A 101,279-nucleotide genomic window follows, 5' to 3' on the forward strand; every position below is an offset into this window, starting at 1 on the left:
GGTGATAGAGCGGCTCCAGAAATGGACAAGACTACTCCGGTGCCTCTCCCTTCGAGGGAGAGCGCTAGTGCTTAATCAACTAGTCCTGTCCATGCTCTGGTACTGGCTCAACACCCTGGTCCCGGCCCCGGCTTTCCTGACCAACCTCCGGACATCAATTCTGGAGTTCTTTTGGTCAGGACTGCACTGGGTCCCTGCAGGGGTTCTCCATCTACCTCTGGAGAAGGGAAGGCAGGGCCTAAAATGTCTGCTTATTCAGGTCCATGTCTTCCGCCTCCAGACCCTGCAGAGGCTCCTTTATGGTGCAGGTAGTCCGGCGTGGAGCATACTGGCGCACGCCTTCCTGCACCGCTTCCGAGGGCTCCGATACGACCGGCAGCTCCTTTATCTCCATCCGAGAGGTCTTCCGCGAGACCTCTCCGGGCTGCCGGTCTTCTACCAGGACCTCCTCCGGACCTGGAAACTCTTTACAATGACCAGGTCCGTGGCGGCCACCGAGGGGGCAGATCTCCTCGCAGAGCCCCTGCTACACAACCCCCAGCTCTGTTTGCAGGTGGCGGAGTCCCGCTCGGTGTGCCAGAGTTTGGTCCTGGCAGAGGTCACAAGAGTCGGAGACCTCCTGGACTATGACCGGGGAGACTGGCTGGATCCCCTAACCTTCGCTCAGCGCATGGGGCTTTCCAGACCTTGTACTCCCCGGCGCATACTTCAGGAGGTGAAGGCCACTTTGCCGCCCGCTGCTCAGGTTCATCTCTACCGGGTCCTGCACGAGGGCACGCCCCGCCCACCCACTACCCCACGCCCGCCAGACCTTTTAATTGGACCCCTGCTTCGTGGACCCAACAGATCCCTTCACTAGAAGCTGGCTGCACGAGATGTAGCCGGTCTGCTTTCAAACCGCGCCAAGAAAACATCTCTACACGCTCGTGCTCCACACCCTTGTGTCCCGCCCCGATACAAAATGGCGGGACCTCCTGCCACCTTCGGAGGGTGAGGAGCCCCGGTGGGCCAGCCTATATTCCACCTTAGTCCCAAGGCCCGCCGGGGATGTCAGTTGGCGGCTCCTTCACGGAGCCGTGAGCACGGGCGTGTACTTGGCGCGGTTCACCACAATCCCAGCCACCTGCCCCTTTTTGCAGCGTGAGGGATACCCTGGCACATGTCTACCTGGAGTGTGCCAGGCTGCAGCCCCTATTCCGGCTCCTCACCAATATCTTATTACGTTTTTGGTTGCACTTCTCCCCTCACCTTCTTATTTATGCACTCCCTCTCCGTGGCCCCACAAAGTCACGGGATCTATTGAACCTTTCCACAAGGCCATCTGTTTGCGGGTGGTATACAGAGGTCCGTAGGGCTTGTGCATGGAGCAATGAACGGAGATCTTTCATCAACTTGGACGCAAAAGGTGTCACTTGATCAGTCAATATCTCCTTGGGAAGCCCAACCCAGGTAAAGATCTGTACTAGCTCCTTATCTATTGTCTTGGAAGCTGTGTTGCATAGGGGAACAGCTTCCAGGTACCGGGTTCCATAGTCCAGTACAACAAGCACATGTTGGTGGCCCCGAGTGGTCTTCTCTAGGGGCCCTACCAGATCCATGGCTATCCATTCAAAAGGAACCTCTATTATTGAAAGAGGTATCAAAGGAGCCCGCAAGTGCGGGCGAGGGCTATGTAACTGACACTCTGGACAAGAGGTGCAGTATCGCCGGACATTTTCATGTACTCCTGGCCAGAAGAACCCCCACAGGATCCGTGCCTGGGTTTTCTCTACCCCGAGATGTCCTCCAAACAGGTGACTGTGGGCGAGACTCAATATGACGTTTTGATGTTTTCGTGGCACCAGAAGTTGTATCTCTTGCTCCTGCATTTGCACCACACGGTACAGGAGATCTTTCTTCGCTCTAAAGTAAGGTCCAGGACCCCGGACCTTCCCATCCACGGGTATCCCATCCATCTCTGCCACCTCTTTCCTGGCGTTATCATATCTGGAGTCCTCCGCCTGGTCCCGCCCAAAAGTCTCTCTCCCGGGACTAACCTGCCCAAGCTCCCAGGGGCCGGCTTCTGCTTCTTCCAATGGCTCACCGCTGTCATGGCTGGGGGCAGCTTCTGGCTCACCTTCTGTAGTGGAAGTTTTCTGTTGGCTGCTCGTGTCCATCTGCCTGCTAGGGAGATCTTCTGGCCCTGGGTCAGGATCCGGGTTCCCAAGGCCTTCGTGGCCTTCCTCTCTTTTTGTCTTCTGGGTCTTTCGGGTGGCTGAGAACAGATCTTGAGAAATCTCAGCAAATGTTAGGGGTTGACACTCCCCCGGAGGCAAGTCGCTGTCCTCAGGGTCCCCACCTCCCTCCAGCCTCTCCGGGGAGAGTAAATTATCAAACCCTGGATAGTCCCTCCCAATGACTACAGGATATGGGAGTTTAGGAACTACGCCTATGGTCATCTCAATGGAGTTCCCCATAGCCTCTATCTCCGCTGGGATAGTGGGGTAATGGCTCACGGCCCCATGCACACACGTCACTGCTACGTGTTTGGCTTGTAGCAGATGACTACTTTTTACCACCTTACCCAATATAGCATGATAGCACTCCCAGAGTCCACAAGCGCAGTAGTCTGCTCCATTTATCCTCACTGGCCTGTTGTAATTATGGGGGGCTAATGCGACCCCCGCAAGGTGGTTAGGGGATTGGGAGGTCCCATGCTCCCTTAAGTCACATTGCATAAACTCCTTGGTGCTGGGACAGTGCTGCTATGTGTCCCCACTCTCCACATGCATAACATCTATAATTGCTTTTAATCACTCCCCTATCCTAGGGGCTAGAGGGTTTAGTCCTGAGGTTCCCCCTACTCAGGCCAATCCCTTCCTTCTGGGGTTGCCGCTGGTTTTTGGCCCCCACTTCTTCCACCTAGAACTCCCCGGGGCTTTGGCTGCCCAACCTCCCAGGGTTGGGGTCGGATGACTGCTTCGAAAGGGGCTTTCCTTGGGTAGTCAGGTCAGTTCCATGGCTGTCATCCATCTTTCTACCAGTGTGATCATCTCATCGTACATGGGCGGATCATTCTGGCCTACCCATTTGTGGAGATCTGGCAGCAGTCCCCGTATGTAATGGTTCATGACCAGGGTCTGCAAAATCTCTTCAGGGCTGTACACCTCAGGCTGTAACCACTTCTACGTGAGGTGTATGAGGTCTGTCATAAATATAAAGGGAAGGGTAAACACCTTTAAAATCCCTCCTGACCAGAGGAAAAATCCTTTCACCTGTAAAGGGTTAAGAAGCTAGGATAACCTCCCTGGCACCTGACCAAAATGACCAATGAGGAGACAAGATACTTTCAAAAGCTGCGGGGAGAGAGAAACAAAGCCTCTCTCTCTGTCTGTGTGATGCTTTTGCCAGAGACAGAACAAGAATGGAGTCTTGGAACTTAGTAAGTAATCTAGCTAGATTCTGATTCCTTTAAATGGCTGAGAAAATAAGCTGTGCTGAATGGAATGTATATTCCTGTTTTTGATTCTTTTTGTAACTTAAGGTTTTGCCAAGAGGGATTCTCTATGTTTTGAATCTGATTACCCTGTAAGGTATTTATCATCCTGATTTTACAGAGGTGATTCTTTTAATTCTATTAAAATTCTTCTTTTAAGAACCTGATTGCTTTTTTCATTGTTCTTAAGATCTAAGAGTTTGGGTCTGTGTTCACCTATGCAAATTGGTGGGGATTTTTATCAAGCCTTCCCCAGGAAAGAGGGTGTAGGGTTTGGGGAGAATTTTCAGGGGGAAAGACATTTCCAAGGGGGCTCTTTCCCGGTTATATATCTATTAGACGCTTGGTGGTGGCAGCAATAAAGTACAAGGGCAAAAGGTAAAATAGTTTGTATCTTGGGGAAGTTTTAACCTAAGCTGGTAAAAATAATCTTAGGGGGTTTTTCATGCAGGTCCCCACATCTGTACCCTAGAGTTCAGAGTGGGGAAGGAACCTTGACAAGGTCAAATAGCTGGGACCTCAGAGGTTTGTTCTCCTGGTATTTCCACTCAGGGAACCTCTGGGCCCTTACCACTGCTGTCACCCCGATCATGCTAGGACCTCTGCCTTCAGATGGGTATAGTCAGTGGCAGGCAAGTCAAAGTAGGCCTTCTGGGCCTCTCCACACAAAAAAGGGGCAAGAATGCTGGCCCACTGCTCCTGGGGCCATGTCTCACTCCGAGCAGTCCTTTTGAATGAGCGGAGATATGCCTCTACGTTATCTCCTGACATCATCTTTGGCAGACAGCCAGTGGCAGTCAGGGTTCATGTCCCGTCAGACCCCCGGGCCTGGGTGGTGAGGATCTTCAGCTAGTCCACCACCTCTCTCTCAAGAAGGCACAATCTTGGGTCGCCTGGCTCAACAATAATTGATTGGTTTCCTGCTGTAGCCACATAGATTCCTGTTGCACCATTACCTGAACCTGGGGCCTCCTGCTGGGCTGCCATGGCTTGTACCAGAGCTCTTCCCACCTCCTCCACTGTGGTACAAAGCAAACAAAGAAACCAAAACAAAAAAAAAATCCAAAACCCCAGTGCACTTTTTTTAAACCTCTTTCTTCCACCACGCTGTGAACAAAATCCCCCTCCTAACACCGGTTGTGACAAAGCTCTGTCCTTTGTCTCCATGGGTCCCACATTTCCTGGCAGATTTCGCTAGCCTCAGAGGCTCACTGTGACCCTCCACATAACCCTTCTCTCTCTAGGGACAAGGGTTACAGTCTACTGAGCCATTTTCATCATAAGCCAGCAAGGGAGGTGAGGAGAAGTTATCCTCCCTTGCACAGTCTCTGTTGTCTCCCAGTCTCAGTGAATAATTGGGGAGGAGGGGCAAAGGGGGAGCCCAGGCCCACCCTCTATGCCAGGCTCCAGCCCAAGGACCTAAATAATATCAACTATTGTAGCTGACCTTTTAGAAACATGACACATACAATTCCCTGTGCTACTTCCCCACAGCAACCCCCACTTCCTCAAGCTCCACTTTACCCTTACCTCAGGACCTCCTTCCTTGTGCCTGATATGATGTGTACTACTCTGTCTCTCCATCAGCACAGCTCCTGACATCCACATCCACCTGACTAACTGGGAGGCTTTTAACTAGTTTCAGCCAGCCCCTGATTGGCTTCAGGTGTCCCAATCAACCTAGCCTTCTCCCTGCCTTCTAGAAAGCTCTTAATTGGCCCCAGGTGTCTTAATTGCCCTAGAGCAGCTTCCATTTCACTGATCCTGGTATAAGGGATTTGTTTCGCCTGGAGCGAATCTCTCTCTCTCTCCCCACTGCTCTCCCATAGCTTTCTAGCTTGGAGGGAGGTGGGAAGCTGCTATTCCTGCTGCTGCTAGGCCCTAAGCTCTCCCTGCTGCTCCCCTGGCTGGACCAGACACCCCCCGTTCTCTGCTACCTGGTTGCTGGACCCCCCACTCTTGGGTGCTGCTACTGCTCCAACAGCAGCCCCGGGGGAAGGGGGGGCCTGCTAGCCCACTCTCCAGAGAGGAGGAGTGAAGGACCCCAGCCACTGTTGTTGTGGACACCACCACCATCACCACCACCTGAGACAGGGCCTTTCTGCCTGCCTGGACGACCACCTGGAGTTCCTGGAGCTGCTGCTGCTGTGGAGTCTGTTGCCTGGAGCTGCTGAAGCCCTGAGGAGGAGAATCTGCCAGTAGGGCAGCACCTAGAGACTTTGCAGACCACCGTGGAGGGGGCCGTAAGACTGAGTAATTTTCAAACTGTGCTCTTGTGGTGGGGGTTTTGACTGTGTTTGTAGGGACACGGGGTGTGGCGTGGAGCTGCCCCCCGATCCATCTGTGTGTCCCCCCCAACCGCCACCACTACTACCACCACCGCTTTCCCCTCCACCACCCCCACTGGCTGTATACCATCTGCCTCAGCTCCTGCCTCTGGACTCGGCTGCTTGCTTGGCTTACCACGCCCTATTTCCACCCTTTGGGCCAGAAGTAGCAGCCAGCTTAAAAAAGACTTGTGCAAGTGCACGTGGGTACATGTGCCCTCCCCGGACTGCCTAACCCCCAGCTTTGCCCTTTACTACCTGTCCCATTTGCCACTTGTAGCTTTGCCCCCTCTTTTGCCCCAGCCCCCCTTACTAGCTTCAGTTTGTTTGCCTGCCCCACCCATTTCCTTCTGCAGCCTTTGTTTGTTTGCCCCGCCCCAGCCTCTGAAGCTAGCCCCTTGGTTTCCCTGTTCTACCCCCAGACCGCTTAGCCCCTTGCTCCGTGTGCCCATGCCCCCTCTCATGCGCTTGTGCAACTCCCCATTTTAGTTTCAACCCCTTTCACTGCACCCCGAATGTTGTTGTATCCCCCCCTCCCCTAGTGCACCAAGAGGAGCCGGAATTCCACCTTGTGTCGGTGACTGATCCCTAACCCCTGATTGCCCCCCGTCCAGCCCACCCCTTTTGGCGCCCTCCTCCCCTGCCTGCAGCCTAGCGGGGAGGAGTGGTCGACCTGCTTCCCCTCTCCCCTCCTCCTTCTGGTGTCTCTCCTTCCCTCCCTGCTCATGATGGAGGGGGATGAGACGGGTGGGGCTCCTCCAGCAGCCCCAGCTACCTCTCCCCAACCTGCCCCTCTGTCACCCCCCCAAGCCTCTACCTCCGCCGCCAAACCATCTGCCATCGCCCCCGCTGGGGCACCAGCAGCGACGGACACCAGGGTGACCTCCACTCTCCCCCAAGGCCCCCGAGGCTCCATCTGAAACCTCAGTGTGCCCCGAGGCAACAGTCGCGTCAGGTGGCAGCGGGGAGAATCCCGGGGTGGCGGAAACTGATCTCCCATCAATATACGAGGAGATCGAGGTCCTGGGTCTGACCCCAGTCACCCAGGGGGAGGACGACCTTATGCCAGCTGGCCTCGATATAGGCGACTTCACTCCAGCCCCCCTTTCCCCATGCTCCCTCCCCTTAACCGTTGCTTCCGCTCCCACCTCCGAGGGGCCCATGGACTCCTCCATCAACCCGGCTGTAGATGGCACCCCACTGAGGGCCGCCGAACCTGTTGAGGCGACGGCCAGTGCCACGGACCTGAGCCACCAGGGGCACCCGTCGTTGGTGAGGAGCATTCGACCTCCTTCCCTGGAGAGGGTTCTACAGGAGAGAGTCCACCTCCTGATGCCGTGGCTGCCAAATCCACCATAGAGCCTGCGCCCGGCATCACTGAGAGCTCTCTCCCCGCCCAGACTCTCACCTCTCACCCTGCCCCGCCCCTATCCCGTCCACCTCCCAAGATGTTATTGCCGCCCCTGGGGCTGTCTCCTTCCCTGTTCCAGCAGATGACTCCCAGGGAGCGGCCTTTGTGTTTACCCGTCCCGACCCACCAGGGGCTGCTATCCTTCCTCCGCCGCCCCACTTCCTGGATCCCAATAAGACTACTTTTCTATAGACATCTGGCCTTGCCCCGTCACACTACACACTGATGAAACGTTGAAAGGACTGTCAATAATTATTGGAATCAAAGGGTTAATTTTTTATCACAGAGTTTAAAATCAATTAGCATTCAATTTTGTGCTCATCACTGCAATTTCATTCTCATGAGGTATTGGCAATCCAAAGCAATAGAAGCCAATATGGCTCCTATTTGAAATGCTGTCATACCCTGAATTACGTCAGGTTTGACAAGAAGTGTTATGCTTTGTTTTTCAACAAGTTGACCACGTTGCAAAAGTGAGCATTTATAAAAGCCAGTAATCTTATTCATCAACAAAATGCTCATAAGTGCAACTAGTCAAAGAGTATATGAGATAAAATAGCACACAGTAATGTAATACATAACATAAAAAGTAAACAAGTTTTTCCCCTGATGCAAATATACAAGCTTATTAAATGCCGCCAAAATTGCTCATCATGATATAGATGCATACACAACAACAAACAGATCCGTAACTGACAGTATCTATTAAGCATAGTATAAAACATGCCACTTTCAATTCAATCAGGTACAAGTATTTGGGAGCAATCTGCAATAGTACTGTGAGACTATGGAGATGAAAAGGTAAAAATAGAAATATTCTCCAGGATGCCAATAAAAAGAAAAGTACTTTTCTTTTTAATCTGTCAAATGGGTTTCTGTGAGAGTAATGGATTCTGCTCTCTCCACAGGGCATCACACACAAGAGAGTCACTTCTCTACAACTAACACTTACAAAATGAGTTGACATCAAACGTCACCTGTTCAGAATAACAACTGGGCAGGCATAAGGATAACTTGAACTAATCTCACAGTGAAGTGATATAACAGGTAAAGGGAAAATACCCTTTTCAGCTGGGGATAGCTCCAAATCCATATTCATAGGCTTTAAACAGCATTGCCAAGGAGCTGAATTAAGGAGGGGAACATATACCTTTTGACTCTTGAAAGAGAAAAAGAAAAGACTACTGAATTTCAGCCCTTCGGCCATGTGAGACAAGATACTAACATATATCCTCTAATGTTTAATATATGAGTAGGTGGAATGCCAAGAGACCACTTTGCAAATCTCTTTTACAGAGGCAGGCCCCTTTGGATCAAGATCCCTGGTCTGATGGGCTTTGACTAATAGGAAACAAAGGACCCTTTCAATAAAGTGTGCTTGAAGAAGAGCTCAGTAAATCCATTGGGAAATCAAGGTTTGGAAGCTGCTTTCCAATTTTGTGCTGCTCCAAAACACACTAAATGCCAATCAGTAAGTCTAAATATTCCTGTTCTTTCCAGTTAAAATTTAAGGCTCACCATACTGAGTGCACGCAGGATTGCTTTCTTGTCACATTTTAGGTTAGGGATGAAGGGAGGGATGCCTCTTGATCAATGTAAAAGGTGCATTTCTCAGCAGGCCCAGAATAAGGCATAGATAATATAGGCCTGTGCCTATGGCCCCAGTTTCTGGAGTCATGTGATTATGTCAAGAATCTTAGCTTTCATTTTTTAAAAAACCAGGTAAGTTCTCTAGCCCTTGTGGTTGTGAAGAAATGCTTGAAAACATGAGTGTAGCCAGCCTGAAACAATCACTCTGGGAAATGTGAACTGCCCTGGGCATCCTAATAGAACATTAACCACACCAAAAGTGGTTGGAGGTTGGGGGCAGATGCCAATGCCATCCCAACAGAGCACTGTGTGGCAGGAGGAGAAGAATGCAATGTGCCTGACCCACCTACCCCAGCAGAAATACCTTGGCTGTTGGGTAAGTTCTAGCACGGGGCTCTCTTGTTGCTGCTCTTCAGTCTCCAAAGTAGGGAAGAAAAGACCAATATTTCTTCCTCAGCTACTCAAGTGTGTGTGTGTGTGGGGGGGGGAGGCTTCTGCCATTCCCAGAGGAAGTAGGGGCCTGCACCTCTCCCGCTGCTTCTCTAGGAGGGGATCCCACTGCCACTCTAAGAGGGAGGATAGGATCACAGGGACAGAACCATGGGAAGAGGGGGCACAGGGATGGCTCCAGGCACCAGTGTTCCAAGCAGGTACTTGGGGCGGCAGTTAGAAAGGGGTGGCAGTTCCTGTGGCCGCGGCAGCAATTCGGCGGCAGCTTCTTCCTTTTGCCATCCGCGGCAGCAGTTTTTTTCACTGCTTGGGGCGGCAAAAACTGTAAAGCCGGCCCTGAGGGGGCATGTCATTGTGTGCTAAGGCACCAGAGTACCTTAATGCTGCCCTAATTGTTAGAACCCTGTTGTCAGTGTGAAACGTAAATGAGTGGAAATTTGCAAGACAAAGCTGTGATGTCTTTTATCTTGCTGATCAGTATGAATATGCCACCTTGAATTAAAGAAAGTCTCTGGGAATAGTGAACATAGGTGAAAAGAGAGGAGTGGCACAACGTTTTGGATACCAAAATGAGAGTGTCACTTAGCTACTTATAAAATACAAGACCGTACCAAGTTCCGACATGGGAGACCATCAATAGATACTGTAATATCCCTAAATGCAGAAGCTTTACCCTTTAGGCATCAAAATTCCTCTTAGCTACACCAGAGAAAATTAAGAAAATCCAGTATTTGATAAGCAAAGGGAAATTCAGGAAGGTCTCTCCTTATGTGGCATTCATCCTATACAGTCCATTTGGTGCAACATCAGTGTATCAGAGTTATTTTCTAATTTACTTTCTAGCATTCATAATTCCAGCACATCCTAGTCAGCCATACGGAAGGCTATTTCTTCCCCACACCCCAAATTAAGTTCTTAGAATGTAAAGTATAATTAGTGTGTGATAAATGAAGGAGGGTGGGGGATAGCTCCCTTTTATGGACACCCAGCCAGTTAGCTATAAAATCCCTGTTAGTAGCTGTTCTCTACTTGTTTTACCTGTAAAGGGCTAACAAACCCACAGGTAAAAGGAAAGGAGTGGGCACCTGACCAAAAGAGCCAATGGGAGGGCTAGAACTTTTTAAAATTGGGAAAAAGTTCCCTTTGTCTGTGTGTTGTGGTTCTCCAGGAAAGAGGGGAACAGGGAGCAGTTATGCTTTGAGAAGCTGAAAGCCAGCTATGAGAAATCATCAGATCATACCTAAAGATTGCTTATCTGAAACCCCAAATATGTAAGTAATCAGGGAATGTCTAAGAAGATGCAATTAGGATTATTTCTTATTGGCTAGTGAACTCCTCTGTGCTAACCCCAGATGCTTATGTTTGCTTGTAACCTTTAAGATGAACCTCAAGAGAGCTATTTGGGGAATTGCTCTTTTTAAAAGCCTAAGTTCCAGATGTATTTTCTTTTTCTGTTTTTAATAAAATTTACCTTTTTTAAGAACAGGATTGGATTTTTTGGTATCCGAAGAGGTTTGTGCATATGTTTAATTAGCTGTGGGCAACAGCTAATTTCCTTTGTTTTCTTTCTCAGCTCTTCCCTGGAGGGGGCTGGTGGTGAAAGGGCTTGAGGGTACCCCACAGGAGGGAATTCCCAAGTGCACCTTCCTGGGTTCCAAAAAGGGGGGTGGGTTGCATTTGGGTGGTGGCAGTGTTTACCAAGCCAAGGTCAGAGAAAAGCTGTAACCTTGGGAGTTTTTAATACAAGCCTGAAGTGGCAAGTATTAATTTTTAAAATCCTTGCGGGCCCCCACCTTCTGCACTCGAAGTGCCAGAGTGAGGAATCAACCTTGCCATAGTGGCTTTACATGAGCTAACCAGTTTGCTTTAGAATTGGTTAGAATTCCTTGGGTGTGCCTAATGAGCATTGTCATATTCTTCTGGATTTGTGATTTCAAAATAGTTCAAACATATTTATAGGCTGCATCATTTTAACAAACTGCATATTGAAGAGAATATTTGCCCTGTAAACATTATTGATTAGAAGAGTTTTATTGCTAATGAATCCTCTTTTGCATAGTAATGTGACATTTTAAAGTGTGTTTTCATCCTTATGTTATTGGATTCATCTTTCAAGAAAGTTCTAAATTTTACAGATATTTTGCAACTGATGTATTATGGTGTGGTACATAGATAAATCAGAAGTTTAACAAAGTAAATTTTCTTATATTAGACATGGCAGTGAACCAAAATCCAGGATCTGAACACTCCCAATATTTGAAAAAACTTGAATCAGAACTTTGGGGATTAGGTCTATATGAGTTATACTCTTGTTTATAACTATTATTTAAAAAAAAACAATTAGTGATTAAGTGTAAAATATTTTCAGTTCTTTATTAATTATTATTTTATTTTGATTTAATGGCTATCCTTGCCACTGCCTCCACCCCCCAGAAAAAAAATCAAACCTCTAAAACTAATTTATAGTAGGTTCAGTCTGAATAGCTTGTGTAGATCTGTTTACTGTTACAAATAGAGATGGGGGAGACAAAAGAATGCAGTCTCTTCCATGGGCCTGTTAAAAATAATAAACTACAAAAACAATTTATTGCCTATACTCTACTTCTGAATTTTAGAGTCATTGATATAAGTAATATATAGGGCAGTCCTGAGACTCTATTACTGCTAGAGAATGATGAAAGGAAAACAAATAAAAAAGCCTAGCAGGATTATGAATAATCCTAGGGATAGGGAAGATATAGAATTACAGGTTTTTTGGAACTCCTTAAACAGACATTTGAGCATTTAAGGAGTTGAATGCTACTTGCTAACATTTTACTTCCATTTCAGTATGAACTTGGATACCCAAAACTATACTGCAATTTAATTAAAATAGAAATAATTTTTGCTTTTCCTTATCCTTTCCTTTGTTAAAACTTGTCTGCTTTAAATGAGGTGCAGCTCTCATAATAGTTTGGTGATTACCAACTATGTGTTAGCATTACAGTATGAAGGCTGTGGGAAAGAGTACTGTTATTACGTATGGGGAAACTGAGGTAGACAAATCAATTTATTTGCTCAGCACTGTAGGAAATTCATTTTCAGAGCCTGAATTAGAATGCTAGTGTTCCTGGCTTCTAAACCACAAAACCATCTCTGTCTATCACATCCCAATTCACTTAGCCACTTAATAAATATGTGTCAAACTTTTAAAAACTATTTGGGGACTTATTACACAAAGCCTTGACATTGCACTTACCTTTCCTTATCCTCTCAAGCAGTAGGATAAGAAAAAGATATACAACAGTGTTGATGATGATATCTGTAAACTGGCTAGCATTAATGTAAGCTATAGAACCAAATTCTACCTTTACATACAGGTATCCAATCTCCAGTGATGTCAATGGGAATTATGTCTCTGAAGAAAAAATTGTCTCTTTGATTTTTAAAAGCATCTTTTCCAGATCAGATGTAACTAATGTTATTGCACGCCAATGTCATCACAGTTACTGACTGTACAACTGGAAAGCAGATGTTCCAGAAGTTAATAGGAAGAGGAAAAGTAGGAATGGAATAGGAGATCAGTCCTACAAGTGTGGATAGATGGAATCTCAATAAATATTTTTTTAAAAGTTAATAATTCTACCCCATTCAGCTGCAGAGTGCATTAATTAATGAAGTGGCAGCACTATAGACTGCCCAGAAGCTGAAGAGATTGAGGGTCAACCAGTTAAAGTATTTTGGTAAGGAGATCTCTGTTTTGCTGCACAGAATCTGCACCAACAAAATGAAAACATCTTCTACATTCTGAGTCTCATTTTACTGTGCAATATGGATGTTGCTATTTTAAATTTCCATTTAGAAGGGATGCCTCTGTCAGTGTACCTACTGATAGTTGTAATTACCTGTCCTTCAGCGACAGCAAATATTTCTGATGGGTTATTGTTCTTTTGAGCATCATTGCTATCACCAGTGAGCAAGGCCCGGAGCTGTATCATGAAGATACCAGAGGTCTGCTCAGTGATGCATCCTGTTTTAATTTAATTTACAGATCTATCTACTTTAGGTATTTCTAAAATGCCTGTCACTATGGTTCCCAATATCCAAGATTAAGAAGTGTCAGAGTCGATAGAGAAAATGATGTTCTTTCCCTCTTTCCAATGAACAGGAGTGTGTGATTTTTAAATGGTAAGGTTTTATATTATTTTGGTGGTAGTGGGGTTTTTTTTGGTAACATCATGTATAGACACTATTATTTGGGCCCTATTACAGGTGCTATTCTTTCTTTAAAAGGAGTAGACATAAACACAGTCAGACTTGAGATCAATTTGACATCTACTGGCAAGAAGTTCCATAGCCATTGTCCTGCCACATAGGGCTTGTCTACATGGAGTAATGAACTTTACAGATGTGATCTCTAAAGTGCACAAACATGTTGTGTGTTAATTGGTCCACCTTGCTGGTGTTCTTTAACATAGCGCTATTTGAAGTAGTATTATATTAAAGTAAGGTAGGGAGCCTTTAATACACACCAGCAGGTTCTACACAGACCAATTAATGCACGTCAGTGTGCTTTAGAAATCACACCCCATAAAGTGGATTATCTGACCATGCCCACAGACCCCGATAGTCTAAGTTTGAACTTTCAATCTGAATTGTCCTGTGAACTGTATTTGTCTTGCAGGATGAGACAGGCCCACAGGTAGTCAATCATAATCCATCTAAGATCTTTATTAATTAAGGCCAGGACTTTGAAATCTGCTCTGAAGAGAAAGGGGAAGCAGCAGAGTTTGTGAAGCACAAGTGTAATGTGCTGGCACCTGCCTTTGTTTCATATGAAGTATGCTACTACACCTCTACCCCGATGTAACGTGACCCAATATAACACAAATTCAGATATAATGCGGTAAAGCAGAGCTCCAGGGGGGAGGGGAGTGGGGCTGCACACTCCAGTGCATCAAAGCAAGTTCAATATAACATGGTTTCACCTACAATGCGGTAGGATTTTTTGGCTCCCGAGGACAGCGTTATATCGGGGTAGAGGTGTATATGCAATTCCAACTTCAACTTTTTTGTGGGGGGTTGTTCAACATCAGGTAGAGAGGATTGCAGTAGTCTAAGCCAGTGGTTCTCAACCAGGGTACATGTCCATAGGGGTACTCAGAGGTCTTCCAAGGGATACTCATCTAGATATTTGCCTAGTTTTACAACAGGCTACATAAAAAGCACTACAGAAGTAAGTACAAACTAAAGTATCATACGGACAATGACTTGTTTGTGCTGCTCTATATACTATACACTGAAATGTAAATGCAATATTTATATTCCAATTGATTTATTTTATAATTATATGATAAAAATGAGAAAGTAAGCAATTTTTCAGTAATAGTGACCTGTGACACTTTTGTATTTTTATGTCAGATTTTGTAAGCAAGTAGTTTTTAAGTGAGGTGAAACTTGGGGTATGCAAGACAAACCAGATTCCCAAAAGGGATACAGTAGTCTGGAAAGGTTGAGAGCCACTGGTCTAAGATGTATATGACTATGTCTAGGTCCTTATCTGAGAAAAAGTGATGCTATTTCCTCGTGAAAAATGTAAAAACATTACTTGCTGCTCTTGCAAACTCTATGTTTAGATCCCACAGTTTTGCCTCACCTAGTTGTGTCAGGTTATAGTAAGTGGAAGAGCCTATGGAACAGACATCCATGGCTCCACAGGCACTTGGCTTCTCAAAGAATCCATTGCTGGGAGTGTACAATACTCTCCCCACAGAAATTCCAAGCACAATCCAGAATGGTTCTATACCAGTTGTGTTTGGCCAAACTGGGGAGGATGCAGAGAAGGAGAAGTGTAGAAACCTCAATTTTAGTCATGAGTGTAACATCTTCATAGGGAAGGTGATAAACAAAATGAGTACTCTGTTCTGTGCAGGTTTGAGCAGTGTCTCACAATATGTGAAGAGAGCCGTTTGGAGAGCTCGCTCGCTATGAATGCTACAGGAAGGACTTCTATCAGTCAATGAGATACAACATAAATGATGCCATAAAGAAGTGGACTGGGAACCATTACAAAGCCATACATGCCACAGGTGGTGGCCCATGGCAGCACCTGATCCACTGGGAACAGCTACCTTCATTTAGTTGGTAGCAGTGAAGGGAAAGGACAAAGGAACTGAGACACGTTCATATGGAGTAGCCAATGGCAAGAGGCCAGTCATTTTTGACATGGAAGTCTATAATTGTTGGGTTGGTTGATGGTAGTTAGTTCAGAGAGAGCCATCCTTGGTGACTACATACTAATACAATTATTAGCACCCTACCTACTCTACATCCGTGGTGCAGAAAATTAACAGCATTTTTGCTTGTTGGTCCCAGGAGCATTTCTCCCCAAACTATATTGTGCCTCTCTCTCTCTGTGACCTTCCTATGTCTGTATTGGAAAAACAACATAAACTAACTAATCAGTGTCTGACTATCATGACAATTGAAGGCTTGTGTAATGTAAGGTATGAATAAAGGCACACAGTCCCTGTCATAAATATAAAGGGAAGGGTAACCACCTTTCTGTGTACAGTGCTATAAAATCCCTCCTAGCCAGAGGCAAAACCCTTTCACTTGTAAAAAGTTAAAAATCTAAGATAACCTCGCTGGCACCTGACCAAAATGACCAATGAGGAGACAAAATACTTTCAAAGCTGGAGGTGGGAGATGGGGGGGTAACAAAGGGTCTGTCTGTCTGTGTGATGCTTTTCCTGGGAACAGAACATGAACGGAGTATTAGAACTTGTTAGTAAATAATCTAGCTAGAAATGTGTTAGATTTGCTTTTGTTTAAATGGCTGGTAAATAAGCTGTGCTGAATGGAATGTATATTCCTGGTTTTGTGTCTTTTTGTAATTTAAGGTTTTGCCTAGAGGGATTCTCTATGTTTTGAATCTGATTACCCTGTAAGGTATTTACCATCCTTTCTTTACAGAGGTGATTCTTTTACTTTTTCTTTAATTAAAATTCTTCTTTTAAGATCCTGATTGCTTTTTCATTGTTCTTAAGGTCCAAGGGTTTGGGTCTGTGTTCACCATGCAAATTGATGAGGATTTTTATCAAGCCTTCCTCAGGAAAGGGGGTGTAGGGTTTGGGGGGATATTTTGGGGGGGAGACATTTCCAAGTGGGCTCTTTCCCTGTTCTTTGTTTAACACACTTGATCGTGGCAGCATAGGGTTCAAGGACAAGGCAAAGTTTGTACCTCGAGGAAGTTTTTAACCTAAGCTGGTAAGAATAAGCTTAGGGGGTCTTTCATGCAGGTCCCCACATCTGTACCCTAGAGTTCAGAGTGGGGAAGGAACCTTGACAGTCCCACAGCAGTGACATAGCGCACATACCTGTCATTCTGCAAAGCTTCTGGGCATGGTAATGTCCTGATTTTCTGTCACTTTGCACAGAATATTTTGGTGGCTTTAAAGGGTGGTCCTTTGATCACTGTTCCTGATGTGGTACATTGACCCTTTCGCACATACACAGCAAGCATGCCATGTTTTATGACACCACTGAGACTCAAGGGCTTTGAATCTTTTACGGACGTTGTGTCCCAGTTTACAGCCCAAGAGATACCACCATCTGAGACAGAGACATAGAAAAAAATGCACTGAATGGCCACAAGAAGGTTTCATATAATCCTTATATTTATTTTTTTAAATATGTGGGCCTCACAGAGGAAGTGGGTCTATGAGAAGCATTTGAATGAGGAGAGTGCGGAAGTCAACCACAATCCCAGGCCTGTGCATGACACTTGGCATTGTGGTGGCCTATGCAGAATATAGGTGTTTATTTTGTGCAGTACAGATGCAAGTTTCAAGCCCACAAAGGAATCCAGCTTTCTCATCTACTCTCTTGCAAATATATCATTTCAACAGGCTTGTATGCTGAACCATTTTTTAAACCAGGGGTGGTTGATTTTGAGGAGGGCTTGTCAAGAGACAGCAAAATAAATGTTACAACCATGAACACAACATGCATTGGTGTCAGGACATACTGAAATCAGTGGGAGCTCCAGTGTCTCTGAAAAATCAGGCTAATTATTTGGGTACCTAAATATGGATTTAGGCACTTAAATTTAAATATTCAAGTTTGAAAAACCATGGCCTTGGGATTTCATTACCCAAGGGCCCATCCACATAGGAAAGTTTCCCATACTGGGAGAATGTCCTTTAGTGCAATAGTCCCATGGTATAACATGGTATAACACAGTTTGGTTCCTGTAGTACAGTCACTATGCTTCTATTAATTAAATAATCTTTAAAGTAATTCACCAGCCAATGTTACTGAAGATGAAAGTATTGTCACACCTTCTTTTCTTTAGGTCTGCTGTGCCTGAAATGGAAACATAAATGACAAATTATGACATGATCAGAGATTTTCATTTTGTTGCTTGTACATGAGGTCACATTATATGGGACATTTGGGAGGATCAAATCAGTAATCTATGAGTGCATATGATCCATGTCTGAAGGAATAAAATCCATGTTCTCTGCTATTTCGATTTAATTCCCTCCAGACACAGATCAGGTCAAGGAAATTAATCCCTATTTTAATTGCTTTTCTCTCAGAGTAAATTGTCTCTGTTACACAGCTAGATTTATCCAATGGAGGAGAGGCGGTCAATTATAATCTTGTACTGCTGGTAATCCCAGATATGAGTTGCAAGTAAACCAAATGCTTTTGAGCATTCTGAAGAAGGAGGATTGTTTCTAAGAGATATAAATATTAAAGATATCCCAAAGGAATGGTTTGAAGGATCCTTCTGTCCGGAGTGGTTAGATTCTAAAAATCCTACCATCTGTGGATGATTATTGCAACACACTGGGTTTTTTTTTTCCAGAGAAAATTTAAGCAAAGATTTCTCTCACTCAATCTCTCTTAAATTTATGATGGTTGGCCTATGATTGGTGACTTTCCTACAAGAAGGCAATATCTCTTTTGGTTAGATTGCATGATCTTCAGGGCAGGTACTCTGTCTGCCACAGTTTTGGGAAACAGCACATTTTTGGGGCATTGCTGCAGCCCTAAATGATAATAATCAAGAACTGTTTAACATAATAGATTATGACATGTTTTCTTAAAATAACTATGTTTTAGCAGATATATATCTGTTTTGAAAGTGGTAAATTGATACAAACTGGATCATAAATTGAGCTTTCTTACCTCTTCCTCTTCTTTTAATTGCCAGGCAAAGTTTAAACTCAGACTGATTTCTCTCTCATTTGGAACCAACTCTAGCAAAGTTTACATTGAACAATGATCATTTTAATAAACACTCCTAAGTGCATTTTTCCCACTGCCAGTTTTGCCTCTGGATATTCATGCAACCAGCATGGTGTTTGTCCTTTGCTGCAGATAAATTCGTCTCTGCTCTGTGGATGCTCTGGGTGCTCTGACATAATTGTCTGTCAAACTTTTGCTATTGACTTTTGGCCAGTCAGTGTGATCCTAACAGTATAGATATCATCTAACAAATTACGTGTGCTACTGTAATATAAATGATAAATACACACAAGAAACTACATTAAAATGTTAAGATTGCATGTTAAGCATTTAAAAGTTAGGAAATGTCAGAATTTAAGTTTCTCCATGCAACCTTAATTTGAACAAATAATGAAAACAAATCCAAATAATAACAATAATTGTGAGTAATTGAATAATTGTAATATAGCCTGTATTGCAAGATCACATACCGTTTTTTCCACAACATATTTTTCCCTAAACCCATTCTCAGTAATGGGTGAACTATTCTTGCTGAAGCTTAAAAAAAAAACCATTCACCTTGAGGCAGACTCCTGGTATGGAAAGCTTCAGCCTGAGCAGTTAAGATTTGGCAAAGTTAAAAGTAACAGAAAACCAGCTTTTATAATGGAGAGTGTTGATCAACCTTTACTTTAGATGGTACTACCAACTATGCCTTTACTGACAGTGTGTTCTGCTTCAATGCCAATCTGTTATTTGGAATATGATTGATGAGTATACGCTCTGTGACCTATGTTACTTCTGATAAGGCCGTGCCCTTTCCATCACCATCCTGGAGGGTCAGATTCCTGCATTCATTGCTCTCTGCTCTCCCTGATGTCTGTTTTGGTACCCTACTGTGCAATAATGGTTAAAGACTTGGTTCTTGATTGGTATGTGATTCCATTTCTTTTCATGTCCATAGTGCTTGTCCATGTAACTCCTTACACAGTCCTATGAACCCTCTCTTACTCCTTTGGTTGGAAGGGAGGAACACAGCATACGTCTTTGTTTGCTTGAAGCCTTCACCCCAGCTGACATATTCTTTCTAGTAACTAGCTGACAAAGTAGCCATGAACTACATATGTGCAGCTCATGGGCCATCCCTGGTTCATATTTCTCCTACCAGTGATTCAGTTTTGGCTGACTGTTTTCCTTCCACAGTAACCTGCATTGTATCTGTGTGTTCCAATTTTTGACAAGGTCAGGATCCACTCAGCTAAACAGAAATTCACCAAGAGTCCCAGATTGATCAGTGAAAACTGTCTCTGATGTTTTAGGTTTATTCACAAGGTTTGGGTTCCTCATTTCCCCCACCAGGTGGAACCAAAACAACACCAACCAACAGTCTCTAGCCATATTTGATTCACAAAGTGTAACATTGTTTAAATTCTAAGCAAGCAATATAAACACAAAGCAATACAGTATATACAAAGCAGCTTATGTCTCTAGAGTTCCCTGTCCTCATTTACAAGCAACCAATTTGTCTTTTTCCCTTGAAAGCAGTCCACCTCCTTTATGAGGCTCTGAGCCCAACTATGCTCATCTGCCCTTACTTAAGTTCAGGTAGGAAGCTGAGATTTTATTCCAAAATTGCCATGCTGCTGTGCCTCTCCTTAGGGGTATAAGGCCTGGTATGTGTTTTTTTTTTCCAAAAATTAGAACAACCCTTCTGTAGTTTATCCTCCCTTTAGGTAACTCTTAATCCACTGATTATTAACATAGAACCCTGTAGCTGCTCTTTTCTAGCTAATGTAGTATACAGTGTTTGTGCATGCTATTGTAAAGAAATCATTACAGTGCTACCTTAGAAGTCTTAACCTCAGTGGAAGAGTATAAGAAACTTTCATTAAAATGCCGCCAAGTCTCTTGATCCCAATACAATTTCAATGGGATCATGATGATGATATTCGAGCAGTTGTGAATCCACTAAGAATGTTGTGAAAAGCAAAAATACTATGCAGCCTATTTTTCAAACATTAACTTGAGTCTCTTAATAGTGTTTTTCAAAATAATGACAGGTTTCAGAGTAGCAGCCGTGTTAGTCTGTATTCGCAAAAAGAAAAGGAGTACTTGTGGCACCTTAGAGACTAACAAATTTATTAGAGCATAAGCTTTCGTGAGCTACAGCTCACTTCATCGGATGCATTTGGTGGAAAAAACAGAGGAGAGATTTATATACACACACACAGAGGACATGAAACAATGGGTTTATCATACACACTGTAAGGAGAGTGATCACTTAAGATAAGTCATCACCAACAGCAGGGGGGGAAGGAGGAAAACCTTTCATGGTGACAAGCAGGTAGGCTAATTCCAGCAGTTAACAAGAATATCAGAGGAACAGTGGGGGGTGGGGTGGGAGGGAGAAATACCATGGGGAAATAGTTTTACTTTGTGTAATGACTCATCCATTCCCAGTCTCTATTCAAGCCTAAGTTAATTGTATCCAGTTTGCAAATTAATTCCAATTCAGCAGTCTCTCGTTGGAGTCTGTTTTTGAAGCTTTTTTGTTGAAGTATAGCCACTCTTAGGTCTGTGATCGAGTGACCAGAGAGATTGAAGTGTTCTCCAACTGGTTTTTGAATGTTATAATTCTTGACGTCTGATTTGTGTCCATTCATTCTTTTACGTAGAGACTGTCCAGTTTGGCCAATGTACATGGCAGAGGGGCATTGCTGGCACATGATGGCATATATCACATTGGTAGATGCGCAGGTGAACGAGACTCTGATAGTGTGGCTGATGTGATGAGTCATTACACAAAGTAAAACTATTTCCCCATGAAGAAAAGGAGTACTTGTGGCACCTTAGAGACTAACAAATTTATTAGAGCATAAGCTTTCGTGAGCTACAGCTCACTTCATCGGATGCATTTCCCCATGGTATTTCTCCCTCCCACCCCACCCCCCACTGTTCCTCTGATATTCTTGTTAACTGCTGGAATTAGCCTACCTGCTTGTCACCATGAAAGGTTTTCCTCCTTCCCCCCCCTGCTGTTGGTGATGACTTATCTTAAGTGATCACTCTCCTTACAGTGTGTATGATAAACCCATTGTTTCATGTTCTCTGTGTGTGTGTATATAAATCTCTCCTCTGTTTTTTCCACCAAATGCATCCGATGAAGTGAGCTGTAGCTCACGAAAGCTTATGCTCTAATAAATTTGTTAGTCTCTAAGGTGCCACAAGTACTCCTTTTCTTTTTTCAAAATAATGTCACAGCTTTGCCTGCAAACAGTCCCAGGAGTTTGTTCAAGGTTTCTTCTAGAAACAGTCACAGATTATTTGGTAAAACACTGTACCCCTATTAATAGTGGAGAGAGCACTGCACTGGGACTCAAAAGACCTGGGTTCTGTTCCCACTCTGCCACTAGTTTGCTGAGTGACCTTGGGTAATTCACTTCACCTTTCTGTGCCTCAGTTCCCCCATCTGTAAAACAGAGAGGATACTTACTTCATTTGTAAAGCACTTTGAGATCTATGGATGAAAAGCCCTTATTACTTTTATTATGAATCTATTTGAAATATTACTTTTACTACTGATTATTTTTATATATATCTATATACAACATAAAGAGAAAACAATTACAGTGGAAACAAATACACTTCAAATATTAACCATGCTGTTCTTTTCTTCCCTAGATATAAATCTCTGTTTTACATTCATAGAGTGTCAGAGGGCCAGAAGGATCATCTACTCTGACCTCCTGTATATTAAAGGCCACCAACAGAACCCAGCACCTGCACACTAAACCCAACAACTAAAAGTAGACCAAAGAATTACAAGCACCTAGGAGATGATACTATTATGTGCCACAGGCAAAGAATAGGAGGGACTGAGGCGCACCAATGCCTGAGGCCTCTGCAATGGCAGGGAAATGTTTAAGTGAGATATAGCCAAATAATATGGGCCAGCAACCCATGCCCATACATTAGAGAGCAAGGGGAAACCACCCTGCAAGGTCTCTGTCAATTTGACCTGGGGGAAAATTCCTTCCCAACCCCTCATAAGGTAATCAATTAGACCCTGAGCATGTGGGCAAGAACCAGCCAGGTAAGCAGCTGAGATAGAGAATGCTCAGTGCCGCCTCAGAGCCCAGTCCTCACCACCCAGTGTCCCATCTCTAGCCGTGGCCATTGCTGGTGCTTCATAGGAAAGAAACCAAGCTCCCTGCCCCCCCCCCCACCAAAAAAACTCAAAACAGACTAAATTTTTATAGGGAGGGAAATCTCCTCCCAACTCTTGCAGGTGGCTGGCTGAAGCCTTGAATCATTCAAGTTCTTCTGGGGTTTATATTCACTTTCTCCTTTATATGCTTATAAACTGATTTATGTGATCATTTTGTCATTTAATTTCCTCAAAGGTAGAGGCTGGTATGGATCACACATCTACAAAACACAGAAAGAAATACATTCTCAGGTAGCCAAAAGGGGTAGACATTAAGGGGGTAGCACAAGGGAAAGGATCCTGCAGAAAAGTCTTCATCACCAATTTAATTGAAGTTGTTAATGGTTGTATTAGGCCTTGCTGGAGCCCTAGGCATGGTTAACACTGTGAACCAAAGGCAATGAACCAGAGGTATGCACAAGGGGGGGGCAAGCAGGGGCACTGGCATCCCAATCAGAAAGGGCACAGAACTCCTCTGGGACCATGGTGGGAAGAGCAAACTCCTCTGGCCCCAGACCAAGACAGGAGATGACAGCTCCTCCAACCATGGGGCTGTGGGGTGAGATCCATCTCCTGTGACTGCCGGGGAAGGGATGGGGGGAAAGCCAGCTTCTCCACTTCAGGGGAACAGAAAGTGCTCCTCCAAAAGTGGCCAAATTTTTATTCCTCTGCATGTCCTGAGTGAACCAAAATAGGCCTTGTCAGAATAGTAACATCCAGATATCAGCTAACCAAGTAAGCACATTCCTGATAGGAGAGGATGGTACAAGAACACACAACCCCTCGCAAAGATAATGATGGGATGACAGGATAAGGGATGAGGCTATTTTTTGAGAATTATGAGGTACAAGATGGTAACAACATCTGGAGTGTAATATGTAACTTGTTTGTAGCAGTGTATAAAAGAAGTAATTTTTGTATTGGCCTAGGGGACAACATCATGTTATATTGATTGAGTTGGTATCTTGTCACAGGCATATATGCGTTAGTGTAGCTTCTATGGAGCGCTAGGACCATGTTTTGATGACAATAAACCTGGTCGAGCACCTTTGCCACTGAACTGAGCCTGAGGTCTTTCTCTAGGAGTAACATCAAGGTCTGCTGAATCAACAAGCTGCAAGCTACGCTGGTGCAGCTAACACAGGAGTGCCATGAACAGCAGAGGAGCAACACACAGACACATAGCAGCATTAAAAACACGTGGTTCCTCTGCAATTTTTAGCCCCACAGCCCAAGCCCTGCCAGCCTGAGACAGCTGACCAGGCTAACCACAGCCATGCCACGGGTCTTTTATCACAGTGTAGATGTACATTAAGAGGCTTGCTAAGCATCGCTAGTCAATCATCTAATTTTTGTTCCGTAACTTCCCCTATCCTTTGTGTATACAATGTCTGCCTTGCTTTATAATATCTTTGGGGCAGGAACACATATCTTCTACTTGTGTGTTCAAAGTCTATCAAACTGTGCTCTGTAGATATCCATAAGTGTGAAGTTATTAGTTTGGGTATTTCTGCAATAATTTTTGACCCTTAGCATATATCCAGTTAGCCGGCATATCCTGGGAATAAGTAATAATAATTTAGTATGCACTTTATATGGTAAATACATAATTCAGTAAATAATTATTTAATAGCAATATTAAACTATAAAATAATTAAATTACCCTATTTTCTATGGTGACATATTTTCATAATGCTCCATTTATAAAATTATCAATATTGCCTGTAGATGTAAGTAATTAAGCTTACTTTTCACTATTGAATTATTCCTTAATGCGATTAATTGAATCATTTGAAAAACCTATAGAATAACTGATTGATTCTCCGTGCTAACAAAGAAAAATAAAAGCAGCTTTATAACCCAAACAATACATTTCTGTCATCACTCTCTCTTGCTCTCACTAGAGCGAATAGAAATGTTTTTAATTAAAAATTTTCAAAAACAGATATTTTTACCAAACATTTTCATTTTGAAAATTTCCCTGTTTTGCCCTTTGCCCCCACAAAAAAATGAAAATTGAAAATGTCTGTTTTGAAAACTAAAAATACTTTGTTTTTTCCCCTTTCTCTTTTTAATTTTGTCACTTAAGAAAGGGTTGTGGGAAGAGAGAAGGTAGAAAACACAAACAAATTTTGATTTTGAAAACCAGTACCATTTTGATTTTCCCTTAGAAAAAAATCTTTTCTTTTTTTTCACAAAACATGCTTATCATTTTCTAGCGGTTCCAATTGTCATCTTCCTTTGGAACAGACAATAAAATTTTCATCTTTATATATGACAGTCTGTTCCCAAGTTATTAACATTTTTCATACTTGTGAATAGAAATCTCTAGATTAGATAGGTATTATGTTATGAGGCCTACATAGATCATTACTTCTGTTTGCAAATACATCCAGTTGTATCATGGCCTCCCTTGTTGTGGCAAGTCAGCTAGTGATTCAGCTAATATTTGTATAACTGCTGGGTACAGTCGGCCCATCATTCAGACTCATTGCTTTGGAGCCATTTGTAACAAGATAACATGTTGTGTTCATTTTACCTCAGACTGCCGTCTTCTGATTAATACTTCTCTCTGATCCCTTTCTTAGTCTAAGATTATTCTTTCAAGAATGGTTCTTCATGTCTTCTAACCTCTCTTTGAGTATTCTAATTTCTTTTTCTTAGATTTTAAAGTCAGAAGGGACTATTGTGATCATCTAATCTGACCTCCCGCATAACACAGGCCATAGAATTTCCCGATTTAATTTCTGCTTCATATCCAGTAGCTGTGGTTGTAGAACATATCTTGATTTATAATGTCCAGTGATGGAGAATCCACCATAACTCTTGGTAAATTGTTCCCATGATTAATTGCCTTCACTGTTAAAAATTTGCTCTTTATTTCTAGTCAGGATCTTGTCATATGTTTCTCTGCTAGACTGAAGAGCCCTCTATTACCAAACTGCTGTTGCCCATTTACATATGTATAGACTGTGACCAAGGCACCCCTTAACCTTCTCTTTGATAGGCGCAAGGAGTTCAATCTATTTAGTTTATCACTGTAAGGCATGTTTTTAATCCTTTAATCTTCCTCATTGCTCTACGCTGAACCCTCTCCAATTTTTCAACATCCTTCTTGAAGAGCGGGCACCAGAATTGGATATGGTATTCTGTTGGTGAGCACACTGGTGTCAAATACCAAGTATAACCTCCCTATTCCTACTTGATATTGTTTATATATCCAAGGATTGCTTTAGCCTTTTTACCTGCAGTGTCTCACTAGGAGCTCATGTTCAGCATCCAGCATGACCCCTATTTTTTTTTTCAGTCACTGTTTCCTATGACAGTATTTCTCTTCCTGTAAGTATGACCTGCATTGTTTGTTCCTAGAGCTTTTATTTCAGAGGTGAGTGCATTCAAATACATATTGTTTGATTGTATTCTGTCCCCTTCATTATTTACCACTCCCCTTAATCCTTCATAGCTGAGGCCCAGTTCTCACAGTTACAAGTCCTGAGTGGTGCTGAGCACCTGCCTCTCCAGTGGATTTTAATGGGATTATGGGTGCTCAGCACTTCTCAGCAGGTCATAAATTACTCCTCAATGTGGCAAAGTCTCTCAGCACTACATCAAGGTCAGTCCTTATTCCTAGCTTGAGGGTTGGTTGGTGGTTTTTGGGTATTTTTTGGGGGGGGAGGGAATGTCCCATTTTGATTGACACAAATTATTTTTTTAACTTTTCAGCATAAACTGACTTCTAGAGTTTCAACATCAGGCGATTTGGTATAAGTGCATAAGAGCCCTGCTCTAATCTGCTGATACCATTCTGGAATTTGACAGATTTCAGAGTAGCAGCCGTGTTAGTCTGTATTTGCAAAAAGAAAAGGAGTACTTGTGGCACCTTCAGACTAACAAATTTATACAAGCTGTCAGCATTCGTTAGTCTCTAAGGTGCCACAAGTATTCCTTTTCTATTCTGGAATTTGTCATCTTTTTCAACCTCAAACTGACAATGTTAACCAAGCAGTGTCTTGGTGTGTGCCTATTTAGTCATGTAATAATGAAGTTTCTATTGATGATATCCAACGTGAAATTCCACTTGGCTTCCCAGAACTTGGAAGATATCCTCATACTAGTTTGATAAAAATACTGTCATTGTGAGATTAATTTTAACCACATAATTGTAGAGCTTTGGCAAGCTCTAGTTATGGTGGGATTCAATAAGATAAGGTAAAATTTGGGATTTCTCTAATACAAGTCTCAACATTGTTTTAAGGTACGCAGGTAAAAAAGTTTGGGCACACCAATAAGAAAAGGAGGAAAGAAATAGTTCGAAAACACAAACTCTTATTTAAACAAAGATTTGGAGGTGGGACCATGGCTTTCAATATCATCCCATAATAGGACCATGTCTATTTTTCAAACTTTCACCATCTTAAAAATATAGGACTCCTTTCTGCCCCATTCATGTAAATTGGAGCTTTTTATTGACTTGAACAGGAACAGGATCAAGTCCATGTTACCAAAGCTGGGAGTATTCCAATTAGATTTTTTACTTCTTTACTCCGTATTGAAACTGAAAAGACACTTAGCTGACAGATGAAGCAGTAGTGAATGCTACCAATGGCAGAAAAGGAGCTTAGCATCACAAGAGGAAGTCTAAGAAGACTATGTCTACCATATGTCTAACTATGTCTAACTGCCCCACAGTTCAGACTATGGGAGTGTGAATAGCAGTGTTCTGTAACTCCCCACAAGGATTCATAGATTCATAGATACTAAGGTCAGAAGGGACCATTCTGATCATCTAGTCCGACCTCCTGCACAGCGCAGAATCTCACCCACCCACTCCTGTGAAAAACCTCACCTATGTCTGAGCTATTGAAGTCCTTAAATCATGGTTTAAAGACTTCAAGGAGCAGAGAAGCCTCCCTCAAGTCAACCATGCCCCATGCTATAGAGGAAGGCGAAAAACCTCCAGGGCCTCTCCAATCTGCCCTGGAGGAAAATTCCTTCCCGACCCCAAATATGGCAATCAGCTAAACCCTGAGCATATGGGCAAGATTCACCAGCCAGATACTACAGAAAATTCTTTCTTGGGTAACTCAGATCCCATCCATCTAATATCCCATCTCAGGGGATTAGTCCTATTTACCCTGAATATTTAAAGATCAATTACTTACCAAAATCCCATTATCCCATCATACCATCTCCTCCATAAACTTATCAAGTAGAATCTTAAAACCAGATAGATCTTTTGCCCCCACTGCTTCCCTTGGAAGGCTATTCCAAAACTTCACTTCTCTGATGGTTAAAAACCTTCGTCTGATTTCAAGTCTAAACTTCCTGGTGGCCAGTTTATACCCATTTGTTCTTGTGTCCACATTGGACGCAAGGATGGTGGAGGCACAAAATAAAAGATTCCTAGTTCACCCACAATAATCCTGTTTGAAGAGGATTACATAAATGCAAACTAGGAACCACACCTGCAGGATCCACACAATGGAGTTACAGCACTGTACTTTGGTGCACACTGCTGTTCACACTCCCATGATCAGAACTGTGGGGTAATGTAGACAAGCCCTGAATATCAGCCCTAATAAATATTACAGTTTAAATTACTTTTGAAAACCCTTTTAATTAGTTGAAACTGACATTATATTTTTCTCCTACTTTCTCCTATCCTTCACTTCTCAACTATTTTTTTAGAGGCGTATATGTAGCGAAAGTGTAATATGTCAGTATTTTCCTTTCTTTTTTAAATGAAATGGAACCTATATTATGCTAGTTTTAAAGCACTGTAGGGCATGTATTAATGGACCATTAATACACCTCGTGTGAAATTGAAGTAATCTGGCCTTTAACCTTGAATAGTTTAAAATGCACCTGAGGCATAGATTAATGACCCAATAATGCATCCAATTTAATGTCCTGTTCCTTAATCAGCCCGAGTGCTTATCAAGACACAATCAGGTAAATGGTTCAAGAAAGGCAGAGATTGTTATGATTGGCTAAATATCTGGTGCTAAAATGCATGCCAATCGAGAGTTATCTTTGGGGATTGCTAAAGTACCCTATTTGTACTAGACATTTTGTAGCAACCCAGATTATAGAACCCGCATCCATATATATATTCATTTATGCAGCATTTATGAATGTTATATGCTATATATTATTACTATTACAGTAGTGCCTAGAGGCTTAGTTGAGGACTTTATTTTTCTGCGTTTTATATAATCATGTAGTAAAAAAACAGAGACTTTACCCCTGAAGGTTTTACAATCTAAGTTAAAATTGGGTTTTAAAATCCTAGAACTTTTTTTTTTCCCAGTGATTGCTTAGTATTGTTGTTAGTGAACTCTTGCATGCAGTATTAAATGTTGTCCATGATACTGACAGATTCTTTTCAGTCATTTGTATCTGTTCAAAGGACAAATTTAGAACATTATAAATAGCACAAGATCATCTCTGTTAATGCAACAGGATATCGTAGTTGTTTTTCCAACAGGTAAGTTCAATGTACAGAGGATTTTTTACTTAATATAATGAGAGGTATGTTACCTACATTTAGTTCCTAACCATTTAAGAAATTGAGTTTACATCTTCTATAATACATGAATTTTAGTATACTTTGAAAAATAATGGCTTGTGATGTTATTTTGTACTTTAGACAATGTGAAAAGCATCTCAGTGCATAAGATGTGCTAAAAATTAAATTTAAAAAGATTTCGATTGTGTTCTAAGATTTATTACACTTGAGCTCCTAATTTTTTGTTGTGCATAACTCAAAACTAGTGTCAGATTTCTAATAAAAAATCATGCGTTACTCAATTTAGCAAACATAAATCAGTTTTTCCTAAATTAGGGAAACCTATATGATTTGTTTAAGTTAAGTGTTAAGAAAACACTGGTATATGATGTGACTGTTACTTTAAACGTTTCTGATAAATGAAGGGATCAGGTTCTAGCAGATTAGTCTGATTATGGGATGTAATATGAAACTTTTAAATATACAGTTCATATGCACCCCAAGGAATTACTGATATTTTTAACTTTAATCAGTTGTTTAGGCAAAGAGTTTTTCTGTGAGCAGGATGTGCTTGAGACATGTAAAGGCTAGGCAGCAATTGTACAGTAGTCTAGGTGAAAAGCATATTTTGAATCAGGAATGTGGGATGACAGCAGAAAGCAGGGCAAGGTGAGGAATGCAGAAATAATACAGAATCCTAAGTCAAATATTAAAATCCATCAAGAAGTCAAATTGGACATAGTCATGGTTATAAGTCAACCTGCTTAACTTCTATAAATATTTTAAAGAGTTTAACCTTTTAAATGCTGGCATTTTCTAGACTGCTTGCCAAATGAATACATTCATTTACACATCTGGGGCAAATTCTGTTCACCCACTGGCTCTGCATTGCTTAAGTCCCTGGATGCAGATGAACTAATGCAGTTCTGAGCAGGAACTGCAAGATTTTGGGAGGCTGAACAAAGGTCAACATTTTTGCCAGTCGTGCGGTATCAGCATATTTGTACTAACTGTACATAAGAGACTCAGTCTTTAATCTTGTGGTGGCCCCATTAAAGAAAAAGGGATTCCATATGTGAGTAAGAGTGGCAGGTTTGAAACCAGTATATTGGACCATAGTTACTTGTAATTAGAATGAGAGAGGCACCTCAGTCAAATTTGGGAGTGCTACTGACTTACTAATGCACGATGTATACAGTGTGTAGAATACTTTATTAATTTCTATAATGCCATAAACATGCATGACACTTTACAGAACAAATAAGATATGGCTGGCTCCTGTCTTGGGGTCAACTCACTGCTAGTTGTGCCTCCTCCTGGCGATCCTTGGGATTAGCTCTTCCAGCTGCTGCATCCTCCTCTGGCGGTATCTCTCTCATTGTCCTTTCGTCCTGCTGCCCCCTCACTCCAGGAACTTCAGCCTTCTCCATGACTCAGCCCTCCGAGTGGGTCACCATATGTATTCCCCTTCCTGGGGAGATGTAACAAAATCTTTCTCCGACAAACTGTCCCAGGCAATCTGCTGTCCTCTGCTTGGCCTGTGTCACATCTGCAGTGGCTGGTAGGAAAACTAGTGTAAAGCCAGTGTAAATGGTTATGTATATCTAGTTTATTACCCAAATTATACAATATTTCATCCCTTTTTAGATCACCAATTAAAATAAATACATCTTCTGCAACTTCAATACTCCAACTGGAGTGCTGATATATAGAAATCCTATAACCAAGTTCTGTAAAATTTCCATTTCTCAATTTTAAGCAGCCCATTATTTTATGATACTCATGCAGTATATTAAAACAAGCAATACTTAGAAAATAGTTATATATACAAACTGGACATCAATAAGTTAAAGCTAGAAATTAGATGAAGGCCTTCCAAAGGGAGCAGTGGGGTTAAAATCCTAATTTGTTTTAAGACTGAGCTTGATAAATTTATGGAAGGGATAGTATAATGAGATTGCCTATAATGGCATATGGCCCATCCATGAACTATTAGCAAATATCTCCAACGGTTGGAGATGGGACAGGAGATAGGGAGAGCTCTGAGTTATTACAGAGAATTCCTTCCCAGCTGTCTTGCCCATATGCTCAGGGTATAAATGATCATCATATTTGGGATCAGGAAGGAATTCTATCCCAGATCAGATTGTAAGAGACGCTGGGAGGGTTCACCCCCCTCAGCAGCAAGTAGTGTGAGTTACTTGCTGGTTTGAACTGGAGCATTGGTTCTCAACTGTGGTCCACTGCTTGTTCAGGGAAAGCCGCTGGCGTGCCGGCCGGTTTGTTTACCTGCCACGTCTGCAGGTTCAGCCAATCGCGGCTCCCACTGGCCGTGGTTCGCCGCTCCAGGCCAATGGGGGCTGCAGGAAGGGCGGCCAGCACATCCCTCAGCCTGCGCCGCTTCCCACAGCCCCCATTGGCTTGGAGCTGCGAACCGCAGCCAGTGGGAGCCGCGATCGGCTGAATCTGCAGACGCAACAGGTAAATAAACAGGCCCGGCGTGCCGGGGCTTTCCCTGAACAAGCTGTGGACCACAGTTGAGAACCACTGAACTAGAGTAAATGATGCATTCTCTGTAACTTGAAGTCTTTAAATCAAGATTTGAAGACTTCACTAACTCAGCCACAGGTTCTGGACCTACTACAGGAGTGTGTATGGGCGTCAGGTTCTATGGCCTGAGATATACAGGAGGTCAGACTAAATTATCATGATGATCCCTTCTGGCCTGAAAGTCAATGAGTTATTGTCTTCAATTCCCAAGCCACTCATTTTAAAAAAGTAATAGCTCATCTCACTAAGTCTCAGACATGGCCATCATTTTGTTTTAAATAGGAAAATGAATCCTTCTAAACCACTGTTGACTGAGACGTTCCTATGAAGTTACTTTTGATAATACTGCCAGGCAGGCAGTCATGTGAGATTTCTTCATAGTTAGTAATTTTTTAAATCTCCTTAAGTTTTTAAAGTAATACACACTAGCACACATGAAAGCTGGCAGGTAAGAAATTATTTCTATGGTGATACCAAAAGTGAGCTCAAATTGTATTTATTTCTGTCACTTCAAATTAATGTTAGTTCACCCAGAGAAACTATGCATCTAAGTTTGAGGCTTTAGAGTTTACCATTCGTTATTTCAATTTAGTACTTCTAACAAAAACAAATTAGAGATTTACTTTAATCAATATTATAAATCTTTTTTTCCCCAGAATGTCAAACTTTGAGCAAGCTGAATCAGACTTTTACCAGTCTAACTATGCCACTGATATTCAAGATCAAGGTTATAGCAATTCAGGGGCCCATGAAAATCTTTATGGAAGCCAAAAGTAAGGACTCCATGTAAGAAGAAAATATTGATTTATTTTAAAAAAAGGGGGGTTTCATTTAGCAACAAAGTACAATGTCTAATTGCAAGAAATGATGTCAAAATGTTCAATGACATTTAAGGTCTCATGTGACTAGCCAAATGGATGCAGTTGCAATAGAAAGACAGAGAACATTTCCTTCCTCCTCCCTCCCCCCCACTCCTCCCCACAGGTGGGACTATTTACTCTTTCCTAGAGAGAGAGGCTCTGATAAAAGAAAAACTCTGGGAGGTTCCCATCATCAAGTTTTCCAAAAATGATGCTGTCATAGCAAATGGGATTTTGCCCATGTCCCTCCTTAATCAGAGAGTTTGTAGAGGCAAGGTGATCCACTAAAAGCCAGGTTAATCACTCTTCCCCATTCCCTTTGGGCTCCCTTACAGCACAACTCCTTTGGATTCCCCTAGCCACCACTGTCTATGGGACACACCCACAAGCCCTTTCCCTGCTGCCTTCAGCTAATCATTTTCCTAGCTCCATATCCCCAACACTATTGCAGCTAAATGGAATGATTCCGGGGAAACAATTAAGTCTCCCAATCTGCACAAGGGATCCAAGGATCAGGCCCCCTCCACCATGATTTGAGGACTTCAATAGCTCAGACATAGGTGAGAGGTTTATTACAGGAGTGGGTGAGATTCTGTGGCCTGCATTGTGCAGGAGGTCAGACTAGATGATCATAATGGTCCCTTCTGACCTTAATATCTATGAATCTATGTTGAAATTCACAGGGAATAAGAATGGTTTGTGGGTTAAGACTGGGATCAGGGGATCTGTGATCAACTCCCAACTCTGCCACTTACCTCCTGGGTGACCTTGAGGTAATCACTTTATTTTCTCTGTACCTCATGCCACGTCAGCAACATGGCTTTTCCCCACCTTTTGTCTGTCTTCACTATCTAGAGTGTAAGATCTCTGGGGATGTTTTACTATATATATGTGCAGTGCTATATATAAGCCCAATGAGGGTTTAGTTTTAGCAGGGGCCTCTAGGCATTACAGGAATACAAATACACTACATAATAATAATTAGGAAATAATTGGGCCTCATGTTATTAATACTGATTTTTTAATCACACATTGCTAGAACTTTTTACAAGTGTTTAAGAAAAACATACATTCAGATATAATTATATATATTCCATTAAAATAGATAAATAAATTGAAGGTGTCGTTGAGGCAGCAAAGTTTAAAAAGACCCTCAGATTGACCTTGCAACCTTAAATGCCCTAGTGTGTGCCTGTATTATGATCATTTGTAATCATGAAATTAAAGATAATTTTATCCTGGGGACCTTATTCAGTGTGCCGGGTACAGTGAAAGAGGAAGGAGTGCAGGGTATTTAGGTAGGGAGGGAGCTGGTAGTCTGATCACAGAAAAAATACACCAGTGGACAGCTTTGGATTATTGTGAGGTTGATTGTCACAAGTTGCCTGTTTGACTGACTAGTACTTACCCAGATGTCTAACTGTACTTATTGTTGTAGGTGTCAGGCACAGGATTCACCTCAACCTGGTGCTTTTGTCCCTCTAGAAATGCTTTCGTCTTCTCAAAGTTAGATAGGCCAGATTTTACACCCAACATACAATCGAGAGTTTTTATCTCACTCTAGTTATGCTGACAGTTTTGATGAAGAACCTCCTTTGCTAGAAGGTAAAGAATTAAAATATTAACTTTGTGTGGTTACCAGCGGTATATATGGTTCTCTTTGCTAACTCATGAAAGTCACTAGAGAAACATTAATATCCAGCAGAGCCACTGTCCCCAATAGTTTGACTTGATATTAACCTGTACCTCTCCATCACTTCAACCAAGATCACTGAATCCTGCAGGATGGACATCTGCCAGGAGCTGGATCCTGCAGTTCTTGCACACTCCAAATACCCACTAGTGGGGATTTTAGGATCAGGTATAGAGAAGAAAAAAGGGAGAGTGTGTCCAAGGTCCTGCATTGCATCCATGCAGGCAGATCTTTGTACCAGGGCACAGACCTGAGTCGCATATTAAAAGGTATTAGGTATTGTCCTAAACTGGAAGTAATATTAAATCCCCTAGCCTCTTCAAAATAAATACAAACAACCAAACCTCACCTCATTTACATTTGCTTTAACATACCTTGTCTCAAAACCAGACTTTTTAAAAATTCACTTGGTAAGCTTTTGTATAAGAACTGTAACTTTTGGCTAGTTGACAACACACAATCAAAATCCTTACTTGTGTATTTTAAGGAATAATAATCAATCCTAGACTGTCAAATCAGAAAAATTTACTGTTGATTTGTTATCTTTTATTTCTAACATAGACACATGTTTACGATTGGAAGGGCAGTGCCACAATTTGCATAGAAAACAAAAGTATTAATTCATTTTTATGGCACATAGATCATATACTTTACTACCATTAGGTGACAGCATAACAATAAATTTTGTATTCAGGCTTCATAACAATTTTTCCCCTCTGTATTTATATCGCACAATAAGACATCATGCACCTATAATTAATTAACATGTATTATAATATAGTTTGCATACCTAGTAATAAATTTACTAGTTAAAAAGACTTAAGGCAGCTTATTTCAGTGGAAAACTGGAGAAAGTTTGTGCACCCTGCATACCTTCAGCTAGTTGACCATTAGACTGTAAAAACGGTGCTGTTTATTATAAACAAGGTATGTTCAAGTCTTAATACTTGTAGCTAATAAACAGGTGAAGAGTTCTTTCTATTTACAGAAATATTGCTTCTTTATAAGTAACAAATAGATAAGGGTAAAATTGGACTTGTTTGTCACTGATTCAACATAATGAAGCAAAGTAAATTCTAGGCACGTTCAGCTTGATCTTGCACCATTGAGGTTAATGGGATTTTTACCACTGACTTCCATAAGAGCCAGATTATTGTGCCTATTGTAAATAGAATGTAGAAGTCCCAAACCTGCAAGCAGCAAGCACCACACCCAGTTAACAAGGCTATTTTGATCCACAAAGTTCCAGAGGTGTTCAGATCTGGGGTGTGGGTCAGGCCCATTTCCAGTTAAAATTTATATTTACGGTAGCATAATTAGAAAGAGTATAGACAGTATATCTGGCCTCAATGTTCTCTCTCAATAAAATGGGCTGGGAGAGTGCAAGATTTGGACATCTGCTTTTTGAATTGGGTGTTGGTCCCACAAATGCTGGCTATCCAATTCCAATATTGTCCTAACCCACACTGGAGCATAGATTCATAGATACTAAGGTCAGAAGGGACTATTCTGATCATCTAGTCCGACCTCCTGCACAACACAGGCCACAGAATCTCACCCACCCACGCCTACGAAAAACCTCACCTATGTCTGAGCAGCATCACAGGAAAAAAGTTATTCCTGAGAGTTTGAATATTTCTGCAGAGATTAAGGATGAAATCCTGGCCCCACTGAAGTCAATGAGAAAACTCCCATTGACTTCAATGGGGAAGGATTTCATCCAATATTGTGTGATCCACAGGAATAATTGTGCAAGTGCAAAAAGCCCATAAAACCCTACATAAGTTATTTTTGCTTTTCCTCCAAGGGAAGTATGTCATGTTTTTAAATGCCTCTAGCAATACAGCATTAAGACACTTCTCTTGTCAGATTTCCACAATTAAAGCATCTATCTCTGATGTCCTTGATGTTCTAAAAAAACCTTGAATTCTGCAGTTACTGCTGATCAGCATATTATTTGAGGTCTCAACTAATAAGATTTTAGAAACATATATATTGTAAAAATAGGAAAACCAAACATTATGTGGACAGTGTTGTCAGTATTTTTGGTCCATCACATAAGATTCAATTTAATAAATTAATTATCCCAGCTTGAAGTCAGAATTCAGTCCTAAAGACACTGTATGAGCAACTGGAATCAGAATACATTCTACTGCACTCTTATTCCCTTGTGGGGAAAAAAAAAGCAGCTCATTTTGTTACTTTGGACTTGTGGTATCTAGTGGATTTGTATATAAAGGCTTCTAAAAATCATGGATAATTATGGAACTTTTCTTTTGCAGAATTTGGGATTAATTTTGATCACATATGGCAGAAAACATTAACAGTTCTAAACCCAATAAAACCAGTGGATGGCAGCATTATGAATTAGACAGACCTGACTGGGACCATGGTTTTCTGTTTGGCCCTTGGAGCTACACTGCTACTGGTACAGTAAGGCAGAAGTCATGAGATTGTAAAGTTCATAACTGTAAAATAACAATTATGTGCAGTTTTGGAAGATGCTGAGCAGGTACAAAATGAAATGTTTCTTCAGCATCTATTGAGAGTGGATATAAGAACATCTCTGCTGTACAGCTTGTATATACAGTATTTAAATATAAAATTACACTTTGATGTAACACAGGTAAAATGCTTTCAATAAAAATATAAGAGCAGGGAACATTTTCTGGAGACTTGATATGTGCCTATATATATAAAGAGAGAGATTTTATAAAATGTATGTGTCAAGGAGATTCCACTCACTCACAAGAAATCCACAACATGGAACAGTTTGCAGGGTCAAGACCTAAGTTGCAATACTGCCAACTCTAGCAATTTTAATGTGACTCTAGCGATATTGGGGTTTTTTTACCTGTCTCATGAAAACATGATGAAAGGTGCCCAGTCACAAATTCCCCCTTATTCAAAATGGCACCATCTCCTATTGTTGTCAAAGGGGCTGAAAAAAGCAAGATGGCCACTATTTCCCTACAGTCTGTCTGCATGTGGAAGTGAGACTTCTCTCAACAAGGTTGGCTGCCACCTCCCCCTGTTTCCAGTGAGACTGAAGCCATCCCCACAGGCAAAATAGCTGCCACTTTGTGGTTCAAGAGGCTAAACAAGACACAGGGACTGTGAGGAGCAGCAGAGACACTGTGAAAGTTGGATGGGGAGAGTGAGGAGGGGCAGAGCACTGTGGAAAACAAGAAGAAGGTTTAGGAGTTGCAAGGGAATAGGGTAAAGAGGGGTTTGGGGGGAAGAAGGAGGCTGGGGGAGGTGCAGAGGACAATGATGGAGTGGGAAATTGAGGGGATAGAATGGTAGTTCCCCCGGCCTCAGGACAGGGTAAGAGGAGTCCCCTCTGAGCAGCCAGGGGAAGTCGGCATTGCCAACTCATGTAAATTGTTCGCGAATCATAGGATTTTGGAGGGATGATGTGAGAAGCTCCTCTGATCCCATGATTTTCAGAGCTGGGCAGAATTGTGTGTAAAAGCCTTGGAGCTAAGGACACAGACTTGTCCTTCCATTGAGTCCTGCCTTCCTGTGTGAGCTTATAGCAGAGAAAGGGTCCAGTGGCAGAAGGAGGCAGGAGAAGAGTGAAGTCAGAGAAGTGGTGCTGCTGGGTCCCAGGTACAGAAGTCAGGGGGCAGCAGGAGGCAGCAATAGGAAACATGGCAGTTCCCTTATCTTAGGGGTGAGGAGAGGGTAAGTGAAGTCTGTATCTGAGCAGCCAGAGAGGCATGCAATTTTGTGTGCATTAAAGGTTGGCTTTTCAACCTTTTCTGCAATTATCACACACACATTGGCAGAGAAATAGAGGAGAGTTAAAGTCAAAAGACAGTTGAAAAAAACGTGATTTGATAATGGTTATTTTAAAATTTCATGCTTTTTTGGGCCAGTCTCATGATTTTTGAGAATATGACTCATGATTTTTGATCTGTGGGGGTTGGCCATATTGAAATTGGAATGAAAATAGGAAGATATTTCAGCATAACACACCCTCAGTTTTGTTACTATGCAAAATGGACCTCTGTCAATATTATTGGGGGGAAGGAAATAATTCTTAAAAATCTCTCCTTGTGCATCTAGAAGTCAGTACAATACGAAAATGTGAACAATCTTCAACATATCTTAATTTTCAAAACTCGCAATACTTGTCAATTAATGTTGGTAGTACTTTTTTCCAGATTTCCTTGCAAGCATAAAAAATGGGCTGTATTTAAACTTCTTCCCTTCTTTCTTATTTCCCATCCCCCATCTCCTGCCTCACCCGTCTCTACTAACATAGCTTTTTGATAGCAGGAAAGCTGAATCAGAAGCTACCAAAGACTCCTAATTCAACTATTGATCAGAGACAATGGGGATCCCCTTTGCTACTAAAGCATTGCACTGGTTGTTGGCAACTGTTTATCAGAAAGGGAGTGAAAACGCATGGCAATTTTGAGGAATGGAGTGCTTCCCTAGCAATGCCAGGCACTCTAATTCGGGGGGTGGCGGGGAGGCTCTAATTCTTTATTTCTTCTATGATAAACTGCTAAATCAGAAGACTCTTACAGATCCTAGGAATATTTGTGCAGTGCCTTGAACATGCAAACTTCAATATAAATATCGAGTATTGTTATTTATATCAATGAAAAAGCTGAAGGGAAGGAGGCAGAAGAGTGAGGAGGAAAAATAAGGAAACAACAGGAAAAGAGAGTGGAGGCCAGGTAGAAGAAGGCCATAGGAGAAATGCTATTAAATTCCTATGATTACACCCAGAAAACTGGCGGGAAATGCCAGAAAAAAGGAGAGGAGGAAAGAAAATATTAGCTATTTTGTTGTTTTTTCAGTTATTGCATCCCCACCTTTTTTTATAGCAAATGTTACTAAAATACTATATTCTAAAACATGATTAGAAATATAGGCACTGTGATTGCTCATCCTGAGGTGTAGAAATCACGAGGCCTGATTCACCCGTTACCCCAGTTTTAGGCCAGTGTGACTCAGAGGTGAAAGTAAGCTGGTACGCCCTGGTACGGCATACTGGCGCGCCGTATCAGGACCACCTTCCCAGACGGCAATTTAAAGCTCTGGGGTAGTGGCAGCGGGGCTCCGGTGGGGATTTAAAGGGCTGGGGCAGTAGCAGCAGCTGGAGCCCCAGGGCTCTTTAAATCCCTGATGGAGCCCAGCCACCGCTACCCCAGGGCTCGGGCAGCAGGGCTCAGGCGGGGATTTAAAGGGCTCGGGGCTCCAGCAGCTGCTACCACAGTGGAGCCCCAGGCCCTTTAAAGCTCTGCCACAGCCCAGAGCCCTGGGGTAGGGGTGGCAGCCAGGATCCCCAGGGCTCCTCAGAGATTTAAAGGGCCCAGGGCTCTGCTGCAGTAGCAGCAGCTGGAGCCCTGGGCCCTTTAAATCGCCCCCAAGCCCCGGGGCTCCCAGCCGCCTCTGCAGCTGGTAGCTTGGGGGTGATTTAAAGGGCCTGGGGCTCCCAGCTGCCACTACCACAGATTTAAAGGGCCTGGGGATTTAAGGCCCTGCCTTTTCTAGTTGAGGCATGCCCCCTGCTCAGGACTCCAGCATACCGGTAAATCCTTTAACTTACTTTCACCTCTGCTGTGACTCCAGTGAGTGAGTGAAACTGTAATAATGCGATAGTGAATCAGGGCCAATGGGCAGATTGAGGCATGAACCATCCTTTTGTTCTGTGTAAAGTTTGTAGGACAATGGGGCCCTAGTCAATGACTAGGGCTCCTAGGAATTACAGTCATGCTAATGATAAGGTTCAGTAAACAAAAAATGGTTCAAACCCATATGGCTGTGCCAGACTATTGTCAAAACTTCTGACCTGTAAGAATGCAAGATTTCATATGCCATCTAACAATTTCAAGTTGTTTGGTTTTATCTCTGATATATTTGAATGCTGAACTAGCTTTTCAGCCTTGCAAGCTGTGGTATACCTCTGAATGAAATAATTCTCTTATAATAGCAATAGTAACATAATTTAACTGAAGGGTTGTTCCAGAAAATAATTTATAAGTTATATTTTGTTTTAAGCTTATTACTATGGAAAAATTCTTCAAATAGTAGCCTTTCTTTTGAAGATTAGAAAAAAAGGAAGGACACTAGTAAGGATTGTGAGAGTGGGAGTAATGCCTGATTCCCCTCTCATGCAGGTAATTCCATTACAGTTGGAGGTGACAGACAGCAGAATCAGACCCAGGTGCCTTGGGTCTCCACTACTCTGCACCGTGTGTACTCGCATTTATGGAGAGTGGGTATAAAATGCCACCAAATCAAACTTCTGCATTCACTTGCACAAGTGGTAGCATTTTATACTCACTTTACACAGGTCTGAGAACACAAGATGAAAGGCAGTGGAGAATCCAGGCCCAAGATTTTTATTTTATTTTAATTTTGTTCCTTTCACAAGACTGAGTGCACTAAATTTAACACATCCCAGTTCAAATTCTGCCAAACTAGTAGGGCCTGATTCTGATCTCGTACTTTGGGACTATCCCCATTGAAGTCGGGGGAGCTACACTGGTGAAAAAATGGTGTGAGAAGAAAATCAGGGCCATCACCTTCAGTTATATCCTCTTTTTTCCCTCCTTTCTACTTTACCAAACATAAATCCTCTGTAAATCAAACAGTGCTCAAAGTGGAATTTTCATTTAGCTGCTAACCTCCCTTCTTTTGTCTCTGTCATAGTAATTTGTTAATCTTAGATTAAGCTTCTAAGTAGGACTGTGTCAATTAATTAAATACTCTGAAAAAATATAAAATATTAGTTGATTATTGTTGTTGCATCTGTCTGCAATACAGCATGTATCAGTTGATCTCTAAAAACTATTGCCCAAACCAATTGGAAACGTTAAACCTATTAAAAACCTGCAATGGCTCCAATGGTAATTGTTAGTAATTTGATGTAACAATTAGGCTTTTAAAAATATGCATATATTTTAGATTAATATTAAAGGGCTATAACAGAGGCTTGAGAAGAGGTAAGGTGCCCTAACCAATATCAGCATGGTCTATATCAGGATGGAGAAAGATACAGTATTCTACACTGGAGCCAGAGGTATGATTTCCAGCTGGTTTAGACATATCTGTGCTAGTTCTGATCAAGCTATCAGCTAAAAATAGCTAAAAATAGCAGTGTAGCCACGGTGGTGAGTTGGGTTAGTTTTTGGATAGACTCGTACTTCAGAAGGCTAGCTGCCTGTGACACTGCAGCTATACTTCTACTTTTAGCACACTAACTCGATGCAAGCTAATCTGAGTATGTCTAGTTGAACTGGAAACTATACCTTCCATCTCCCATGTAGATATACTCTCAGTAATGAGATACAGAGCTTTTTACTTCTTGGTCACTGTTTCAAATCTGGCACAGATCAGTGGTACCTGCAGCTTGTCGCTACCTGATCTAAAGACTGTTGATTGGCCTATTGGAAATGATGGTGGTGAAGTCAGTGCAATTTCTATTCTAATCTAATCCATATAGGTATTTATACTGTGCTCATCACCATAGTATCTGAGCACATTCCCAGAATGTGTTAAGCAAAATGACTAACATCTCTCATATGTTTGTTCTCTCATCGTCTCTCCAGTGGGAGAATTGTGTATGCAGTAGAATATCTTATTTGGGATTTTTTTACAATCTATACAAATGTATTATATATATATATATGGTATACTCATGTTGGAGTATGTTTATGTTAAAGAGAGCAAGGTCAAAGAAATGTGCCTTTCACTTGGAGTGGAAGGTGGTGTGGTTTGTGATGGCCCTTAGTTCCTTGAGGAGTTAGTTCTACAATCTTGAGCTAGCCTCTGAGAAAGTTCTGCCTCCTGCATAGACAAGCTTTACACTTATGGTAAGTTTCAGAGTAGCTTCCTTGTTAGTCTGTATTCGCAAAAAGAAAAGGAGTACTTGTGGCACCTTAGAGACTAACAAATTTATTTGAGCATAAATAAATGCTCACGAAAGCTTATGCTCAAATAAATTTGTTAGTCTCTAAGGTGCCACAAGTACTCCTTTTCCTTATGGTAAAAAGTTCCATTGTGGCAGAGGCGCAAAGTCGATGACCTCGGGCTACAACCCAGAACTCTAATTAATTCCTAAAAAAACAAGTGTCAAAATCTCAATACTACCCCAGCTGTCAGCATTCAGTCCTCTTGTTAGCAGCCTGAGAGGTCAAACATTTCATGTGGAATGGGTACTGAGCTATTCTCTCACATCTAGAGGTGATTCATCAAAATTAGAGTTGGAACGTCATGAGTAAATTTGTGCTGTGGCTGCTGCCTGCATTGTACTTGCTTTGTGGATAAATTAGAAGATATAAGTCTCCAGAGCTGTCAGGCCAGGTACCTTTCACAAGCATTACATTCACTAAAAAGAAATTCTGAAAAAGAGCTGGAGAATCACTCACTAAATGGAGCAAAAAAAGATTTGCTGATAGTTACTAGAAAGATTAATGTGGCAGAGAACATATACCATGAAGCAACGGAGTCATAATACTTTATGCTATACATGCTAGTGTTGGGTTCAGAAGCAAATAGTGACTTTCCTATGGTAGCCAAGGGAAGGAAGGGATAAATTCACCCTGAAATTCAACATACGTCCCCCAAAGTTCACAAACTTATCAAGCCTGGTCAGAGTTTAGGGTTTGTAGGGGAAAGAGACTCCAAATCTTGCCAAGTATGGTGTTTTGTTATGAAAGATTCAAATTGCTGTAATGAAAGGGTACATGATGTCCCCAATTCACAAAGGAAAACAGAAGTGTTACTATCTACTAAACAGATTGTGGCCTTGGTAATTTTTAAGAAAACAATGATACATAATTACAAAAAAGTAGTACGGCATCCCCACTAAAACCAATCTCGTTTTAAATGTCTGAAAGTGACAGGCCTCCCACCACTTTTCTTGGGAGGCCCACAGCCTCACGTCTCCTAGTCCGACAGATTTTCCTGATATTTAACGGAAAGTTTAATTTAGTTGTTTTTATCTTTGGCCTCCTAACACCTTCCTGAGTCTCCCTAACCATTTCCTGTCCTAAGTTGGAGCCTGATTAGTACACAGAAATGGAGAATTGCGTTCTGTATTTCTATCCATTCAATGCAAATTAAAATATAAATTATTAATGAAACATTTATCTTGGAATATTTTGATTTGAGGGGAGAAAAAACCCCGAAATACTGGCCTTGATTCTGATCACACATAAATGGCATAACTGAAATAAGTGTAAAATTTGTATAAGCAGAAAGAGGATCACACCTCATGCTTTCATTCTGTTTCCTCCCAGCGTTTCATGATTTATGGTACATGTATGCTGTTTTGTACTTACTCATATTTATTTCAGGCAGGAAAAGTTCACTTTGGCTATGTATATGGCATCAGTGCTGTTGGGTGCCTAGGAATACATGCTTTACTGAACCTGATGAACATAGCAGGCGTCTCGTATGGCTGTGTTGCCAGTGTACTGTGCTACTGCCTGCTACCCGTGGTGGTCCTGTCCAGCTGTGCAGTCGTCTTCTCACTACAGTAAGTATCAGAGTATTATGGCAGAACCCATAAGGATTACTATAATTTAGAAGAGTGTTATACAAAGTTTTTAATGCTAAGACTAGAAGATACTTTATATTGCTAAAAATTGGAAGGAAAATATCAGTACATGAAGGAACAAAAAGAATGTTAGTATTTTCAGGTGGAAATGGACAAATTGTGTGTGTGAGAGAGGGGGCGTGTGTGTACTTTTAGTTCTGGACTGGTTCAGAGATCTGTCCCACTTTATATGAGCCCCAAAGTTTGGCGAATTTGGATAAATAGTTCCAGTTTGGAGCTATCTTTATTTAAAATAAAGTTGTGCTCAAAACCGAGACTGGCTTTGATTTGACAGATCTCCTTTACTCTGTTTTTTGTTTTGTAAAACCACACCACTACTGGTTCAAATCCAGGTTTCAACTTTTTTGTACCAACCCTCCGTGTTTGGGTGGGTTTGGGTAAATGGTTTTAATACTGGCCTATCTCTAATTTCAACTGCCTTCAGCAACATAAATCTACTATCCTCTGTGACACTGGCAGCCAGGTGCCAACTCTTGCCAAGGCTATAGGCCTCAGCCAAGCACTGACAAATTCATTGCTGAAAACTAGCCTGTTTCACCTATGTGTTAGTATGGTTAAGATGGGTATTGGCCTTATAACAATGTGTTTAGAATTTATTAAGTTGATGCATGCATTAACCTCACTTATAACTTCTTCATCACCTGCTATAAGGTAATATTTAAGTTTTTGCTTTGTAACTGTAAAAAATGTTTGCTCTTAAACTGTGAACCCAGTCAGGAGGGATTGTCTCCTGCCTATCAAAACTAAATGGGCCATCAAAATACAAAAACTTTAATTACCCTTTTGCACCCATGAAGAGACTACATGCAAAAGGGCTCATCCCATCAGCTTGGATTCTGGAAGAAGGAAATAAAAATAATTGATAAAGAAAAATTTCATCTTTTTTTCTCTTTCGACTCTCACAAGGCCAGAGCTACAAAACTGAAGCAGAAATCCCTAGGGTCAGTCTGGGTTAGCCCTAAAAGACATTCTGAGCTGACAGATTACTATAACACTCTCACCTTTTTAAACCATAAGACTAACTCATTTGTGTATTTATGCTTGCTTGCTTTAACCTTGTAATGATCCTCATTTCTTTTCTTAGTTAATAAATCCTTAGATAGTTTACTGTAGGACTGGCAACAAACATTGTCTTTGGTGTGAGATCTAAGGTACAACCTGACCTGGGGTGAGTGACTAGTCATTTGGGACTGGAAATAATCTGAATATTTTGTGATCTTTGGTGTAGAGCAACCATCTATCACTAAGTCCATCTTTCCTGGGTGGCAAGATAGATTGGAGTGCCCAAGGGGACTGTCTCTGACTCCATGGTAAGATTGTTATACTGCTTTAGGAGTTCACACTTGTTATTGGGTTGGTGAAATCTAATTATAGATTATACAACCAGTTTGGGTTCTCTGCCCTGTGTTTTGACAGTCTGCCCTGAGGTCAGTAGAGTTGTTGTAGCTGTGTCGATCCCAGGATATTAGAAAGACAAGGTGGGTGAGGTAATATCTTTTTTTGGACTAACTTCTGTTGGTGAGACAGATGAGCTTTCGAGCTTACACAGAGCTCTTCTTCAGGTCTGAGAAACATACTTACAGTGCCACAGTATGATCCCCAGATCTGAAGAAGAGCTCTGTGTAAGCTCAAAAGCTTGTCTCTTTTATCAACAGAAATTGGTCCAATAAAAAATATTACCTCACCCATCTTGTCTTTCTAATATCCTGGGATCGACACAGCTATAACAACACTATTGACCTCAGGGCAGACTGTTAAAACACAGGGCAGAGATCCCAAACTGGTTGTATGCAAGTGCCCTGAAGTTGGCACTCATGGTTATGAACCACTCCAGACAGCATCACATCCTCTCATTGACAGGTTTCAGAGTAGCAGCCGTGTTAGTCTGTATTCGCAAAAAGAAAAGGAGTACTTGTGGCACCTTAGAGACTAACAAATTTATTTGAGCATAAGCTTTCATGAGCTACAGCTCACTTCATCCCTTGTCATGACGCAGGGCTGTTGTCACACCCATAGGAAATCAGCAAACCTTTAATGACTAGCCTAAGGTGCAATAGAGCAGGTGACTGAGGGGTAGTTGAGGCAACTCAGCAAAAATTACTGTAACTAAAAAAACTAATTCCAAGGTTTAAAAAAAATAGTATGACTATACATATATTGGACTGCCTGTTGGACTGTAAGCTCTTTGAGACAGAGTTGTATCTGCCTCTGTACAGTGCTAAAAACAAGGAGGTCAGGGACCTGACTGGAACCTCTGGGCACCACAGCAATAGAGATAATAAATAGTATCTCCCCACTTATTAAACTTAAAGCTGGTCTATTTTATTTCTGTTTTGTTTTTAACACCCAAAGGTATGGAATGTGCCTTGCATAGTTAGAAGACTGTAGCTAGAAAATGTAAATCTGCTCTCAGTTACTTAATTGCTGCTTTTCTAAATAAAGTATAAATTAATAAATTTGTTTTTCAGCAAATGTTTTTGTTGGCATAAGCATTTTTAGCACACTGACAGTGCCCTTGCCTCACATTTCCATGGATCTGTTATGGTCTATCCTGGCCATAATCCATATATTCAAGAGTTTCTATGTTCTTCCTGACATGATCTACAGTCAGGGAACCCTCTGTTGTCTCAACAATATATATATTTACTTGATTAATCTGTTTAATAATCTGGATTTATAAAAGGTGCACATATGTATTTATAGTACAGATGGGGCTAACTCCAAAGCAGCTGTTACAGTTGATCAGGGTGCTGGTGTCTGCTTCAGAAAATCCCCAAGCACATACAGTACATTTGTAATGTGCTGTAAACCTACTAAAAGTCTATCTTTAAAAATCCAAAAATATTTACAGTGGTAACTCTTAAAACTTGCCAATTTTATCAGAAATAGATAAGATTACATCAGTATCTGCAATGTTCCCTTGTGCGTCCTTACTTACAATAGGAAATGCCTTCAATACAAATACTGAGGTCATCTAACTGCAAGCTATTAAAGGCAACTGGCAGTTTTCAAGGAAACGTTTATTTGTTTTTTAAAAAGCTGATCAAAATCAGCGGAGAAAACATTATAATATGTTTTGTGATTTTTTTTTTCTTTGGTCAAAGTTTGAAATTTTGATTAAGCATTTTGTCAATTTCTAATTTTAAATTTTGTGATTAGCTTTAGTTTGGCCTCTTTTCACAGAAAATTTACCTAAAATTTACTTAAGATGATGTTTTCACAGAAAATTTACCTAAGATAAGTTATAGAGAGAATTCTGTAATTGAAACCAAGCTCATTCTCTTAGCAAAGATAGCTGTTAGGTCATAAACATGAAAATGGACATTTTTTTCATATTTTTGATGCAAAACTAGCAATTTCATTTTAACTTTGAATGAAACAAAATTTGGGACAAGGAGGGTGCAAAATGGCACAAAAGAAATGGCCAAAATTTTCATGCAAATATTTGTGAAACAAAATTCATTTTTTCACAGGGCTACTCATGTCAATCTAAGATGGCAATGTGCCTAATCACAAGTTGATTACATTTTCTAGGGCTAATAGTGTCTGATAAGAATAGATTTAAATAAGCAGTTTGCTGATCTCCCTTCCTCATCCCCACCCCGAAAACCCTTCTTTAGACAAAATCCTTGAACAGAGTGAATATCCCATTTACTTGGGCTGTGTGCTAAGGTAAGTAAGCATGAGGCTGAAGAATGGAATCCTTGGGCCCAGTTTGCAGCAACTGGTGCACAGATGTGGGCACATCTACAGGGTATGTGAAGACGTGGTCAGCAATTATTCTCCAACTTTGTGCTCTGGTCAGTAGGTCCATGCTGTGTGCAGATCCAAAGCTGCAGACCTGGTACTAACCTAGCGGTCCCACAAATCCCCTTCCATGTTCCTGTGCAAATTGCTACCTCCGAGTTTGGCTCCATGGCACACAAATGTAGCCTGCCTGAATAGGCTCTGTTGACCAGTCCTTCAATGCATCATAAGCACAGCATTTTCCTTGCATTTTGAGACTTTTGTGCTCCTGGAAGGTGCCTGAGGATTTGTCCTTCATAGACACCACTGGCACCAGGGCCATACTGGTGCTAAACCATTTATTCCAGCAGAAATGTGCTGTTAGACTGAGAGCTGAATCTTTAAGTGCAGCTAAGCAGCTCTTGGCTGACTGGGGAAAAGGTGACTTTATGCCATCTTTCCATCACTATCAATCCTGGAGTCAGCCTGGAGTGGCCAATTTGGCCCCAGTGCAAAGCAGAGCAGCCACAGTTCTACTCTAAATTGCACCAATTTCTCAATGCCCCCCAAAGTGCTATTATGCTAGATGGGAATTGCCACTGCACAGCATGCACCTGCTACATCCTTTCCTTCTCCTGACACACTTCTAGTATGTGCTCTATGCCAATGGGGCAGAGAAGGAATGATGTAAGAGCCAGTGTGAGTGATCACAAGTGAGTGATACAAGAATTGTTTTTTGTCAAGCTCATATTCCCTACCACACATGGCCTCTAGACCATGAGGCTGCCTTGGTAAAAAGTGCAAATCCGTATAGCCCCATTTAAATCATAATGTATTGTGCATGTTGCTTTTAGCTGCTAGGGGATTTCTGTTCACTTTGAAATTTAAAAGCTCAGAGCCCAGTTTTGCTTACAGACCTGGGCAAAGTAGTTGGAAGCTTACTAGTCTTCCAAGTAGTACCACTGACAGAGCTGTTGTTTCCATCTGAAATGGAGCAATGCCATTTTGCTTGATGTTTTATTGTTTTAATTCACTGCTCAACCTTGACTTTCATTACATAAGTCATTCCTTGTTTGTACCAGTGACTACTGCCTTATTAACAACAAGATCTTAGACATGAACTAGACTGATAAGATTTCATTCTGCACATGTTAACCAGTGGATTCCCCTTGATTTATTTTTGCTTCATGGGGGATACTTGGAACTTCGTTAGCTGTGGTTATTATTGGTTGGTGCAGTCTGTCAGCTTCCAAAATTTTTATCTCTGCATTAGCCATGGAAAGCTAGCAGCTTCTCATGGGTTATCCCTGTGCTCTACTTTATGGACTCTTTGCACTTCTGACTGTTTTCTGAAACGTACTTTATGGCAGCCTGATTATATTCTATTTGTGTAGGTGGTTTTTACCTTTAGTCCTCCTAGATTCACATTAAACTCCATTACAAAAATAGATTGTGATTTACCCTTTATTTTCTTAATGGATGATGGATAAAGAAATAAAAACAGGATGATAACTTTAATAATGACATTCTAAAAGTCTCAAATCTTAAACATTTTGCTCAGATACTAGTAAAAATAAGGCATTTTAGGGAGGAAATCTGCAAAATAAATGTCATTTTAAAAAATGATTGTGTGTTGCAGTGTTTCGATGGGGATAATATGTATTGTGGAAGGGGTAAGTGAAAAGCAATAACAATGCAGTATTTTATAGGCATAGTAACTCAAATGAAAAGTTTAAAGTCATTGTTTTAACGTAAATAATGTTCAATTTGGCATTTTACATGAACATTAAAAAAAGTCTTTCCTTTTTGTTAAGAGGTTGAACAGTCTTTGTTTATAATGTTGAAGAATTACCAAAGATGGACAGCAAGAGCACAGTTTCAGAGTAACAGCCGTGTTAGTCTGTATTCGCAAAAAGAAAAGGAGTACTTGTGCACCTTAGAGATTAACAAATTTATTTGAGCATAAGCTTTCGTGAGCTACAGCTCACTTCATCGGATGAGCAAAGTTGTTACAATACAAAGTAAGCAAACTAGGAACCTCATTCTGTTTGGTTTCTTTTTTTTAATAAATGTGGCTCTGCAAAGCCTCATTGTATTGTACATAATGTACAGTAATTCTAGAGTCTAAAATTGCCACTAAACCACTGCCTGCTGTCACTGCAGAAAAAACACTGCACAAAGCAAAGGTAACTACTAAATATGTCTCCTGAAAGGCAGAACTGCATTTGTGCCAGCAAAGTACAAATCTCACCCATTTTATATACAGAAAAAAAATCTATTCACTGCTGTTAGTATTACAGCAACCCAACAATTTTGTAACAGTGCTGGAGCATAAAATGCATAAAATATTTCAAAAAGTTTACTTGGGAGTATCAAGCCATCAGAAGAGAATAAAATGTTTGGGTATGTTTAACATTTTAAGAGGCAGAATCCTCTATTAGTGAAAAAACTGAAGAATGCAGTCATAAAAAGGTTCAAGAAACAACACTGTAATGGCAGAACTGAATAATAAACATAATGATAAACTTGATTGTAATAAATGTTTTTACCCATTTTTCTCTTTGAGGAATATTCATTGATTTTTTCCAGTGTATTCATTATTCAAAACTATTCAGTGAATTTTCTGCTAAGAATTTTACCTCTGTGGATTGATAGTGAATAGTTGTGTGTAAGTATTCAGTGTTCACTATCTGAATTGACTAGGGCCCCGATCCTGCAAAGAGTTATGCACACGTTTGACTCTGTGCTGGGTGAGTAGTCCCACTGACCTCAGTGAAACTATTCAGAGTGTCTAAAACTAATCACCTTTGTAAGTCTTTGCAGGATTGGGGCCAGGGTTAGTAGTGATTGCTCAGATGAGCCACAGGCTATGTGTTTCTACTTCCTTATTGAAGGAGCCCCACAAGCACTTGTGGCACAAATACTTGGCTTTGAAAATTTTAATAGCTGATTGCTGTGAATGCTTGCAAGGGCAACTTTGAAATTTTGGTTTTGCTGAACTTCAGCACACCTTAATCACACTAGTGTTGTCAGGGAACAAACGCAAAAGGGGCACAAGCATGAACTGACCAAATTCTTTTAAAAATTCCACTGGTTATTTATGGAAAAATATTTGCTGTATTCATCCACCTCCACCAAGAGGGAAAGATACACACAGAGCTTCACTTACTTCCCATAACACAGCAACAAGAAGACAATTCAAATAAATAACTAAGGGTTGCGTTTATGTTTTGAGAGAGTTTTAGAGGTTTTCAATTTTAAAAAATTAAACAATCAAAGCCTGATTCACAGTGTCCTGCACATTGTATACCCATTTCCACCAATGCAAAAGAGGTGTAAAATGCTTCTATTCTGACCTTGCAGCATTTTATACCAACTTTCCATTCACTCTGCATTAGGGTAAATGACTACAGAAGGTACAGGGCAGCAGTGAATCAAGCCCTCCATATTATGTTTTTATGTTAATAAACAACAAGTATAACTTAAGGAAATAAAGGACACCTTGCAACTTTGCCATCAAAGGGCCATTGACAGAACAAATGCAAACGTGAAGAGAAAATGTGTGATACGAAGTGATGCAACTATTGTTGTTATTTGATGCTACTTATTAAGCGTCAGTATGTGCTTACCAAAATGAAGACAAAACATACCCCAAATAGCTTAATTGCAAGAGAAAAACATGCAGAAGATGATGATGGGAATTCAAGGAAAGAATAACTTGGCATTTGCTTGTACTTGTGTTTGTTATCACAGTTGGCTAAGCACATGAAGTAGACTGTTTTGTTAGAGGAGTTAGTGTGACTATAACGCAGTGTCTCATTCTTACACATCTCAGTGTGCTTTGTAGTTTTGCAGATTTAGGTCTATATTCCTCTTTACCAGTGTGACCAGAAGCCAGTGGATCTGTGTTGTAGGGACAGTGACTCTGTAGAATCCTCCCCTTCCCTCTGAACCTGCAAAAGCTTCTTTGCCACTAGTCCATGGATGTGGGAGTTCCTACAGATTGAGACAGGCTGGGAGTGAAAACACATGAATTGGTGACCACCCTTCTAATTTACTCATGATACCCCAGATCTTTTCTACCTGAAAGAAGCATTACAAGGTGCCAGCATTCCTCTAGTCTCTCTTATCTTCTTTGGTTCTCTGGTCAGTTTTACTAAGGTGACTTCTAAAGGGCCTTTAGTTAGTAACAACATCACTGTGCTACTCTCCAATATATAACAGCAATGGAACGGAAATGTAAAGAGACAATAGGTTGAAAATGATCAGGCCTCAAATGAAATCACTACAAAACACGCATGTGTGATATTACCATCACATTGCTTTGTTTTGGATATGCTTCTCCCAAAACCAACCCAATAGCACTCTTCCCACTCTGGACTATTTGTACCAGGCTATTTCATTTCCCCACATCCCTGCATGAAAGATTAAAGAAAAGTGTGGTTGGCCATAAGTTTCAACTTGCTAAAGAGAGGATTATAAAATGGTCACTGTGTGATTTTTAATTCATGTTTTCTCCTCTCCTCATACACATACACACAAAATTTTTAACTTTTTTTTTTAGTGTTGCCAACTCCAATAGTCATGAGTCAAAACCCAGCCAATCATTAGATTAGCTTAAAAATCATTAACTTTTAAAAAGTAGTTAAAATCATTTTATGGTCTATCTTCTGATTTGTGTGATGGGGCAGAGTGGCCCTGCACTGGTACTGCAGGGGTTAACCCTTCCCTCCTTGCAGAGGAAGCCATGCCCCAGAAGCCCTGCTGGGGGAGGAAGACTGCTTGTACTCTTAGATCTAGTGGCTAGTCAAGCCAGGATGCACCCTGAAGCCCAGATGGAGGACACCATGGGAGGAGAGCAGACTGGAGGACCCCCTGAAGTGGAGAACCCAGTGGTTCTGGTAAAAGTGCCCCAGGGGAACTCTAGGGGCAAATGGTGTTGGTGCTGCAAGGATGCTTGGTGTATTGTGGGTGGATTCCCCACTAAGCTGGGGCAAGGGAAACCCTGCCACTAGTGGGACCTGGTGGAAAAGATAGGTCTGGGTCCCCCTACTAACCCCTCTGACATGTGGGGTGAGTTGTGTGGACTCTGGCTGTTGGGGGCCCCACTACCCTGACCAAGTGATGAATGTGGGGAGACTAGCCATTAGGCCACAACAGGATGCCCTTAAAGGGGTGGGTGTGGGAAATTGAGTGGTGAGGTACTGACACCTCACCCACCCCTGCCACAAAGGGGTGCTGTGGTGCCAGACCTGCCACACCTCACTATGAATGTGCAAATTCAAGCTTGAATATTTACTGTAACTGGGCACAGACTCTCTGGTGGTGCCTCCTGCTGGCTGTCTCAGGGAATTAGCTTTCCAGCCTCTGGAGTGCCTTCTTATTGGCTGGCTTCTCACCTTGCTGCTGGCTCCTGTGTCCCTCCCAGGACCCTGGTGCCCCTTTAACTGGGTGCTTCCCCCTGGCAGTACCCCACAGTTCTGGGTCTATTCCTCCCAGGGGAACCCCTGCACCCACTATCCCCACCTTGCCTCAGTCTTAGGCTACTGCCAGTCAACAACTAGCCCCTGCTCCCTGGGGCAGATGGCAGTATAAGCCACTCATCACAGGTAAGGTGCTTTGGACCTGCAACCCCTGTACCTAATAGGCCTTCCCAGGGCTGCATCCTGGGGCTTTCCTAAGCTAGATCCTTGGCCTTTCTCCTCAGTCCTGCTCCAAACTAGGTCCTCTATTCAGGTCTCTGCAGCCAGGTCCCCCCCTCTTGGGGCTAGAGAGGTCTTCTGCTCCTGGCTTTTATAAAGCCTCCTGAGTCTGTTTAGGGTGTGGCCCCAACTGCAGCTGCTCTGCCAATCAGCCCAGCTTTGCCCCAGCCCTCTCCCAGGGCTGTTTTAGGCCCTTTGAGGCAGGAGCGGGTGGCCACCCTGCTACATTTACAAACTGCGCACACCCAAAAAGCATGGTTAAGCCTCTCCTCTCCTTTCAAACAATGATTTCAACAGGGCACATATGGTATACAAGAGGTAAATTGGCAGTCGCATTACAGGGATATGGAGGAAAGATTCCAGAAAATTCTGTAGAAGGCATGGTCAACTAGACTGAGAAATCCTCACGTATTTGTGAGGCTTCAGAGCAGACTATTAAGTGACTAATGCTCTTGCCAGAAACTGAAAGGTTTGTTACAGCTGATGCTACCCAAGAATGTTTTGGAATGTCCTGCTGTCCAAAAAGTGCACGTTGCTCTCATTTTCCCCTAAATGAGTCAGAGATGACTCCTAAAACAGACAGCTGTAGCGGCACAGGAGCTAGCAAACAGAGCTGTAAATAGGGGAGTTTGAGTGGGAGTTTGTATTGTGGTGCTTGTTTGGGGTTTGCTTTTGCTGGGGGGGGTGGTCTTTTTGGTGTGGCTTCTGTTTCCCAGATTAACAGGATTTAGGTGGGAAGGCGATGACAGATACGGAGGCAGCTGTGGGAGTGACTCCTGTAGTGGAAGACACATTGAGGATGACTGGATGTGGAAGCTGCGGTATGTACATGATCCTGGAGGGGGGACCTGGTAAGAGTTTTTTTGGCATGAAATGCCATTTGATAGAGCTGATGGAGGAAAAGATCTGAAGTTTGGAGATGCAGGTGGAAAGTCTTGTTGAGTTTAGGAAGGGGTTTGAGCAGATGAGGAGCAAAGACATGAGGCATCTGAAGGGAAAAGCTCAGACTCACAGATGGAAGCAGGGCTGGGGAATTTTGAGGGGAGACTGGGTAAGGAAAGTGGTCAGTGGAAGCATGTGACTAAAAGAACCAGGCAGAGGAAAAGACGGGCTAGTGAAGGAGAAATAGATCTTAGGAACAGGTTTGCAGAGTTGGAAAATGAAGAAGGGGCTCAGCAGGTAGTTGCTGAAGGTGGAAGGGCAAGGAAGAAGAGAAGAGAGGCTAGTCCTATAGGAAAAGGGGAAGAGTCAAGGGAGACTACACCAAATATGAGCCCCAGGAGGATACAGGATGGGTTGAAGAGGCTTATAAGGGAAAACAGGAATGGAAAGAACTGGCAGCCAGAGGGAACAGGGGAGAGACTGGAGAATAGCACTGTCACCAGGAAAAGGCAGGTCTATGTGATCAGGGACTCTTTATTGAGAAGAATAGACAGGCCTGTAATTAGAGCTGATCCAGAGAATAGAAGGGTGTGCTGTCTTCTGGGTGCTAAGATACGGGATGTAGACTTGAGGTTGAAAAGGATCCTAAAGGGAGCGGGAAAGAATCCCCTAATTATCCTTCATGTGGGAACAAATGATGCGTCTAGATTCTCGCTGGAAAGTATTAAGGGAGACTATGCTAGGCTGGGGAAGACGCTTAAGGAAATTGAGGCTCAGGTGATCTTTAGTGGGATCCTGCCTGTTCCTAGAGAAGGGCAACAAAGGTGTGACAAGATTATGACTATCAACAGATGGCTTAGGCAGTGGTGCTATAAGGAGGGCTTTGGGATGTGTGGCCACTGGGAGGCATTCACAGACAGAGGACAGTTCTCTCGGGATGGACTTCATCTGAGTAGGGAAGGAAATAGACATCTAGGATCCAGGCTGGCACAACTGATAGAGATCTTTAAACTAGGAATTAGGGGGAGATGGTTGGGAGATGTCCAGGTAATCTCCACGCCAGATTTTAGCATTGAGAGGGAAGAAGATGAAGTAAGAAAGGATAGAGCCGTTGGTAGGAGAATGTATATAAGGAGCGAGGGCGGTGTGGATACTAGTCTAATAGGTTATACTGGCTGTAGAATGACTGTGCCTAATAGGGTACAAAATGTGAGCGAGGCCAAACAGCAAAAATTAAGATGTTTGTACACCAATGCGAGGAGCCTAGGTAACAAAATGGAGGAATTAGAGCTACTGGTGCAGGAAATGAAACCAGATATTATAGGGATAACAGAAACGTGGTGGAGTAGTAGTCATGACTGGACTACAGGTATTGAAGGGTATGTGCTCTTTAGGAAAGACAGAAACAAAGGTAAAGGTGGTGGAGTAGCATTCTATATCAATGATGAGGTAGAATGTAAAGAAATAAGAAGCGATGCAATGGATAAGGCAGAGTCCGGGCAAAAATTACATTGGGGAAGATGACTAGTAAAGCCTCTCCTACGATAGTGCTTGGTGTGCTATAGACCTCTGGGATCTAATTTGGATACGGATAGAGCCCTTTTTAATGTTTTTAATAAAGTAAATACTAATGGAAACTGCATGATCATGGGAGACTTTAACTTCCCAGATACAGACTGGAGGACCAGTGCTAGTAATAATAACAGGGCTCAGATTTTCCTAGATGAGATAGCTGATGGATTCCTTCATCAAGTAGCTGCTGAACCGACTAGAGGGGATGCCATCTTAGATTTAATTTTGATGAGTAGTGAGGACCTCATAGAAGAAATGGTTGTAGGGGACAATCTTGGCTCAAGTGATCATGAGCTAATTCCATTCAAACTAAATGGAAGGATTAACAAAAATAAATCGGCAACTAGAGATTTTGATTTCAAAAGGGCTGACTTTCAAAAATTAAGGATATAGTTAGGGAAGTGGATTGGACTGAAGAACTTGTGGATTTAAAGGTAGAGGAGGCCTGGGATTACTTTACATCAAAACTGCAGAAGCTAGCGGAAGCCTGTATCCCAAGAAAGGGGAAAAAATTCATAGGAAGGAGTTGTAGACCAAGCTGGATGAGCAAGCATCTTAGAGAGGTAATTAAGAAGAAGCAGAAAGCATACAGGGAGTGGAAGATGGGAGAGATCAGCAAGGAAAGCTACCTAATTGAGGTCAGAACATGTAGGGATAAAGTGAGACAGGCTAAAAGTTGAGTAGAGCTGGACCTTGCAAAGGGAATTAAAACCAATAGTAAAAGGTTCTATAGCCATATAAATAAGAAGAAAACTAAGAAAGAAGTGGGGCCGCTAAACACTGAGAATGGAGTGGTTAAAGATAATCTAGGCGTGGCCCAATATCTAAACAAATACTTTGCCTCAGTCTTTAATAAGGCTAAAGAGCATCTTAGGGATAATGGTAGCATGACAAATGGGAATGAGGATATGGAGCTAGATATTACCACATCAGAGGTAGAAGCGAAACTGAAACAGCTTAATGGGACTAAATCGGGGGGCCCAGATAATCTTCATCCAAGAATATTAAAGGAATTGGCACCTGAAACTGCAAGCCAATTAGCAAGAATTTTTAATGAATCTGTAAACGCAGGAGTAGTTCCAAATGATTGGAGAATTGCTAATATAGTTTCCCTTTTTAAGAAAGGGAAAAAAAGTGATCCGGGTAACTACAGGCCAGTTAGTTTGACATCTGTAGTATGCAAGGTCCTGGAAAAAATTTTGAAGGAGAAATTAGTTAAGGACATTGAAGTCAATGGTAAATGGGACAAAATACAACATGGTTTTACAAAAGGTAGATCGTGCCAAACCAACCTGATCTCCTTTTTTGAATAAGTAAAGATTTTTTTAGATAAAGGAAATCTAGTGGATTTACCTAGATTTCAGTAAGGCATTTGATGCCATGCCACATGGGGAATTATTAGTTAAATTGGAGAAGATGAGGATCAATATGAACAAAAGGTGGATAAGGAATTGGCTAAAGGGGAGACTGTAACGGGTCCTACTGAAAGGCAAACTGTCAGGTTGGAGAGAGGTTACCAGCGGAGTTCCTCAGGGATCGGTTTTGGGACCAATCTTATTTAATCTTTTTATTACTGACCTTGGCACAAAAAGTGGGAGTGTGCTAATAAAGTTTGCAGATGATACAAAGCTGGGAGGTATTGCCAATTCAGAGAAGGATTGGGATATTATACAGGAGGATCTGGATGATCTTGTAAACTGGAGTAATAGTAATAGTGAGAAGTGTAAGGTTATGCATTTAGGGATTAATAAGAATTTTAATTATCGTTGGGGACACATCAATTAGAAGTAATGGAAGAGGAGAAAGACCTTAGGATGACTATGAGCTGCCAATGTGATATGGCTGTGAAAAAAGCTAATGCGGTTTTGGGATGCATCAGGAGAGGCATTTCCAGTAGGGATAAGGAGGTTTTAGTACCATTATACAAAGCACTGCTGAGACCTCACCTAGAATACTGTGTGCAGTTCTGGTCTCCCATGTTCAAAAAGGATGAATTCAAACTGGAGCAGGTACAGAGAAGGGCTACTAGGATGATCCGAGGAATGGAAAACTTGTCTTATGAAAGGAGACTTAAGGAGCTTGGCTTGTTTAGCCTAACTAAAAGAAGGTTGAGGGGAGATATGATTGCTCTCTATAAATATATCAGAGGGATAAATATAGGAGAGGGAGAGGAATTATTTCAGCTCAGCACCAATGTGGACACAAGAACAAATGGGTATAAACTGGCCACCAGGAAGTTTAGACTTGAAATCAGATGAAGGTTTTTAACCATCAGAGGAGTGAAGTTTTGGAATAGCCTTCCAAGGGAAGCAGTGGGGGCAAAAGATCTATCTGGTTTTAAGCTTCTACCCAATAAGTTAATGGAGGAGATAGTATGATGGGATACAGAGTAGCAGCCATGTTAGTCTGTATTTGCAAAAAGCATCCGATGAAGTGAGCTGTAGCTCACGAAAGCTTATGCTCTAATAAATTTGTTAGTCTCTAAGGTGCCACAAGTACTCCTTTTCTTTTTATGATGGGATAATGTGATTTTTGTTAAGTAATTGATCTTTAAATATTCAGGGTAAATAGGACTAATCCCCTGAGATGGGATATTAGATGATGGGATCTGAGTTACCCAGGAAAGAATTTTCTGTAGTATCTGGCTGGTGAATCTTGCCCATATGCTCAGGGTTTAGCTGATTGCCATATTTGGGGTTGGGAAGGAATTTTCCTCCAGGGCAGATTGGAGAGGCCCTGGAGGTTTTTCGCCTTCCTCTGTAGCATGGGTGACTGGAGGGAGGCTTCTCTGCTCCTTGAAATCTTTAAACCATGATCTAAGGACTTCAATAGCTCAGACATGGGTGAGGTTTTTCGTAGGAGTGGGTGTGTGAGATTCTATGGCCTGTGCTGTGCAGGAGGTTGGACTAGATGATCAGAATGGTCCCTTCTGACCTTGGTATCTATGAAATGGAGTGTAAAGAGAATCCAGTGAACAAGAGAAGCCCTTGAGATAGAGTTTCTCATCCTGTTTAGGATCACAGTGACTACGGTTTTATTTACAAGAGGCTAACGAAAGTCAGACAACTTGCTGACAGAGTGAGCTCTGCTGATATTGACCTGAATTGTTTTCTAGTGCCTCTGTATATAGAGCCAAATTCTCTGCTTTTGTAACTTGAGAAAACATCCTTGACTTCAAAGAATCTGTCAGCTTACACCAGCACAAAATCTGGCCCATAATATTTTACTGTATAGTTAATGTTAATTTGCCTGCATACTCTCAGTGTACTTCTGCAAACTCGTACAACATAATTAGTTTTTAAATATAAAGGTTTTACTGTGCCTCTGTAATTAGCTCTTAAATTTAAGTCCTAAGCTTCTGTGTTCTAATTGTTTCTCCAATAGAACATGCCCTTCTTTCTTATTGACCTGTTTATTTATTTTGCATGTGTAATGGAGAGATATAAAAATAACAGTTGGAGCAGCAGGTTTAGCTAAGGTTGCCTAACCATTTTCATTCTAAGACCCCTGTTTTCAGTTGCTTATAATTTTCTGAAACTTTACCTGTTGTGCTGAAATTGTCCAGGCTTTGGGCCTGCTTCTCCACTGTTTTGAACTGTGTGGTTAATTTCACCTGTGTAAAGTGATGAGAGCAAAGTGAGTGTAAAATACTACCAGACTGGTGGTAGGAAAGTTCTTGGTATCACGTGACTTTACTTTTTCCAAGTTTGATGAACTGTTTCTCATTTGGAGCATACCAAGAGTAAAAAAGTACTCTTCTCACTCAAACAAATTTGCAACCTTTTTAATACTACTAGCTTTGAACCAGTTGGGGGCACAAAGTTGAAATGAGGTGGAAGATAACCCTTAAGGAGAGAGATGCCTTTCAGGAGGGTTTGAAAAACATAGCTGGCATATCTGCAGTAGATTAAAGATAATAGCACTTTTTAATAACTGCCAATACCAACAGAGTGTTGCAATGAGCATGTCGGATCTCTTTTGCATATTAAAAACATCTAGATAAGTGCAACTTTTGGTTACTGTGCAGGTGTTGATCACTAATTGTTCCATACTACTCACTACATATTTCTAGGACTCTTAAATACACAATAAGTGCACTCTCTATGAATGAGGCAAGAGCTCTGCTGTAGCCATTGGCTCAGAGCCACAAAAGGGGCTTAAATGTTAGTGCCTAATGTTTAGGTACTTAGCAAAACCACAGGAACAACACTGCAAACCACAAAGTCTAAGTAAGGTGCCTTCACTCCAGGTTTAGTGAATAGGTGAAGTGAGCTGTAGCTCACGAAAGCTTATGCTCTAATAAATTTGTTAGTCTCCAAGGTGCCACAAGTACTCCTTTTTCTTTTTGCGCATACAGACTAACACGGCTGCTACTCTGAAACTAGGGAGAAAAGGGCATCTTGGAATGTGATCCACAAAGCCAGCATGCTAGCCAATGAAAAATGGGTGTGTCCTAAGCTCCACCCCCTCACTAGAGATAGGTGTCTATGTCCAGGCTACAGGGAGGCACCTGTCTGATAGCAACCCACAAACTGAGAGAAGATGGACATTTTCCCACCTATATCATATGCTAGGATCAATCCAGTAGGCATGCTTAGAGGCTATCTAACTCCATGCAACACAGCTGGAGGAGGACAAGGATTTAATTACAATCTTTATCTCAGCAGTAAGGGCACTTACCCATGATGTGGGAGACCCCCATTTCAAGCCCCCCTGCCTGATGATTAGAACCTAAACTGCAACCTCTCAAGTGAGCTCCCTAACCAGAGGACTATAAAATCATTCTGAGTCTTTGTCTGGTCCAATTATGACTTAATTATTTGATTACAATGGAACAACCTCAATAGGAAAGATTGGGGAAACCCCATATCGGAGCATTCCATAGCCAAGTGATTAGGACACTTCCCTAAAGGATGGGGGACCCCTTAGTCCAATCCCTTTCTACTCCTCAGGAAGAGGGGGAAATTGAACTAGGGGTCTCCCACCTCCTGTGGGAAGGTGCTAATCGCTTGACTAAAGTTTATAAGGGAGGGCTTTCACCCTCTGGCTATCTTCTGTGGTGTTCAGTGGCCTCTGACCACCCCTACTGGGTTGGGTCCCACACGAGTTATGCAGATGAACACCTCTCTTCCCCACAGTTTGTGGATTGCTCTAGGCCTTAGGCAGAAGATAGGTGCCTGAAAATCTAGAGTTTCAGAGTAGCAGCCGTGTTAGTCTGTATTCGCAAAAAGAAAAGGAGTACTTGTGGCACCTTAGACTAACAAATTTATTTGAGCATAAACTTTCGTGAGCTACAGCTCACTTAGAGTGCACATGATCAAGGTAGTGATGAAACTTTTACTGCAAAAATATAGTTGCTGAGTGAGTTTAGGTGCCTACAGTCTTAAAAGGCAGCCAAGTGGGAGTTTGGCAGATCAGTGACACCTAAATCTGAGAGTTAGGTCCCTAAGTCAGTTTTAAGTGTGCAAGTACCTTTGCAAATCCAGGCCTTTATCTCTTGCACTGTGTAGTTTGGTGCACACTCTCTAAAGGAGGAGCCCTTGCTTCCTTCACAAAGTTTCCCACATGAAGTAATGGGAGCCTGGAACTGCTGTCAGCTTCAAGCATAAGACAGATAATATTTTCAATGTGGTGGTAAATAAAGCAGTTCCAGTTTTGACTTCCCAGGGCTGTCTAGGCAGATTATATACTGAGGGTCATTTTAAAAAAAGTGTAAAGGCTCTAGCAAAAGCTCTGAATAGACATACAAAAAAAGCTACATTAAGCAAATGTTAAGGTTGCAAAGTTAAGAACCCAAAAATCAAAACATGCCAAAGTTAAGTTTGTACGGGTACCCTTTGCTTTGCACTCTTGTTCAAAACAATCCTGGCCTAAATACTGTGGTGTGGCATTCTAAGCATACATGGCTGTACCACACATAAGGGAAGCATTGGCACAAGAATGATGCACTGAAAACAAGTCTGTGGAAATCTGTGGTAGTACCATGGCCATTGTAATGAGCTCCTGTATCTCTCACACTTAAGTCACCTTGCATGCATCAGGGTTACAAAGGATAAAGTATCCTGTCAAATGTCCTGGATCAGCATACACTGACTAATAGGGCAAAGTGCATTGCAAATCTCTCATTTACTCCATGCTAATTTGACCTCTTGCATGTCTCTTCCAAGAAAACTGCATTTGTTTTCTAATTATAGAGCACACATTATGTATAGAAAAATATGAATGTTGTTGAAGTAACTGCAAAACTAGAACATTTATGCTGATCAGAAAGCAGCCAGCCCAGATCACCACTGTACTGTGTTAAGCAAAGTATTTAACATATTTAGTTGTGATGGGGTGTGCACCACTCTAGCCAGCCCTGATAGGGGTAATGAGGGCCCAAGAGGCCAATTAAGTCACCCAGCATTACCTGAAGAGGGCTAGAGTTAACTGAGTACTGCCCATCTGGGGAAGAGTTGGGCCAGCACTGTCAAGCCAAGAAACTGACAGTAGAAGGGGGGCTATAGAGGAAGGAGTCTCTGAGTCTCTGGAAGGAGAGGTTGTCAGGAGCAAGCCCAGGGGAGTGCAAGCCCTGGGACCCTTCCCTGCAGTAAGGAGTCTGGCAAGAGACTAGGAGAGGGAAGTAGCCACAGGGAGCACCATAGGCTCCAATGGTAAACCCAGAGCTAGGAGAGAGAAGCTAGGGAGGGATGGAAAGAAGGAGCCCAGAGAAATAGCAACAGGGATGGGTGCAAGGGGACTGTTGCCCCTTACTAACATTCAGTGGGGGTATTTTAGTTGCTAGCTCCCAGTACTAAAAGGGGGAAGGGTCAATAGAGAATTAAGACCCTGAGACTGACAGTCCCTTGGAACAATGGGGAGAGGCCAATGCTCCAGGTCAGCCTGAATGACAGGGTGAGCAGGCTAATCAGGGAGTCAGGAGGCCAGGGAGGTCCTGTCCTCCCTGTGAGCTGGAATTGCCTGGGTCAGACAGAGTGGGGCTGAGCTGAGGAGCAAGATAAGCTGGGGAGCAGAGCTGTGCAAGATCCAGAGGGACCAGAAAAGCAGCCCAGAGAGAGCAGACTTGCCCTGGGTGCAGAGCTGCAGCAACCAGAGCCAGAGGGGCCAGAAAAGCAGCCCAGGAAGCAGGTCAGTGCTGGGAGCAGTCACAGAAGTAGCCTGCAGAGCAGACCTGTCCTGGGAGCAGAGCTGTAGCAACCAGAGGCAGAGGGGCCAAAGAGGCAGCCCAGGGAGCTGGAGGCAGAGCAGCAGTGCTGAGACAGAGTGGTGAAGCTGGGGCTGGAGCAGTCCAGAGCTGGGTGCAGTGAGCAGTTGGGGAGAGCGAGGGGGACCCTAGGCAGCAGGCCCAGCATGGGGAGACACCTCAGCCAAGAGGCTCTGCAGGCCAGGCTTGGGTTGTAACCCCAACAGGTCAGGGGTGACGCTGGGAAGAAGGGTCCTACCACTTAGAGGCTGTGAGCTTGAGGCCACCACCAGAGCAAGTGTCCAACCTGCAGCACAGCCAGGGCCTGAGAAGAAGGCCTGGGACTTACAAGGAACAGTCTGTGAACTGCCCAGACATTCCAGAGACACTGTTTGTGATGTTCCCTGCCACAGAGCAGGTTGATCTGTTTCCTTTAATCTTTCCCATTTTTCCTTATTCTTTTTAAAATTAATTGATTAAATAATATGCATTTGCTGTCCATTATATGTAACGGTCAGTGGGTCAGAGAAGTGCCCAGTGTGGAGAGAGTACCCCAGAGTGGGGACACCCTAGCTCCTGTCCTAGGTGACCACAGCAGGGTTGGGGGTCAAGCCTCCCCAGGAATCCTGGGCCCAGCCTTGTTGGAGTTACAAGGACTCTGCCAGACAGAGTGGAGGGGAGCCCTCAAGGGCAGGGAGGCCACTGGGTAAAGGAAGTGAGAGCAAGGACTCAGATCCTTTTGCTAGCCCACTTACTGGGGTAGTGCAGAAGCCAGGAAAGTTCCCCACAATAGCAGGACTATTCCCCTGCTTACATGGGGACTGAGGGCATGGATTGCTGGCTGTAGGCCTGGTGTAGCAGGTAGGCCTGGGGTCCCCTGCCAAGCACTGGTATAGTGATTCACAGCCTGAGGGAGTGAATGCTGTCTGGCAACAGCACTTTTGTAATCCCAGAAGAGGTGAACTACATGGTAACCTGGCTGGAGGGCCAAGTTACCAGAAAAGACAATTGCAGAGTGAGCTGCTGGGGGCACCTAATGCAGCAAGAGTTGCATTCCCAGCCTGAAACACAAGGAGTTGTATTAGCTGTGAATAGCAACCTGGCTACACTAACACGTTCTATAACTGTTTGCTACCCTAAATAGCTATAATCTCAGATAACTAATGCTAAATGACTGCTGACTTCTCCCACTTTCTTGCCTTCTAACTGAAGGCTCACAGGAGCACCTGTTATCTCTTTAGCAGCAGTGATGTACAGGTTCTCACCAGTGATGCTAGATAAACAGTGCTAGAAATCCTGTGCAGGAAGGGAGAGCCAACAATGGCCAATAATTGGTTGTTTTCTACTTGCAAGCCTTGATTTAACTTTTTACAGTCTTCTACCTGCATGAGATTCCTGTTAGCCCATCTTTAGAAGTCAATGAGGTGCACAATGGTTGTGGTTTATCTATATTGGATGCCCTTAAGTGATTTCAGAAGAATAACATCTGTGACCATGACAATATGCTCAGTGACCCTGTGATTTCCATGCACATTTTCTAGAGTTATAGTCTCATCATCTTAAAGAAACCCAGTGACCTTGGTGCTGCATCACTGAACCAAATGAACAATGCAATTCATAGTGATTGCTACACTGTTGCAGTAATAAAAAATCTTGAACAACACGCACTGCAATGGAAAGACTTTATCTGTAATTAAAGAAAACAATCATACTTATTTTGCCATAATTCCAAATTATAACATTGAGCAAGAAGTGAACACAGACAAAACACACCCTTTTAAAACGCAATAAGGGTGGAAGTAAATTGAGTCTTTTGCAGCAGCCAAGGGCAGATTTTCAAAGGTAAAAAGGGCAGCTAAGTGACTAAATGCTAGTGAGAGTTGCTGGGATGTGGGACTGTAATGCCTTTGTACTTTTTAATATACCTCCACTAATTTGTAGAAAAGCTAGTATTCGGAGAAATAGACATTGTTACCAAATGAGAATCTCTGCCAGTGCTTAGCAGTTGCATCTCTTAGTTTGCAGTTGATCCTGAGGCTGGCAGAGAGGCTGTTCTAGTCAAATAGTACACTTAGGAATGCAGAGGGGACCAGCAGGAGTGCTCTAGAGCAGTGCGTCTCAAGCAGTCAGCAATTATAAAGGGCTGTGTGCTAACTTATAAACATGCACATTTATTCTTAAAGTGAAAGCATTTTAAATAGTAAAAGAAACTCATTACTGTGCATGCAGGTTATCAGAGATCAACCTCCAACAAAGGGTCTGGTAGGAATCTGCTCTTCAAACACTGCAAAGGGGTATGTGTGTGCTGGCTATTTTTCCTCTATGGCTGCATGTTCATGCCTTCATGGCATGCTTAGGGTTGCTAGGTGTTCAGTTTTTTTACTGGACTCCCCAGTCAAAAAGGGACCTTAGCAGGTCTCATCAGCTCTTACCAGGCTATTAAAAGTCCAGTGAATAGGGCTATGGGAGGCTAGTCCCTACCTGCCCTGGCTCCACACAGTTCCTGGAAGCAGCAGCATGTCCCCACTCCAGCTACCACAGGTAGGGGCAGCCATGGGGCTCTGCACACTGCACCCTGCCCCAAGCCTCAGCTCTGCAGCTCCCATGGGCCAGGAACTGCTGTCAGTGGGAGCTGCAGGGGTGGCACCTGTGGATGGGAGTGTGCAGAGTTGCTTCGCTGTGCCTCTGCATAGGAGCTGGAGGGGGATATGCTACTGCTTCTGGGAACTGCCAGAGGTAAGTGCCACCTGGAGCCTGCACCCCTAACCACCTCCCATCCTAGCCCAGAGCCCCCTCCTGTACCCCAAACCCCTCAGTCCCAGTCCAGAGCATCCTCCTATGCCCCAAATCCCTCATTCCCAGCCCCACATGAGAGCCATCACCCCCAGCTGGAGCCCTCATCCCCCCTGCACCCAACCCACTTCCCCATCCTCCAAACCTCTTGGTCCCAGTCCAGAGCACTCTCCTACACCCCAAACTCCTCATCCCCAGTCCCACCCCAGAGTCTGGACCTTCAGCCAGAGCCCTCAAACTCCCCTCCCAAGCCCCTCCCCTACTCCAGCCTGGAGCCCCCTCCTGCACTCCAAATCCCTCATCACTGTCCCCACACCACAGCCCATACCCCCCCATCCAGAGCCCTCGTGCCCCCTGCACTCCAACCCTTTTCCCCAGCCCAGAGCCTCCTCCTGCACCCGGAAACCATCCTTTCTGATCCCACCCTAGAGTCCACACCCCAGCCAGAGCACTCGCCCCTCCCACACTCCAACCCCCAGCCCGGTGAAAATGAGTGAGCAAGGGCAGGGCCTTGAAGGGGGTGGGACAAGGGTGTTAAGTTTTGTGCAAGTAGAAAGTTAGTAACCCTACCTTCACGCTCGGAACTCACACCTCCATGAGTAGTTTGGTCTTTCCTTTATTCAGGTGGGGCCTTTGATATTCAGATTCTGGAAACAGATAATCAACAGACAATGATTCTCTCCTCAGTACGTAGCTTCAAAAGAGTTTGTGCATAATTAAATGTAGGAAATTTTGCATTCATATCCCCCTAGAGTTTCCCCAGGCAAATGACTTGACACTGTTTGTCCTGAGAGTCCATTCTTGTCTGGCACATTGTTCCTTTGTAGTCTTTTAAAGTTCATAACACTTCCCAGGGTTCACATCACGTCTTTCCCCTACAGAGAGATTACATGGACTCCCTGCCCACAGTAATACAAAACCATTTATTACAATGGACACCAAAGATAATTAAACTTAATTCATTAAGGTTTTTCAAGGATATTGTAGGAAATTGCCATATCTGTCACAGAAATTGATTTTTTTCAGAATTTTTTACCAAAATAATTTGACAAGTCACCCAAATTCACAATGTTTGATGCTGAATTTAAAATTTTTAACCAAAAAATGTTGTTTGAAAAATTTCACCCAGCTGTAAATATGAATACAAGTAGTATTTGTATTTCAACAGTGCTTAAAGGTATTAACGGTATTAAAGGTATTAAAGGTATCAAACAGAAGCGGGACCCCCTATTGAACACAATGTGTACAATGGCATATTAAAGTGAAATGATCCCAGGAAACAATATTCTGAAAATTCGGGGTCATAAATTGATGCACTAGATTCTGTGTTCATTATAGAGTAACATGATAGTCATGCATTAACATTCATTAGCTCTTCTGAATTGTTAACCTAATGGTGGGAGTCCACTTTTAACACACTGCAGAATGGAAAATGCTACAGGCAGTTTTTCCTTTTGAAAAGCAGGAATAGCACTTTGATTTTCAGAAGTAGGCGTGATAATGTGATCTTCTTTAAAATGCTCTTGTGCATTTTGCACAGAGTCAATTTGCCAGAGGAAGGCATTACTAAATAACACTAATCCATAATACAGGATGAGTACAGTATAAATTTGTTTACTTTTCAATCTTTGTGCAAGTAGATCTGCAAAGCATTGCAGAATAACACAGTGATACACTCCACCTGCATTAAAATTGCATAGTAAGGTGTGTACTGAATAATTGTTAGCACTGCATAAGTAGTCCCAGGACTAAAATTGGAATACCCCTGAGGCTTCCTGCGCTATGCAAGGACCACCTGTCTGAAAAAAATAAATTCATCTTAAAGAATAGCAAATTCCTGAGAGCAACAATGAGGGTAATATATTTTTGTCATCTACTTCACAGGTTGCTACACTAAACACCACTCTGAGTCCCTTAATGTGGTCACTTACTTACAAGCTGGCTATGCATTAGTACTGCTGCTTTCCAGGATGCCAGTTAAGTTATTCAGTGGCTCCTGCTGGAGTAGAGTTAGAAATCAGCCTATAAGAGCAATTGTCCAGAAATGCCCCCATGAAGATTGTGTCTCAATCAGTGAGTTGTCTCTCAAGGGTTTCACAAAGTGAAAAGGCAAAGACACAATGCACAGGAATGTCCCTCACAGCATCAGTTTTTTGTATGCTAAATGCAGAAAATAGCAAGAGTGTTTTCTGTGGCATAAACACCTACATTGCTGTTGACTCTATCCCAGCTGTCCTTGGTGGTTATATGTAACATGGCACGTGTACACACAGCATGGCTGTATTTCATTACTGAACTGTGTTTCTCTCATCATGACCACATCTCCCACAATGGCAGTTTTTTGTAAACACTATAGAAGTATTACATGATCATTCATTTTATCATATGGGTATCACACACCAATGTGTAGGTGGTGTGACCTAGTGGTAAGAGCAGAACCAAAGGCATGATCATGAGGCAAGCCAATTGGAGTGAGGAGTCAGAACAGAACCAAAGGGCAGAGCTGGAGACAAGCTGACCAGTGATCAGATCCTGGAGTCAGGAATAAGGGCTTCAGAGGTAGACAGGGACTAGGCCTGGAGCAGATCAGTCAAGGGATGGAGCGAGGGCTGGACAGAAAGTAGGTCTGGTGCCGCTGTCGGCATGGAATGCTTTGAGCAGCACTCTGCTGCTGTTGTTACCAGGCTTAAATAAGAATCTTCTGGCCCTTCTGTCCAATCGGGGAGCACAGTCACTTAGTGAGGATTTAATGGGCCCAGCTGAGCTCATTGGGTTGCTAGGTTACTATGCTCGGAACCAGATGAGCTCCTGACAGTATTGCCCTTGAGGACTCTTCCTAGGGGGCCAATGGCCCTGGTTTGTCAGGGTATCTTTGGTGAAATTTCCTCAGGAGATCAGGAGTGTGAACATTTTCTTTTGGTTCTGAGGATCACTCCTCTGAACTGTACCCCTTCTAGTCAATCAGATACTGGAACTTCCCTGACCTGTTGGGAATTGAAGACCTGACAGACTTTATTTTGCTCCTGCCTGTGCACAATTACTGGGTGGAGGAGGGCCTACTCAGTCAGGGAAGGGGTTGTTGATGAACATTTGGAGGAAAGAAACATGGAAAACAGAGTAAATCTTGAGAGATTCTGGGAGCTGCAGTTTGGAGGCCACTCGGTTTATTTGCTCAATGATATAAAAAGAACCCAAGCTTGGTGGTCAAGCCTGGCTGAAGGATGGTACATTCTCAGGTTCTGAGTCAAGAGCCAAACTTTATCCTCTACTGCAAGATGAGGCAGCCTGTCACTTTCAGTTCATGTAATGCTTATAAGTTGCTCTAGTCTGTCAAGTAAGTGTTCATTGAATTCCTGGTGTGTTTTGTGGAGGTGGAGGACCAGGTTTGTGCCTGTCAGGATGGAATTAGGGGTGAACACCAAAATTTGCAAAGAATGGGGCCCGTTGGGTTGAAGTGTGGGTTGAGTTGTTGTATGAGAACCTGGCCAAACACAGCAGTGGGATTATAATGGGCCATCTTGGTCAGGAGGTCCACTACAGTCAGGATAACAGCATGTGTTTGGGAGCACAGTTACACCACTATAAAGCTAATCAAGAGGATAGACCAAGAATGTGGAGATGTGGGGAGGGGCTGAAGAAGGCCCAAAGGCTTAGCTTGCTGGTTCTTTCTATGTGCTCAGAGGCTGCAGGACCAAACATAGTTTTTTAACATAAGTTCATAGGGTCAGCCACCAGAAGTATCTAGTGATAAGGTGTAGGTTTTAAATTGGCTGACTCATCCTGCCATGATCGAGTCATGACACAGCCTTAGCACCTGAACCCAGAAGCCGCCCTTGGGAATAAAGGAGGTCTTGTTGCAGATGAAATCTTAAATTCAGGGAAGCATTGGTGTGTGACAGATTGGTGCCTAAAACAGGTCACTTGAAAGCAACGAATGAACAGTGGTCATCAGGTGACAAGTGGTGGTCCCATGGACAAAGTGGAAATAATTAAGGACAGTGGTGAGGGCTTCCTGCTCCACTTCATGGCATTTGTCCTTGCAGAACAAGATGTCCATCTTTCCGTTAGTCCCAGGATGTACATGACATTAAAGTCAAATCAAGAGGAAAAGGGTCCAGTGAATTGGATGTTGGTTGAGTTGTTGTTTTTTCTGTAGATGCTCCAAATTCTTCTGATCTGTCCAGACTTGGATGGGGTTTGGGCCCCTAAAGGAGGTGACACCACTCCTCAAAGGCAGTCTTGATTGTCAGGCACTTCTTGTCCCATATGTTATAATTTCTCTCAGCAGGAGTCAATTTCTGAGAGAAGAAAGCAGAGGGATGAAGCAACTGGCAAGGGCCTGTAAATTGTGAGAGGATCACAACTATAATGAAATCTGAGGCATCTGTCTCAACTATGAAGGCTTTTGTGGGGTCCAGATGGGTCAAAATGGGAGAAGAAATAAATGCTTTTTTCCCTCTCAGCAGTTGAAAGCCACCTGCTTGTCAATTGACCAGGTGAACTTAGCCCCCTTCTTGAGGAGCAACACAATAGGAGCTACCAGGTCAGAGAATCCTTGGATGTATCATCAGTAAAAACTGGCAAACCTGAGAAACCACTACACACTATGTATATATGAGGACACCTTCCACTCAGTGATGCCTGTAACTTTGTGGGGGTCCATGGCAAGTGTTGCCAGAGAGATGACGACATAGTATAGAAACTCCATTGTATTCTTGTTAGAGTTGCATTTCTCTGCATTTGAGCAAAGTTGATTTTGGCAAAGCTGATCAAGAATGGTGAGCACATGGTGGTCATGGACTTCTTGGTTTTCTGGAAAAATAAGAATATTTTCTAAGTAGATTTCTAAATTGATCGATGATATCCCTGAAGACTTTGTTCATTAAATGCTGGAACGTAGAGGGGGCATTACATAGACCAAATGGCATGATCAGGTATTCAAAATGGCTATATCTTGTTTGAAATACTGTCTTCCATTCATCCCCCTGTTGGATTCTGTCCGGGTTGTATGCTTCACATCTAGTTTTATGAAGATCCAAATGGAGTCTTTCCAGGAGTTTGTTTATGAGAAGAAGCTACCAGTTGCCGAGGGTGATCTTGTTTAGGGCTTGATAATTGACATAAAGTTGGAAGGAGCCATCCTTCTTAGTCATAAAGAAGATACACTCCCACTGAAGGGCATATGAACCCCTTCTGCAGATTTCCTTCAAGGTACTACCAGAGGACCTGCAGCTTGGGTTCAGATAGGGCATAAATGCATCCAAAAGGGACCTTCTGTTTCTGGTTGAAGGTCAATTGGGCTATATTAACTTGTGAGCGGGTAGAGCATCCACCTTCTATTTGTCATATACCTTGGCATGTTCTAGGTACTTTGCAGGAATTCCAGGCATTGCTGATGAATTTTCAGTTTGTGACTCTGGATTCATCAGGGACTGGGGAGGCATGCTTGTTGGCACTGTGGGAAACAAGTATAGATAGTGAGTGCCAGATGCTTTAGGGGTCCTGAATAATGAGCCAGGGGACACCAATGATAACCAGCAAGTGTGGATACTCCAAACTGCTAGAGCTCTTGGTGACAGCCAAGAGTAACAACCTCCAGGGGACTGTCTGTTGTGTGATGGGGTTTGAAGACAGAAGTGACCCATCAATAGACTTGAAAAGTTCAGGGGAGTCTTTGCAAAGGATGGGAAATCTATGCCCCTCAATGAACTCCTGGTTGATGAAATTGCTGGAGGCACCCAAATCTTCCAGTGCTTCTAAGTGGAAGAGGGAGACAGAGCCAGGTAGTGTGCTGGATAGGGATTGCCAAGATTCTGGTAAATAGCAAGCAGCATGGTACGCCGTGAGGAGTAGTGCTAACCAATTTTACCCACTTACTGGGCTCTGGCATAACTTGACTTGGAGTTGGTCCAGTCTTTGGCTGGGTACCCTGCTGCAATGTGCCTGAGCATGTTACTGTACAGGCACAGCCCCAATGTCCAATGAGAGTTTTCTCTTTGTCAGTGGAGAGGTGGGGCCTGGCTGGGCTTGGTCAACTTGCATTGCTTTGGGGCCTGGTAGGGCAATTAAGGCCTCATGAGATGGAATTCTGGCCAGCAGGGATTGGGTGGTATCACTTTTAATTTGGCTTTCTCTATTAGCCAATCAAACCTACTACAAAATCAACTAAGGCTCCCAGGCTAGGCAGAGGTTCCACCTGTGCTAATTAATCTTTGATGCAGTCACTGAGTCTCTGCCTGAAGTGATGTCATCCACTGGACTGAGGCTGTGCAGCATCTGCAGCCAGACAATGAAATTCCACCACTTAGTTGGTGATGGACTTGGCTCCCTGCCTAAGGGTGAGGAGAGCAGCTTCTGCAATATGTTCTCAGTTAGGGACATTGAAGATGCGTGCCATTGCCTATACGAAGGTCTTAAATTATTCATGGACAGGACCAGACCTGTCTGAGATGGGGAACACTTATGTTCAAGGTCTCTGCATTGAGCAGAATAAGTATTAACCCCACTCATACCCTGTGGATGAGTTCTGACTGTGGCCACAACAGGAACTGAAGACAACATTTGTTAACTTGGTATGATCCCCATCAAACTTACCAGGTACGGGCAGCTTAGGCTTGCAGAGAGTTGATGCAAGAGTTGAGTAGACAGAAGATGCTGCTTGTGCTTGCACCTGGGCCTGGAGGGTTGCATTCTGGTCACACAGCATGGCAACATGAGCTTGCAGCTCCTACAGACCCCCAATGTCTGAGAAGGTGGGTTGGGCTATTGCTTGGGGTCCTTCCAGAGGGGAGCTCCATGCCATGGGGCAGAGTCCCTTCTTGCCTTCTACTGGGCTGCTCAGACTGTCACACACTGAGATGAAGGTGATGTGACCTAGTGGTTGGAGCAGGAGTCTGGGCTAATGGTCAGAGCAGAATCGGGGCAGAACTGGGGTGCAGTCAAGAGACAAGCCAATTGTACCGTTCTGGCTCCTGATTCTGACCAAATGGCAGAGCTGGAGTTGTGGAGACAGGAGACAAGCCGGTGGTCAATGCCAGGAGTTAAGAATTGGGGATTCAAAAGTAGGCAGGGACTAGGGCTGGAGTGGAGTAATGGCTGGACAAGACCCAGATCTGGAGCAGCTGTGGTCATGGACCACATTGAGCAACCACTGGGCTGCTGTTGCTACCAGGCTTAAATAGGGATCAGTCAGTCCTTTTGCCCAATCAGGGAACACAGTCACTTAGTGAGGGCTTACTGGGCCCAGCGAAGCTCATTGGGTTGCTAGGTAACCACATCCAGAGCCAGCTGAGTTCCTGACAATGGATGAGGAGATTCAGATTTTCCCTTACCTCTAGATAAACCTGATGTCTCTCTGAATGTTGCTGTATGATATCACAGCAAGGATTTCTTTTTGAACTTTATCCCATACGTCAATGGAATGCATTCTCGCAAACATGCTCCTCACCTTCAAAGGACAAGTGTGGGGGGAGGGGGAAGGGCAGTGTAGATGTTACATATATAGCATTGGCCTGCTATCTTTTTCTTGAGCTGTTAGGTTAGTCATTTGACATTGAGGATCGTACAACACAAACTAGAGGACAGCTACAAAACCTATTTTACGCTCTGGATATTTACACTTGGAAGATGTAACTACTGTCGCAAAGCACAACCTATTACAGTGCCATGTAAATGAAATAATGACAAACATGTTCTTGTATGTACCGTGGGTTAAGCACCAGGGAAAGCATCTTGCATGGATTCTACTCTTGGAAAATGTTATACATGGCAATAATCTTTGGGATATGGTGCTCTGTCACTAGCTAAGGTAAAGGAATTGGTTGTGGTTGTTACTTCATTGTTTTCTGGCAATACCTGTGATAGTGGTACTTTGACAAAACAATTCTATAAATGTAATGGAAGCTACACATATGCTTTATCACCTCTGCATATACAGGTCAAAGCGTGTGGCTGACAATGTTCTAGGGGCATGCACAATGGTTTACGTATAGGTATGAATATCGAGTCACTGACATCAGCTCACACAATTCTATATATAGGTATTTATCAATACTTCACAAAACATTAAGGTACTGTCACATTTAAGGAACTATTAATAGATTAAGTGAGGTGGTTTTATTATTAAGGGAAAACTATGGTGGTTAGCATGCTAGCCTGAAACTGGGACTTCCTGGGACAACCCACTTCCCGTGTGACTTTGGTAAGTCGCTTCCTTTCTCTGTGCCTCTGTCCCCCAATAAAAATAGAGATAATAGTACTTTCTTACCTCAGAAAGGTGTTGTAAGGGAAAATGCATTAAAGACACTTAAATATTATCGTAATGTAGGCAATATGAGTACTATATTTAGTACTGTTTGCGTTGTCATTAGGAACAGTCATTTTCATTTGATTATTGTTGATCAGCATACATCTGAGTAACAATGCATTGTAGACTTAACCAGGAAGAGATTTTTACTAATCATTTTGCTCTGCAGTTCAATAACGAACATCTTCCAGTGTCCATAGTCAGCAATAATTTGATACAGGTATTTATCCACTATACACTTTTCATATTCTGACAATTGCTGATTATTTATAGTCTGCAAGAATTGCCATTTTTGACACCATTTTTCATCCAAAACCTGAAAAATGAAAATTTGCAGGGTTTAATTTTTCAATTTTTCAAAAAAAACCCCCAAAATTTTAAAGACATTTTCTGACAAATGTTGTTTTCATTTACATTTTTCTGCTCTAGTTCTGTGTATTTTGTCCTTTAAATGTTGTTGTTGTGCTTTTATATTATCCTACTTAACACAGTCGTGTTTGTTTGGTTTCTGTGAGAAATGCTGTCATAAATATAAAGGGAAGGCTAACCACCTTTAAATCCCTCCTGGCCAGAGGAAAAAACCCTTTCACCTGTAAAGGGTTAAGAAGCTAAAGATAACCTTGCTGGCACCTGACCAAAATGACCAATGAGGAGACAAGATACTTTCAAAGCTGGAGGGGGAGGAACAAAGGGTTCTGTCTCTTTTCTTTTGTTGGGACCAGAGCAGGAATGCAGGTCAGAACTCCTGTAAAGGGTCAGTAAGCAATCTAGTTAGATATGCGTTAGATTCTGTTTTGTTTAAATGGCTGATAAAATAAGTTGTGCCGAATGGAATGTATATTCCAGTTTTTGTCTTTTTTTTGTAACTTAAGGTTTTGCTGAGGGGGATTTTCTGTTTTGAATCTGATTACCCTGTAAGGTATTTACCATCCTGATTTTACAGAGGTGATTCTTTTACTTTTTTCTTCAATTAAAATTCTTCTTCTAAGTACCTGATTGCTTTTTCCTTGTTCTTAAGATCCAAGGGTTCACCTGTACCAATTGAAGGATTTTTACCAAGCCTTCCCCAGGAAAGGGGGTGTAGGGCTTGGGGGGGATTTTGGGGGGAAAGATATTTCCAAGCAGGCTCTTTCCCTGTTATATTTGTTACCCCCTTGGTGGTGGCAGCAAAAAAAGTCCAGGGACAAAAGGAAAAATAGTTTGTACCTTGGAAGTTTTAACCTAAGCTGGTAAAAAATAAGCTTGGGGGGGTTTTTCATGCAGGTCCCCTCAGTTGTACCCTAGAGTTCAGAGTGGGGAAGGAACCTTGACAAATTCATATGTAGATCAGAAAGCTTAAGAACTAGTGTGAAAGTTTTACAGATGCCTGATATTCGCTACTACCATAACTGACACTAAAAGCCATTTTATGCATTTATCCTCCAAATCACTCTCCTTAACATATTACAGGATGCTGCTGTAACAATGGAAATGTAATTAATACACATTTATGGTCTCTAGCAGACTATCTTTACCACAAAATCAACATCAATGCACAGCTCCTCTATTAGCACACACCACACACTGCTATGGCGACCATTAGTATGGGGGACAAGGCAACCAGAAGGAGGGCATGAAGGTATGGTTGTGTCTTGAAGTTCATGTACGCATACCCATGCTAGCTTTCATCTAGCTAGCTCCCTAAAAATAGAAGTGAAGAGGTGGTGGTGTGAGTTTCTGCATGGGCTGTACCAGCCTGCCTGGAATCCTGGGTACATACTTAATTTCATCTTATCTGGATCACTGCAGAATCTCTAAGTAATTTAGCACAGTGAGAGTCTCCACATTGCATGTGTAATGCAGTCTGCCACACCTCTTCTATGCACACAGCACAGAACTTGGGCCACTATCTCTAATAATACTATCACATACTATTATTTCCACATTACCCTTCACCCCATTCAGGGTGCAGGTTGCACAGGACGTAAAGAATAAGGAACTGAAATCAATAGGAAGGCTTCCAAAAAAAGAACCCTTCCCCAACCACAAACACTTGCTGTCTATCCAAAATGATAAAAAAAAATAGTCTATGTAAACTCATTTGATCATAGACTTATGTTTAAACATATCTTAAACAGAAATGTAAGTTTTAATATGCTGTTATGGATTGAGTTAAACCTTCTTATGTGTCAGATGTATCCACCAACTTACCATGGCTTTTTACATTTATCCCAAATGTAATAATGTGGTTAAAATAGTTAAGAGGCCTCCACCCCAAACACAAGCCCATGACTCTGGTCAAAACAAAGGTCTCACCCAGGACCACTCATGAATTTGAATGCTGTGGGCTGGGGCTCAAGGTGTGTGGGGATGGGAGAGGGCAGAGGGTTGGCTGGACAGAGACTGAAGAGGTGAGAAAGCCAAGCAGACAGTAACAGGAGTAGTGATAATGTGGTCCTGCAAGAAAGTGTGCATATTTGTTTTGGTTTTGGTTTTTAGGGCACAGAGTGCTGGCTGGAAATGCAGGCTTGGAACAACGAACAAAGAAATTGTATGCTGCTGATCAATTCCTACTATGTTCAGGGAAACAAACCTTATGCATATTTTGTACATAAACAAGATTACATCAAAGAAAATACCTGACTCGATCATCAATTTCTCCTCCTAATGGAAACAATCCTCAGGAACCCAAACTGTCCCTATTGGGTCAACAGGGGATAAGGATACTTTTTTTTTTTTTTTTTCTTTTCAGTAATTCATTTTAAGTTCCTGTTCAGTGGGTAGATCTCTCATTTAGGTCCTGATCAAGAACCTAGCAGAGTCGCTAGAAATCCTTCCACTGACTTCAGTGGTCTTTTGAGTCAGGTCTTGACTGCTCACCATAAAACCTGTGCAATACATAAATTCATAGGGCTAAAGCTTCAGCTTGTGTAAACTCGTGTATTCCTGTGACTCGAACTGGGCTATGCCAATCAACACCAGCTGAGGATCTGGCACATAGATTCTAATGACAAAAAGGACTCCTGTGATCATTTTAGTCTGATGCTCTGCATGACACAGGCCATAGAATTTCACTCAGTGATTTCTGAAGTGGAGAGAATTATTCTTCCATACTATGTACATAAACACTATTAAACAATTGCTTGTGCTTGAACTAGGGAAATGGGGCCATGATTTTGCTCTGTTAAATGAGTAAATTTGAACTAAGGGAGTAAACCATACTATTGGATCTTAAGGCTGGAACAGCAAGACCAAAGATTTTGGCCCAAAGTCAATTTCAATGGGATGAGAGAGAGCCATATAATTTTATGGACAGCAAAAAATTGGCTTTCAAACTTTCTGTAGACTGGAGTATTACTGTGAATGTCTGTCAAGAGTTTCAGAATGGCAGCCGTGTTAGTCTGTATCAGCAAAAATAACAAGTCCTTGTGGCACCTTAGAAACTAACAAATTTATTTGGGCATAAGCTTTCATGGGCTAAAACCCACTTCATCAGATGCATGGAGTGGAACATTCTGTAGAGAAAACAGAACATACAGTAGAGAAAATGAGAAACTGCAGGACTGGAATTAATTTGCAAACTGGACACCATCAAATTAGGCCTGAATAAAGACTGGGAGTGGATGGGTCACTACAAAAACTAATTTCCCTCTGCTGATACTCACCCCTTCTTGTCAACTGTTTGAAATGGGCCACCTTGTTTACATTGGCCTCATTAACACTACAAAAGTGATTTCCACCTCTTCTTGTTAACTGAGAATAGCCCACTTCCATCTTAATTGAATTGGCTCGTTAGCACTGACCCCCCCCCCACTTGGTAAGGCAACTCCCATCTTTTCATATGCTGTGTATTTATACCTCCCTACTGTATGTTCCACTCCATGTATCTGATGAAGTGGGTTTTCGCCCACGAAAACTTGTCCAAATAAATTTGTTAGTCTCTAAGGTGCCACAAGTACACCTCATTGTTTTTGTCAAGAGTTTGTGTTTAAAGAAATGTTGCCACATTTTTAATGGAAAAAAGCTTGAAAGCAGATTCCTTGTGGTTCAGACAGATATTAATCACTAGAGGCAGGGACTTGTAAATAAATTAACTGATACCATATTCTCCTCCACTTTTTTTTATCCTTTCTTGAGGTGAGAAATCACCACTGCACCTTAGGGGAAATGGTTTTATTTGGAGTTAGAATCCAAGCAGGTTCTTGAAAAGCCAATAAATAGTAGTGTTTGTCCCTAATGAAAATAGTAAGAATATGTGGATAGTTTGTGATTCTTAACAAAATGAGGTCAGCACTGTGAGGAGAAGCTGTCAGTTTCTAAGTCTATTTGTTTAGTATACTGTAGTACCAATTCATCAGCAATGTAAAGGGAAAAGACTGAGAGCTTGTGACTTGGGCAGAATTCATTATTCAATACCAAACTTTCTCATCACTGAGAGTTTACACAAGATGCATGCTAAATGCTGCAGCTGTAATTTTACCTACCAAAGAACTCTGCTTGGAGTTGAAAAATCTTCCTTAAAGAGGGATCTGAAAAACCTCCTAGCTACTTCTCTGCAACAAGCATATTGTAATAAACCAGCAGATGGAGCCTAAGTGTGAGCAGCCCATTTCTGGAGGATCAACAGCCTAGAAGGGCAAGAAGTTGGAGCAGTCCAGCCATCTTGGCTGTAGTGAGTACAGATGTGTGGGGCTCTGTGGAAAGAAGGAGAACAGTGTTGCTCTCTGGGTGGGGAGGAGGTGCCTGAGCCTGGGGAAAGGACTGTGATGGACATTGCTAGATGACAGGTTTCAGAGTAGGAGCTGTGTTAGTCTGTAACCACAAAAAGAAAAGGAGGACTTGTGGCACCTTAGACTAACAAATTTATTTGAGCATAAGCTTTTGTGAGCTACAGCTCACTTCATCGGATGCTGTAGCTCACGAAAGCTTATGCTCAAATAAATTTGTTAGTCTCTAAGGTGAAACAAGTCCTCCTTTTCTTATTGCTAGATGGGGATTTGTGAGCACTCTGGACTCAGACTCGTGGGTCTCCTGAGGGCAGGTGAAGGCCAGGTGACCAAGGAGCAGCACCTCAACAGGCCGGGGGCCCAGATGGAGCAGCCACCTCACTTGCTAGTGCATCTCACCTCTCTGTGAGCCACTGGTAGGATCAGAGTCCTTGTCGGGGATGAGTTTGGGGCCTCTCCAGAAGTAGAAAAAGGGATTGTGCTATTGTTTCACTGTTGCTGTTCCCTATCCCCATTTCGGCCTCTTGGTCTGTACCCCTTCCCTTGCCTAATATTCTTTTGTATAAATGGGTTCAGAACTCTTCTGTGTGTAAGGGGTCTTAGTGGCAGAGGCTTCCAGATCCATTTAAGCAAAGGGAATCATTACGTGTTCCCTTATTTCCTATTAAAGGCCATGGGGCAAATGATCAGTGCAAAGACTTAGACACAACAGCTATGGTTCCACATATCTTCCCCCTATGCTCCATGCTGGAAACCCATTTTAAAAATACTTTACCTATATTTGTATTTAGGAAAAACTAATTCCTTCATTGTGTCTGCAATCATAGAGAGCATGAGCCTTGAATTACTTCTGTCAGCTTGATTTTTCTTAATGTGAAACTTAAAAATAATGGACCATATGCTCACCTTTTCTTCACGGCACGGGGGCAAGTACACACAGTTTCTAGCAGTACAGTCCCGAGGAACAGCAGCTATGTGCCATGCTACCCCCTGCCATGTAGCCACAAGCAGCCCCTCCAAGGTAGCAACATAATATTAAATTACCTTGTTGCAGGAAGTGGCCAGCCAGAAAGGGGATGTCATGTTCCCATAGCAACAATCCTTGTGTTTGTAACATAAATTAATACTGTTCACTGCAGCATGAATGCCCCTTTTATAGTCGCTTCCTCTTTTGAAAGGAGAGCACGGTAGAGATGTGATTACAGAGCCCGCATCAGCTTGGCTACCATGTCAGTCATGCTTCTAGAAATGTGAGGGAGGGAAACAGGACTGCATGTGGAAGACAAATCTACCACACAGATGTCCCAAGATCTGAAGGGTTTGCATTGGGATTCCTCTCCGGAGCCTCAGGCTCCTTGTAGGTGTAAACTCTCAACTTCTGCTTCTCATCATCACTTCCTTCTCCCGAAAAGGGAAGAATGAATTGCAGGTACTGCATTGTGCAGCCAGTTTAACTGCTGGCCTTCACAGTTTTGTTTTGTTTTTTCCTTAAAGGAGAAAATGACCCGACAAAAGCTAATTTTAAAGTGAGTTTCCTGGTGCGTTTGCAGAGAGCAATTTTGTTTTCAGCCTGTATTTCACAGAGATGGAGAATTATAGAAAAAAGAAATGGAAAATACATATTAGGCTTTCTTGTTTACACCTCTGCACTTGTAAGAGTGTGTTCTACAGTACTGTAGCAGAAATGATAAAAGCATGATATCAATATCTTTACTGAAATATCTGAGATGAGCCTTTCTACAAAAAGGTTAAACTTCAGGGCCTGTGCAGAAGACTGAATGGGTCTTGGTTTGAATGGGTCAAGCTGAATGACTTAGCACTTCCTGCATTTTAATGAACATTTTAAAGTAACACATGGACAACGCTTCAATGACTGTCTGCTTTCCTTTTGGGAAATGGTCTCTTAATGCAAAGGATTGTTGGCTCAAGGCAAAGCCTATAGGCACAACAACAAATGGGCCCACACAGAAAACATGCAGATCAGCACGATCATAACCTCATTATTAGAAGATTTCAGAGTGATCAGCATATAGATGACAACATGGAATGTGGAACATGAGAATGTGACAGCAATTCTCCAATTGTTTTTTATTTAGAAGACAAATGGAATGTTGTTTACTTTACAAGTAGAAGGAGTAAGATTTAAAATGGAGCATGATAGAGTCCACTGTTTCTGTAACTTCACAGCAGGGTTATCAAAGACAATTTAAAGGGGTGAAGTTGTGGAGAACCTCAGTATTACTAAAAGCATACTGGGGAGAGTGGTGTTCCCTGGGGCATTATTATAGTGAAGGTAACTTATGCTAACGCTATCTGTTGGTGGTTCTCACCCTGGTAATCCTGTTACACTAGTTATTTGGGAGCTCCAACCCTTAGCACTGATCACTGTGGTGGTCTGAGATACTATGGGTAATACCAACCCATCAGGACTACAAGACCAAGACCAAGACAAAGCTAAAGCATCATAATTGCATTCCTTTCTGGTGATAGTCTTGCCTAATATATCAACAGTATATAACTTCTATGTACTGGACAGAAACAAATTGATATAAACTGGTCATCTGGAAGTTTAGACTTGAAATTAGACACAGGTTTCTAACAATCAGAGGAGTGAAGTTCTGGAATAGCCCTGCAAGGGAAGCAGTGGGGGGAAAAGACCTATCTGGCTTTAAGATTAAACTCGATAAGTTTATGGTATGATAGGATAGTATGGTATGATAGGATAACATGATTTTGGCAATTAATTGATCTTTAAATATTCATGGTAAATAGGCCCAGTGGCCTCTGATGCAATGTTAGATGGGGGTAGGATTTGAGTTACTACAGAGAATTCTTTCCTGGGTATCTCGCTGGTGAATCTTGCCCATATGCTCAGGGTTCAGCTGATCCCCATATTTGGGACCAGGAAGGAATTTTCCTCCAGGGCAGATTGGAAGAGGCCCTGGAGGTTTTCACCTTCCTCTGTAGCATGGGGCATGGGTCACTTGCTGGAGGATTCTCTGCTCTTGAAGTCTTTATACCATGATTTGAGGACTTCAATAGCTCAGACATAGGTGAGAGGTTTATGGCAGGAGTGTGTGGGTGAGATTCTGTGGCCTGCATTGTGCAGGAGGTCAGACTAGATCATAATGACCTTAATATCTATGAAATGTTGATTCACTCAGCATACTAAGGCTGTTGATAAGGCCAAAAAGCTGAAATCCTCTGAGGGGACTTCTACACACTTCAGTATATTTTTGCCTATAAAGTTAGCTTCTTACACTTCCCCTCATGTAATAGGAGCAATAATTTTCCATGTGATGGAAGATTATATTGAAAGGACGATTGCCTTTGTTTCTAAATCTCTTACCTTGGCAGATGTTAACTATGCGCAAATTGATAGACCAAGCTTTGAATTCAGTTTGGGAAGCTAAAGTTTCACCACTATCTGTATGGGGAACATTTTACTCTGGTTACAGATCATCAACCACTATTTTCAATTTTTCATCCCAAAAAAGGAGTTCTGGCAGTGGCTGAAACATGGTGACAGAACTGGGTAATACTGTGTGTGAAACTTTGTTCAAGTGAGGCCCAACCATAGCACAGCATAGCTACAGTGGGACACCAAGAAGAATATTGTGAGGTATGTGGGGTGGACCTCAACAGAGACCCTCTTTCCTTGGCAGCACATATTGGTGCTTGAGGTCAGTGGGACCACTCGTTCAAACCCACCATGAAGGGTATTTATAGTGGAGCTAGTCAGAAAACAGAATTTCCATACATCCATTTCTTTTAATCTCAAATAGGGACAAAAAGTTGGAATCTCAAAATATCTTGTGAACAGAAATTCTGAAATATTTCAATTTGGAAACATTGAAATTACTTTACCAAAATGTTTTGTTTTGATAATGTCCAAATATTATATTATAACTTTCTTCTTTCTTTAGTCTCACTCTTTCAAGCTCTGATTCAGGAAAGAAGGGCACCTCAGCACATGCTTAACTTTAAGCATGTGTATGAATCCTATCAAAGTCAGTCAGACTTAAGCATGCGCTTAAAGGCTTCCTGAATTGGAGCCTCCATTTATGGAAGATGTTTGTGTAATAGGCTCCCATCCTCTGCTCTGAGTATCCTTTCAACAATTAAAGTTTATGGATTCATAGATTTTTAAGGACAGAAGGACCCTTCAGTCTGACCTCCTCCATAGGCCTAAGAATCTCACCCGGTAATGTCTGCATCAAGTTGACCATTGCTATCCAATAACAAAAAATAATGAACTGCTTATTCAACCATAAATAGCTAAAAAGCAATTTCCCCCATGCATCAACGCTCTAAATAACCATTTAAAAAGGTTCCCGTCAGACAGCGTCTTCCCCAAATGACTGTTAGAAAGGATGGGTCTGTAGCTTTTTTTGGAAGGCTAACGGCTCCATGCACTGGTGAACTAAGGGGAGAAGCAAGTACTAGAGTCAGCTGGGCCTTGCAGAAAACACCCTGCCAACAATGTGTCTCATGTATATGCCCAACTTCAGCAAAGCCCTTCAGCACATGCATAAGTCCATCCCTGTTGAGCAATGCATATAAACCTTTGATTAAGTCCAATAGAAGTTAATGTGTTTGAGTAGTTGTGGACTCGTGAATCGGGGCTCCTGTTCAAGTGCCGTATTCTGGTCCCAGCTAGGGCAGTATATGAGGAGAGAGGCAGTCTTTCAAAGGTGAGGGAATGAAGGAATGGACAGATTTTTGTGTGGCTGACTGTGGGATATTGTAGTTTATGGTAAGATTTCAATTATCTGGTGAAAAAAATTCCATTGAAATGGTTTTTTAAGGAAAATGGCTTTTTTTTTGACGATGGACAGTTTTGTGGAAAACATGCAATTTGTCAAAGAAAAATCAGGGTTTTGATTCAATATCTCAAGCATGCATATAACATTAGTGTTTTTCTGGAGGTAGCCACTTAAACATATTACTGTTTTCCCAACTTTTAAAACATGATCTCTACAAATCAACATCAAGCTATGTGTGCATTAGAAAACCAGCATCTTCACATCTTTCGCCACCCAAAAGACCCGATTCTGAGGGTTACTGTGTGGTTGCAACGTCATTAATGTCAATCATTGACACTCGATACCTTTCAGGTCAAGCTCCACATTTAGAAAGTGATAAATATTGTGGGCTAATTTTTCAGTGAGTGTCTCAAGGAAAATAAATCCTGTTATAATGGCTATGTAGTTTAGAGGTATTTTTATGATTGATTTCTTGGTAGTAATCACTCTCCATTTTTTTACTATCACAATGCACACTAAGATGGAACCATTGTTTTCAGAATTCTAACAAATGGGGTGTGTGTACATAAGTACGTCTCTTTGAAACTCTAGTCAGAAGTGGTAAATAATAGCCAATTCTTCTGCCTTTATAATGCAAATTGATGGAAGGTAGATTCGCTGTGGGTAATTAGATTGATTTTAGTTTTACCACTTTAAATATAGACAGGTTTTTTTTTTAAAATGATTGCAGTAATCATATGAAATGAAAAGCTGGTATAGAAAGATACTATTTCAGGCTGGACAAAACATAGCTTAAATAGGCACATTTTTGATCATGAATTATATTTTACATAACTCATTTTGAATCAGAAAAACCAGTTATGTTTTGTATCGTCTTCCTTTTGAAAGAATGTCCATATCAAATTCTTCTGTCTTCAGTAGCTTTCACAATGTGCATTTTCATATGGAGGGCTAACAAATTATAACAAAAGCCTGTCATTTGTATAGCAATTTAATTTTGTTCAATAGAACAAAATAGAATTACTGCAAAATCCTACTGTGTGTGTGTGTATATTAAATAAATAAAAAATACACATTCAACTCTATGTTGTGCTATATCTATCACGAGTTATGTGTGTGTATCATCACATAACTGACACTTTTGTATCCTGATGTTGTAACTGTCTGCTACTGTGTAAAACCTTTTGGTTTAGTATGTGGTGTTTCCTGTCATGAATTATTGAGACTATAAAATTTAAAAAATTAATTTTTGGATGTTAGCAAAGCAGAACACAAATCAAAAATTTGTTTTTCTACTAAGGAAGTGGCATAGCAAGAACCAATCTAATATTTGTGCAGAACAGCATCTATTTTTAGTAAAATGGTGTTCACTAAATATAATTTGGGCATCCTGAATGGAATATGTGAACTATTGAAATGTAACTCCTCTGTTAGGAATTGAAGATTATGCCACATGTCGCTACTAAGGTAATTTACTCTAACTTTGGGATAAGATCTTGATTTTTGACCTGATTTCACTGCCTGAGGTATTAAAGATCTCCACACATACATGATATTTCTGTTTTCTAAAATAGAAAATATTGACAAAGCTAAAATCAGTTAGCAGAATTCTCATATATTTTTCTAAATAAATCTTATTGTCACTGGGACAGACTGTGCCCCTGAGAGGGGACCCTCTGAGCAGAGGCACAGGATAGGTATTGGAAGTTTTCAGTCTGCAATGTGGGAAAAGTCTCCTGTACGCTTTGCATTTGTTTCCTCTTCCTCCATAGACGTTGCAGAAGATACAGCAGAACAGGACTTGAGAGCTTCACTCTGGTCTAATGTGGGCTCAACCTGTTACCTCATATCTATCTGTTTGCTTAGCTAGATTTTTAACACTTAGTCTGTCAATGTAGCTAGGTAACAACATGACAAGATAACTCCCTCTGTGGATGAGGGGAAAGCAGTGGACGTGTTGTTCCTTGACTTTAGCAAAGCTTTGGATTCAGTCTTCCACAGTATTCTTGCCAGCAAGTTAAAGACATATGGGCTGGATGAATAGACTATAAGGTGGATAGAAATCTGGCTAGAACATCAGGGTCAATAGGTAGTGATCAATGGCTCCATGTCTAGTTGGCAGCTGCTATCAAGTGGAGTGCCCCAAGGGTTGGTCCTGGGGCCGGTTTTGTTCAATATCTTCATTAATGATCTGGAGGATGGTGTGGACTGCACCCTCAGCAAGTTTTCAGATGACACTAAGCTGGGAGGAGTGGTAGATATGCTGGAGGGTAGGGATAGGATACAGAGGGACTTAAACAAATTAGAGGATTGGGCCAAAAGAAATCTGAGGTTCAATAAGGACAAGTGCAGAGTCCTGCACTTAGGACAGAAGAATCCCATGCACTGCTACAGACTAGGGACCGAATGGCTAGGCAACAGTTCTGCAGAAAAGGATCTAGGGGTTACGGTGGACGAGAAGCTGGATATGAGTCAGCAGTGTGCCCTTGTTGCCAAGAAGGCTAACGGCATTTTGGGCTGTATAAGTAGGGCATTACCAGCAGATTGAGGGATGTGATCATTCCTCTCTATTAGACATTGGTGAGGCCTCATCTGGAGTACTGTGTCCAGTTTTGGGACCCACACTACAAGAAGGATGTGGAAAAATTGGAAAGAGTCCAGCGGAGGGCAACAAAAATGATTAGGGGACTGGAACACATGACTTATGAGGAGAGGCTGAGGGAACGGATTTTCTTCTGCAGAAGAGAAGAATGAGGGGGGATTTGATAGCTGCTTTCAACTACCTGAAAGGTGGTTCCAAAGAGGATGGATCTAGACTGTTGTCAGTGGTAGCAGATGATGACAGAACAAGGAGTAATGGTCTCAAGTTGCAGTGGGGGAGGTTTAGGTTGGATATTGGGAAAAACTTTTTCACTAGGAGGGTAGTGAAGCACTGGAATGCATTACCTAGGGAGGTGGTGGAATCTCCTTCCTTAGAAGTTTTTAAGGTCAGGCTTGACAAAGCCCATGCTGGGATGATTTAGTTGGGGATTGGTCCTGCTTTGAGCAGGGGGTTGAACTAGATGACCTCCTGAGGTCCCTTCCAACTCTGATATTCTATGAGCACCTTACCTCTGTCAGGACTCCATTCTTCTTTCCATTAGTTACAGTGGGAACATTAGCATGGACAATATTGTAATGGCCACTAGAGGTTTAACCACTGTGTTGTCTTGTCCTGACTTGTTCCAGGCAGGGTCAAATAAGGCAATATTTAAAATGCTGTTAGTAGTTCTCTAAACTAATGCTCCCACTGGTTCTGCCACAAGTGAAGCTGCACCAAAAGTGGCAATAGTGGGAAAAGAGGCAAGACACAAAGAAATCCCCACTGCCAGATTGCAATCTTTGCAGCTGATGGCAGATGTTTCTGGGACTTTAGTAGGAGTGCCTTACCAGTATTCAGAGGAAATTGGGTTAGTTATTTTATTTACTTTGCAAAGATCTTTTGTGTTTTTTCACCCATCAATTGATTGATTTTTTTTCTTAAAGGGCTGTTGTATGTATTCCCACCAATTCAAAACAAAGTGCATGAGATTTAAATCTTGTATACTGCCAGCTGATGGACTCTTCTTTCAAGCCATTGGATAGTGTTCATGTCACTATCTCTGGCTAAAGATTGTTTTCTCACAGCAAGAAGAGTTAGTGAGCAAGATAAAAGTTCTTATGGCTGACCCAACTTGTACCATATACTACCTTGAGCAAGTAGTTTTGCAAGACCTTCTAAATTTTTTTCCTAAAGTGGTGATGCCATGCCTTATACACCAGTCTATAACTGCCTTCTTCCCCAGGCGTGACTTGCCAAGAGATGCCAGGTTGTATAGGATGGATGTGAAAAGAGACGAGTTGTCATATGTACAGGACTAAGCCTTCCAGTTTTTCATCTCAACTGTTTGTGGCTTTTGCAGAGAATAAGTCATATTGCTTCAGTGCAAAGATTATCTTAGTATTATGCCTGTGCCACAAAGGCATTGTCTATATTAGAAAAATAGTATCCATATTGCAGCCACTGTTAACAATAGTTGAGCTGCACTAGTGGTAACCACAATGTATGCAGGGCTTGGCCTTCTCTCTCCTGTGTTGTAAGAATCTGCTCTGAGTCCTCTTTTTTCATAATGGCCTAGGTGAGTATCAGTGTAACTTTTGCTGGCTGTTGCTCTGATAGAGTTTTTGTTTTTTCTAGTGTAGATGCACCCTTGGAGTTCAAATCATACTTTTAAAAAATATTACTCCCCTCAACTCTGGAGCCAGACTTGATGTTTGTTGGGGACAGTCCTTCAGCCTCTTTTTAACGAGTACTCCTAAAACCACCTCCTGGGAATTGCTATTGCTTACTAGAATCAGAGGGCAGAGAGGCAATTTCACGAGGGAGGAAGAATGGCTAGTTAGCAGTAAATGAAGTTGTTAGCATCACAATGACCCTCTCCCTTCTTTAGAATCTTTAACTAGACTTCACTAAGGGCATGGCTACAATTGCAGATGTAGAGCGTTGAGAGTTAAACCTGCGTTCGGAGAACGCAGTAGGGAAAGCACTACAGTCTGTCCACACTGACAGCCACAAGCGCACTAACGTGGCCACATTTGCAGCACTTGCAGTGGCATTGGGAGCAGTGCATTATGGGCAGCTATCCCACAGAGCACCTCTTCCCATTCTGGCACTGTGGCTGATGGGAAGGGGATGGGGGTGCAGGGTATTCTGGGTCCTGTCCCAACACCCCATGATGCATCGGTTCGCATCCCAGGATTCCCTTTGCTACAGTCCACATTTGGTGCCATCTTTCAACGTTTTTTGTACTGCACGCTCTGTCTTCCCTTTCAGTCTGTGGGAATGGAGCCCGAACTGCTGAGGAATATGCTGATGAGTCTTGTCAGCATATTATGCTTGGCAGTCGAGTTATTCCTTATGATCCAAAGTGACAGTGAGGACTCCAACAATGATATCAACTCGAATAACGCATATGACACAAGTTTGCTTGTGGCATTCATAGACCTGCTCACCACCATGGAACACCACGTTGGGGCTTGGGAAACGAGCACTGTAGTGGAATCACCATCATGTAAGTCTGGGATGACAAGCAGTGGCTGCAGAACTTTCAGATGAGAAAAGCCACTTTAATGGGACTGTGTGAGGAGCTCACCCCCACCCTGCGGCACAAGGACACGAGATTGATGGTGGAGAAGTGGGTGACTATTGCAATTTGGAAGCTGGCAACTCCAGAGAGCTACAGATCTGTCACTAACCAGTTTGGAATGGGGAAGTCGACCATTGGAATCATGTTGATGCAAGTTTGCAGGGCCATTAATCACATCCTGCTCAGAAGAACCGTGACTCTGGGTAACGTGCATGACATTGTGGCTGGCTTTGCACAAATGGGTTTCCCTAATTGCAGAGGGGTGATAGATGGCATGCATATTCCAATTTTGGCACCAGCCCACCTAGCCTCAGAGTACATTAATTGGAAGGGGTATTTCTCAATGGTTCTCCAGGCACTTTTGGATCACCAGGGGTATTTCATTGACATTAACGCAGGCTGGCCCGGAAAGGTGCATGACGTACGCATCTTTCGGAACACTGGCCTGTTCAGGAAGCTGCAAGCTGGGACTTTTTTCCCAGACCAGAAGATCAACGTAGGGGAAGTCGAAATGCCCATTGTGATCTTTGGAGACCCCGCTTACCCTTTAATGCCATGGCTCATGAAATCCTACACAGGGAGCCTTGACAGCAGCAAGGAGTGGTTTAACAGGCTAAGCTGGGGCATAATGACTGTGGAGTGTGCTTTTGGCTGTTTAAAGGGCCGCTGGCACTCTCTGTATGGGAAACTGGACCTGGCCAATCACAGCATCCCGTGAAAGGAAGGGTGAAAGATTCACTCAGGCATGGAACTGTGAGGTTCAACACCTGGAGGCTGAATTTGAACAGCCAGAGAGCAGGGCTGTTAGAGGGACCCAGCGCAGGGCTGCAAGGATAAGGGATGCCTTGAGGGAGCAATTTGAGGATGAAAGCCACCAGTAATGTTTGGTACTCTGCACGGGAGTGAAGTGCAGTGGTTCCAATGTTAGTAGGAATCTGTGTTTGCTACGCTGACTTGCAGTTCCTGTTGCTTTCCTGGGCTACTGTATCTTTTTACTTAATGCAATAATAAAGAATATTTTCAAAGCCAAAAACATTTATTGAAAAGAAAATTCATTTGTTGAAAACAGACCCAACTGCTTGGGAAACAAAGGACAAGGGGGTGGGGAATGGTACAATCACAGATTTGTGTATATCCTGTCTGGAGTGCTGTGCAATGAGTGCTACACTTCAGGATGGCTATACTGCATGGTGATGGGGGGGTTGAGTGCAGTGGGTAAGGGTTGTAGTTTTCAGGGCTGGGTGGTTAAGCTACAGGTGTTGGAGGCAGCTGGTGGTGGTAAGAACCTAGATGTTGGGGGAAAGTGGGTTGGAGGTGACATGGGGGCACAAGGGAAAGTTTTGGGACAAGGGCTGTGGGGTGGGGGGGCAGGCATGGTAGTGCTCTGCATGCATTGCTATGAGCACCTATATTGAGTCCGCTTGCCATTCCATGATGCTTAGCAGCTGTTCTGTGCTTTGGTGCTGGCGATCCACATCTGCGGGTGGACCCTCCTTTCACTTTCCCACCACTCCTGCACTTTTTGATTTTTCATTTCATGCAACATGTCTTCCTTGCTTCTACGTGGCCTCTTTCTGATTCTTTGGAGTCTTTCGACCAGTGATAACACGGATGGCTGATGTCTCAAGGTTGCATCTGTAAAGGCAAAATGCAACACTTAACAGAGGAAGCATTGGTCACACCAGACAGAGCAATGATTCTCCTGTACTTAAGGGCAAGCACAGTGTACCCAATTAGCATAATTTGCCCATCCCCAAAGTGAGCGCACATAACCCCCAGGAGTCCCAAAATGGTGAGTAAGCACAGGGTCAGGCATGACTGATTTTCACGGCTGTACTGTCCTCTGGGTTTGTGTGCCTTGGGGAGAGCCAACAGTGGTAGGGGCCCCTATACTGAACACTGTCCCCACATTTTCCACAGGAGTTCATCCTAGAAGATATCTCACTGCTGAGGGTGATCTGGGAAGCAAGGGAGGGTCTTCTACTGCAATGCAGCTTCCGCCCTGGTCCATATGCAGCTTGCCTGTGTGCAGCAATGGTCCCCCCACCTCTCACAGCATAGTGGCATGGACAAGTTAGCCTGACTGGGACAAGGACCACAGTGGCTCTCTTGAGAATCCTGCGCAAGTGCATTGCCCAAGTTCTGGATGAGACCTTTGAAAAGATCATTGAGGCCGATTACTGCGATGTGAGAGAGCACATCAATGCCCCATTCTGCGTCTAGGCATGCATGCAGCCCTAACCCTCCTCACCTCAAGAGCCCGCACTGAATAACTTTCTTCCCAAAATAAAAGCCGCTCACCAGGAATCTCCTCTGGTGTTTGTCCTCCCCCAAGCACTGACCACCGTGACTGGCTACCTTCTACCTGGCTTGAGAACAGCTCCTGACTGCACACCTCTAGGGATTCCTGGATGTCTTCCTCAGCACCCTCCCTCCTGCTTTCCTCCTCCTCCTCCTGCCTTGTTGCACTGGGCTCTGAAGTGTCCATGGTGGTCCCTGGAGTGGAGGTGGGGTCGCCCCCCAAGTATCGCATCCAGCTCTTTTTAGGAACAGCAGGTCACGGGGGCAGCACCAGAGCTGTGGTTTGCCTCATGTGCTTTGAGGTAGGCATTCTGCAGCTCCTTCACTTTAACCCTGCACTGCAGTGCGTCCCGGTCATGGCCCCGTTCCATCATGTCTCTTGATATATGCCTGAAGGTATCGTAATTCCTACGGCTAGAGTGTAGCTGGGACTGGACAGCTTCCTCCCCCCAAACACTGGTGAGGTCCAGCACCTCACCATGTCTCCATACTGGGGCTCACCTGGCGTGTGGAGGTCACCTGGAAAGATTCACTGAGAGCACTCCATGCCTGGCTGAGCAAACAGGAAGGGGATTTTTCAAAATTCCCAAAGAATTTAAAGGGTGGGTCTGATGGTTGGTCACCTGAGAGCAGGGCAGTAGAGTTCAAAGTGATGACCAGAGAGGCTAGAACAGGCATTGTGGGACACTTCTGGAGACCGATCAGAGCAAACTATAGGACCAGGGCATCCACACTGGCACCGCAGCTCTCCAGTGGGGGCACAGCAAACATTATTCCACTCGCTGAGGTGGAGTACCAGGAGCACTCTAGCCGGGGAGTCGGAGCGCTCTACATGCCTTGCCAGTGTGGACAGGGAGTGAGCTAGTGCGCTCGGGGCTCCTTTATTGTGCTGTAACTCACAAGCGTAGCCAAGGCCTAAGGCAAAGAGGAATTGAGAATGGTCAGAGAAGCAAAGCTTTTATAACCGTGATGTGGAACATTCTGAACCAGTCAGTCAGTGTATGTACATGCCTGTTTATTGCTTAGCATAACAAATAGCTCCTATAACAGGGATCAAAAGAAGTTTGAAAATTTCAGCCACCAGCAGATAACATTCTTTGGTGTTCTATTATTTGTATGGTGCAATCCCCATAATCAACCCCTCTCGTTATGCACTATACAGACACACACAAAGATACTGCCCTGAGGAGCTTACATCAGTAAAACAAGCAATTGGAGTGCATGAGAATCAATCAGATCTATTTTATGTTGTCATCTCTGCAATGTACCTATAACCTTTCATAGGAAGACCTTCTGGTGTGAGATTATGGAAAGTTTCACCACAAAATAATTCTACAGAGGAAGGCTGATGCTACAGTAATAGGCCAAGATTTTCAAATTGACTAGTGATTTTGGGAGTCCACCCATTACAGTGTCTCAAGTTGGAAAATCAGATGGAAGCACCTAAAATCACAAGTTAATTTAGAAAATCTTAGCCATAGTCAATATCTTTACTGTATTTATTAATGATGTTGACTATATATATTGACAACTTGTACTAGGGCTATATTTCCTCTATACTAATTAATGGCTTTATAGCAGCAGGCTGATGCAGCATTATTGCTTGTACTTGACCTGTTACTAATAACTTAATAAATTTTAGTAGTAATGAATTACTACTATTAACTACAGCTGTTATTTCCAATATCTAAAAGCAAACAAGCTACAATTCATGCTTTAGAAATTTAATATTACTAGCGATACAGAACATTATTTTTGTTCTATAACTGTCTTTGGCTCCTTATTATTTCCCATCTAATTGCAACAGAAAAGCCACTGTTTTGAAGAGAATTAATCCTAAAAGATCCTGCTAAAAAGGTAAATTAAAGTCAGCATTTCATCAGAGTAAACACAATGTTACTGGTGGGGAAAAACAGAAAGGCACCAGAGTATGTATGCAACATGAAAACAGAAATATAAAGATGCTTAATCTGATAAGTTTGCTAACAAAGTGTCTGATCAAAGAAAAGAACTGGATGATAAAAACAGGGATATTTAGTCTTATTTCTAACTCCAAGATCTGATTGTTGCAGGGCAACTCCTTTGCAGTGCTAGGCACAGTGTTTCCCCATCTACCAGGGGTGGGGTGGGAGAAGGGCTGAAGTAAATCAATCCCACGCTGCAGAGATTTTATTCCTATTTACAAGGTGGGCCTCAGGATAGGCCCAGGGAGTACTTTTCAGCCAAACAGAAATAAATTCATAATACAAAGAAGGGAATACTTTTCCCTGCCCCCTCTATAGGAGGTTGTCTTAGTATGCTGCCCTCTGGATGTCGGCCCTTCCCCTGTAGGGAGGAGAGCAGCCTTTCATTGAGGAGAAGCCTCCCCCCAGCTTATCTCCCATCTCTCCTCCCACTTTCACCAGAAAGGAGCAGGGGTGTTAAAGGTCACAGATGACCCTTAATTGGACACTGATGTCCCTAGTTGACCTGATGTAACCTCTTTTCAGCTCCTGGGGAAAAGGGTCTTGTACCTGTTATCAACCACTCTCTTACAGCTGTCCTGGCTGACTTGTCATCCAAGGGAAAAACGTTGAGGTTAAAAAGTAAAAGCTCTTCCTTTGTTTTCTTTCTGGTGATTAGTTGTCACTGTTTGATTGCTCCACATGTTTTTTTTTTTTCCCCCTTTCAGTCATTCATTTTAATTTTGGGTTATTTTTTGTCCTTTTTTAATGTGTCTTATACACTAGTTTATTTTCTGTTCACCTTATATGCTTATTTTTTTTCTTCTATAGGGTTACTGTATTTTTTCCCCTGTTTTCTACTCCATTATTTTCTCCTTTGTCTCCCTCCCCATCTGTCTTTTCCTCTCACTCCATTCTCTCTGCTGGCTGGCCTCCATTGAAAATACTGCAATATTTTTTTCACAATATTTTTGCCAGCAAGACTCTATCCCTGACATAGAGGAAAAATAAGTGCAGCTTTGGAGGTAGTCAGGGAGCTGGCACAATACCAGTGAACATAATCCATCCCTGGCAGGAGGCAGACTAGATGACCTAAACAGATTTCCCTACATCTAACTTCTATAATTCTATGGAAACAGTAAGGGAAAGGGACAGAATTCAAAACCCCTGACAGTGGCATGAATATCCAGCTCATTTGTAGAGGACTTTGTGGTCTCTAGGGAGATCCAGATCTGAAACAAAGGCTTCGCTTTCTCTTACTAATGTTTATTTTGTATTTCATCTTGCATATGGAATAATAAAAATAATAAAGCATCCCCTTTGATTTCTTTAACTAAAGGATTCACTTTTATTAAATGGATGAGAATGTCTGTGCTCAGAATGTCAAAGGGCAAATCCAGTCCCCTCATCTGCTGTGATGGAGATCTGTGTGAGATTTGTTTACAGAGATTTCTGTGGAGAGGAACGGGTGGCTCCTGGACATGCATCCTCTCTGCAGCACCGATACTAGTTGTGCAACGCAGATTAGGGTATAGATGCGCTAGAGGTGGGCCAGGGCCAGAGGTTAAGATAAGGCCCCCAAAGTTTATTTTCTCCTGGACTGGAGCAGCTCCACAGCCACTCCATTCCATTAGGGATGTCTCATTCCCATTCCCTGTGTATCTGCCCAACCAACCCTGTTCCATGGGTCAGGCACTGCCTCAAGATCTCAGCCCCAATGTAACGACCCAAGAGTTAAAAACACTTTTCACCTTGACCTCAGTATATCTAGGCAGTAGTTTATGTGGACTTCAGCTTAGCGCCCCTGTGCCTATGTGTTAAAACTTAACCCAATAGTTTCTGAAGTCCAATATTGAATACGTGCACAAACACATAGCAGAGACTTGCTTGTTATCTATCAGAATTTATGAAAAGGAAGGTATCCGCTTAGTATATTCTTTCATTATGGGATACTGTATGTGATGTGCAGGAAGTAGGACAGAAGAATCCTATGTACTACTACAGACTAGGGACCGAATGGCTAGGCAGGAGTTCTGCAGAAAAGGACCTAGGGGTTACAGTGGACGTGAAACTGGATATGAGTAAACAGTGTGCCCTTGTTGCCAAGAAAGCCAATGGCATTTTGGGATGTATAAGTAGTGGCATTACCAGCAGATTGAGGGACGTGATCATTCCCCTCTATCTGACATTGGTGAGGCCTCATCTGGAGTACTGGGTCCGGTTTTGGGCCCCACGCTACAAGAAGGATGTGGAAAAATTGGAAAGAGTCCAGCGGAGGGCAATAAAAATGATTAGGGGACTGGAACACATGACTTATGAGGAGAGGCTGAGGGAACGGATTTTCTTCTGCAGAAGAGAAGAATGAGGGGGGATTTGATAGCTGCTTTCAACTACCTGAAAGGTGGTTCCAAAGAGGATGGATCTAGACTGTTCTCAGTGGTAGCAGATGACAGAACAAGGAGTAATGGTCTCAAGTTGCAGTGGGGGAGGTTTAGGTTGGATATTAGGAAAAACTTTTTCACTAGGAGGGTGGTGAAACACTGGAATGCATTACCTAGGGAGGTGGTGGAATCTCCTTCCTTAGAAGTTTTTAAGGTCAGGCTTGACAAAGCCCATGCTGGGATGATTTAGTTGGGGATTGGTCCTGCTTTGAGCAGGGGGTTGAACTAGATGACCTCCTGAGGTCCCTTCCAACCCTGATATTCTATGAGGTCAGACTAGATCATCACAATGGCCCCTGCTGATTTTAGTCTGTGAATAACCTGGAGTGATGCCAAGCTCATTTATAAACATGGAAACTGGATAAAGTGGGAAAATTATGGAGACAATTACTGTTAAATGCATTGGCACAATAGTCGTTTTATTGCCTCAATTTATCAGCCACCTAACATGAAATCCATAGATAACTTGTTTTATTTTTATTTTATTTTAAAACTACATATCAATGAGAATTTGGGACTAGTCACCTGGTTAGAAAAAAAAATCATGAATTAAAATAGAAAAAATTCCCCAAATTTAAGGCTAATTTGTGCCATTTAAGTACATACCTTAAGGTCCCAGTCTTAAGTGTTTTGGTTTTGCATGTCTTTATGTCTCTTCATCAGCCTGCTCACATTCTCCAAATTGGTACTAGTTACATTTCTGTCTGCACTGAAACAGGGCATGAAATCCCGTTTATCTCACAGCACTAGAGGCAAGGAACTGCCAGGACACAGTTCTAAATAAATATTATGCTAGGGCTTGAGTCTTTTATTGTGATTTTAAATAGGCTTTTTACTGAGAAGTTGGCAGCGTTAGGCCTTCACTGCTGGGTGTTGGTGTGCAGTTCTGTACTACTTGACAATTTGTATGCGTGTGACTTTTGGCTGCTGTACCAACCTTTCTAGAATTTAAAAAATAAAGTGCTATTGGCCTGGTTCTCTGCCTTTTAATCTCTGCATAGAGTTTATTCTTGCATTTTACTCTGAGTTTTTTGTTCTTTAAGGACAAGATGGAGGGTTGCCTGATGTATTTGTCAAGGGAGTGTATTCCCTTAGGTGGACTATCTTCATCACAGGCACAGCACTTGAGGGTCAGGAGAAAAGCAGCCTTCTCGGATGTTATCCGTCCTCCCACATAGGTAGGTGGGAAGTAGGGGGGCAGGGGTGGGGAAAGGATGGAGCCTTGACTCTTCCCTGCCGACACTGTAATCAGTGCAGAGGGAGAAGTAATGTGAGCCTGATAAAGGGCTGACAGTTTACCCCCTGCCCAAAGCAAGGGGAGAAGCAGAGACCAAATTGTGACTGTCCGAGTCCTAATTTCCTCTTTGGTCTGCACCTGGGGCAGCACACTTATGAGTTGCCCCTTACTCAAGGCAGAGTGTAAAGTGGCAACATAACTCTAAGTAACTAAAATGAATGTAGACTTTGGAAACCAGAAGATATGGATCAGCCATTGTGTAAAACATGACTCTGAGACCAATCAGAAAAAAACTTCAACACAGGATCATCTTTAGAAAATAAAAGGGAGGGTATCTATTCTTGAATGATTATATATTGATTTGTGAAATGCCTAATGGTGAGCAGAAGCCACAAAGTGGCCTCAAAATTGCATGCCAGATTAAATATAATAGTGTATTGTATTTAGCTACTAATAATGCAAACCTCAGAAAAATAAAGCAAGGAAAAAAAAGGTTTAAAATACATTCTCTGGAACTGGGAAATTACAGTTAGAATATTTACAGGAAAGAAATGTATTCCTAAAAATCAATACAACTGCAACTATGCACGCGTAACTCATTAATATCAATGGGAGTATTATCCCATTGATTGGAAGATATCTGGGGCCTTTTTGTTCAGTGCCTAGTTTAGGGCCTTGCCCTGGCCCATTACTAGGTCTCCTAGGCACTATGGTAATACAAATAATAAGGGATTCACAGATGAAAATGGGTAAACTTGTTTTCAGTTCCTCAGGCCCCTGCCCCCGATCAACACACACATTATGTGCTCTAGACCTCCCAAAACTCCTGATCTACTCCTTTTCTTGTCCATCCCCAACACAGCAAGGGTCTTACCATCTCCCTAATCCTCTTGATACTATGACCCTAACTAGACCTCCCTCCAGTTAATTGATTACCTTATGCTATCAGTCATCTTCCCCACACCTACTAGCGTTTCCAGCTGCTTTCCTTACAGACTTCCTCTCAGGTTTATGCTCTGGCCAAACTCTCATGCTTCAGATGGTTCTTCACCATATAACTGGGTCAAAAGCTAAGAGTGGTAAAGCAGGTATAGGGGGAACACAGTTCCAATATCACTGAGGGTATCTGCAAGACTCAGGGATTCAAACAAGGCAAGCATTAATGCAGGATTTGGGATACATTTATTTGCTCTTCTGTTGCTTTCAGTCTTGGTAACTGTATTAAAGAAAAAACAAATTGGGGAGCAAGCAATGCAAAAGTATTACATGCTGTAGCTACACATACATTCAAAGTAGGGCTTGGTCTACATTACAGAATTAGGTTGACATAAGGCAGCTAATTATGTCAGTGTCTACACTAGAATGATGCTTCCACCAAAGTCAGTGGCCTGCTACACTGACATAATAATTCCATCTCCATGAGAGGTGCAGCACTTATGTCGGTGTAGTTAGGGCGACACAATGTCTGTGTTACTTACTTTGGCTGTAGGCTGTCCTTCTTGTCAATTTCAAGGTTGCTATTGCCTGGACTCACAGTGGCAGCTCATAGCTGGAGCTGTGAAATTGACAAGAATGTCAATTTCAGGGCTGGTAGGCTCCCTCCCTCCAGGTTAGTATGCAAAGGTTAGCATGCAAAGGTTAGTATGTTCCCTAAGGATGTCTGAAAGTTCTGACCTGTCCTAAACCGCACAAGAGCTTGGATCCTGCAGAGCTCCTGATTGTCTAGTCTAGCATATTATAGGATCACTATCAGCCCTGCAGAGTTTAGGAGCTCTGCAGAACTGGACTGCACAGAGTTCTAGTCCTGAAGAGTTTGTAGGCTCCACAATAATGGAGTTACGTCCAGTGGAGCTCAGATCAATGTGGTGAAGAACGGCACTCCATCTGCTAAAGGGGGAAGGAGCTTGTTCTCCTGTCCTTCTTTGTGGCTGGAAGGAGCACAGGTTCCCCCATGCCTCACACATCCCGACTAGTTAGAAGTGAGGACATTTCAGATAGGGCAGTCATGAAGTAGGAAGATCAGCAGGACATGCTTGCTGGTAAGAAGATTCTTCGGCTCCTAGCCTTCCTGCATGTAAGTGGAGCAGCAGCCGTAGATGATGAGAGAAGAGGAATTTCTTCTCTTTCTTTTGCATGAAGATCTGTCCATTCATCAGTTCTGCCTTCCCTCAAGGTCTATAAGGAGATCAGGATGGAGGAGGAAACCCACCACCAGCACCTTGTCTAATCCATGGACAAAAGATCCCACATGCAACAAAATAGCCCTGTCAACTATTTCTGTTCCTGTAGCAGAGTGGGGATGGAGAGTCAGGGAGGGAGGATGGAAGGAGGAGAATGACAGGAGTCAAAGTGGGGAAAGTGAGAGAGCTGCTGTGGAGGAGAACCAAGGAGAGGTGGACACAGGACATTATGATGGAAGAAGGTGAGATGATAACTACAGAGAAAACTGAAAAAACACAGAAAAAAACTGGACAGAGAAGGAAAGGAATTAAGTGACATAAGGAAAAGAGGACAAACAGCAAACTTGGGAGGCAAAGTATGTACAAATATATATTAAATTCCTGTATAGAAAGTCTGGTGCCAAAACATTGCGCTAAAATGTTTTGATATAGATGTTAGGGGATATGATCATGTAGGAGAAGAGGACTGAGAAAGCTGTCCTTTGATGAGGAGACCATTATTCTAACAGCTAGAAGAAATCCACAGCAAATTCTCCTTTCTAGAGTGGGACCTTCTGGTTTTGGTGTCTCTGGTGCATGTTTGTTGAATAAAATCTAAAACCTATCTTAAAAATCTCCTAAAATACAGGAAATTGCCTCAGTATATCAAACATGCCCTGGGATAAGGAGCACCAGACCCCTTAATTTTACTTGTTCATTTTGATATCAGTGTAGATTCTCCTGTCTGATCAAGTCTAAGTGACAGCCTTTATTGGAGAAGAGGCTAGGAGCCTCCTCTGTCTCACCTCTGCACATTGTACATAGACACATGCTCTTGTTTAATTGGCTAGCATCCTGCATGAGATAAAAATAGGGTGACCATATTTCACAAAGAGAAAAAGTGGACCCCAAGGCTCCCCTCTCAATGCTGTTGCTGGTCGCTGGAATCCCGCTGGCACCCTCGCATGCTGAAATGCTGCCTCCCAGCCCCATGACTGCCTGCCTGCTTCCCCCTCCTCCACAGCAGGGGGCTGGCATCTCTGCTCGCTTCCCCCCAGCATCCCACTTTTTTGACAAAAGTGGGCATTTGTCCCATTTGCCTCTTGCCAACTGATCAAGTCGGCAAGAGCAAATGGGACAAATGCCTCCTTTTTGAAAAAAAAGTCAGGATGGATGGGACAGGGCTTAGAAAAGAGACTGTTCCCACCAAAACGGGGCATACAGTCATTCTACACAAAAATGCCTTTCAGATATATACTTATTTTGTCCTGATCCTCTTCCCCATGGCACATCTCATCACGGCAACATGGTGCAATACCTCATCTGAGACATCATGACAGCCACCAGAACTAGTAAGGTCCCCTTCTATTCTGATCTACTTCTTTAACCACTGATGAGTTACACAAGAGCTGTGGTCCTTGCACCGCTTCTAAGGTCTGCAGAACCATAAGTCTGGGGCAGTTCAATTCCCGTCTCTAGGACTGAAGTCTTAAGATAAATAACAGGCACATTATAGTTGGAGGAATGGGGGAACCAGCCCAGCAAGGATCCTGTATGCAGATTTCAAAGCCTAGGGGACCAGCTCCCTTCCAGTTATTTAAAGGTTCCCAGCATCTCACGAGGCTTTGGAAAATGAGGGTTGCAGTGTGCGTGGATATAGGACCAGTTTTGTTGTACCATGCCAGATTTTCCTCTGATAGTTTGTACTCTAATCCCTTACTGTCTTGTGGATGTAATTGCCTTAGTGCTGTATTTCCACCAGGGTACACAGAAACATTAACAACTGCTGTGTTGAAGAGGTCATTCTCTTTATGCCATCAGACACAAAGCACATTCCCCTCACTAATTTATCACATCATTTGCTTTTGTAAACAGGACAAGGGGGATCCACTTTCATAAATGTTGTCTTTTTCCACCTGCTCTTCTGAGTCTTCACTAATAAAAGTGCTAAGTAAATAGTAGCAGAAATGTTCTTTCTTTGTTTTGTTCAACTATGGTTGAACTATGATTAAATGGTTTTATACAAACAAATCAGACAAATGAGTCAATTAGGGTTTTCAAGTTACATACCCCTGGAAGTTCATTACTTCAGCTTCATTCAGCTTCTTTCAATTTATGACACTGTATAAAATATCCCCCACTACTAAGTGATATGATGTTGTTTCAGCTGTCTTGTTTTTCCAGTGTTCAGGGATATTCCTAAATGAATCTCAATCTCTTTCAGTTATAGTTTTGAGACCAGTCTAGGTGTTTTAATAATTAGACCTTTCCAGGTAGCAGGAAGCATGAGCTTTGCATCCTTAGTTAGCAGCTGTGATCCCAGCTGGGTGTGTTTATTATAAATGAAAATGACTCCTTACATTTCCATTCTCTGCATGACCAAGCTTGGCATCAAACTCAGTTTCTGGACGTCACTGAAAACAAACACTAAAGGCTGTGAGAATGTTGGATCATAAAGACTTGGATGATATAATGTGCCATAATTATATATTTCTAATCAGGGTATTTATGCTACCAAAGGATCTTTT

The 101,279-nt window shown here is 42.5% G+C and overlaps 1 protein-coding gene across 1 annotated transcript; it reads left to right on the forward strand.

The window, feature by feature from the left end:
• The first annotated feature begins 10,326 nt into the window (after positions 1-10,326).
• Positions 10,327-49,036, forward strand: YIPF7 (Yip1 domain family member 7). Its single transcript, XM_038400074.2, is given in 6 exon segments — positions 10,327-10,524; positions 32,391-32,507; positions 34,033-34,199; positions 36,570-36,715; positions 43,608-43,789; positions 48,787-49,036. Coding segments are annotated over 6 exon segments (762 nt in total). The 5' UTR covers positions 10,327-10,471; the 3' UTR covers positions 48,884-49,036.
• The last annotated feature ends 52,243 nt before the right edge of the window (positions 49,037-101,279 follow it).

Source organism: Dermochelys coriacea, chromosome 4 (assembly GCF_009764565.3).
Source record: "Dermochelys coriacea isolate rDerCor1 chromosome 4, rDerCor1.pri.v4, whole genome shotgun sequence".
Lineage (NCBI taxonomy): Eukaryota > Metazoa > Chordata > Testudines > Dermochelyidae > Dermochelys > Dermochelys coriacea.